Here is a 121896-nt window from a genome sequence, read left to right on the forward strand (position 1 = left end):
AATGTCTATGACTTTATAGTTATTTACCAACTTTTATTAAACTGGGGTCTACATTATCTGTCCTATAGGTGATGGCTTATTAGCTCAAATTAATTTAGATAGTTCTTGAAGCAGTACCTCTGTAAAACATTAATCAGTCACCAGTTACAGAGTTTATAAGGAAAAGGCAAAATGGAATTCAAAGAAAGCTGAGAGAGTTTTAACTTTCCTTTTGTGTAGTAAAGTGGCAAAATGTTTTCCTGTTTCATGATATTAACCTTTAAACAGATCAGGCTCTCATTATCTTTTAGAAATACACTTACATTTTTATCCCAGTGCAGAAGGTAACATAAGGTTCAGGTCCAGTTACAGAACACTAAATGATAGAAATAAATTCCCAATAAAATTTCTTATTCTGATAAGTTTAAAATTACCATTACAACTTTAGGTTGGAGAACACCAGCTTGATAAAATGTTCTTTAAAACTTTTAAAGACTCGTATACCTGGAAGATATGAACACATTTAGTATATAAAAAAGAGTAATAGAATCATAATTGCATTGATGTTTTTATATTAACCATGTTTAACTTTCTAAAGAAAATTGAGACTTTGTAATGTAGTACAACACTCTAACAGTTGCTGTTTGACCAGAGTTGTACAAACCCCCAATTTTTAAGACTAGTTGTTCTAGAGAATAAAACTTAACAGATACAATGTTAAGAGTAAATTAATGCTTTCAGAATTACTGGTCATTTTAGCATATAGACTGAAATTTGGTTTATATCAGTACATTAATATTTGACCTTAGGAAAAATCTTGAATAGTTTTAACTGTTGTGTTACTTATATATACATGTAAACCTTTTAAAATTTACTCTTAATTAACATTTTTTAATCACTTAGACACTCTTGTTGTTTACTTAGATGCATTATAGCCTTATTTTATCACATAAAGATTTTTATCCAGAAACATTTTTATTAAATATATTTTATATCTAAAACCTTGTAATGTTTTAATCTGTTGATCCCCTTTTAAAAATTTATATTCTGAAACAACCTTTATTAATTTCTGAATTCAGATAAATTACTCCATTTTAATCTGATGAAATACTTTGTTACTTACAGAACTCTATTTAAATACAGTTGAAACTTTTGGACCCTTTATATAGAATAATACCTGTTAAGACTTTTAGTAATCATGTTTCTGGTGATAACATAAAGTAAATTTAAACCCTTTTTTTATTTACCAATGTATGAAAACACCAAAAATGTTTTAAGTATGTTACCTTGTGGAATTTAAGGAGTTAAGAGTACTTGATGTTATATTTAACAGTTAGCATTTTAACCTTTTAAACCAATCAGATGTCTCTAACAAACACATCCACGATCAATCCCATATATGTTAAGTCTAATTAAGTTATTTTTTAAAAGCCCAGATATCAGAGAATTGTATTGAGCCATATCAGTCATTTCTTTCCTGTTGAAGAAAAATCTAGAAACAATGGATATTACACATTTTATAAAACTAACATTTTATTTATTTTTTGACTACCTAGAAACAAAACTGTGTTAGTAACTTGAAAGTCATATTTTTGTTTACCCAATTTAAAAACCTTTTAAATCATGTAAATCAAAGCATTTGGATCCTTTTTTTAAAATTTTAATTTATGAGCTCATATGTCAATTTTGGTACCAAATATATGTAGACATGACGATACACCAGAGTACATATACATAAAATAAACAGATGAACAAAGACTTTATAGCTTATTTTTTAAAACCCATTAGACTGAGAGTTAACCCTTGTAAACTGACCTCTGAAGGAAACAGAGCATTAAGAAAACTTTATATTTGGATAAAATAGGTCTGATCAAAAATTAACCTATGCACACCAGATCAAAATTATGAACTCAAAAAAATAGAGTTATTAAAAGTCTTTGGCCTCCATGCTGATGTGGTCCCTCTCATCAGAGATGAAAAGGATTAAGAGAATATAGACAAGGTTATGCCCTATCCCTCCCTGAAGGAGTTTCCCAAAGAGACAGCAAGGGAGCTGCTTCCATTGGTCTCCTGGGAGAGCCCCCTCAGGTTGGGGTCTTGTTCTAAACCGGTTTTCCTGGTCTCCTGGACAGCAGCCATCAGAATGTTAGCCTGGCATTTTGGTGAACCAGCTCCAATAGTTGGAAGTTCCTATTGGCAGCAGTTTACATTTTAATGTAAGTTTTAGTGAACATGGTCAAAAACCTTTTTAACCATTTTTTCTCCAAATTTGACTATAAAACATTTGATCAGATTGTTCGGGCTGCCCAAAGACATTTTGGTGGTCCCCTGAGGGGCCATCTGACCTCGAAAGTTGGTCATTCTCTCTCACAGAATTTAGAGAGAGAAAAGACATCGCAGCGGGTTCCGTAGTCACTGGCTCTCTTCTGGAATTCCTGGAAATCAGTTAACATGCTCTGGAGGGGAGCACATGAGTGACGTGAGGGAGACTGACCCAGGCTTACACTTAAGGGCAACAGAAAACAGAAAAGGACAAACAAACACAGAACGGATAAAACACCAAAGACACAGACGAGTGGCCACTCCAGATTCCAGACCAGAGGGACTGAGCAACGTCCTGCCAGCCCCGGACTCGGGAAGTAATGCTGCGTCCAGCCTTCCTCAGAGTCCCCAGATGTGGATCCGCCAGAAACAGACTTACCTGTCCCCAGGGGTGAGAAACAGGTGACTCTCTCGGGGAATTCAGTTCAGTCCTGGGTGGGGCTCCACAGACCTGCAGAAGGTCTCTCAGAGGCCTTCCCCCAGGAGCAACAGGAATCAAAAGAGAGCAGTTCTTCACTACACAGGAGCTGCTGTTGTACATTATTAAACATGTCACACCAAGTCACTGATGATGGGCACAGAGGTGGGGTGTTCCCATGGGAGAAGCTTATTTCCTACATAACATGGAGTCTCAGAGCAAAATGGAGTCTGTTCAGTCATTTCCCTTAGAGTCTGGCCTGTGACATTCTCATGGAGTCAGATCTGTCAGCCCATCACAACACAACTGGCTGGGCCGCCTCGCCACACAGATCCAGCCTCCCATGCCAAGTCGCAGGCAGGACCAGAGCCGGCCTCACGCCACGGCTCTGAGGAACGAGGGCCTCAGGGTGCCTGCGGTGGACTCTGCCTCACAGGTGGAATCTGAGGCTGCGAGGTCCGTGCCTCTGCACAGGGCACCGCGTTGAGTGCAGAGCCTAAGACGGGGGTCTGGGGTGCATGACGCGCACTCTGCCCGCGACCCCAGGCTGGACTTCCCCAAGTCGGCGTTTCTCGTTAGGGAAAGCAGAACGCAGCAGAAGAGGCCCGCGGCCATGACAGAAGGCATGTCCAGTCAGACCCAGTGACCATGGGGCCATGTCAGCCTGCTCTCCACCAGAGGCCTCAGCCTGGCCAGGTCCCGGGAGCCGCTTCCACGTGGAGAGGGGCTGGCATCTCAGTGAGCACACACGTGGCCAAGGGTGCTGCTGGGGCGGCGGCACTGGCAGAGCGTGGCAGGGCCTGGGTCAGAGGGTCACCGTGGGGAGGGGTCAGGCGATGGACAGAGGAAGCCAAGGGAATGACTGCTAGGTCCACGGCACAGGAGCGGCTGCGGCCAACTGCCCTGAGACGCACCTGTCCACGGTGATGGAGGTGCCCGTCGCCAGGTGTGACCCTATGCAGGTGCTCGGAGGTCACACGGTACCCGGCGGCTCACCAGTGTTCCCTGCCGACCCAAAGGCTCAGACTTCTCACCACAGAAAACACGAAGAGGAAGGAGCAAACCTGCCATGGTGGTGGCAAGAGCATGGGGCACGAGGGCAGCCTGGGAGGGGCCGTTGTCCCCAGGCCCTTCATCCCCGGCCGTCCCCTGTCAGCACAGGGCAACCTGCTTCCCGACAGCGCAGCCCCGAGGCCCAGGCCCGGGGAGCAGGACCCGGGAGCAGGACCCGGGGGCAGGACCCGGGAGCAGGACGGGGGAGCAGGACGGGGGAGCAGGACGGGGGAGCAGGACCCGGGAGCAGGACGGGGGAGCAGGACGCGGGAGCAGGACGCAGGAGCAGGACCCGGGAGCAGGACGGGGGAGCAGGACCCGGGAGCAGGACCCGGGAGCAGGACGGGGGAGCAGGACGGGGGAGCAGGACCCGGGAGCAGGACGGGGGAGCAGGACCCGGGAGCAGGACCCGGGAGCAGGACCCGGGAGCAGGACCCGGGGGCAGGACCCGGGAGCAGGACGGGGGAGCAGGACGGGGGAGCAGGACGCGGGAGCAGGACCCGGGAGCAGGACGGGGGAGCAGGACCCGGGAGCAGGACATGGGGGCAGGACCCGGGAGCAGGACGGGGGAGCAGGACCCGGGAGCAGGACCCGGGGACAGGACGGGAGAGCAGGACCCGGGAGCAGGACCCGGGGGCAGGACGGGGGAGCAGGACGGGGGAGCAGGACCCGGGAGCAGGACGGGGGAGCAGGACCCGGGAGCAGGACCCGTGGGCAGGACGGGGGGGCAGGACGGGGGAGCAGGACCCGGGAGCAGGACCCGGGAGCAGGACGGGGGAGCAGGACGGGGGAGCAGGACGGGGGAGCAGGACGCGGGAACAGGACCCGGGAGCAGGACGCGGGAACAGGACCCGGGAGCAGGACGGGGGAGCAGGACCCGGGAGCAGGACCCGGGAGCAGGACGCGGGAACAGGACCCGGGAGCAGGACGGGGGAGCAGGACGGGGGAGCAGGACGGGGGAGCAGGACGGGGGAGCAGGACCCGGGAGCAGGACCCGTGGGCAGGACGGGGGGGCAGGACGGGGGAGCAGGACCCGGGAGCAGGACGGGGGAGCAGGACGCGGGAACAGGACCCGGGAGCAGGACGCGGGAACAGGACCCGGGAGCAGGACGCGGGAACAGGACCCGGGAGCAGGACGGGGGAGCAGGACCCGGGAGCAGGACCCGGGAGCAGGACGCGGGAACAGGACCCGGGAGCAGGACGGGGGAGCAGGACGGGGGAGCAGGACGGGGGAGCAGGACGGGGGAGCAGGACCCGGGAGCAGGACCCGTGGGCAGGACGGGGGGGCAGGACGGGGGAGCAGGACCCGGGAGCAGGACCCGGGAGCAGGACCCGGGAGCAGGACGGGGGAGCAGGACGCGGGAACAGGACCCGGGAGCAGGACGCGGGAACAGGACCCGGGAGCAGGACGGGGGAGCAGGACGGGGGAGCAGGACGGGGGAGCAGGACCCGGGAGCAGGACCCGGGAGCAGGACGCGGGAACAGGACCCGGGAGCAGGATGGGGGAGCAGGACGGGGGAGCAGGACGCGGGAGCAGGACCCGGGAGCAGGACCCGGGAGCAGGACCCGGGGGCAGGACCCGGGAGCAGGACGGGGGAGCAGGACGGGGGAGCAGGACGCGGGAGCAGGACCCGGGAGCAGGACCCGGGAGCAGGACATGGGGGCAGGACCCGGGAGCAGGACGGGGGAGCAGGACCCGGGAGCAGGACCCGGGGACAGGACGGGAGAGCAGGACCCGGGAGCAGGACCCGGGGGCAGGACGGGGGAGCAGGACGGGGGAGCAGGACCCGGGAGCAGGACGGGGGAGCAGGACCCGGGAGCAGGACCCGTGGGCAGGACGGGGGGGCAGGACGGGGGAGCAGGACCCGGGAGCAGGACCCGGGAGCAGGACGGGGGAGCAGGACGGGGGAGCAGGACGCGGGAACAGGACCCGGGAGCAGGACGCGGGAACAGGACCCGGGAGCAGGACGGGGGAGCAGGACCCGGGAGCAGGACCCGGGAGCAGGACGCGGGAACAGGACCCGGGAGCAGGACGGGGGAGCAGGACGGGGGAGCAGGACGGGGGAGCAGGACGGGGGAGCAGGACCCGGGAGCAGGACCCGGGAGCAGGACCCGGGAGCAGGACGGGGGAGCAGGACGCGGGAACAGGACCCGGGAGCAGGACTTGGGAACAGGACCCGGGAGCAGGACGGGGGAGCAGGACGGGGGAGCAGGACGGGGGAGCAGGACGGGGGAGCAGGACCCGGGAGCAGGACCCGGGAGCAGGACGCGGGAACAGGACCCGGGAGCAGGATGGGGGAGCAGGACGGGGGAGCAGGACCCGGGGGCAGGACGGGGGAGCAGGACTCGGGAGCAGGACCCGGGAACAGGACCCGGGAGCAGGACCCGGGAGCAGGACGGGGGAGCAGGACCCGGGAGCAGGACGTGGGAGCAGGACCCGGCGCGGCCTCCCACCCCCCGCAGACCTGCATCTGCCGGCTGAGCCCCGCCCTCTGTGCTTGGGGCCCACTGGCGTTTAAGCCCCACAGAGCCGGAGGGCTACTTGGGTGAGTGGGCACCGGCTGTGCGTCCTCTGACCTCGCCTGACCCCTGCCTCGGGTAAGCCTTCTGACCCAGGCCCTGCCACGTTCCTCAGGGCTGCCAGGGCCCAGGCTGCAGGCGAGGGCTCGAGTACTGAGGAGAAGGACGTGAATCCGGAAGCTTCCTCTCCCGAAGTTCCTGCCCAGGCCAGAGCAGAGCTGGGCCCCTGCTGACACCCCTGCGTCCTCTGCTGGCTCAGACGCACCTGTCCCGGGCTCTGAGCCGAGATGAACCTCGACGCACCCAGCGCTCCCTCTGACGAGGACAGGCCCTGCGTGGAAGGGCAGCCAGCGCCTGCCCCAGGCCTCGTCCACCCCGGTCTTTCCCGCCAGGCCCTGCAACCCCGGCTCCTGGCTGGCGCTCAGGGCCTCCTGGGAGCCTCCTGGGAGCCTGGCCAAGGGAGGCCCTCGCCATCTTGCAGAGCAGATGCGTGCAGACCACGTGACTGTTCTCGGCCAGCCCAGGCAGAGTCCCACGTCCCCAGCGGGCTGAGCCCTCCGTGGGGACAAGGTCACCTTCCATGCGTCTCTGAACAGACACATCTGAGGACATTAGCAGGACACCAGCAATGGCAGGGGGGTCATCGAGGACGCAGGGACGACAGCAGCGTCCTCGGGTCCAGACCCAGAGGTCAGGAAACCTGCCGGCACCCCCGCCGCAGGGCGCGGGGTCCAGGCAGGCTCTGTGGAGGGGCCGGGAGGGCACAGGCAGAAGAGGTGCCTGGAGCCCCGCGGACCCCGCCCCGAGCCCAGCCCAGCCCACCCGCCGGGGCGTCCAGGAGCAGGCAGGACCCTGCTCCGCCAGGACTCTGCTGGCAGGCCAGACGCGGCTGACCCTCTCGCCGGGCGCGGGGTGGGGACCAGCCCATCTCCAGTGTCACCGCGGTTTCTCCTTCTGGCGGCGCTTCTGGACCCAGAGCAGCTGCAGCGCCTCCAGAGCGGCTGGCGGGAGCCTGTCTGGGAGCCCTGGGCCTGTAGCGGGATGAAAAGGCCGTGGGAACCACAAGCAGCGGCGCCAGCAGCACCCAAGTCCGCCTCGCACTGCAGCGCTCATCCCTGGAGGGCCACCGGCCGTCCCAACGCTGGGCCCCGCTCAGGCGGCCTCCCGCTGCCTGGAACCGGCCCCCACAGCCCCACGTTCCCTGTGGCCCCAGAAGCTGCTTCCTGACTAGTCCCCTGCGTGTTTGTGCCGACTTCCTGTCGGGTGAACCGTGTCACCTACACTCCCTCCATGCCCAGCGACAGAGTGCTGTCCACTGAGGGTGCTGTCCACTGAGGAGGCCGTCACCATGGGCAGAGCTGACTGTGCGCTCCGTGCTGTGGTGGCCTCCTCCCAGCTTCCAGATGGCCCTCCCCTGCCTCCCTGCCCCAGGCTGAGGTGGCCGGGCCCGGCTGGCCTTCTGCACCTCTCTTCAGGCCCGGCCCCCAGCCCTGCACCTTCTCTCCTTGACTCCCGCTGGCTCCCAGTGCCTCCTCCAGCGGCTCCCCAGACGGGGGCACATGGGAGACCCCCTGAGGACAGGCAGACACCATGTGCCACTCCAGGCACGGTGGACAGGGCAGCCCGTCCACCTGCAGAAATGTCCTTCCGCTCTGGACATCACTTTGTACGTCTTCAAGAATCCCACAATACCCATTTTCCCCAAGATTCCAGCTTGCCAGATGCAGGAACCGTGGCTCATTCTCCTGGCTTTTTGCCCGCCGCTCCCTCCTTGCTCTGCTTCCTGGGGCCTGTCCCAAGGCTTCCAGGCCTGTCACTGCCGTTCCCTCTGGCCGCAGGCTGATTGCTCCATTCTGGCCTCTACTCTGCCAAGGGCCTTCTCCACGGGCTTCCAGCAGTGTCCAGTGTGTGGACATCCTCTGGGGCTTTGTTCTCCCTGGGCAGAGTCTCTCTGGCCCTCCCAGGAGGCCGAGGGGCCAGCGTCTACTCTGCACAAGGCCACAGCAAGTCCTGAGCGTGCAGGGCTGGCTCTGGAGGTGGGGTACAGAGAGAAGACACCTGTCCTTCAGCCTTCGGGGGTGACAGATTTATTGTCAGCCCTTCAGTTTGCATTTTGATCCCAAGGCAGCTTGGCTGGCCCAGCTCCTGGCCAGCCCGGCAGGAGGCGGCACTTCCCATGGCCACCCGAGCAGCCTCCACCCCTCCCCGTGCAGGGTCTGTGCTGGGTCTCGACATCTCTCCTGGAAAGGGTCTGCTCCATCCGGCCCACCTCTCCTCATCCCTCGGTGTGCTGCCCTTTCACGGGACCCCTCGCCGCCAAGCAGGCTCTGCTGACCCCTGCACCCTCCACACCTGGCTCATCCTCCCCAAGCTCTCCCCTCAGTCCAACGCCCACCATTCAGCTGACTGTGGACACGACACTTAGGGTGGCCAAGCATGCTTCCACTACAGGGCTTGCTGCCGAGGCAGGAGGCCATACTGCAGGAGAGGCTGCAGGACTGTTTCCAGCAGGAGGATGAAGCCGGTCGCTCGGCCCAGAGCCGGGTTCCCGTGGCACCCGCCGCGGCCATCCACCTCAGGCCTGGGTCTAAGGCCCCACCTGGCTGGGCCCCTCCCTGCGCGTGCTCACATGCCTCCCGGCCTGGAGGCCCAGCAAACTTCAGCTGGGCACAGCCCTGCAGGACTCAGGATAGGCCAGAGGTGGCCAAAGCCACCATGAGGAGCCTGGAGGATGGGCCTGGGACAGGGTGGGGCCACTTAGCCCTGCGGCTTCCTGGAGCTTGACCACAGCCAGCCATCCTCCATGTATCCAGCCCCACCGGCTTTCCCAGGACTGGGCTGCCCATCCTTCTTGCTGGGCCTGAGCCCAGCTTCTCATGCGTGGACACCGTAGGCAGTGCCTCCCAACAGGCTGGGCGAGATCTCACGGGCTGGATCGGGGAAGCCCCACGTGGGATTTAATGCGACTGACTGCCACTGGGCTTCTATCGCAGCCTCTGTCACTTGGATCTTGACCTGGTTGGCCCAGGAGCGAAGGTCCTCTTGGCTGGCCATGGGACAGCCACCCATCCTTGTGATGGAAACCTGGTGGGAGGCCACTAAGAAGCCCGCCCTGCACAGTCCACCCAGCCTCTGCAGAGACACCCACAGCGAGGCAGCAGTGCCGCTGGAGGTGGCCAGTCTGCAGCTGCCATTCATGGCCTGGACAGGTCACCAGGGCCAGTGTCTAGCTCCCTGTGGAGCTTTGCTGGGACCTCAGGTCACAGGACACCCTCAGACCAAGTCAGGAGCTGTGGCTCCCAGGCCTGCGGTGGTCAGGCTTCTCGGAGCCCCTGGTCTGGGCTGGGGCTGGGAGGATGCTCGGGCAGCTGTGCCCAGGTCCCTCCTGGCTGCTCCAGCTCTTGCTCCACCCCTTCCTCCCCCTCCACACTCGCCCCGCCACCCCCGGGATGAGCCCCGGAGTGCTGCAGGCGCCCCACACTCGGCCCAGCGGCAGCCCGGCCTGGGGCGTGGCGAGGAAGCGGAGGGCGCGGAGTGGAGGCCGCAGTGCACGCCTGCCCCTTGCCCTCAGGCAACCCAGCGGGCCTCTCTCCCCTACAGTTCTTGTCCTTTCTCAGCCACTGTTTCTCAATCAAAGAAGAAACACAGCAGAGCCATCAGAATGTGCATGATAAAGGCCCAGGCGGCCACTGCCCGGCTCTGTGGCTGACCCGACCCAGTCTCTGTCCTGAAGTTCTCGGCGAGGAGACGGCCCCGTGGCCAGCAGCCCAGGCGGAAGTCGCCCACTCGTTCATGGAGAAACCTGCCCAGAACAGGTCTCACTTCTGGGCAAGAACAGGGCTTAGAAGGCCCCTGCTGGGGCGGGTGAGGCCCGGGCCCAGGCGCTGCGGCTGGGCAGGAGGCTGGAGGACTGCTCTGGAGGAAGGGAGCCCGGCCTTCTGAGGAGCAGCATCCGCACAACTCCAACCACAGAGGACGCAGGCTCCCCACCCCCAGACCAGCCGGGGAGGCCAGCATCCCCTCAGCCGGGAGGACGGCTGGGAGGGTGCCCAGACCCACTGTCCTGGCCAGCAGAGCAACAGCACCACGGACCCGGCACGTGGCCTCCTCCCCACGCCTGGCTGCCCCGATGGTCCCTGCCCCAGGCCGACCTCCAGCCCACCGCCAGCCCATCCCAGACCCAGACAGACACCCAGCCATGGAGGGCTGGCTGGCGGAAAGGGCCCCAGACGAGAAGCCAGAGAAGGACGTCTCCTCACTAGGCTGGGACGAGTCGAGGGCACACAGCCCATCTCCAGGAGCTGGCGTCCCCGGCAGCCTCGCAGGGCCCTTGGTGCCTGAAGGCATTGGGTCAACAACCCCTTATTTTCAAAGATGGCTGGCGTCTGTGGTCACATCAGAGGCAGGTCGCCTCAGCAGGAGGGTGGGGAATTCCCTGCAAGTCCACCCTGATCTGCAGAGATGCCTTGAGAAGACCCTGCCAGCACCCGGGTGCACCTGGCCACACGCCCGAGAACCCCCTGAGAGAACCACTGCCCAGCTCGCCCTCACTGCCATCCGGGATCCTGAGACCACCCCACCAGCAATGCCACTGACCAAGGTCTACCGCCAAGCTCTGGTTTGTCACAGCGACTCTCGGACCAGGTCGGCTGAGCAGAGGTACGAGGAAGACACGGGGGGAGACCAGCAGCTACAGATTGGGCTGGACAGAGCATGTCCCCTGGCTCCCCAGCTCTTGACAGCACACACTGAGCCATAGTCAATGACTGCCCAGTCCTGAAAGGCCCAGCCAATGGACACACTCATCAGGGCATGAGGTCCCTGGATCTGTGTGGGTATGAGATCCCTGAGGTGCCTGTGGGTATGAGGAGCTGGGGTTCCTGTGGGTGTGAGGACCTGGGGTTCCTGTGGGTATGAGGAGCTGGGGTTCTTCTGGGTGGAAGGACCTGGGGTTCCTCTGGGTATGAGGTCCCTGATGTTCTCTGAGGGAGGTCACTCTGCTCTCTGAGACAGGTCACTGTGCTCTCTGAGGCAGGTCACTGTGCTCTCTGAGACAGGTCACTGTGCTCTCTGAGGCAGGTCACTGTGCTCTCTGAGGCAGGTCACTGTGCTCTCTGAGACAGGTCACTGTGCTCTCTGAGGCAGGTCACTGTGCTCTCTGAGGCAGGTCACTGTGCTCTCTGAGGCAGGTCACTGTGCTCTCTGAGGCAGGTCACTGTGCTCTCTGAGGCAGGTCACTGTGCTCTATGAGGCAGGTCACTGTGCTCTCTGAGGCAGGTCCCTGTGCTCTCTGAGGTAGGTCACTGTGCTCTCTGAGGCAGGTCACTGTGTTCTCTGAGTCAGGTCACTGTGCTCTCTGAGGCAGGTCACTGTGCTCTCTAAGACAGGTCACTGTGCTCTCTGAGGCAGGTACCTGGTGCTCTCTGAGGTAGGTCACTGTGCTCTCTGAGGCAGGTCAATGTGCTCTCTGAGGCAGGTCACTGTTCTCTGAGGCAGGTCACTGTGCTCTCTGAGGCAGGTCACTGTTCTCTGAGGCAGGTCACTGTGCTCTCTGAGGCAGGTCACTGTGCTCTCTGAGGCAGGTCACTGTGCTCTCTGAGGTAGGTCACTGTGCTCTCTGAGGCAGGTCACTGTGCTCTCTGAGACAGGTCACAGTGCTCTCTGAGGCAGGTCACTGGGCTCTCTGAGGCAGGTCACTGTACTCTCTGAGGCAGGTCACTGTTCTCTGAGGCAGGTCACTGTGCTCTCTGAGGCAGGTCACTGTGCTCTCTGAGGCAGGTACCTGGTGCTCTCTGAGGTAGGTCACTGTGCTCTCTGAGGCAGGTCACTGTGCTCTCTGAGGCAGGTACCTGGTGCTCTCTGAGGTAGGTCACTGGGCTCTCTGAGGCAGGTCACTGGGCTCTCTGAGGCAGGTCACTGTGCTCTCTGAGGCAGGTCACTGTTCTCTGAGGCAGGTCACTGTGCTCTCTGAGGCAGGTCACTGTGCTCTCTGAGGCAGGTACCTGGTGCTCTCTGAGGTAGGTCACTGTGCTCTCTGAGACAGGTCACTGTGCTCTCTGAGGCAGGTCACTGTGCTCTCTGAGGCAGGTCACTGTGCTCTCTGAGGCAGGTCACTGTGCTCTCTGAGGCAGGTCACTGTGCTCTCTGAGACAGGTCACTGTGCTCTCTGAGGCAGGTCACTGTGCTCTCTGAGGCAGGTCACTGTGCTCTCTGAGGCAGGTCACTGTGCTCTCTGAGACAGGTCACTGTGCTCTCTGAGGCAGGTCACTGTGCTCTCTGAGGCAGGTCCCTGTGCTCTCTGAGGCAGGTCACTGTGCTCTCTGAGGCAGGTCACTGTGCTCTCTGAGGCAGGTCACTGTGCTCTCTGAGGCAGGTCACTGTGCTCTCTGAGGCAGGTCACTGTGCTCTCTGAGGCAGGTCACTGTACTCACTGAGGCAGGTCACTGGTTGTCTCTGAGGCAGGTCATTGTGCTCTCTGAGGCAGGTCACTGTGCTCTCTAGGGCAGGTCCCTGTGCTCTCTGAGGCAGGTCACTGTGCTCTCTGAGGTAGGTCACTGTGCTCTCTGAGGCAGGTCACTGGTTGTCTCTGAGGCAGGTCATTGTGCTCTCTGAGGCAGGTCACTGTGCTCTCTGAGGCAGGTCACTGTGCTCTCTGAGGCAGGTCACTGTGCTCTCTGAGCCAGGTAACTGTGCTCTCTGAGGCAGGTCACTGTGCTCTCTGAGGCAGGTCACTGTGCTCTCTGAGGCAGGTCACTGGTTGTCTCTGAGGCAGGTCATTGTGCTCTCTGAGGCAGGTCACTGTGCTCTCTGAGGCAGGTCACTGTGCTCTCTGAGGCAGGTCACTGGTTGTCTCTGAGGCAGGTCATTGTGCTCTCTGAGGCAGGTCACTGTGCTCACTGAGGCAGGTCACTGTGCTCTCTGAGGCAGGTCACTGGTTGTCTCTGAGGCAGGTCATTGTGCTCTCTGAGGCAGGTCACTGTGCTCTCTGAGGCAGGTCACTGTGCTCTCTGAGGCAGGTCACTGTGCTCTCTGAGCCAGGTAACTGTGCTCTCTGAGGCAGGTCACTGTGCTCTCTGAGGCAGGTCACTGGTTGTCTCTGAGGCAGGTCATTGTGCTCTCTGAGGCAGGTACCTGGTGCTCTCTGAGGCAGGTCACTGTGCTCTCTGAGGCAGGTCACTGTGCTCTCTGAGGCAGGTCACTGTGCTCTCTGAGCCAGGTAACTGTGCTCTCTGAGGCAGGTCACTGTGCTCTCTGAGGCAGGTCACTGGTTGTCTCTGAGGCAGGTCATTGTGCTCTCTGAGGCAGGTACCTGGTGCTCTCTGAGGCAGGTCACTGTGCTCTCTGAGGCAGGTCACTGTGCTCTCTGAGCCAGGTAACTGTGCTCTCTGAGGCAGGTCACTGTGCTCTCTGAGGCAGGTCACTGTGCTCTCTGAGGCAGGTCACTGGTTGTCTCTGAGGCAGGTCACTGTGCTCTCTGAGGCAGGTCACTGTGCTCTCTGAGGCAGGTCACTGTGCTCTCTTAGGCAGGTCACTGTGCTCTCTGAGGCAGGTCACTGTGCTCTCTGAGACAGGTCACTGTGCTCTCTGAGGCAGGTCACTGTGCTCTCTGAGGCAGGTCACTGTGCTCTCTGAGGCAGGTCACTGTTCTCTCTGAGGCAGGTCACTGTGCTCTCTGAGGCAGGTCACTGTGCTCTCTGAGACAGGTCACTGTGCTCTCTGAGGCAGGTCACTGTGCTCTCTGAGGCAGGTCACTGTGCTCTCTGAGGCAGGTCACTGAGCTCTCTGAGGCAGGTCACTGTGCTCTCTGAGGCAGGTCACTGGGCTCACTGAGGCAGGTCACTGTGCTCTCTGGTGCAGGTCACTGTGCTCACTGAGGCAGGTCACTGGGCTCACTGAGGCAGGTCACTGTGCTCTCTGAGGCAGGTCACTGTGCTCTCTGAGGCAGGTCACTGTGCTCTCTGAGGCAGGTCACTGTGCTCTCTGAGGCAGGTCACTGGGCTCACTGAGGCAGGTCACTGTGCTCTCTGAGGCACGTCACTGGGCTCACTGAGGCAGGTCACTGTGCTCTCTGGTGCAGGTCACTGTGCTCACTGAGGCAGGTCACTGTGCTCTCTGAGGCAGGTCACTGTGCTCACTGAGGCAGGTCACTGGGCTCTCTGAGGCAGGTCACTGTGCTCTCTGCGACAGGTCACTGTGCTCTCTGAATAAGGTCACTGTGCTCTCTGAGGCAGGTCACTGTGCTCTCTGAGGCACGTCACTGGGCTCACTGAGGCAGGTCACTGTGCTCTCTGGTGCAGGTCACTGTGCTCACTGAGGCAGGTCACTGTGCTCTCTGAGGCAGGTCACTGTGCTCACTGAGGCAGGTCACTGGGCTCTCTGAGGCAGGTCACTGTGCTCTCTGCGACAGGTCACTGTGCTCTCTGAATAAGGTCACTGTGCTCTCTGAGGCAGGTCACTGTGCTCTCTGGTGCAGGTCACTGTGCTCTCTGAGGCAGGTCACTGTGCTCACTGAGGTAGGTCACTGTACTCTCTGAGGCAGGTCACTGTGCTCTCTGAGGCAGGTCACTGTGCTCTCTGAGGCAGGTCACTGTGGTCTCTGAGGCAGGTCACTGTACTCTCTGAGGCAGGTCACTGTGCTCTCTGAGGCAGGTCACTGTGCTCTCTGAGGCAGGTCACTGTGGTCTCTGAGGCAGGTCACTGTGCTCTCTGAGGCAGGTCACTGTGCTCTCTGAGGCAGGTCACTGTGCTCTCTGAGGCAGGTCACTGTGCTCTCTGAGGCAGGTCACTGTACTCTCTGAGGCAGGTCACTGTGCTCTCTGAGGCAGGTCACTGTGCTCTCTGAGGCAGGTCACTGTGCTCTCTGAGGCAGGTCACTGTACTCTCTGAGGCAGGTCACTGTGCTCTCTGAGGCAGGTCACTGTGCTCTCTGAGGCAGGTCACTGTGGTCTCTGAGGCAGGTCACTGTGCTCACTGAGGTAGGTCACTGTTCTCTCTGAGGCAGGTCACTGTGCTCACTGAGGCAGGTCACTGTGCTCTCTGAGGCAGGTCACTGTGCTCACTGAGGTAGGTCACTGTTCTCTCTGAGGCAGGTCACTGTGCTCTCTGAGGCAGGTCACTGTGCTCACTGAGGTAGGTCACTGTTCTCTCTGAGGCAGGTCACTGTGCTCTCTGAGGCAGGTCACTGTTCTCTCTGAGGCAGGTCACTGTGCTCACTGAGGTAGGTCACTGTTCTCTCTGAGGCAGGTCACTGTGCTCACTGAGGTAGGTCACTGTGCTCTCTGAGACAGGTCACTGTGCTCTCTGAGGCAGGTCACTGTGCTCTCTGAGGCAGGTCACTGTGCTCTCTGAGGCAGGTCACTGTGCTCTCTGAGGCAGGTCACTGTGCTCTCTGAGGCAGGTCACTGTGCTCTCTGAGGCAGGTCACTGTGCTCTCTGAGGCAGGTCACTGTGCTCACTGAGGCAGGTCACTGTTCTCTCTGAGGCAGGTCACTGTGCTCTCTGGGGCAGGTCACTGTGCTCTCTGAGGCAGGTCACTGTGCTCTCTGAGGCAGGTCACTGTGGTCTCTGAGGCAGGTCACTGTGCTCACTGAGGCAGGTCACTGTGCTCTCTGAGGCAGGTCACTATGCACTCTGGGGCAGGTCACTGTGCTCTATGAGGCAGGTCACTGTGGTCTCTGAGGCAGGTCACTGTGCTCTCTGAGGCAGTTCACTGTGCTCTCTGAGGAAGGTCACTGTGGTCTCTCTCTGAGGCAGGTCACTCTGCTCTCTGGGACAGGTCAGTGGTGCTCTCTGAGGCAGGTCACTGTGCACTTGGGACAGGTCACTGTGCTCTCTGAGACAGGTCACTGTGCTCCATGAGGCAGGTCATTGTGCTCTCTGAGGAAGGTCACTGTGCTCTCTGAGACACGTCACTGGTGGTCTCTGAGGCAGGTCACTGTGCTCTCTGAGGCTGGTCACTGTGCTCTCTGAGCCAGGTAACTGTGCTCTCTGAGGCAGGTCACTGTGCTCTCTGAGGCAGGTCACTGGTTGTCTCTGAGGCAGGTCATTGTGCTCTCTGAGGCAGGTACCTGGTGCTCTCTGAGGCAGGTCACTGTGCTCCATGATGCAGGTCACTGTACTCTCTGAGGCAGGTCACTGTGCTCTCTGAGGCAGGTCACTGTGCTCTCTGAGGCAGGTCACTGTGCTCTCTGAGGCAGGTCACTGGGCTCACTGAGGCAGGTCACTGGGCTCACTGAGGCAGGTCACTGTGCTCTCTGAGGCAGGTCACTGTGCTCTCTGAGGCAGGTCACTGTGCTCTCTGACGCAGGTCACTGTGCTCTCTGAGGCAGGTCACTGTGCTTCCTGAGGCAGGTCACTGTGCTCTCTGACGCAGGTCACTGTGCTCTCTGAGGCAGGTCACTGTGCTTCCTGAGGCAGGTCACTGTGCTCTCTGAGGCAGGTCACTGTGCTCTCTGAGGCAGGTCACTGTGCTCTCTGAGGCAGGTCACTGTGCTTCCTGAGGCAGGTCACTGTGCTTCCTGAGGCTGGTCACTGTGCTCTCTGAGGCAGGTCACTGTGCTTCCTGAGGCAGGTCACTGTGCTCCATGATGCAGGTCACTGTGCTCTCAGAGGCAGTTCACTGTGCTCTCTGAATAAGGTCACTGTGCTCTCTGAATAAGGTCACTGTGCTCTCTGAGGCAGGTCACGGTCACTCTGTGGAAGGGCCTGGCATGGCCTGGCAGTCTCTGACCCAGCCAGGGCCCCTGCCTTCTAGCCGTCTCTGGCTCTGGGGTCTCGAGCGAGGCTGCACACGGTTTCCTCCAGTGTCCCTGGGTACCAGTGATTGCCGCCATCATTAGGGATCCATGCCAGGCCCCCGGGGCACATCGTGAACATGGGGCAGCTCCTCTGAGAGCGATGCCAGCTCAGGCCTCCCCTTGTTGTGTCAGGCTGGGATTCCACCCGGCAGCACGATCCCCTGCGGGGTCTTTTGTGGCGAATTAGCTCCCGCGCCCAGCGCAGCCAGCGGGCTGTCAGCCCTGCCCCAGCAGGACGGACATGCACCTGAGTCAGGCACAACCCTGGCTTCCATCTCCTCAGTGGAAATAGCCCCAGTTGACATGAAGACCGAGTCCACCTCTGAAACACACTCTGTGGCCGGCTGCGCAGCGCGTCCCGAACGCCCTCACCAACTCTGCGTGATGGTCACGAGAGCGTCTCGGCGAAAGGCCTACATTCGGCTGCGGATCTGCCGGAACTCCCAGAGCTTCCTGGCAAAACCCCTCAAGAGCATTTCCTGGGGCTCAGACGGTGGCTCAGACCCCAGAGTTGGGAGGACGCGGTCGCCATAGCCATCGGGAAGGCCATGCTGTGCCCCGCCGCGCCTCCCACGCCCTCCCCACACTGGCCGTGTGCTGGCTCCGCCTGTGCCCTCCATGGTTGTGTCCCAGGCAGACATCGCCCCCTGCGTGGGGACCGGAGTGCAGACGAGCATCAGGATCTCGCGGCCATAGTGCGAGAGACGGCGTTGGTGTGAGGACGCTGGGCGGAGGGCGAGGAGCGCCAGGCTGGGTCCCGGTGTCCTCGTGGTCCCCGTTCTGGCTCCTGTCTTGGTCAGCCGCTGCACTGAGGGACACCGTGTCGGGGTCTCCCGCTGGCCAGTCCCACCGGCGTCCTGCAGACCGTCGCGTCTTCGATGAATGAACAATGCTGCCGCCAGCAGGCCCCACGTTGCCGAGAGGTCACGGGGTGAGAGGCTGCGTGGCCTGGGGACCTCGGACATGCATCACCAGCCCCCGGCCCACCAAGAGCTGGATGTGGGGCGACAAGCAGCCTCTCCCCGCCACAGGGCCTCAGCCTCCCCCAAGGGCAGGCCTCCCCTGTGGCTCCTGTTTCCCCCTCATGTCTGCATTCTCAGCTTCCTCCTTTCCCTTGGGATTGGGATGAGGATTCTGGAAAAAGGGGACTTGTCAAAACACTGAGTTATAGAGGCTGGACGGTGGCTCGGGGGTAGAGCGCTTGCCTAGCATGTGTGAGGCACTGGGTTCGATTCTCAGCACCACGTATAAATAAATGAATAAAATAAAATAAAGGCCTATCAACATCTAAAAAATATTTTTAAAAAATACTGAGTTATGGTTTCATTTTAATTTACATAAGCCTTTCTAGAATCATCCCAGGGAAATTTTCAAATAAAAACACTAAGATTATTGGACTGACTAAAAATGTTCTTTCTGTTTGTCCTTCAGCAGCCATTTTGGAAAAGAAATGTGAATTCTGGACTAAGGAACCACGGAGCTTGTAACAGGGTGCAGGCAGGCAGACTCGCCACCTGGACTCACTGCCTCCACCAGGCAGGGTCTGGGCTCCAGGCTGGGCCTCCTGCTGCACTAGGGACTCACATCTGCTTCTGGTTTGCAACAGAGAAATAGGGTGAGCCTGGGTCATTCAGGGCAGCCAGAGGACAGTCGGCAGGGGCCCCCACAGTGCCAGCCATCCCTCCCAACCTCCCAGCCTCAGAGGCTGGGTCTGCAGAACCCATCTGAGGCTGTGGGCATCTTTTCTGCCCCACCGCGAGGGGTAGTGGAGGCAGGAGATGAAAGGGTTCAAAATGAGGCTCAGACACTCGGCCCTCCACCCCCAAGTGCAAGCACCCTGCGTGGAGGGTGTGGAGGGAGCTCGGGGCTCGCTGTCCCTGTGGCAGGAGGGCCAGCCTGCCAGCTGGCCAGTCCCTGACTCCGGCCGTCTCCCGGAGCATCCGTGGCAAGCCATCCCGGGCAGCTGTGAAGCAGCAGGAAGCCCGGGCGGGCAGCAGAGTGCCGCTCCGACGGGCGCTGCCTCCCAGGAACCCTCCGTGGAGGTCCAGGCCCCGGGCCTCTCCGCCCGCTCTTCCTGCCACGCGGGCGCTTGACCTCTCGGTTCTCCTCTGCACTCTGGCTCCTCTGCCAGTCCATTGCCCAGAGAGCCCGGCCATACGCCAACCCCTCTGCCTCACTGGTCCTTGTCTCTGGCTTCTAGCGAACGTCACCTGGGTGCTAGACGACCTTGCCCTTTGGGGCTCTCCACCATCGGAGGCCCGGCCTCTAAGGGCCACCTCCCTGTCCAGGGATGGCTCCCTGAGTCCTGCCTGGCTGTGCTCCAGAGAACTCCTGCCCTGGACACCACAGCCAGAGGCTGGCTCAGTGCCTCTAACCTCCCTTCTAGAGAGCAAAGCAAGTCTCCGGTCATTTTGAAAGAGGAATTCAGATTAATGGACCTGGGAATGTTGATTAAACCTCCCACGGAGCTGCCGCAGCTCAGGGGCCATGAGGGAGGGGAACCGCAGCGTCCGGCTGGGGCCGCCCCAGGCAGACCCCGAAACAAGACTCCAGTAGGAAAAACACAAAGCCCAGTTCAAAGAGGGACAGAGGGGTAGAGGCCTCTGCACAGGACTTGACGAAGAGGCGCTCGACTTCCAGATCATCAGGCAAAGGCAAACTGAGCCAGTGAGGCACCACCCCACCCCGGGAGGGTCAGGAAAGTGGCCAGTCGGGGAGGACGTGGGGAGCGAGCCTCGCCCTCTGCAGGCTGTGACCTGAACGGAGCAGCCCCTGTGGACACAGCTTGGCCGCTCCTCTGACCCTTGAAAACAAGGCAACCATAGGTTGTGACTCGCATGGTCCCTGAAGCTCCGTGTTGGAGCCAGAGCTCCGCAGCGGCCATGCCAGGAAGGATCCGGCAGAGGTGCTGGGCCCCGTGGAGCCTCCCAGAACCACGAGCACCTCCCCAGGACGGGCGGGCCCCACGGGGTGGACCAGGTGGCTCTCTGGGGAGACAAGCCCCCTTCCTCTCACAGGTATGCACCGGCCCCTCCAAACCCTGTCGGCCTGCCGACCTCGTGGGAGAACCTCACAGAGGAAGCTGCCTGGTGGGCTCCCCGCCCTCCAGCACTGAGCCGAAACACGCTCTGCCCTCGGTTCTTCATAAAGAGGGCAGAGTAAGACCCTGGGATCCCGCAACTCCTCCCCTGGGTCTACGCCCAAGAAGGAGGCAGATACCCGCCCACCACCGCTCACGACCTCGGTGCTGCAGGCAGCCCTGGCCAGCACCAGGGAGTGCAGGTCAGCTGCGAGGAGCGGGGTCCTGCCACGGGCCACAAGCAGGGGCCGCAGCACAGGCCCCAGGGCAGAGATCCCACCTGTGAACGCTGGAGAGGGGTCGGCTCCGAGGGCCGGGGGCCAGGCCGAGGGCTGGGCGGAGCACCAGCGTGGGGAGCACGTCCTCCAGGCGCCCAGAGCCCTGGGCTCCACAGCCAGGGGTCCTTTCTGCGCCACGGGTCCTGCACCTCAGCAGGAGTCTTGGCGCGAAGTGCTGCTGAGTCAGAGACGCGGCCACCCGCCGTTGCTCACCTCGGGAGAAGCTGCCCGCACATGGCTCGTGGGGGCCCAAGAGCAGAAACTGGGTGCTGCCCCAGAAAAGTGAACAGCAGACTCTCCCCCTCACGGTTCCCACCGCCACCTCCGTCGGCACTGCTGACCTTGGAGCCGGGCGGGTGCAGGGCATGTGGTTCTCCTGGGGAGCCGCCCTGCTGGGCACAGGGCCCCCCAGGGAGGACCTGCCCACTGCCCCACAGGCTGGGGAGGAAGGGGTCTGAGCTTGCCGCTGGGATCCGGCCCCCTGGCTGCCTGTCTCACCTTCTTTTGACTCTTCCTTTCCTTTCTTTCTTTCTTTTTTAAAGATTTTCCCTTTTTAAATCAGTCTTAATTTCAGGGTAGAATTGAGAGGAAGGTCCAAATTTACTGTGCACTCCCTGCCCACATGTATGGTACCCCATTATCAAGACCCCCACCAGAGCATGCTCTGTAACAAACGATGAACCTACCTGGACACATCGTGAGCACCAATGTCCACTGTCACATGAGGGTCACTCTTGGCATTGGTCCTCCTGTGTGCTTGGGCAAAAGCATGATGCCCTATGTCCATGTCCAAGATGGTTCATGTCCACCCTCCAGGAGCACCCTGTCCACCCTCCCAGATGACCCAATCCCCCACCAGGAGGACTCTGTCCACCCTCCTGGATGACCCGGTCCACCCTCTAGGACAACCCATGTCCACCCTCCAGGAGGACCCATGTCCACCCTCCAGGATGACCCTGTCCACCCTCCTGGATGACCCTGTCCACCCTCCAGGATGACCCTGTCCACCCTCTAGGACAACCCATGTCCACCCTCCAGGAGGACCCATGTCCACCCTCCAGGATGACCCTGTCCACCCTCCTGGATGACCCTGTCCACCCTCCAGGATGACCCTGTCCACCCTCTAGGACAACCCATGTCCACCCTCCAGGAGGACCTGTCCACCCTCCTGGATGACCCTGTCCACCCTCCAGGAGGACCCTGTCCACCCTCCAGGGTCACACAGAGCAGTCTTTTGCCCTGACCCGTGTGCACTGCTGGTCTCTCCCTCCTCAACCCCGGCAACACTGGTCTTTGTTCCGGGTCCTTTGTTTTGTAACAGGAGCGGCTTCGAGATGAGAGGTTTGAAGAAGCATGTGAGACACTGTCCTTCGATTGTTCCTTCCTTCCCAGCTCCACCTCATGCTGGGCAGAAACTGCCCCAGAGCCCAGACTCACAACCAGGACTGGCAACCTGCTGTGCACATAGCCTGGCAGAGTCCCGCCGTCTGCCGGGAAGCTGTGAAATAGACTCCTCGCTCGGCTGCCTTTCCCTAACTAGACCCCTGATGCAGCGGGCAGAGTCTCGTCTGCTGGGACCAGGTCAGCCTGTGGCCAGGGCCCTGTTGACGGCCTCACCCTTTTCGGAACACCATACAGCTGGAGACACGCAGAGCGTGGCATTTCCAGGTGGTTCTTTCCCTAGCAGGGCACTCGTTTTCTGTTTCTTGGCTTGACGGCACCTTCTGTTAGCACTGAATACCGTCCCATCACTGGTGCTCCCAGGTGCTGCCCATCCACTGTCGAAGGGCATCTGGGTGCTTCCAGGCTTGACTCATGGTGAACGGGTTGCTACAGACAGCATGCACAGGCTCTGAGGAGTCCGGGGAGGCCGAGAGAGCTGCTCAGAGAAGAAAATGAGCTGAGAGTCACTGAGGAAAGGGAGCTGGCACTGCACACAAGGTGTGTGCCCTGGGTGCACGTGTGTGCATGTGCATGTATGTACTTGTGTGTGCATGTGTATCCTGTGTGTACATGCATGTGCACATATGAGTTCCATTGTGTGCATGTATGTATATGCACGTGCGTGTGTGCATGCATGTGCTTGTGTGTGCATGTGTGTACATGTGTGCATGTAAATGTATGTGTGCATGTGTGTTGTGTGCATGTGTGTGTACTCATGCATGTGGGCTGTGCATGTGAACTTATGATTTGTGTGTCTGCATGTGTGCATGTGTATGACCTCATGTGGGCTGTGTGAGCATGAACAGATATGTGTGTAATGCATGTGTGCCTGTGTGTGTGCAAATGCATGTGAGGGGTCTGCAAACTAATCGAGGAGGGGGATGTAGGCCAGTGACTCAGGAATAGAGCTTCCTTAGGACAACGACCTGGTCAGGGCAAGGGAGCCTCAAGATCAGATCTGAGGGGCTGGGCTGTGACTCAGTGGCAGAGCACTTGCCTGGCATGTGTGAGGCCATGGGTTCAACCCTCAGCACCACATATAAATAAATCAATAAAATAAAGGTCCATCAACAACTAAAAAATATATTTTTAAAAAAAACTTTATAAAAAAATCAAACCTGAAGCTGGGTGCAGTGGTACACCCTTAAAATCCCAGCAGCTCCAGAGGCTGAGGCAGGATTGAAAGTTCAAAGTCAGCCTCAGCAACTTAGCAAGGCCCTAAGTGATTCAGTGAGACGCTGTCTCTAAATAAAATACAATTTTTTTAAAAAAGTCAGGGTGTGGCTCGTGGTTGAGGACCACAGGGTTCAATCCCCAGTACCAAGAAAAAAGATCAAGCCTGAGGCCTAAGGGGGTCCAGCACACTACACCAAAACAGCAGCCTCTGCTGTTCCCCAGGGAGGGTTCTAATTCTCAGTGGCACTCCAGAGGGGCCAGGCGCTGAGCTTCTGGAGAGCTTCTGGAGAGGTTCTCAGCAGCACACCGAGGGCCAGGCGCTGAGCTTCTGGAGAGCTTCTAGACAGGTTCTCAGCAGCACACCAGAGGGGCCAGGCGCTGAGCTTCTGGAGAGCTTCTAGACAGGTTCTCAGCAGCACACCAGAGGGGCCAGGCGCTGAGCTTCTGGAGAGGCCACTGTCATCCACCATGCGCTCCACACAAGCCACCCTGCGTCCTGAGAGCGGGTCCCCAAGATCATGAGGGGCTGGGGCTGGAGAAGTGCAGAGAGGGGAGGTCCCTGCTGAGCAGGATTCAGCCTCCGCACCCAGGCTCAGCGCCTGGTCAGACCTAACCCGGGGCCTGCTCCTCACCATGCGCCTGCCCTGACACTGGCCGGGCCTCACTGACTGCTGGTGCCACGCCACAGCCACTCCTCTCAGTGGGGGACAGGGTTCTCCTGTGGCATGAGGAGGGCTGAGTTGGGCGAGCTGCCAACTGGCCTATAGCCGGGGGAGCAGGGGAGCAGTGCTAAGAGCCCCAGTGCCCCAAAACCCCAGCCGGAGCACGTGCATGGCGCCAAGTGTCGGACGCCATAAGCCTTCGGGAAAGCTGGGTGGGAGACGGAGGCTGCCCAACTGTGGGACTCATGCTGTTGCCAACCCCCTGCCCACGACACTGGGCTGCATCGCTGCAACAGGCAGCAAGTCAGGAGTCCACTGCTCCACGGTGGCACAGCTGGCCTCATCTTTGAGGCGGACATTAACACTGTCCCGGGTTGCCCTCTCCCTTCAAAACACAGTGCAGGAAATATCAGGCAGAGCCAAAGACTGAGTTGTGGCAGGCACCCCCCAGAGGAGCCTGAAAGAAAGCCCACCCCCCAGGGCCAGGTGGGCACAGGCCTGGGTAGAACCCTCTACAGCCACTGGCCCAGGGCACTTGATGTGACTTGGGCTCTGTGGGGACAGTCCACAAGGTGGGAAGGGGTTAGTAAGCTTCAGCAGATGCAGTTGGTATCCAGATTCCAGTGGCAAGGCAGGGCCCAGAGTCCAGAGGTGGACACAGATATTTAGAAAAGGTGCTGGCTGCAAGGCCCTGGTCAGATCATCCCTGCCACCAGGCCCGTGGCGGCTGCCTGTGTTTGTCTGGGTCTCTCCAGACTCCCGCTGGCGCTGTAAGGTGCCAGTTCCTCATGATGACTCCCTTGGGGTTTACCTTAGCCCTGGTGTTATTCAGAACCAGGGGAAAGCTTGCCTCAGTGAGTGCTTGACATTCGGATGTAGTACTTCTGAGGCCAACAACATGCGGAAACAACCTAAAAGCAAGCTCCAAAATAACTTTCTTACAAATAAGCCACTACTCTAGAATGTACAAGGCCGAGGCGTGGTAAGGGTCAGTACGCAGGACGGCGCAGGACAAGCTCAAGCCAGGGAGATACAGACTTTAGGTTCTTCGGCATGAAAACATCTTTATAAAAGTTGGGCTAAATCACAGAGAGGTATTCCTCTTCTGTGTAAGAACTGAAGGAATCTTACTAGAAAAGCAAGCAGACCAGAAAAGGGAGGTCTCCAAGTCACAGGAATGTGGTCAAAGACACATTTCCGAGTATCATCATTTGAAGCCAAAGGGTACGGAAGACAGAAGCATGGCTGCGGGCTCCGAGGGAGCCAAGGCCAGGCCATGAGGCGTCTGCGTCAGAAGCCAAGCTGGCTGAGTCTAGTGGAAGAACACATCGCAGATCTCAAGCTCCAGCCGGGGTGAAAGGCCAAGGCAGTGGGAGAAGAGAGCCAGCTGCTCGGGACCAGGACGGAGGAGACGCTGTGAAGGTGCAGATCTCCGTGAGGTCTCTGGCGTGCGGACTCCACCTAGCCTCCTGAGGGACACACAGGACTTGAGTGAGGACTCCAGGCTGCCCGAGGGGTCTGTAGCCCAACACTTCCTCAGAGCAAAACGCAAGTGCACAGAGGGAAAGCTGTGCAGAGTGGCCATGCGCAGATGGCTGTGGAGAGCTGGCCTTGAGAGAGGACCACTCCAGACTGGACGCTGGCCTAAGGGCATCCAGGGAAGTTCTGGAAGACAGAGAACCAAGACCTGACTCTAACTCCTTCCAGTCCTAGTGGATCCCCAAATGACTCTTATGATTAGCAGGAGCTGGGAGATGGGAAGGGCAGCAGCACAGCCTCCTGCAGGCTCAGGAAGAGTCTGGAGTTCAGACTCACCAAGTTTAACAAGCTGATAAGCACCTGCCCTTGACTCCCTGGAGGAGTCGGTCCTGGAAGTCAGGGTCACAACCCAGTGCTGAACCAGGGAGACTTTAATAGGTTTGTCCTAACAAACCACAAAACCAAGCCTCCAAAGTTCAAGGTGATCCCAATAATGTAAATGCCTCCTAGAGCACACTCAACACTCTTCAGAGGAAGTTAACCAGATCCAGAGTCCCTCCATGTTCACCACAATTTCCAGCACACAATAAAAACGTTCCTGAAGAAACAGGGAAGTGTGACTTATAACTAAGAGAATAATCAGCCAATAGATGGAGACCCACCAGTGAGCAAGTTTCCTAACAGGCAGGAAGGACTTCAAAGTAACTGCAATTGGTGTGTTGCAGATTCTGAAGGCAAAGGATATATTCAGACACTATTTTAAAGTCTTCAAATGAATGAAAAGTTCAAAAATTGAAATTAAAAATTTGAATGAGATTGTAAAATAATGTGAAATTCGTTAAAATCAACATGGAGTCAATTGTGCCAACCCTAATAAAAGAAAAGTAAATGAATCCTGGAGGCTGTGAAAAAAGGGGTCTCACACATGACTGCCTGTAGCAACTGACCCAGAAGACTGCCAGATCCCAGCTGTAAGAGACCCTGGCAAACGCTTGTGGAAAGCCCTCCACGAAACACCTGCCCAGTAACTGTCTGCTCAACCTCAAGTGATGCCACCCTAGTTATTTATCAACATAGCCAGAGATGATTGTTTAAAATTTTTGATGGAATCCTATCATTTCTGTCTTTAAAAATGTCCCTTTGGAGATCCAAGATGGCGGACTAGAGGGAGGCTGCGTTCCTTGTCGCTCTGTAACTCCGGTTTCAAGCAGAGGATATTTATTTCTTGGTGAGGCAGTTTTTGCTGCTTATCGACCCCTGCTGTTTACCCTGCTGTGATGACCTGCAGTCTGCCAGCATATCAACGCTTTTTTTGAGGGCAGATTGCTCACTGTCAGGCGCCTATCATCCGCCATTTGCCTGCCTCTCAACTGTCCATCGCCTGCCTTTCACCTATCCATCACCCAACGCACGAGGTTCACCTCCCGATCGTCCGACAACAGTCAGCAAACTGATCACCGACCGCCAATGGAGCACCAGCTGCCTGCTGTTGCCTGGAAGTTCGCTGTGACAGTACCTGCAGGTTTGATTACACATGGCTGCCGCCATTTTGAGACAACAGCCAGGCCCTGTAGCACCCCTGGCTGGACTGACTAAGCCCCATCTCCAGGATCCCTCAGCCCAACGGATCACTCCCTGCCTCTGGGGCCTCACATCGACTGACTGCTCCCTGCCGCCAGGACCCCCAGACCAACTGACTGTGCCCTATCAAAGTGACCCCAGACTGACTGATTGTACCCAGCCTCCAGGATCCCGCAACCACACCAAACACACCCGACTTCCAGGACCCCTGCCTGACCAACCACATCCTGCCTCCAGGACCTCGAGCCGACCACGTCCACACCCTGAGCTGCAGCTCCCCATTTGCAACACATTTCAAAGCCAGAGCAACCATCTTGGATAACCCTGGAAGCCCTACCTTCGATCTTTAGGTGGGGCAAATCCCATCCTGAGACGCCTGCTGGAGGCTTGAAGCTCATTGTCAGGTACCTCTCATGCATCAGGCTACTGAACACTGAGAGGTTTCATTACTATATGACTGTTATACTGTAGATTTTCTTTTTTCTCCTTATTGAAAAAATTTAAGCTTTTATTTCTTTACTTTTCTTGCTCTCTTTTCCTTTTGTTTACCTGTTCCCTCAGAGTCTCTTTCTCCCTTTTTTGCATGCTAACATCCAATTTCTTTTGATTACACTCTCACCCTTTCTATTATCTAGAATTTTTGTATAGTCTTTTCTTATCCCATTAACAGCCACATTCTACATCCCTCTGCATCCTCTTTGTCCTCCATTAGAAACTGCAGACCTTATTGCAAATCTGTTTGTTTTACTGAAGATAATATTTGAACTCATTCTGTTTATTATGACAATTTTGTTATTGTCCTCATGGGGGCTATTTGGTCTAGGATTGCATAGTGTCTGAATTGGGCACTGCTAATATTGATCTCCCCTTAAAGAAAGGGTTTTGGAAACCTATAGGGCCACTATAAGCCTATAGGGGGAAATCTGCAATACCCCAGATCTGCACTGCTAGAGGGGAAGATATGTGAACAACATGAAAAAACAAGGGAAGAAAATGATCTAAACAAATATAGATTCTATATTGAGTAGAATCCAATGACAGTATGTTAGAAGAAATGTCAGAAAAGGACTTCAGATTATACATGATTAAGATGATTCACGAAGCAAAGGATGAGATAAGAGAGCAAATGCAGGCAATGAATGATAATACCAATAAGCTGAAAGAGCACCTGCAGGAAGCAAAAGATCATTTCAACAAAGAGATAGAGATTCTCAAAAAAAAAAAAAAACAAATGGAAATCCTTGAAATGAAGGAAACAATAAACCAAATAAAAAACTCAATGGAAAGCATCACCAAAAGACTAGACCACTTGGAAGACAGAACCTCAGACAATGAAGACAAAATATTAATCTTGAAAATAAAGTTGCCCAAACAGAGAAGATGGTAAGAAATCATGAACAGAATCTCCAAGAACTATGGGACATCATGAAAAGACCAAATTTAAGAATTATTGGGGCTGAGGAAGGCACAGAGATACAAACCAAAGGAATGAACAACCTATTCAATGAAATAATATCAGAAAATTTCCCAAACCTGAAGAATGAAATGGAAAATCAAATACAAGAGGCTTACAGAACACCAAATGCACAAAATCACAACAGATCCACACCAAGGCACATTATAATGAAAATGCCTAACATTCAAAATAAAGATAGGATTTTGAAGACTGTGAGAGAAAAGCACCAGATTACATATAGGGGGAGACCAATATGGATAGCAGCCAACTTCTCAACCCAGACTCTAAAAGCTAGAAGGGCCTGGAACAACATATTTCAAGCTCTGAAAGAACATGGTTGCCAACCAAGAATCCTATACCCAGCAAAACTAACCTTCAGATTTGAAGATGAAATAAAATCCTTCCATGATAAACAAAAGTTAAAAGAATTTACAAATAGAAAGCCTGCACTACAGAATGTTCTCAACAAACTATTCCATGAGGAGGAGATGAAAAACAACAATGTAGGTCAGCAAAGGGAGGAACTACCTTAGAGAAAAACCACTCAAAGGAGAAACCAAGCCAACCTAAAAACCAAAAATAAGCCCAAATGACTGGGAATACAAATCATATCTCAATAATAACCCTGAACATTAATGGCCTAAACTCATCAATCAAAAGACGTAGACTGGCAGAATGGATTAAAAAGAAAGACCCAACAATATGCTGCCTGCAAGAGACTCATCTCACAGACTAAAGGTGAAAGGATGGGAAAAAACCTACCATGCACAAGGACTCAGTAAAAGAGTGGGGGTTTCCATCCTTATATCAGATAAAGTGGACTTCCAGCCAAAGTTAGTCAGAAGGGATAAAGAAGGACATTTCATACTGCCTAAGGGAACCGTAAATCAGGAAGACATAACGATAGTAAATATTTATGCCCCAAACAACGGTGCATCTCTGTACATCAAACAAATCCTTCTCAATTTCAGGAATCACATAGACCACAACACAATAATTCTGGGTGACTTTAACACACCGCTGTCACCACTGGATAGATCTTCCAAACAAAAACCAACCAAAGAAACCATAGAACTCAATAACACAATCAATAACCTAGACTTAATAGACATATATAGAATATTCCATCCATCAATGAGTGGATTCACTTTTTCTTCTCAGCAGCACATGGAACCTTCTAGAAAAAAGACCATATGTTATGCCACAAAGCAGCCCTTAGGAAATGCAAAAAAAATAGAGATACTGCCTTGTGTTCTATCAGATCATAATGGACTGAGAGTAGAAATCAATGACAAAATGAAAAACAGAAATTACTCCAACACCTGGAGACTAAATAATATGCTATTGAATGAAACATGGATAACAGAAAACATCAGGGAGGAGATAAAAGAATTCTTAGAGGTCAATGAGAACAACGCTACAACATATCAAAATCTCTGGGACACTATGAAAGTGGTACTAAGAGGAAAATTGCATGGAGCGCATTCCAGAAAAGAATGAAAAGCCAACAACTAAATGACCTAACATTACAGCTCAAAGTCCTAGAAAAAGAAGAACAGAATAACAGCAAAAGTAGTAGAAGACAGGAAATAATTAAAATCAGAGCTGAAATCAATGAAATTGAAACAAAAGAAACAATTCAAAAAATTGACAAAACAAAAAGTTGGTTCTTTGAGAAAGTAAATAAAATAGACAAACCCTTAGCCACACTAACAAAGAGAAGGAGAGAGAAAACTCAAATTACTAAAATTTGTGATGATAAAGGAAATACCACAACAGACACCACTGAGATCATAACATAATGAGAAGCTACTTTGAAAATCTGTATTCCAACAAAATAGAAACTACTGAAGACATTGCCAAATTTCTAGAGACATATGCTCTTCCCAAACTGAACCAGGAGGACATACACAAGTTAAACAGATCAATATCAAGCAATGAAATAGAAGAAGCCATTAAAAATCTACCATCCAAGAAAAGCCCAGAACCAGACGCGCTCTCAGCCAAGTTCTACAAGACCTTCAAAGAAGAACTCACTCCAATACTGCTCAAAGTATTCCAGGAAATAGAAAAGGAGGGTACCCTGCCAAACTCATTCTATGAAGCTAATATCACCCTCATACCCAAACCAGGCAAAGACACATCAAGGAAAGACAATTTTAGACCGATATCTCTGATGAATATAGATGCAAAGATCCTTAACAAAATATTGGCAAACCGTATCCAAAAACATATTAAGAAAATCATGCACCACGATCAAGTGGGGTTCATCCCTGGAATGCAAGAATGGTTTAACATCTGTGAATCAATAAACATAATCCATCATGTCAATGGACTTAAGAGTAAGAATCATATGATTATTTCAATTGACGCAGAAAAAGCGTTCGACAAAATACAACACCACTTCATGCTCAAAATAGTAGAAAAAACAGGTATAGTAGGAACATACCTGAACATTGTAAAGGCTATTTATGCTAAGCCCATGGCCAACATCATTCTTAATGGAGCAAAACTGAAACCATTCCCTTTAAAAACGGGAACAAGACAGGGATGTCCTCTTTCACCACTTCTATTCAACAATGTCCTCGAAACTCTAGCCAGAGCAATTAGGTAGACTAAAGAAATTAAAGGGATACAAATAGGAAAAGAGGAACTTAAGCTGTCACTATTTGCTGATGACATGTTCTATATTTAGAGGATCCAAAAAAGTCCTCCAGAAAACTTCTAGACCTCATCAATGAATTCAGCAAAATAGCAGGCTATAAAATCAACACGCATAAATCTAAAGCATTTTTATATGCAAACGATGAAACAGCTGAAAGGGAAATGAGGAAAACAACTGCATTTGCAATAGCCTCAAAAAAAAAATAAAATACTTGGGAATCAATCTAACCAAAGAGGTAAAAGATCTCTACAATGAAAACTACAAAACATTGAAGAAAGAAATTGAGGAAGACCTTAGAAGATGGAAAGACCTCCCATGTTCTTGGATAGGCAGAATTAATATTGTCAAAATGGCCATACTACCAAAAGTGCTATACAGATTCAATGCAATTCCAATTAAAATCCCAATGACGAACCTTACAGAAATAGAGCAAGCAATCATGAAATTCATCTGGAAGAATAAGAAACCCAGAATAGCTAAAGCAATCCTTCACAGGAAGAATGAAACAGGGGGTATCGCAATACCAGAACTTCAACTATACTACAAAGCAATAGTAACAAAAACGGCATGGTATTGGCACCAAAATAGACAGGTAGATCAATGGTACAGAATAGAGGATACGGACACAAACCCAAATAAATACAATTTTCTCATATTAGACAAAGGTGCCAAAAACATGCAATGGAGAAAAGATAGCCTCTTCAACAAATGGTGCTGGGAAAACTGGAAATCCACAAGCAACAGAATGAAACTAAACTCCTATCTCTCACCCTGCACAAAAATCAACTCACAATGGATCAAGGACCTTGAAATCAGACCAGAGACCCTGCATCTTATAGAAGAAAAAGTAGGTCCAAATCTTCACCTTGTTGGCTTAGGATCAGACTTCCTTAACAGGACTCCCATAGCACAAGAAATAAAAGCAAGAATCAATAACTGGGATAGATTCAAACTAAATAGCTTTCTCTCAGCAAAGGAAACAATCAACAATGTGGAAAGAGAGCCTACAGAGTGGGAGAAAATCTTTGCCACTCATACTTCAGATAGAGCGCTAATTTCCAGAATATATAAAGAACTCAAAAAACTTTACACCAAGAATACAAATAACCCAATCAACAAATGGGCTAAGGATATGAACAGACACTTCACAGAAGAAGATCTACAAGCAATCAACAAACATATGAAAAAATGTTCACCATCTTTAGTAATAAGAGAAATGCAAATCAAAACTACCCTAAGATTCCATCTCACCCCAATTAGAATAGCAATTATCAAGAATACAAGCAACAATAGCTGGATGTGGGCAAAAAGGTACACTCATACATTGCTGGTGGGGATGCAAGTTAGTGCAGCCACTCTGGAAAGCAGTGTGGAGATTCCTTAGAAAACTTGGAATGGACCCACCATTTGACCCAGCTATCCTACTCCTCAGCCTATACCCAAAGGACTTAAAATCAGCATACTACAGAGATACAGCCACATCAATGTTTATAGCTGCTCAATTCACAATAGCCAGACTGTGGAACCAACCTAGATGTCCTTCAATTGATGAATGGATAAAGAAACCATGGTATATATATACAATGGAATATTACTCAGCTATAAAGAATAATAAAATTATGGCATTTGCAGGCAAATGGATGAAATTGGAGAATATCATGCTAAGTGAGATAAGCCAATCTCAAAAAACCAAAAAACAAATGATCTCGCTGATAAGCGGATGATGACACATAATGGGGGGTGGGAGGGGGGCAAGAATGGAGGAAGGAGGGACTGTATAGAGGGAAAAGAAGGGTGGGAGGAGTGGGGGGAAGGAAAAAATAACAGAATGAATCAAACACCATTTCCCTATGTAAATGTATGATTACACAAATGGTATGCTGTTACTCCATGTACAAACAGAAACATGTATCCCATTTGTTTACAATTAAAATAAATTAAAATTTAAAAAAAAGTCCCTTTGTCAGGTGTGGTGGTACATGCCTTTGTTACAACCTGGATCTGTGCTCATGGAACATTCAGAAGTGAGATGACTGTGTAGTGAGGACTGTGACCTAATCAATTCATCCTAGTTGGAATGGACTACTAGGTGGTAACTGCAGGCAATGGGGTGTGGCTGGAGGAGGTAGGTCACTGGGATGTGCCCTGGAAGGAAATTGCAGCCCCTTCCTCCCACCTCTCTCTCCTAGTCAGGAACAGAGCAGCTTTCCTCTGCTGCTGACCTTCCCCCATGATGTCCTGCCTCACCTTTGGCCCAAAGGAATAGATTTGGTCTATTATGGACTGAACCTCTGAAACTATGAGCCAAAATAAACTTTTACTCCTCTAATTTGGCCTTGTCAAGTGTTTTGGTTACAGCAATGCAAAGATGACTGACACTGAAATTGGTACCAAGAAGAGGGGTCATGGTTTTGACTAATCAGACCATGTGGTTCAGAAGCATTTGGAACTGGTTTGCAGGAGGAATTTTGGAAAAGTTTGAAGATGCAGGCTGGAGAATGCTTAGAATTTTGTTTTGTTTTGTTTTGTTTTTGCGGTGCTGGGGATTGAACCCAGGGCTTGTGCTTGTAAGCCAAGCACTTTACCAACTGAGCTCTCTCCCCAGCCCCTTAGAATGTTTTAAGTAGAGCTTAATGGGCAATTCTGGTGGGAGCTCAGAAGACTAGATTGCTGATGGGACTGAGGATACTGAAGACTGGGCTCATGAGGTTTCAGGGGAGAATGAGGACTCTACTAGGGACTGTGATAGAGGTCATGTGTGTTACTTTCTGTGAAAGAAGTCGTCTATATTTTGCCCTTGTCCTGAGACTTTCTGTGAGGCTGAATTTAAAGATGATACATTAATTCATCTGGAGAGGGAAATTTGAAGGCAGCACAGTCTTTGGGCAGTGGCATGAATATTGCTAGCAGCTTTTAGCTCAGTTTACTATGATAATCAGGAGCAGAAAGCAGATCATAAAGATTTGAAAATTTTTCAATTTGGCCAGAAAAGTGCATATAAAACAGTGGCTAGGGAAGTTGTGGTTGTTGAAGAGATTATAGCTACTAAAGAGATGCTAAGTAGTTTACACAGAGACAATAGGTAGGGTGGCTTGAGGGCGTCTCAGCAATTGGTGAGACCACACCCATCACAGTCTCAAGGGTGTAAAAGTAACAGTGCTTTGAGAAGATACCCTGGGCACCTAGAAAGTCGTTCCACATGCTCACTCACCCAGGTGCTCAGAGACTGTTGCCATCATGATCCCGGGAGATCAACTACTGCTGAAGATAGTGGCAGACCTTGTTGTTGCCCATGTGGTGCTGGTTCTGGAGGTAAGAGGTCACAGAGGCTTCCACCAAGATTTCAAAGGAAGGTCTTTGAGGCCAGGCAAAGTAACTGGGTTGGGGTCCCTGCAGGCTGCTCCTGAGAGGGGAATGCATGACGTTGTGAAGATGAAGACAAAGTTAGAATGGAGACCCCAGGAATTGGAAATGCCAGTAATATGAACCGTCTGCTAAGGAAAGTTGCTGGCTAGAGATCGTCAGGATATAAGAGATCATATGGGCTGCAATCAGCAAGATCAGAGGGGCAAGACTGCCCAAGTCCTTCGGAGACCATTTGTGCCCCAGATACCAAATGTGGAGCTATAGGACTTGTTTGCCCAGCTGGGCTTCAGTCTTTCTTTGGTCCCACCCCTTCTTTCTGTGCCCTTATTCATCCTTTTTGGAATGGAAACATTTATTCTGTGTCTTTTTTTTTTTTTTTTTTTTGCAGTGCTGGGGATTGAACCCAGGGCCTTGTGCTTGCGAGGCAAGCGCTCTACCCACTGAGCTACATCCCCAGCCCCTCTGTGTCATTTTTTAAATTGGAAATATGTAATTTGCTTTTGATCTTTACTGGGGTTCATAGCCAAGAGTTTGTCTTGAGCCTCAGATGAGACTTTGGGCTTGGATTTGGGGGCAGTCCTGGAACTGTTAAGACTGGGATTTTGGGAGAGAACTAAATGCATTTTGCACTGGGAGATGGGCTTGAGCTCTTTGGGGCCAGGGTCAGGCTGTTATGGTTTGAATCTGAGTCATCTCCCCAGAACTCCTGTGTTAAGGCAGGAATATTCAGAAACGAGGTGACTGGTCATGAGAGCTGTGACATGATCCGTCCATCCCAGTTTGTAGGGCTGGCTGGGTGGCTGCGGGTAGGTGGGGTGGGCTGGAGAGGTGGTCATGGTGGACACGCCTGGAAGGGCGCTGCTTCCCTGAAGTCCTCCTCCCGCTCTCTCCACTTCTCAACCCTGCCAAGAGGGCAGCAGTTCTCTTCCACTGGGCCGTCCTGCCTCACCTTGGGCCCAGAGCGATGGAGTTAAAGAAATGAGACCTCTGGAACTCTGAGCCCAAAATAAATGTTTCCTCCTCGAAATTGCTCTTGTCAGCTATTTTGATCACAGCAATAAAAGGCTGACTAACACACCTGTAATCCTGGCTGCTCAGAAGGCTGAGGAAGAAAGATCACAAGTTCAAGGCCAGCCTCGGCAACTTAGCAAAGCCCTGTCCCCAAATAAAATAAAAAGACTGAGGATGTGGCTGAGTGCGAGAGTGCCTCGGTTCAGCCTCCCGTGTCTAAAAACAAACAAGCAGGAAACCCCTTCCCCTGGACCACCTCCTTGAACACACCACACCCATCGTTTACTACAGAACACGTACTCCCAACGCAGTGCTGCTGTTCCCAAGCAAACATCAGTGCTATCTAAAGAGTCTCCACTTTTTTGACTGAAAAATTCAACATAGGATTAAACACATCAAAAAAAAAAAAAACAACAATATTTGTGAGCTTAAAAACAAGTCAGTGGAAGTTATGCCAATCAAAAATATTTCTAAAAATGAATAGATTGCAGGGACCCATGGACTGTACCAAGTGGTCTACAGCATGTGTGCACACAGAGTGCCAAAAAGAGAGGAGAGCACCATAATGCCCAAGATACATCCAGTTCTGACCAAACGGCACATTCCCAGTCCAGGGAGCTCCGCAAAGCCCAAGCAGGAAAAGTGACTGAAAACAGACCTGACCGTATCACCATCGGACTGCAGAAAGCCGGGCAAAAGCCCGGCCCACAGGGCAGAGCAGAGACCCCTGAGTGGAAGAGATGAGAGAAGGGCAAAGTCTCCTTCTCAGAGTCAGCAGAGGTGGGGGGCCATGGAGAGTCCGAGGGCTGGAGGTCAGCCCCACCTCAATTTGACACCTGGAGACAGCGTCTTCCAAAGCCAAGGAGATGCCACTTCAGGTGCAGTCTCCGCTCCTGGCCCCAAGTCAGTAGAGTAAGGAGGGCCACACCAGCACGCCAGCAGGGCAGCAGGGAGGAGCGTGCAGGAAGCCGTGGGCCAGCGGGCACCAGCTCCTGGACAGAAGGTTCCAGAGCCCACGTGGTGGGCACGGTCAGGGGGCAGCGCCTGCCCTCCACAGTGTTAGGAGTCCCCGGCGATACCAGTGGAAAACGTCTTCGGGGAGTGAGCTTTTCATGTGAAAAGGGATCCTCAGCGAAGTGCCCAGAGTCATCCACAGGACACGGTCAGAGCGCAGAGCCCAGCCCTGCGTCTGGAACATGGTTCACGCCTCCATCAGGCCTGCAGCAGGCCACGGCCTCGCAGAGCACTCCGCTTCAATAGCAAGGCTTTGCAGAGCGCCTGAGGACGCGAACAAGAAGTAAGATGGGGGCTAGAAAGGAAACCGTGCAGAAACCTTGCAGCTGGCTCCCCCCCGTCACGGCTGTGTGCCAGAGACACCGGGGGAGAGGCGAGGTCTCTGGTCCAGGAGACTGGACACAGTCAGGTTTCCCCACATCCCTGCCCTGGACGGCTGCCATGTCCGGGCAAGGGTACCACCAGCTTGGGAGGGGGAACACCTGTGTTACCAAGTCGCCATGGCTCCCTGGACCAGCCTGACCCACCGCCTGGAGATGCTCACCCATCCCAGACTGTCCTGTGCTCCAGGGTGATGGGGCTGCAGGAAGGACCACTGAGGTGACCTGGGGCCTCACATGCAGGTGGTGAGGAGCCACTCTGCGCCTGCAGACCTGAGAGCCACCGGCCTGCACTCTGGCAAGTCTCCTGGTTCTCCGGCCTTGACTCGCAGGTGCGCTGGTGGTGGGCCTTACAGCTGCAGGACCCAGGCAGAGGCACCTGGCACAGGGCTGGAACACGCTGGGCACACAGCATGCAGCCATGTTTGTGGCATCGCTTGGCCACCCATGTGAGATGGCCATCCTGCTGCCTGCCAGAAACATCAGTGCAAATCCCAGCTCTCACAAAGGAAGCCCACTCTGAAGCCATTCAGAGACCCAAGCTTCCCTCTTGGAAAAAAAGAGTTACTTTTTAACCCAAAAGTAGTGTTTCATTACCACAGCAAGGATCCTAGCACCCCTGAGCTCTTGCTGTGAGCCTCCCCGAGGTTCCCGGGTGGACTGTGTTCCCACTTCCTGTTTCCTCCTGTGGTCCATGTGCTGCCCTCTGGGGCTGTGAGGCTATGGAAGTCTGAGCATGTCTGCGGCCAGGAAGGACAGACAACAGACAAACCCACCTGTCTGATCATTCCTACTTGCTGGGCGACGGGCAGTGTTCTAGGCCCGAGGGAGGCAGAATACAAGCCAGAATCAAAAGTGGAAGTCTGCAGCTGGGTTGCCTTGACAGCATGCAGCAGGGACCAGGCCCTCAGTGGGGCAGAGTGAGCAGGAATAGGGCACAGGCCACCCCATCTGCTATGGGCTGGCAGGGTTCACAAAGGGGCTGGGCGGGCCTGCTCCTGCAGAAGGCAGCCACAGAAGCCTTTAAAGGACATTCACATTTAGGCTATTCCCCTAATTCTGGGTCAGTGTTTGTTGTCCTGTTGGCATGGAAACACAAAATCCTGTGCTTCTGACTAAGGAGCAGATTTCTTGTGCATGACCATGAGCCAAACATGCTAAAGAATTCAGTCTCTTATTTCTCAAATTAAATAACCATAGTTAACCATGCACATAACTGATCTTCAGAATTAACACAGATTAAAAGCTCACCCTTGTCCAGTTCCTCACAGTGCTGGGAATTGTCTCACATGGTTTTGGTGACTTATCTCATTAAACCTGCATGGAGCCCAGATATGGAGGGACAAAGCATGGAGCCCCGGGATGGAGGGACATGACATGGAGCCCAGACATGGAGGGACATGACATGGAGCCAGGGATGGAGGGACACGACATGGAGCCCAGACATGGAGGGACATGACATGGAGCCAGGGATGGAGGGACAGGATGTGAAACTCAGGGATAGGTGGAACCCAGGGGCAAGGGGACATGGCATGGATACAGGAACCCAGGGGTGGTGGGACATGCTGCAGACCTCAGGGGCTGAGGGTACAGCTGGATGCCCAGGGACAGCCAGACACAGGCACTGAGAGGTGAACTATCCTCCGTGGTGCTGCAAAGACAAACAGGGTGCGCAGGCCTGAAGCCTGGGTCTGACCTCAGCCCCTGACACTTCCCCTGGGGCGTCTGCTGGGGACGGAGGTGGGGAAGACAGGAAGCAGGCCAGAGCAGCCTCTTTAACAGGCCCTCGAGTGCTGTGTCCCTCCCTGCCTCCCTCAGAAACGAACGTCTTCCTTTTCTTCAGCAAGTTAACAAGAGCAGTTGCTTATCTGTCCATCAACAGAAGGAAAAGCAGAGGGGCCCCACAAAGCCCCTGGCTGGGCACCACGGATGAGGAAAACTCGTCAGGAGCCTCAGATTCAGGGCCTTTCCTGCTGCTGGGTTTGAACGAGACACCTCTCCACGCACAGATCCATGCAGGAGGAAATGCCGTGAGGGTCACCTGGGCAAGCAGGGTCCACCTGGAAAGCTGCAGGACCCTGGGCTGGGAGGGCCACTGGCAGCTGCAGGACGGGGAGCCTGCAGGAGACCCGGATGCCTGGGCCTGTCATCACAACCACAGGGACTCGGTGGTGGGCACACTGAGCAGGGACGCAGGACGTGAGGAAAGCCCAGGGAGGAGGGCACACGCGTGGGCACACGCGCACACAAGCTTGCCTCAGTTCTCTCTCCAGGTGCTCCTCAAGGCACCCAGCCACTTAGCTCCTCTGACAGAGTGACCAGCACGGCTCCAGACTGACTGGCCTTGTCCTCGTGGCCCAGTTCTCGGTGGCCACGCAGTGGGGCTCTAACTTCACCACACCACACGACAGCTGGGCTGCCCGTCGGTGAGAAGACCCATCACCGTCCACACAGACGCTCCATGCTCACATGAACACAGCAGGGGCTCAGCGTCCCCCAGATCCGGGCCTGAACACCCCCTGGTCACCACGGTTCCAGACATGACTCGAGAATTTGCTGGGACCCACAGTTCCTGAGGCCACAATGGCGGGGCGCTGGTGATCTCCAGAGAAGCGGCAGGCGGACTCACATGGAGGCATACAGAGGTTCTGTGGAAGAGGCCCCCGGCTTCTCCTGGGAGCTGGAGGTCGGGGAGGCGAGGTCGTGGCTCAGGAGAGAGGAAGTCTGCCCCTTCCCTGCGGTCTGCTTGGTCCCCAGCTCCTCAGGGATGGGAAGGCCACCCACGTTGCTGAGGGAGGATCTTCCTGGCCACCGTGCCAGTCTCAGGTGCTGGCAGCCCCGTGGGCCCCTGGCAGACACAGCAGGAATTCCTGGTCAGCCGGCAAGCACCTCAGTCATTCTGGCTCCAAATCCACCGTCAGTGGTCTCGACACAGAGCACCCAGAGCAGCCTGTCTGCAGGACTGGCTTGAGGCTGGCTCAGTCCACCTCAGCTGCCCCTCACCCGGCCCGTCTCTTCCCAGATGAGCTGTTGGTCCCTTAGGATGAAGCCATTTGCCTGGGCCTCAAAGCCGTCGGTCCCAACGGCCACGCCTGGAGCCCAAGCACTCTGTAGTTCCATGTGCCAGCTGGTCTAAAAGCCGTCCTGGACAGGTTTGGGGGTTGATCCATTTAAACCCCAAGCCCCAGCCCTGACACATTCTGACCTTTCTGGAGGGCCAAGATGTGGATGGAACAGAATTCGCAGGAAGAGACAAAAGGGAGACACCTGGCCGGGGTCAGGGACCGCGGGCAGCCGCCCAGGGCAGGGTTCCTGCAGACGCCAGCTGCCACGCGGGACCTGGCCCGCGGTCCTGAGGCAGCCGATGGCACGCCAATGGGCTCGCAGGCTCCCCGGTCCAGGTGCCACTCCTGCCCACACACAGCAGGGCCGGGTGGTCATGGAGGGCGGGCACAGTGCCGGCAGGACCTGCCCAGCTGTCGCTGCGGGGATGCCTCCCTCCGCAGCAGCACCGAGCCTGGCCAGACCTCAGTCCAGCTCCGCTGGGGCTCGCAAGTCAGGGGTGTCGGGATGAAGGTTTGGGGCAACCGACTGGCTGTGTGTGCCACAGAGTCACGAGGACCTTTCCAGAACCTCGAATACGCCACAGGGTTTCAGACGAACAGGGCCCGTGACAAGCTCACAGGACACCGACACACAACCCAGCCACTGCTCAAGCCCCAGCTGGCTCAGTGTCCAGCAACTCGGCCACCGACGCAAGTCACCAGCAGAGAGCAGCAGCAGGACACTGGTGTGACAGGCCAGGCGCAGAGCCACGCCTGGGTCGGAGGCCGCCGGGCTCAGACTGTGGCCGGGCTCAGGAGGAGCACCTCTGCAGGGCAGCTCAGCGCTCCTCTCCTGCAGGCCTGGGCGGCAGGCAGCCCTTGTACCAAGGGCTCCAGGAAGGTGGAGCCGGGAGGAGGGCGAGGCGGGCAGCCGGCACCCGGGGAGTCATCGGCTACCACGCCACGCGGCTCAGGTGCAGAGAGGGGGTTTTGAGCCACCTGACATCGAGCCAAGGGTGGCAGCGTGGGCAGGGGGACACGACAGGGGGCGGCTCAGGGACCGGGCTGTGCCCACGGCCAGGTGCCCACAGCAGGCACTGCTGCAGACCGGGTAGTGCCGAACACAGGGGAGACCCAGCGCCCCTTCCTCCCCTGGAAGAGACGTCACCAAGCTAGCACGTCTCGCAGTGGCAGGCGGAGGCAGCAGTGTCCTGGTGGCCAGCGCGTTAGCTGGCCAGTGCCTCCAGGCCTCCAAATTGCCCGTAGGCCTAGCCACCAGGCCTGTCACGGGGCACTCTACAGTCTGCCTTGCTCCCACCGCACACTGACCAAGGCAGCTGCCCTGGCCTGACCCCCAGCCCTGACGTCGAGCACTGCACAGTTTACGTTCTGCTCTCCTCTTGCTCGTGGCTCTCACCCACGCATCCCGGAGACCCCGCAGTCAGCATGGTGGGCAGGGCGAGAGCGTCGCCCCACTTCCCAAGGGAGTGCTGTGTAGGAAGGAGCCTGTGGACTCACAGGAAGCTGGCATCTCCTGAGGCTCCCAGCTCTCCCTTTGCCGTGTGGCTCTGTGGGAAGATCCGTGCTGGCTCCCTGAAGATTCCCGCACGGCCCCTCCTTCCTTCCACGGCGCAGGCCTGACTTGTGGGGCTCCTCTCCCAGCTGCCTGGCAGGGCAGGCTGTGCTAGACGCCACCCGCGAGGCACCCAGGCCGTTCTCCAGCCCGTCCTGCGTCCTCCTGCCCCTGCTGCTGGCATGGTCTCCAGTCCAGCCGGGGCCCAGGCCTCCCGTGCAGGCAGGTGCCGCAGCTCAGCCTTGTGAACTGTCCTCTGTGACGACCACTCACCTCCCACTGCAGCCACAGCCAAGCTGCACAGGCACGGCCCCGAGTCCCAGGAGGATGTGTGCAAAGAGGCTGCTCCACTCTCAGTGGAGGCCGGTGCACGACAGGCACTTCTGTGTTGAAGGCCGTGAAGCAGCAACGTCGCTCAAACCCGTGACACAGGCCACGCGCGACAGGCCGGGAGTGAGCATCGTCTGTCGGCTCAGGCGCCTGCCCCAAATAAACAGACGTCCCTTGCCCACAGGAGTCCTCCCATGCAGGGGATGCCCGCACAGTCCTGCAGGGCAGCCCCGCGGGCGACGCCAGGTCCAGGACTCTGCTTGCTCCTCCAGCCCGGCCGGCATCTCTGGCATTCCAGCGGCTCCCAGAGGTCACCCGCTCAGCGCCTGTGGGAACCAGGCAGGGATGGCAGAGCCGTGGGGTCTCGTGGCCCTGTCCTGGGAAAACCCTTTGAACACTCATAAAACACTGCAGAGGTCACGAAAAACACTTCCGTGGCAGGGCCTCTGGATTATGTTGGGGGCGGCTCGCTGCCCACCCCCACCACGAGGCCAGCTGTTTCCTACTCGCCCCGAGTCTCCTGAGCCATGAAGGGGCATTTGCCCAGAACAGGAGCGAGCGGGTCTTGTCCTACTGTGGGCAGACCACGGTGAGGACTGCACCAGCCCTTCCTGCTGCTGGGCAGATGGTCCAGTCAGGAGAGGTGCAGCAGGTGGAAACCTCACAGGACAGCAGCCGGTGTACCCGTGAGGCCTGGTCAGGGCCAGTGGACTGACTGGCACCCACCAGCCACCAGGGAGGCCAGAGTCCTTCAGGAGCCACACACAAAGGCAGCTGTGCCAAGGACTTGGGGACAGCACCCGACCCTGACGGTCTCCCCTTGGACGTGCCTCCACGGTGTCACAGTGCCTCCCACACCAGGTCCTGGAAGGCCTTCGGGTCTCGCTTTCCATCCTCGTCTGTCTTCCCACATCACCCGAGATGTTAAGCGGCCCCATTAGAGTGGGGGCGTTGGCCCCGGGCACACAGAGCCGGCGCTGGCTGGCCGGGCGGGGCGAGGCGGTCCTCCGGGGAGGTCCCAGGGGAGGCCGGGCTGCGTGCCTACACAGCACCCTCCTGTGTGACCCTGGTGCGACCAGGCCTCCCCCGGAGGGGCCCTCGACTGCAGTGCAGCAAGAGCATTTCTCCCTGGGTACTGGGACAACGATCCTTCTTATTTTTTTAAATATTTTAACAAAATTCCAATTATCTTCATTGTGCAAATATCACTTGAATCACTGAAGAAAGAAACACGACTCTGAAAGGACACACGTGAAGAGCCTTTTGCTCTTGTGCCAGCACTTTGCGGTTTGTTTTCGCCCGAGTGCGAATGTGAGCAAGGACCTGCACTGTGGTCTCGTGGTTTGTGGTCACACTCAAGAGAACCCATTTATTCTAACCCCCGCGTGACCTCAGGGCGGGGTCAGTTCAGTCCCTGTGGACAGCTGGTGAGGCGTGGTCGGTGAGGCTGGGCTGAGCAGGGGCACTTTGTAAACGCTGCTTCAGTAAGTGGGTATCAATCCGCAGCCTGGGCTGAGGATCACCTCTCCACGTGCGTGCGAGGTTGACACACGTGCATGGTGGCAGAAGGCTCCTCCCCACGAGGTCTGGGCATCCCTCAAAGGGCAGACCAGTCCTCTAGGCTGGACCTGGTGCTGGCGGGTGGGCCTCCCCCGGGCCCCCTGCAGGGCATCGTGAGAACAGAAAGTCCAGTGGTCCCTCAGAACACAATCCAGTCACAGCCACTGCGAGCCGGCTTACTGCAGCCCTTCCCCTTGCCCACCCCAACGTGGCGTGTCGGCGACCCCAGCGCCTCCTGCCAGAACAGGGGCAGTGCTGCCACCCTAGTGTGCCCCCTGGCAGGCTGTTCTGGGCAGCGCAACCTCGGCCTTGCCCGGCTGCCTCCCAGCTCCAGTCTGGGTCCGCCCAGCACCTGGTACTACCAACAGCCTGACAGTAGGGAGCTCTGCAGGAGCTGGTGGCATCCGTGGGCGGAGCTTGTTCACATCTCAGCTGAGCACAGGGGCCCGCTCCAGGATTGGCGCTGCCCAGGCTCAGGACGTCTTAGATTCTGGGTTCAGGAGCTGGCCAGCCCCGAGGCCACAGCCAAAGTCAACTCTCCGAGCAGCTTCGACAGCCCCAAACAAGGACTACGCCTGTCCCTCCCTCCCGACGTTCTCATGTAGTCAGTCGATGCCAGACATCAGCAAAAGAGGGAAAAGGGTTCCTTTTTAGTCCCCTAAGACAGCAACAGCTATTAGGCAGCACTTGTTTACCTGCGCCTGGCAGGAGAATAACAGAGAAGCTGTGCTTCCAGAGCATGTTTGTCCCCTGAACACCACACCACGGGATGCGTGCACTCGGGTTGTGGGGGAAGAGCTCGGCTCTGAACAGTGTCTTCACAGGTCGACCGTGTGGATAAGAAGCAGGCGGGGTTCCCAGCCTTCCAGGAGGCACAGAAAGAGGCCCTGCACCGAGCAGGGTCCCAGCAGACAGCTGCTGGGCTTCCAAGAGGCCACAGGTATTTTCCCAGAGTCCGCCCCACCCTGGGCAGAGGTGGCCATTCAGTTAAAAGGACTGCAGACAGGGACTTTCAGGACGGTGTGCACCGGGAGGGCCCAGCCTTGTGGGTGCCTGAGGAGCACGGCCTGCCCGTCTCGCCTGCTCTCCCTCCCTGGTATCCTGCAGGCTGGGCCTGTGGTGCAGCCCTGGTCAGCGTGGTCCAAGGCGGAGGGAGGACAGGGCACTTCTGCACTTCGGGGACTGCTTTGCTTCTCGAGGCTCAGAGCAGCTAGCGGAGATGCTTCTTTGATCCACGTGGCCGTGCTGCTGCGTCCTCGGAGCACGGGTGGGAGCAGCCTCGGAATGCACGCAGAGAGCTGAGGACGGGGCTGGCAAGGGAGGCTGACCTCAGAAGGGGCTCACGGGCAGAAGGAACTGACATCCCACAGCGCTGGGGGCCGCAAGTCCACCCTGGGGCGGGAGGCCAGCGCTGGCCCCTGCGGGGCTCGCCCAGCCTCCACTCCAGCTCCTTCCCTGGGGCGACTCGGGTGGAAAGCAGCCTTGGTTTTGTGCCTGGCAGGTGCACACCCATTAACCCGGGGAGTCTTGTTTTCAGAGGTTTGTTAAGCTGGAAAGCACAGCTGGAGTCGGACCAGGGAGTTCAAACTGCTCCTCAGGCACCTGGGAATCGTCAAGGGGCCGTGCTGCAGAGTGAGCTGACCTGCGGGCGTGTCTTCCCATCCCCGTGGCCCTTCTCCAGAGACCACCGCAGGGACCACACGGGGGCCAGGCCTCTCCCACAGCATGGGACAGCTGCTCACACTCACACCCCGCTTGCCGCCCGCCACAGCCTCACTTCACTCGGCAGAGAAGTGGACCAGTTCACTCAGGGCCACTTCTCTTCCACGTGATGCAGGCAAAACTCTGGGACGTCTGGTTCTCAGACTGTTGTGCCCACTCGCCATGTGAGGAAAACATCATGGAAACCAGAGGGCTTCCTGAGCCCGCACCGCGGTGTCTGCATTCCATGTGGCCCCTGTGTCCATCCTGCGGTCACCATCCATCCATCAGGCGGCCTTAAGCCCCGTGCCACGGCGTCTGCGGTCTGCGTGGCCCGTGTCCGTCCTGCGGCCACCATCCATCCATCAGGCGGCCTTAAGCCCCGTGCCACGGCGTCTGCGGTCTGCGTGGCCCGTGTCTGTCCTGCGGCCACCATCCATCCATCAGGCGGCCTTAAGCCCCGTGCCACAGCGTCTGCAGTCTGTGTGGCCCCTGCAGCTCTGTCCAGGGCACGAGTTGACCTTAGAACCCAGCGTGTGGGTGTGGGGCTCCCCTGAGAAGGGCCCTCCCCAGGGCTGGACATTTCCAGGTGTTTCACATCGTACCATCAAAAGGAAATACTTTGAGAAACAAGAGCTCAGGGGTGAGAGCGCCACCCTCACAAAGACGGGTCACGCGCAGGTTTTCGGTGCTGCCCCGTGAAGGGCCTCGGCAGCACGCTTGGTCTGAGCTTCTCCCGCCCCAGCCAGAGCGAGCTGGGCAGTGCGGGGTCTGGCCAGGCTGGCCGAGGCTGCCCCGGGTGGTGGCCTCCTCACACTCACCCGGCACTCACAGCGGGCTCTGCGGCATCTGCGGCTGTCCCTCTTTCCTCTCCTGCCCGCACACAGAGCGAGGCTCCAGGGGGCCTCCAAGGAAGGGGAGCTCTCCCAGGGAAGAACCCAGGGCCACCACTGGGGACACACTGGAGGGACAAACACACTTGTGGACTCGAGAGGAGGCAGAGGAGGAGGAGAGGGAACACTTACTCTGTCGCTTCCCCCAGGCTGCGACATGCCCACCGCCTCTCCTGCGCTCACCTCTTCTGCCCGCTGCCCCCTTGCCTCGCCTCTTCTGCCCGCTGCCCCCTTGCCTCGCCTCTTCTGCCCGCTGCCCCCTTGCCTCGCCTCTTCTGCCCGCTGCCCCCTTGCCTCGCCTCTTCTGCCCGCTGCCCCCTTGCCTCGCCTCTTCTGCCCGCTGCCCCCTTGCCTCGCCTCTTCTGCCCGCTGCCCCCTTGCCTCGCCTCTTCTGCCCGCTGCCCCCTTGCCTCGCCTCTTCTGCCCGCTGCCCCCTTGCCTCGCCTCTTCTGCCCGCTGCCCCCTTGCCTCAGCTGCTCCTCCGGGGCTCTGTGTGGCCCGAGGCCCGTGCTCTGGGCGGCTCCTCAGGAGCCACCTCTCAGACCCTGAGGTAGGGACCCTGCCTCCTGCCCAGGCGGGTGCTGTCCGGGCACAGATGGCAGTGACAGGGCCTTCCGCCTGACCATCCCTCAGAGAGTCTAACAAACCCTTCAGGAAACAGTGAGCAGGGGAGAACCAGGGCCACGGGCCACTCAGCTCCAGGTGTTGAGGCTTTTCCAGCCAGGACGTCCATTTTCCAGGTAGGAGAGTTCACTTCTGAACTGGTGGCTGGTCTTTGTCATGGTATTTTAACCCCTCTTTGCATCTTCCTGAGCATTTTGATGAAAATTTGGGAGGAATAATAAGGTTGTTAATTCTCTGCCATGTGTTCTAAGGTTCCCAAAAGTTATATTTAATAACCACTTCCTTAAGGATAATTGAGTGGACAGAATGTATTTGGACAGCAAACATATGCCTAACCAGGTAGAATCAAGGCGGTCAGCCACCCTCTCAAATCCAGGTTAGATCAAATGCAATTTCACAAACAGGGATCTGGGGAGGAGAGGGGTGAGTAATCCTCCACTCAGGAGGCTAAGGCAGGAGGACCACAGTCAAAGGCAGCCTGGGAAACGTGGCAGGATGCCGTCTCAAATGCAGCAAGGGCTGCTGTGCACAAGGCTCAGGTTCCATCCCCAGGCACACACACGGCCTCGGCATCCTGCGCGGCAACTTGTTACGACAGGGTTCAGTTGTTTTCACTCAGTACCTGCTGTGTAAGGCAGGGCACAGGCCCTGGGGACAGACCCGTAAGTGTCACTGGCTCTTTGCGGTGCCAAATCCGCGGGTATTTGTCACCGCCTGCAGCAACAATTTGTGCGGTCTTTATAGGTGGTGGACTGGAAACTGAGCTACTTCTATCTCAGCTGCTTCCTTCCTTGCTTGTTTATGGAGGATAGAGGAAATGAGGCTTACTTGCTTTGAGAGGAGAGAGAGAGGCTTTGCATGAGAGAGAAAGAGAGACTTTGCTTAAGAGAGAGAGACCCACTTTCAGAGAGCTACATCTTCTTAGTTCTGCGCTTCTTCTTAAAGGTGCGTCCTGCATCCTGTGAACTAAGGGTGCGTCTATCTGAGGTGCTTCTTAGTGATGCGTCCTGCGTCCTGCGATCTGCCTATCTGTGATCTAGAGGTGTGTTCCCAGTTCTCCGCTCTGCGATCTGCCTTCCGCCGCTGCCTGCTGCTTCTCTCTGTGAGCCGCTTCTATCTGCTTGCCGCTTCTTCCTTTCTGCTAGTGGCTTCTCTCCGCCTCTTGCTGCTGGCTGCTGCTCTTACTGCTGCTCCTTACTGTCGCGCCCCCGCCCACCGCCCGCTTATATTCCCTCCAGGAGGCGGAGGGCGGGGCCACGCCAGCTGCGATCAGGCGAGGAGCCAGCTGCCCCATCACGGCAAGGGTCAAAACGAGCAGGCCCAAGCAGGCGCGCTCAGGAACACCTGTACACGCGTTGTGCGCGGGGACTTAACTGAATACGGCCAGTGATAAATCACCTGAGTGTGCTTATGTCAATCAACCTCCTCACTGCCGATGTGATCAGGCGCCGTCCACATGGCACAGCCCCCAACACGTAAGGACAGGGAGCAAGGAACACTGGCTTCATTCACACACGTAATGAGTCCTCTAGAAACAAAAGTGATTTCTAAACAAGAAGATCGAAAAAGAGTGTCAAGTGACCTATCAGCCCCTGGAAGGAAATGCAAGGCTCTTGGGGGGGTGCGGGCTTGGGCTCTCCAAGTGCAGGCCAGCACATGGACTCCTGGTGTGCTCTGCAGAGACTGCCTGACCACACCGCCTTGCTAGAGGGAAGCTCCCAGGGGAGGCCAAGGCCAGGTGGAGGCCAGCCTTCCCTCTGGGTGCCTCCTTTGGTGTTCTTGCTCTGAGGCATGCCCTGCTGTTCTGCAATCACAATCCTGCATCCAACCATCTTCTTTCTGGACAGGCCCAGAGGTGTCACCAAGGGAAGCTGTCACCAGGGAAGACAGTATTGCCACCGGACCTGAGGCTGAGCAGGCTACTTTGAAGTGGGGGCGTAGGGACAAGAGCCCTGGGCTGTCCTCCTATGGAGGTGGCTGGGAGGAATGGCTTGGGCCCCAGGCTTTTCTTTTTTCTTTCTTTTTGCAACCTTCACATTTCTGGAGGGCTCACAAAGCATGACATGGGACTCTGAGGAGGACGCGTTCAAGGCACCCCAGCAGGTGGACAGCCACAGGCAGGGGCACACCATGCCGTCCGCATCCCTGCAAGTGGCCACAGGCCACACAGTGACTGCAGTCTCGAAGGTGGTCTTCCCAGGCGCCCCAGCAAGAAGGAGCTCAGGAGACCAACGCGGGCCTCCTGCACACACCTCCACCGCCTCGCATGGCCTCCTGGGACGCGGGACCCTCCTGGGCCCCTTGACAGGGGAAGCGAGGATCCTAGAAGAGCTTCAAGAAAGGAATCAAGGAACCCGCTGGCAAGTCAGGAGGTTATCAGTCTTGACTTTCACTGAAGCAAAGCACGCGACTGAGCGTGTGTGGCTTGGCACCAGAAGTGGTTCTCGGGACCTGGGACAGGCACCTGACTCAGAAGCACCACAAACTGGATTCCACGAAGGTACCTGCTGAGCAGTCCAAAGGCCTCCCAGGTAGAAGAGCCACGCAGAGGAGGGAACGAGGAGGATGGAGGAACCGCAGCGGGTAGCAGCCCGATTCTCAGACACAAGACAGAGGAGGCTGCAGGAGGCAAGATGGACTCTGAGGCTGGAACTTGCCCACGGCACCAAGCCAGGACTCCAGATCAGCCGCCCAGCGGCTGCAGAGCAGAGCAGTCTGGTGCCCCAGGCCTCACGGCACCTCCACCCCGTGCCTGGGACACAGGCCCAGAGGAGTGACTGTGCTGTTCCTACACACAGACGGCATCTCATACCAAAGTATAATATGGCTCCGCAGGTGACATTCAAATAATGCCAAAAGACGATGCCCGAGACAAGCTTGAGGCAGGCACAGGCCCCAGAGGTCATTCAGGGAGAAACTCCTTTCAGACGCGTTCATCATTTTATGACACCTTAGAACCTAGTCTATCAAAATACATTTTCATAGTAGACTATTTAAGATCTGGTGATAAATGTGACAATATTTTACAGTTATTACACAAATAACTAGAAATACTCTCAGAAAAGAGCATACCAGACTTAACTTGACATTTCCTTTGAAATTTAGTATATACTAAAATATTCGTTTGTTTCTCTTCCAAAATAATGACTTATTTAATGGGAATACAGAAAAAGCTCTTGTAAAACAAATCACGTACAGAACACACATGTTGTGCGCACATGAACACACGACGTAGAACCGTCCAGGGTCTGACCACGTGCTCTCAGCGCAGGTCTTGCAAAGCGCTGCCCTGGATGGTGCCCTCACGTGGGCAGCCTCCCTCCTTCCACAGGGCTCCCTGCAGGAACAGACGCAGTCGGCTGTGCTCATCTGCCTCTGGGCTTGTCCACTGCCTCTTCAGGTACTGGACGTCGACTGTGCCAGAGGCCCTGGCAAGCACCAGTGCCTGGAAGCTGCCACTGGCCTTCTCTGGCTCCCCCAGGACAGTCATGGCCACCAGGCTGCAGGCGAGAGGGGACATGAGCTGAGAAGCTGGTGCATACCACAGGACCTGCAGCCACCGCTAGCTCTTCCCAGGACAAACAGAAGCACAAATTCTACAGTGTCCATGGTCAGACCAGGGACAGAGCTGTGAGGAACCCAACGCTCGCGCAGGCACACATTGGCAACGCAGCCTGGCCCACCCTTGGGAAGGAGCTACAAGCGGCCAGGCTGTGGACACACCTGGGAGCCAGGAAGCCCGACTCAGAAGGGCGCCGCCCTGCATCTGCTTCCTGGGTGAGCGCCCCCCAGCGCGGCCCCGTGTGGGGCCAGGGGAGGAGGCAGAGGGGGCGACGGGGTCCAATCCCCACCCATGGGGTCTGCTATTCAGGACACACATGGGACTGCCAGTCTGGGGGGCCCTGGCGCCTCAGTCTCTCCCCCACTCCAGTCTCAACTAGTTCAGTGTCAAAGCTCACAAAGCTGCACCTGTAGCCAGACTGCCCGGAACTCGAGGCTATTCAGTTCAGCTTCCCTCCTGGCACACGGCCACTCCGTCCACCATCAGGTGCCACTCAAGAAGCCTGGGGCCCCCTGGACCTGATCCTGCTCCCACAGTCCCTCCTCCACACCGTCCCCAGGCTAAGGCCTTCTCTCTCTGCTGACCAGTTTCTCTCCTTTTTATTTTTTCACTTTTACAGACTGCACTTCGATTCATTGTACACAAAAGGGGTACATCTTTTCGTTTCCACGGTTGTGCGCGATGTGGATGCGCTGTGTAAGCATACGTGTACACGGGGCGTGATGTCGGTCTCATCCCACCTGTTTTCATACCTGGCCAGTTCCTTGATCGGGCCTATCTCAACTCTCACCTCCTCCCCACGCCAAGAGACTCACACACCACCGAGTGCTAACCCTTCCTGTCACCATGGGAAGGTGCCCCATCTCTCCCCAGCGACCCTGGGTCTCTGCTGGCCCAGTGTCTCTCCAAATCCAATCCTCCCCCTCCCCCTTCCTGCTCCCGGCACCTGCAGCCCCAAGACTGCGGGTCGTCCTCTCTCCCATTGCCTCTGGGACAGTCTCCACTCACCTTTGTCTGGTTCACTCCTATTTATCCATAAGATTTGGCTGGGTGCTGACATCCCCCAGAGACCTTCCAAGACCCACTCCCTGTGCCCAAATTGCTTCAGGAGTCCCAGGGCACTCTGGCCATATCTCTGCCACAGTGGAAGCACCCAGGACAGAACCACACCTAACCCAGCAGGTGTCCTGACACCTCCCTGTCTCACTCAGCAGTGACCTGCGGTGCTGTGCAGGCTCTGCGTGGTGCTGAACCACACTGGTGGGACCGCGACTGGCAGCAGGACAGAACTGACCCCTCCCCGCAGGCAGGAGGGGCCAGCAGCGAGGGCAGGGCCCGCGGCTGACGTCCTACGCGCTCTGGCCTGCGCGCCAGACACACCTGACGTTCCCAGCACACTCGCCCAGGTCTGACAGAGCCGCGCGAGGCCTGCCTGTGCCCCTGGCACCACGGCCTGAGGACGGCCCTCCTAGGGCTCACTCCGGCCCTGGGCGAACCCACAGGGTTGGAGTAAGAGCAGAATGGGAACCAAGCCGTAAAAGGAGATCGTGGGAAGCACCGGCAGCAGGGCTCTCACTGCTGCCCGGCACTGTCACACCTGCCCCCAACTCACCAGAAAGGGGGAGACCCACAGGACAGCGTGGAAGCATCCACAGAGGCTTCCTGGCACCAGGCTGCTGGGTAAGCAGTTGCGGCCCCTGATGAACCATGTCCAGGTGCTTTTCAAAAGACACTGAGGGCTGGGTGCAGGGGCACACACCTGCAATCCCAGGGATTTTTAGGGGCGGAGTCAGGAGGATCACAAGTTCAAAGCCTGCAGGGAAGGCTGGTGAGACTCTGTCTCAAAATAAATCATGAAGGGCTAGAGATGCAGCCCCTGGGTTCAATCCCCAGCTCTGCGAATAAACTCGTAACATTTAAAACACATGTGTAAACAGAGGTCAGTACCATCACTGCGGAGGTTTTCAATGTCCTCAGATGTGCAAGCTGGACAGAACCAAGCAGAGGACAGAAGACCAGAACCAAAGTCCAACACTCAGAGCCCTGCACAGCACCACCACCTCCAGGGCAGGCTGCCACAGGAGCCGGGACGGCCTTCCACCAGCACAGGCTGCCCAGCGGCTCCTGACTGCTGGAAACAGGAAGCTGGTCTCCACCACTCCTCAGAACCCAGCTCTGACGGAGCTGAGTCCTCATGTGGACCCACCCACTGCCTCCTTCTAAGCGCTGAGTGTTGCGCCTGTTGCGTCTTTAAAGCTGAATACTTCAGCACAAGCATCACTTCAACTTCTAAGCTGCTGCCAGACATTTAAACAGGAGTTCACAGAAGAGAACGCTCTGCACCATTCCACAAGGTTCTGCCCTAAGCAGAGTGGAGAGATCTGTGTCTCAGTGGCCACCTCCCTCCTCTGAGCCCTAGGGCAGACGGGTGTGCAGGCCTCCCAGGGAGAGTCAGCAGGCTCACAGCCAGAGTGGGGCCAGCCTCCGAGGCCCACTACCCTGAGGTAGGAGGGACGCCAAGGATGAGATTCCCCCGACTGGCCATGGAGCACCTTCCAGGATGGGCCAGGGAGGGCCAAGAGCTGCACAGGAACGGAGGCTAGGGAGGCCGAAGAGCCCGCAGGAACAGAGGCCATGCAGGAGTTCCGCACACTCCCGGGCCTCCCTTCCTGCACACTCAGCCTCCTCTCTCCTCAGCCACTACATGGACTGCCCGCTAGAGGGAGGCCATCCCAACTTCCTCACTCTACAGTAGCCCTGGGTACACAGTCAGTGCCTGATAAATACGTACTTGTTCATCAAATGGTGACTGATACTTCCTGGGGTAACAAGCTAAGGACGTGTTGTGTGCTCATAGTGAATCACAGTCCTAGGTTTTGGTGGTGGTGTTTTTTTTTCTTTTTGTTTTTGAGATAGGGAATACACTGCCCAGGCTGGCCTCAAGCTCCTGGGCTCGAGCAAGCCTCCTTCCTCAGCCTCTGAGTGCTGAGACTGCAGGGGCACCACCACACTGGCATCCGACGTATTTTTAATGATTAGAATAACAACAGTATACCCAGCAAGTGAACCAAGGAAATGCAATTTTTTATTTTTTCAGATCTTATCAGCATATCCCTAACCTTCTATCAAACTATTATCTAAGCATTTTTATCCTCTTCTTCCTCTATAAAAGAGTGGTGGGATTTCTTCCTAATTCTCACAAACCATCACAGAGAAGTTACTGGAAAGAAATGTAAAATCTCAAGAAAAAACCACAGGTGGGGCTGGGCTGTGGCTCAGGGGTGGAGCACTCGCCTGGCATGTGTGAGGCACTGGGTTCCATCCTAGCACCACATAGAAACAAATAAGTAAAATAAAGGTCCATAAACCACTAAAGAAATGCAGAACACACACACACACATATAAACTAAAAAAAAACAAAAAAACAAAAAAACACAGATGAAAAGACACCTGGGGTCAAGAGAACCCTTCACGATGAAAGCTTCCGTCAACATTTCTGCTTTGAAATAGACAGAATGACGGCAAATAACTATCTAAAAGAAGCATCACTGACAATTCACACGTCCTAGATTCACAATAACGGACTTCGCATGAGCCCTTGGGACCCACGGGACCCCAAGGGTCTGAGCAAAGCAAGGCCCAGGCATGGGGGCGTGGGGTCACCAAGCACACGTGCCGCCCTGTTTGGAAACTGGTAGGCACATTCACATCACTCACATACAGATTGACTTCATAAGACTACAAATTAGCTCAGAACTCACAAAAAGTTTCTTCTTTTCCTTCAGGAATGATAATGATGGGCAAATACTGTGCTCCGCATTTTTCAATCCAACAGACTACTTTAAACATAAGATAACCACATTGTGAAGCAGCTTTCAAAATACTGGTTAAACAACACCAGGAGTGGACCTAGCCGGGCGTGGTGGCACACGACTGTCATCCCAGGGCTCAGGAGGCTGAGGCAGGAGGATCACAAGTTCAAAGCCAGCCTCAGCAACGGTGAGGCACTAGGTAATTCAGGGAGAACCTGTCTCTAAATAAAATACAAAATAGCAAAATAGGGCCAGGGATGTGGCTGAGTGCCCCTGAGTTCAATCCCTGGTAACAAAAAAAAAAAAAAAAAAAAAAAAAAAGAGTGGACCTAACGTAGGTGGCTCTGGTTGATTACCTGGTGGGTGCTGGCGGGCAGGCTGCGTGGGGCAGAGCCCACAGGCGCTCTGCACCTTCCTCCCAGCTTGCTGTGAACCTGAATGCTCTAAGAGACTAAGTATTTTGAACTCATGAATATACCTTAAAATATAAATATATCATTAAAAATAAATCAAACCCTTTAAAGTGCAGCCGCCTCGTGGCAGGTTAGATAAGCAGAAAGGCGGGTGGGGATGCCTCAGCCTCGCAGACCTGTGCTCACCTGTCTGGGGAGACGGGCTGCGTGGCCACAGGGCCCAGATCGCTCTGCAGAAGGTCCCACAGGTAAATCCTGGATGCGACGTCCTGCACCAGGAACACCGCGGGCCTCGTCGGGGACCACTGCAGCGCAGCCACAGCGCGGCCCCCCGTGCTGCCGTCCCACTGCAACAGCGGCTGCGCGGAGGTGAGCTGGTGCAGCCTGACGCTGCCGTCGGAGCAGCCAGCCTGCAACAGGAGGCAGTGTTACCTGTCCGCTTCCAACTAGACCCAGGGCCCGCGAGCCCCCAGGGCACTGACCTCCAGGTCAAGCCACACACGGAGGGGAACGTGCTGTCTGAACCTGAGTGGCAGCAGCCCAGCCCGGACGCATTGTGGAGGTGCGTGCTCACCCTGGAGCCTGCGGCTGCACCACCCCGCCAAGGGCTGATCACCCAGGCATTTAGACAACCCGAAAATAAGCAGGTGCTTTGAACAGAGCTGACTATCACTGATTCAAGCACAAGCTGTTACGTTTGGCTCCGTGGAAGTAAATAACTCAAATTTTAAAAAATGACACATAACCACATCAAAAATATGGTTACATGTTCCCCTTGGATTGAAATCTCTAAAAAGAAAGCTTAACCGGTTTAATAAATAAGAAGATTGATTACTTCTTACTCTAGTTAATACTTCACATACTATGAAAGAAAGAGAAAGAAAAACAACAGGAAAGGGGATAGAGTTCTAAAATGAAATGCAAACAGACAAACTTAAAAACCTAAATCTGAATAAGCAGCACAGCCACAGGAGGAGGAGGGAGGAGGGAGGAGGGAGGAGGGAGGCCCCCGGCCAGGGCCTGAGCAGCTCGGAACCGCCCCTTCCTCCTTCACAGGCCGGCTGCGGGCGTGGCTGAGCGGCCAGTGCCTGCACTGTGGGTGGCTGCTGGGGCTTGGACACGGTGCTCTGCAGCGGGTACCCAGAGGTTTGGGCCTTCACAGGTGAGGTGGGGACTGTGGGGTGATGGCAAGGGGCCCACCGGGAGCTCTCGGGAGGAACAGTGCCCCTCTTGCAGGAACAGGCAGGCTCTCAGGACTGGACTAGTGACCAAGAGAGTCTGCAGGTGTTTGATATTCTGTTAAATTCTAAATAGTTTGCGACTGAACATAGTATTTCTTAAGAGACCCAGATTTTTACCTAATTTATTTAATTTCTTTGTTATTAATATCATATTTCTCCACTTTATATCACTGATGCCTAAACATAACTAATTTATAGCCCAATAAATGAACTTTCAAAATTTCCTAATAGGTTACTATATTGTACTTCCCAAACAGGTAAATAATACCATGGAAAATAATTAGTGCTCAGTGGTGGAGCACTTGCCTGGCATGTGTGAGGCACTGGGTTCAATTCTCAGCATCACATAAAAATAAATAAATACAATAAAGATTGTATCGTGTCCATCTACAACTAAAAAAAAAAAAAATTTTTTTAAGAAAACAGAAAAAGAGTGCTGTAAAAAACAGACTTTCTTACCAAGAAAACCGGTTCTCCAAATGGTGAAAAATCAATGACATTAACTTTCACTGGTCTGATACCACGTTGCCAAGGCCGGAACAGTTTGGGAGACACTCTCAAGTCTTGTCTTGTGCCGTGGCTTATAAGACCCTAGTAATAAGACAAAGAGTGGCCAAAGAAACCTCTAGGTATAAGATGGGGGAAGTCAATATTCTTGAAAAAATTTATTCCACATTATAATAAAAGCAAATAGTGAGTTAATCTCAAACAAAGATATCCACCAGGCAACTCGGGGTGGGGGACTAGTGGTAGAGTGAAAGGCAAGACACTACTCACCAGGTCCGTGCCAACGACAAAGTGATCCGGGTCTGCAGGCAGAAATCTGACGCTCAGCGCCTGGGTGGGCCCCCAGAGTTCACTCCCTTTGCGGGAAAGGCTGGGGAAAGTGGACATGCACAGATGGTCGTTTTGAAGCCTAAGGACAGTGACGCTCTGAACACTCATCTAGCATGCCCACACACTGCCAGAGCGAGCCAGGCCGTGCCACACCTCCTCTGTGGTCTTGCCCACCCTGCTTCCTCCTCACGTACACGTGGTGATTTCTTGAGATCTGTCGTCCTACTCACTCATTTCTTCTTCAGCTATGTCTGATATGCTGCTTAACCTCATCGTCTAAAGGTACATTTCTGAAGGGCTTCAGGCCAGTGCTCGGGTGCCCACCAGCCTCCTGCTGCACTGTGCAGGACTGCTGCCTCTGCTGTACTTCTTTCAAGTTCTGTTTGTGAACTCATCTTTGGCAAACTGCTGTGGGAACCCTGGAAACCCCAGTTTGTGAAAGTAACGCTTCCACCAGGCAGATGTCCCTATATCCAATAAGGCCACTGGTGTGGGTCTGTGATGGTCACGTCTCACCTTGAGGTTCTCATGCCTCACCCAGCACAGTTTCAAGTCCTTCCGAGCTCCTGCCTTCCCTCAGCCGCAGGTGAAGCTTTCTACGTTTCTCTCACGGTCAGGGGCACTGAGCTGCAGACTGCCATGCAGAGGTCCCAGGTCGCCTCCCAACTCAGGCTAGCCACATGCACCCCTGGTCATGAAGGCCTAAGACAGCTCAGTCTGGTAAGAGGACTCTGGGTTGTCACACATCAGCTCAAAAGCCTACCACACAATGTTCCCTTCTTGCTCTTGGCATTTAGAGGTTTTTTTCCCCCTTTTTACTTTTTCTTTTTCCTTGTTTTTTAGTTGTAGATGGACACAATACCTTTATTTTATTCATTTATTTTTATGTTGTGGTGAAGATTGAACCCAGTGCCTCACATGTGCTAGGCAAGCGCTGTACTACTGAGCCACATCCCCAGCTCCCTTTTTAAATATCATTATGGTTTGTTGACGTTCTTGGCTTTTTGCAGCCCACAGCTGCTGTCCTGGTCAGTTCTTCTCAGTCCCCTTCCTGCTCCTCCGCACACACTGCAGCAGGACCACAGACATCAGCCCTGTGGTTGACCCCACCTGAGGGCCTCCAGCTGAGGTCTCTGCTGTGGTGCACACTGCCTCTGGGCCCCCTTGCATTCCATAGCTCAGCCTGACTCTCCCCAGAGACCCCTTCCTCCTCCTGCTTCTCATCTTCAGAGCATACCCTGAGACCAGCCCACACACGGGAAGACAGGCCGTGCAGGGCTCTCCCCTCCGATGTGCCCTCAGTGAGTCCCAGGTCTTCAGTTCTGTCTCCCTTGGCCTCTACAGGAGCCTCCCACCTGGTCTCCCTGACTCCAGAAGACACTGCTGAGAGGAGAATGGAGTCAGACCTCCAGAGGACACTGCTGAGAGAGGAGGATGGAGTCAGACCTCCAGAGGACACTGCTGAGAGAGGAGGATGGAGTCAGACCTCCAGAGGACACTGCTGAGAGAGGAGGATGGGAGTCAGACCTCCAGAGGACACTGCTGAGAGAGGAGGATGGGAGTCAGACCTCCAGAGGACACTCCTGAGAGAGGAGGATGGAGTCAGACCTCCAGAGGACACTGCTGAGAGAGGAGGGATGGAGTCAGACCTCCAGAGGACACTGCTGAGAGAGGAGGATGGAGTCAGACCTCCAGAGGACACTGCTGAGAGAGGAGGATGGAGTCAGACCTCCAGAGGACACTGCTGAGAGAGGAGGATGGAGTCAGACCTCCAGAGGACACTGCTGAGAGAGGAGGATGGAGTCAGACCTCCAGAGGACACTGCTGAGAGAGGAGGGATGGAGTCAGACCTCCAGAGGACACTCCTGAGAGAGGAGGATGGAGTCAGACCTCCAGAGGACACTGCTGAGAGAGGAGGGATGGAGTCAGACCTCCAGAGGACACTGCTGAGAGAGGAGGATGGGAGTCAGACCTCCAGAGGACACTGCTGAGAGACGAGGATGGAGTCAGACCTCCAGAGGACACTGCTGAGAGAGGAGGGATGGAGTCAGACCTCTAGAAGACACTGCTGAGAGAGGAGGGATGGAGTCAGACCTCCAGAGGACACTGCTGAGAGAGGAGGGATGGAGTCAGACCTCCAGAGGACACTGCTGAGAGAGGAGGGATGGAGTCAGACCTCCAGAGGACACTGCTGAGAGAGGAGGGATGGAGTCAGACCTCCAGAGGACACTGCTGAGAGAGGAGGATGGAGTCAGACCTCCAGAGGACACTGCTGAGAGAGGAGGATGGAGTCAGACCTCCAGAGGACACTGCTGAGAGAGGAGGATGGGAGTCAGACCTCCAGAGGACACTGCTGAGAGAGGAGGATGGAGTCAGACCTCTAGAAGACAATGCTGAGAGAGGAGGGATGGAGTCAGACCTCCAGAGGACACTGCTGAGAGAGGAGGATGGAGTCAGACCTCCAGAGGACACTGCTGAGAGAGGAGGATGGAGTCAGACCTCCAGAGGACACTGCTGAGAGAGGAGGATGGGAGTCAGAACTCCAGAGGACACTGCTGAGAGAGGAGGATGGAGTCAGACCTCTAGAAGACACTGCTGAGAGAGGAGGGATGGAGTCAGACCTCCAGAGGACACTGCTGAGAGAGGAGGGATGGAGTCAGACCTCCAGAGGACACTGCTGAGAGAGGAGGGATGGAGTCAGACCTCCAGAGGACACTGCTGAGAGAGGAGGGATGGAGTCAGACCTCCAGAGGACACTGCTGAGAGAGGAGGGATGGAGTCAGACCTCCAGAGGACACTGCTGAGAGAGGAGGATGGAGTCAGACCTCCAGAGGATACTGCTGAGAGAGGAGGGATGGAGTCAGACCTCCAGAGGACACTGCTGAGAGAGGAGGATGGAGTCAGACCTCCAGAGGATACTGCTGAGAGACGAGGATGGAGTCAGACCTCCAGAGGACACTGCTGAGAGACGAGGATGGAGTCAGACCTCCAGAGGACACTGCTGAGAGAGGAGGGATGGAGTCAGACCTCCAGAGGACACTGCTGAGAGAGGAGGATGGAGTCAGACCTCCAGAGAACACTGCTGAGAGAGGAGGGATGGAGTCAGACCTCCAGAGGACACTGCTGAGAGTGGAGGACACGAGTCAGACCTCCAGAGGACACTCCTGAGAGAGGAGGATGGAGTCAGACCTCCAGAGGACACTGCTGAGAGAGGAGGACGGGAGTCAGACCTCCAGAGGACACTGCTGAGAGAGGAGGATGGAGTCAGACCTCCAGAGAACACTGCTGAGAGAGGAGGATGAAGTCAGACCTCCAGAGGACACTGCTGAGAGAGGAGGACGGGAGTCAGACCTCCAGAGGACATTGCTGAGAGAGGAGGGACAGTTACTTTCCTCCAGAGAGCACGTACTTAAGTCCTGGAGAAATTTAGAGTAAAAATAAACGCAATGCCTGGCACGAAGTGGGAAGGGCCACACAGAGACAGAAATGGTCTAAAAGTTGTTCATCAAAGGTGCTGCACACACTGCAGGTCTGGAACTGCCAGCAAGCACGTGGTTTGGCTCTGGAATGCATCTGATGACTTTTTAAACTAAGTAATTAACTTCCATAATTGCATTTAAATCAACTGAGGTTGACCTAAAACCTCTAAGCATATATGAATTCATATTCTGTGAGGTGAAGAGAAATCAGGCTCAAAGACCTTCCAAGGGTTTTTGAGTGCTGAAAGTTAGACCTGGGTGATAAGAAAAGGTATCTTTGGAAGTAAATCAACTGGAACATCTAAGTTACAGGTGCATTTGAATTATCAGCTGATTGGATTAAGAGATGTTGATGATTGAGAGGCTTCTGGGCATGTCCATGAGGGCGTGTCTAGGAATGATTGGCATGTGGGATAGTGAACTAAAGTGGAGTCCCTCCCTAAGCAAGGGCAGCACTGCCCAGTAGTATGGAGTAAAAGTTGGAAGAACAAGTAAGCAGATGCAGATGAAGCTCCGCTCTTCCTGAATGGGATCCTGATGAATGGGATCCTGAATGCTGCTTTGATCATCAGGGGACATTGGACTCTCGATTCTTCACTTTCCCAATGCAGACTCTGCCAGTGATTCTCCAGGTAGTTTCCAGAAGCCTCGGTCTTGGACTAGAGTAGCACTATTGATCCCTCTTGTTCTGGGGCTTCTGCCTCTTGAACTGTGCAGCTGCTGGTTCTTCCAGCTGTGCAGCTGCAGACGGCCATTATGGACTGTCCAGCTTCTGGTCATGTGAGCCCATCTAATAAATCCCCTTTTATAATTACACTTTCTGTCCATTCTGTTCCTCTAGAGAACCCTAACTAATACAACCCGTAATGTCTGTACATTCAGAAAGAGAACCCATACACTGTGTTAAGTTATGTGACTAAAAGTAGAAATATAACTTTCTAAATAAAACTTTCTATCACTGTTTCCAGATCCTGAAACAACTTCTAAGTTAAACTTCAGGGTTGCATTAGAACAGGATGAAAAACAATCAAATAGTTTCCATTTATAATACAGAAAACATTTTTGGCCAAATAATATTAACTCTCTACATGGAAGTTACATGACATAGACTCATTACTAATAAATGAATAAGCAAAAAGAGTAAAACTTTCCATAGCAAAGGAGTGTGAGAAAATATGCTTTCACTGCAAAACCCAACCAGGCATTCGCTGCACACGCAACAGCTGACACCGCCGCCCCTCTGCAGGAGTCACGAGATGGGGGGTGCCTCGCCTGAAGCCACAGGGCCTCACCTGTCGCCCACCTGCAGCGCAGCACTGTGCACCAGCTTGATTCTCCCTCCAGGGATGAGGCCTAGAAAGACAGGCAGAAACGGGTGCACCTCGTAAGCCTGAGCTGCCGTTCACTGCCGAAGTCGTGTTCAAAGAGCACCACAGTGCCAGCCAGCAGCGGGCGGGTGTGTGTACCCTGCTGAGGCGGCAGCAAGACTCCGACCTGCAGCCTTCCCACTTTGGATGCAGCAAGCCCCGTGCTGCAAAGGTCCCCGAGGGCCATTCAGAACCTCTGGGGAGCTGGCCAGGCCTGGCTGATGGACACAGGGGTCTCCAGCTCTCCCTCCTCCCTGCAGCTTCCCGACTTCCTCTCCTGGAACAGACGTCACGACTCCCAGGCCCAATCCACCCCCCTTCCCTTCCCTGGGCTTCCAGATGCACACAGCGCCACCCTGGCTCATGTGCTGCTCAGCCTCCTTGCCTACTCCCAGCACCACCCTCCCTTTTCAAATTACTGCCAGGGAGGAATCAGAGCTCCATGAGTTTGGAGCAGGATACTGCCTAGGACCTGGAAGCAGCTGAGTCACAGCGCCGTCAGGTGGCAGGGCCCTGGCACACTGCCATCGCATGGCAGAGCTGCCGGCACCGCCCACAGCAGGCATGCCCACAAGTCAGGCTTCTCCAGAGATGCCTCTCTGACCTGCCTCAGCCTGGCAGCGCCACGTCCTAGCCTTACACCCGCAGCCCCTGCAGCAGCCAGTCTTCTCCCCCATGATTCCCTGGCACCTGGGACTGGACCTAGCAGAGTACACCTCACAAAGGAACAGAGGCAGACATGGTTTCAGTTCACGAGAGGCCACAGCGAAGGCCCACAGGGCAGCTTGGCACCCTGCGCTCCTGCTGCCAGGAGCACATCCTCCCTCCTGAGGGCAGTCACGAGGCGGCTGGGGACTCGTAAGGGTGCTTCTGAACAGCAGCATTCCACAACCATAAGCATGTGCCCTGCCTCTGCACGACGTTTCAAATATGCTACAAAACGTTTTCATCAAAATGACCATATTCCCAGCGGAGTGGACAGACTCCTCAACTCCCTTGTGTCGCTGGGTAGTGCCATTACACAGGGCATGTCAGCAGCAAGGCCAGCCGTGAGTGGCCTCGAGCCGCAGGGTCCTGGCATGGGGAGAATAGGTATAAAGCAGGGTCAGCCGGCAGGGACAACAGCAAGGTGTGCTAAGCAGGAAGGACAAGGGCACCTGTGTCCAGAACAGGACAGGCCAGCACCAGGTGGAAGGACCTCATTTCCACAGGAAGCCAAAGTGGTATGTGGGCACCCAACAGGAGGCAGCCTGGTTTGCTCCATGAGGCAAAGAGCTCCTCCTCCCTCACTCTGAGGAGTGGGGACAAAGTCAGAATCACTCCTCCTCCTTCCTGAAGCCACCCAGGGACACAGCCCCTGGCAAACAAGGGAGCTGTGTCTGCAGAGTGAGCAGCTGGAAGCTGAGGCAGCAGTAAGAAACTGGAGTCTGACACAGACCCTCTAGGCCACAGCGCACCACAGGCCCCAGTGCCCCGTGACCACTGGGCCCTCCCAGCATCCAGGACCACACGAAGCACCAGAACCACAATCTGTGGGGCTCAGGCTTTCTGCTCCGGTCACTTCGGTCGCCATGCCCTGAGGAATCCAGGAGGGCCACCCTGTGCAGGAAGGGCCCAAGGTGGGCAAGGTTCAGGCAAATCATGGCACACGTGCTCACAGGCAAGGCTGCCCGAAGGCTGCTGCCCTTCCCAACACCCGAGGGCAGGACGCACAGGTCCTGGACTGACCCGCAGAGCAGAGCAGCAGGCAGCTGGAGGCAGCACTTCACAAGCTACAGGAGAAAACACGCGGTCACAGCTCCTGAGCTGCCGTCTACACTTCACTTTTCAGGCGGCTGATCACGCGTGTTTCAAAGCAGGTACAGATGTCTTCGTTTCTATTCGTTTCAGCAAATACTGACTAAGGTTGATTTTTAATTCAATAGTTACCTAAGTCACTGATCGAGCCTGCGATATCCGCCTTTGGCAATTCGACAACCACCTGAAGTAAAATGATGAACATGAGGACTGTTTATCTTGTGATCAGCAAACAACCTGAGCAAAGCAAGGCGGTGCCAGCTCCAGGACTGACGCCCAGTGCCAGGGGCCCTTCTGCCCGCCGCGCTCACTGGGGACCCCAGCCCCGTCCTGGTGCCACCCGGCCCTCCTCTGGTTTTCATCCACACTCTCGCAGGGGACGTGCAGGAGACTGTTCCCAGCAGCAGTCGGGCCCTAGGCCAGCTGGGTGTGGACTCCGTGCCCTCCCCGCGCGGCCAGCAGACCCAGGCCCGCTCCAGCTTTCCCAGGGCTTCGTGCCCCACTCCCTCCCTGGCCCCAGCCCCCGGCCAGGCGCTGTCCACACCCAGCCACCTCAAGGGCCCACGTGTGTGGCCTGGGCACCAACTCACCCACATGTTGAGCACCCCGCTCTCATCCAAGGAAGCAACGTGGAAGGACAGGCCCGACGTGCCTGCGAAACCGGAGAAAAAGAAAGAGCGCTTGGAGCGAGGCGGCCATGCCGCTGACGGGCTCGAGGGCCGCGCGGGCTGGGCGCCACGGACCTTCCTGAGTGGAGAAGGGCGAGAGCACGGAGCTCTGCTTCCGGGAGGCTGGCGAGGAGACGGGCTCCAGGGCCTGGAGAGGACTTCGGTGGCTCACGGAGGCGAGGACTCCATCTGGGGTGGACCGCAGGCCGCGCAGCAGCAAGTCGCAGAACACAAAAGTCAGACATGGACAAGGAGCGCCTCCAGGTGGAAAAGACCAGCTCTCCACACCCCACAGGAAGCCACAGCAGCAGAGGCCACACGGCACGTTGGGGACAGACACGAGCCACAGCAGCAGAGGCCACACGGCACGTTGGGGACAGACACGAGCCACAGCAGCAGAGGCCACACGGCACGTTGGGGACAGACACGAGCCACAGCAGCAGAGGCCACACGGCACGTTGGGGACAGACACGAGCCACAGCAGCAGAGGCCACACGGCACGTTGGGGACAGACACGAGCCACAGCAGCAGAGGCCACACGGCACGTTGGGGACAGACACGAGCCACAGCAGCAGAGGCCACACGGCACGTTGGGGACAGACACGAGCCACAGCAGCAGAGGCCACACGGCACGTTGGGGACAGACACGAGCCACAGCAGCAGAGGCCACACGGCACGTTGGGGACAGACACGAGCCACAGCAGCAGAGGCCACACGGCACATTGGGGACAGACACGAGCCACAGCAGCAGAGGCCACACGGCACGTTGGGGACAGACACGAGCCACAGCAGCAGAGGCCACACGGCACGTTGGGGACAGACACGAGCCACAGCAGCAGAGGCCACATGGCACGTTGGGGACAGACACGAGCCACAGCAGCACAGGCCACACGGCACGTTGGGGACAGACACGAGCCACAGCAGCAGAGGCCACACCGCATGTTGGGGACAGACACGAGCCACAGCAGCAGAGGCCACACCGCATGTTGGGGACAGACACGAGCCTCGAGACACCTGCCAGGAGGGGAGGCGCTCACTTCCAAGACTTTATCTAAGACTCTGCAGATTTTATTGACGATATTCAGATGGCAAAGGAGAAGGACGGGAGCACCTTCATGGAACAACTGATTTGTACCCAGGGCGCCCTTCCACGGAGTCAGCCAACGCAGACTGAAGACACGCGGGGAAACCGTACCCACACTGAGCACATGCAGGCCTTCCTGTCACGGCCCCGCAGGGCACACAGCGACTCACGTGGCACGTGCACTGTCCAGTACACAAGTCCCGAGGACAGGGCTGAGTGCCGCGTGTGGGGCATGAGCACGAGCGCCTGAGGACGGGAATCTCAGGGGTCCCAGACCAGCCCACCAGGACTGAGGGACAGCTACGTATGGGTCAGAGGGTTAGCGTTTGGAAAACTGTGCTGGATTCGAGATTCATTATTAATACCACAACAGTTAGAAAACGCAGTTTGGAGACTAACAACTCCTGGCCTGGGGCATGTAATACATTTTGTGTGTTTGCTTCCCTGTCTAAAATGCATACATATGCACATACCCAGTCACACAAGGTAAGTGTGCACATGTACGTGTAAGTACGTGTGTGTGAACAACAGCGCCAAATCCACAAAGTACTTAGGAGTCCAGACACTCAAGAGCAGCAGTATCTGCCCTCTGCATTTCCTTTCTCAAGCAGATACGCAGCACATGAACAGAAAGGCAAGTCTGCACGGGGGCATTTAGGAAACGAGAGTTTTAAAGCACTACTTAGGATAAAGAAAACGAATTACAGCATGGAGGAAAACATTTGCAAAACACATATGTGAATAAAGGACTGTTATCTGAGTAACGTTTCTAGGAACACAGAAGCCTGCCATCAGGTATATCCAGAAGACACTAACTCAGAAAAGAAAAACTAAAGGTAAATAGCAGAAATATCAACAGAGTTGGGAGGTAATCGGGGGGGTGGGTGCTGGGGACGGTACTAGGGTAATTTCTATTTCATGCTCTTATAATCACGTCAAAGAAATCCTAATGTCATGAATAACTAATCAGGTACTGAGATAATGACTTAACTAAAAAAAGGACATTGTCCAAATGTATAGAGAACTCTTAAAAATTCATTATAAGAAAACAACCAACCAAATAAAACATGGGTCAGAGGCCTTAACACACTCTCGTCCAGCAGGGTGTGCAGATGTCAGAAAAAATAGAAAGATGCTCCCCTGCATCCTGAGGAGCCCTGCTGTCCAGCAGCACCCAGAACCAGCCTCTCACACAGACGCTGGTGAGGATCCACTGCAGCCCAGCAGGACACCCAGAACCAGCCTCTCACACAGACGCTGGTGAGGAGCCACTGCAGCCCAGCAGGACACCTAGAACCAGCCTCTCACACAGACACTGGTGAGGATCCACTGCAGCCCAGCAGACCTAGAACCAGCCTCTCACACAGACGCTGGTGAGGAGCCACTGCAGCCCAGCAGGACACCTAGAACCAGCCTCTCACACAGACGCTGGTGAGGATCCACTGCAGCCCAGCAGGACACCTAGAACCAGCCTCTCACACAGACGCTGGTGAGGATCCACTGCAGCCCAGCAGGACACCTAGAACCAGCCTCTCACACAGACGCTGGTGAGGATCCACTGCAGCCCAGCAGGACACCCAGAACCAGCCTCTCACACAGACGCTGGTGAGGATCCACTGCAGCCCAGCAGGACACCCAGAACCAGCCTCTCACACAGACGCTGGTGAGGAGCCACTGCAGCCCAGCAGGACACCTAGAACCAGCCTCTCACACAGACGCTGGTGAGGAGCCACTGCAGCCCAGCAGGACACCTAGAACCAGCCTCTCACACAGACGCTGGTGAGGATCCACTGCAGCCCAGCAGGACACCTAGAACCAGCCTCTCACACAGACGCTGGTGAGGAGCCACTGCAGCCCAGCAGGACACCCAGAACCAGCCTCTCACACAGACGCTGGTGAGGATCCACTGCAGCCCAGCAGGACACCCAGAACCAGCCTCTCACACAGACGCTGGTGAGGAGCCACTGCAGCCCAGCAGGACACCCAGAACCAGCCTCTCACACAGACGCTGGTGAGGAGCCACTGCAGCCCAGCAGGACACCCAGAACCAGCCTCTCACACAGACGCTGGTGAGGATCCACTGCAGCCCAGCAGGACACCCAGAACCAGCCGCTCACACAGACGCTGGTGAGGAGCCACTGCAGCCCAGCAGGACACCTAGAACCAGCCTCTCACACAGACGCTGGTGAGGATCCACTGCAGCCCAGCAGGACACCCAGAACCAGCCTCTCACACAGACGCTGGTGAGGATCCACTGCAGCCCAGCAGGACACCTAGAACCAGCCTCTCACACAGACGCTGGTGAGGAGCCACTGCAGCCCAGCAGACCTAGAACCAGCCTCTCACACAGACGCTGGTGAGGATCCACTGCAGCCCAGCAGGACACCCAGAACCAGCCTCTCACACAGACGCTGGTGAGGATCCACTGCAGCCCAGCAGGACACCTAGAACCAGCCTCTCACACAGACGCTGGTGAGGATCCACTGCAGCCCAGCAGGACGCCTAGAACCAGCCTCTCACACAGACGCTGGTGAGGAGCCACTGCAGCCCAGCAGGACGCCTAGAACCAGCCTCTCACACAGACGCTGGTGAGGAGCCACTGCAGCCCAGCAGGACGCCTAGAACCAGCCTCTCACACAGACGCTGGTGAGGATCCACTGCAGCCCAGCAGGACACCCAGAACCAGCCTCTCACACAGACGCTGGTGAGGATCCACTGCAGCCCAGCAGGACACCCAGAACCAGCCTCTCACACAGACGCTGGTGAGGATCCACTGCAGCCCAGCAGGATGCCCAGAACCAGCCTCTCACACAGACGCTGGTGAGGAGCCACTGCAGCCCAGCAGGACACCCAGAACCAGCCTCTCACACAGACGCTGGTGAGGAGCCACTGCAGCCCAGCAGGACACCCAGAACCAGCCTCTCACACAGACGCTGGTGAGGAGCCACTGCAGCCCAGCAGGACACCCAGAACCAGCCTCTCACACAGACGCTGGTGAGGATCCACTGCAGCCCAGCAGGACACCCAGAACCAGCCTCTCACACAGACGCTGGTGAGGATGCGGCTCCAAGGAACACAGGAGGGAGCGCACAGCGGGGCTGCGTTGGCATAGTTTGACAGTTTCCCTCAAACTAAAGACTCGTGGACCATACTTTCCAGCAATTGAGCTCCCTGGTATTTCTTTGCCAAAGGAGTTGAAGACATGTCCACCTCAAGAGCAGTATGTTCATATTTATTTTTTCGAGAGTGAATGGGTAATCTGGGCTCCATCCACACAGTGAGATTTCACCCAGCAAAGTGAATAAACAGTGTATAAAGAATGTAAGAAAAAATGATTTAAATGAGCTATCAAGCCATAAAAAGACACAGAGGAAACTTAAATGCTTATTACTAAGGAAAGAAAGCACTCTGAAAAGGCTCGTGCTGAGTAATTCCAAGAGAACATTCTGGAAAAGACAAAACCAAGGGGACAATGAAAAGCACAGAGATGATCAGAAGCTAGGGGAACAAGAGGTGACAGGAGAGGTCTCAGCTGTAAACTGAGGTTCAACACAAAGTGCTGGATGTCCCACAGAGATGACCAGAAGCTAAGGGAGGGAGAGGTGACAGGAGAGGTCTCGGCCCTAAACTGTAAACACAGAGCAGACCTTGAAGGCAGCGGAAACAAGCTGATGAACAGAAAGGGAGGCCAGAAGAAGAGAGAAAAAAGAAGGAATGAAAAAGAAGCATGGGCCCAGAACTCCCTGCCCTCCAGAATCCCCTCCAAGAACAAGCAGGCCGCTCCATGGTCCTATTAAATAACTGGACTTTATATGCAAAAGAGCCGACCCCAACCGATACCCTCTCCATGCCCCAAACTAGCCAGCTGTGGAACACAGACCTACATGTGAGAGCTAAAGTCACACAACTTCTACCAGAAAACACAGGGGCATGTTGGCAAAGCAGTTAAACGAGCACAGAATCATAAAAGAAAAAGATGTGTAATTGAATTTCATCAAATTTAAAATGTCTCTGTCCTCCTAAGACAACATTATGAGAGAAGATGACCAGAATGGGACAACGCATTTACGAAACACCTGCCAGATGTACCCAGATGTACACAAAAACTCTCGAAACCCAAGAGTCCTGGACACAGCCCAGTGGTGAAGTCCTTGCTCAGTTTGTGCGAGGGCCCGGGTTTAATCCCCAGGACCGAAAAAAAAAATCTTAATAAGGAGACGATTCAATTCAAAAACCTTCCACAGATGTCACCGACAAAGACACTGGATGGTAAGTAAACAGCAGCCATTAAGGAAAGGAGGAGCACAGTGAGGGTGCCACACACTCGCCAGAACCCCCACCCCCAACGTCCGTGACGTGCTGGTGAGGATGCGGGTGACTGAAATCCCCACACCCGCAGCAACGCAAAATGGTAAGAGCACTTGGACAGGTTCCTGGGACAAACCTTATTCACAGTCACCAACAACTGGAATCAATCTCAGTCCAACAGCTGCAGAGTGGCCCGAGGGACGTGGAACATCTACACAAGGGACATGGTTCAGCAAAGCAGTGAGCTTCCGCAACACACAGCAGCACAGGAGTCAACGCACAACTACCACGTGAGTCCACTGCTCTGGCATCTGCACAACGCAGAACCAGAGGGACAGAAAACAGATCAGGGGCCGGGAGGACCAGAGAGATGCGAAGCCCAGGTATCGGTGTGGTGTGGCGTGCCCCCAAGCGTGAAGACAGAAAAGACAGGGACCGGAGAGCCTGGACGCGTGAGTGAGGAGCGCTGGCTGAACCACGCCAGCAGGGCTCCAGCCCCTGTGGGGTGGCGCTGCGGCATCAGGTCCGACAGTGGTCTGGGGCAGCCCGCCCGAGCAGTCAGTGGGGCCTCGCGCGTCACCTTCCTGAGCAGCAGGGACTCAGGTTCTCATGACAAGTTGGTGAGCAGGCAGGCACAGGGCCTGGAGAGAGAGCTGGCCCTAGGAGATGACAGCCATACGCTGCAGTGGCGGGGGCGGGAGAGCGGTCAGCGTTGGGGAGGGGCCACTCTGCTCCTGTCGTCCGGGAGGGGCGACCATCCGTTTCCACTCCAAGCGCTCGTGCACCATGCCACAGGTGCACCCGCCAACAAACTTCAGCTCGCCTAAACCCACAAGTCACTGTGCTGGGGATTTTAGGGACTCCACAGATATAACATGAAGGAGAAATCCAATCCTTCTCGGCCGCTGGGTAAGGACCACCTAAATGAATATTTCTTTCTATTCATCACGTGCCTCCCTTGCCCACGGGGAACAGCCCATCCCTGACAATCTGAACAAATAAATGCCAACGAATCCAAAGCTTGTGTCAGCTCTGGCGTGGCTTTCCAGAGCACAGGCTCGGCAGACACGACACTGACCGGTGGAAAACGTGGCTGTCCGCAAGGTCCAGAAACAATCGCTCAGCTTCACACAGTGGTGTATCCTAGAGTCCTCTCTCAGGTCCCACACGACCACGGAGCCATGCACTGTCCCAGCAAACAGCAAAAATGCTTTATAAGGGCCGAAGCAGCAGCATGTGACCTGCAAGGAAACACACCAGGACCTGATGCTGGACAGGAGAGCACTGGGCTCACAGCAGCCGGATCAGCTCATGCAACCCTGGCACCTGTTCGCTTGCCGAGAGACGTCCCCAGGTAGCCGTCACTGGGAGGCTGCAAGACACAGTGGAACACAGATCCCTGCACATAGATAAAACTCTTAATCTCCTGAAATGGACAGTAGGGACAACTGTCCTGGTGTAGGACTGCAGTGACCACAGGGTGTCCACACAGACTTGGACATAAGAGATGCTCAACTGTCACCTCCTCTCAACATGATTCACTGGCCTCTGAAAAGGACCATTCCACTGTTAGTCACCCATCTACACCCTGTGTTGCAGAAAGTTTTGACATTCAAGCCCCTAAAACTGGTACCTGTAAAAGTTATTCCTCTCTAGAGCTTTGGGAGAAATCAAGGAACACATAATTAGGACATTTTCCTAACCAAAAAGGACGTGACTGTGAAGGGGCAGCTCCTCCTGTGGACTGCGAGTAGCCAGGAGCAGAGACACGTGAAGGAGGGCACGCTCCAAGTAGTGATGGGGTGCAAAACGACTTCAAGAAATCTCAGGCCCTTGGGGACCTTGACAGTCCAGGATCCACACAGCACAAGCCAAAGAGGGTCCCAGGGTCCCAGTGGTGTGCCCAGGTCGGCCAACACGTCCAGTAGGCCCAGAACTACACTCATTTCCGAGTCTTGACTGGTCAAGAGGCTCTGTGACACCTGGGATTCTCAGGCTGAGCTGATCCTGTGAACTAAGGAGTCTAGAGCTGAGGGCAGCGGGGACACGGGCAGCAGCCGTGTCCTCTCCTCTCCTGTGTGTACCTTGGACTCACATATCAGGACCTTCTGGGGCCCTGAAGGCTGCCAGATGTCCCAGACACAGAGGATGTATCTGTGGTCCAGCAGCTGGGCAGAGGCCTTCGCAGGTAAATCGTGTACAGAGACCACAGTTTGCCTCTGAACTCGAGAGGCATGCAAGCAGGATACTTTTCGACCTGGGGAAAAGATAAGAAAAGTATTTTTGCATTTTATCAATTTGCCGGAATCCATGTTAAATTAACATACCCCAGAACACTCAAATAAATTTCAACTTAAAGAAGAAACAAACAGAACACACACAAAATCTGGGCTTGATAATGGCACAGCCTATACCTAAACACCAGGTCAAAGGTGAGCATGCTTCGGGTGAGAGTGACCTCCCAGGCTGGCCAGGCAGCCGAGCAGCACGCCTTCTCTCAGTCACAAGCACTTTACGCAGGTACCTGAGCTTGTGCTTAGGAGTCAGTAGCTCAGGTGGGAGGCACTGGCATGAGCTAAGTGGATCCCCTGTTAGGACACTACCCTTAGGAACCTCAGCTCTCTCACAACAGCCTTCCGGGGCACATGGCAGAATATTCTCTTCCAATGTGAGGCAGAGCTGAGCTCTGCTCTAGATGCTGCTTGATTCTAGTGAAAGACCCAATTCTAGGCTTCCCTGTTGGTGGAGTTTACTGTGCCCACAAGTCAGCAGGAGATGCTGACAGAAGGGAAGAGGCTGGGATGTCAGGTAAGAGCTGCGGTCACAGATGAGACAGCACTGCACGGAGGTACGTGGTGAACAGAGAGGACTGTGCCCAGATTACTGAGTCATGTGCATATCACACCCACGGATGCCACGGCCCACGACATCCACACCTGGGTCACGCAAACCCCTGGGTCACCCCTTCACAGGCATGCGGGCACAGCCCTCCTGGTCTCTCCACAAGCAAACTCTAGTTCCTTCTCCAGAAAAAGTGTCACAACATCTGTGCTTCTTAACCATTTAACATGTGTAGAACCTGCCACCATCTTCTGTATTTTTTTGCATGCTGTGCTGGGACTGCACCCAGGAGCTCTGTGGACTGAAGGGCAGTTTTCAGCAGTGGTTCCCAGGAACACGTGTTGGAGGTCAGCAGCAAGCCTGCCCCTGCCCCCACAACACCCTGCCCGGCTCTATGCCCAGCCTTCACAGCCCCTGCAGCCTGCCTTCTCTTTTTCACCCAGGGAGGCCTTCTCTACCAGAAGCTGTCTTCGTTTTTCTCCGTGGAACACATCCCTTTCTAACAGGTCACAGGTCACTGGCTAGCAATCTGCAGTCTATCTGATCTACCAGCACCTAAGTCCCAGGAGGGCAGGATTCCTGCCCACTCACTGCTGAATCCATCCTGCCACGGTGCCTAGGACACTACACACTGAATCCTCCCCCAGGGACATGAGCTTTAAGAGCGACAACGGCAGTGAGCAGATTCCATGGAGGCTGAAACATCACTGCATCGCACCAAGACTGGGAGATAGTGAGGCAAATCCTAAGTTCACGAAGGTGAGACAACCCACCCATTCTGTCAGATCCTTCTTCCCTGCCTCATTTTCCTTCTTTTATTTCAATATTCATTTTACTAAAACATAAAAATTAGCAAACCAGAAAAACCCTCTCTGCATACATGAGCTGTTATGCGGATTCTAGACTCAGGTGTGATCAAGGTTCTCTGTGTCTGCTGGCACTCTGCTCTGCATCGGCTCCCGACATAGCGCAGTTTAGTCTACGTCTCCGTGCGTGCTAAGGGCTGGGGATATAGCTCTGGTGGTACAGTGCGTGCCTCACATGCACAAAGCCCTGGGTTCAATCCCAGTACCACACACACAAAAAAATAGTACAACTTATTCTAAATCAACATAAGTTTTGCAAACCTTTAGGGACAGAAGAATGAACATGATGCAACCTACAAACAGCAGGCCGAAGGGAAGACGTTTTCAGAAAAGCAGCCCCGACTGCTCGGCCTTGCGCTGCCTGGGAGCATGTTCAGAGCCCGATCTCCTGAAGAGACGCTACGTGGAGGCTCTTCCCCCACAAACCTGGACCACAAAGGCCACAGGCTGGACATGCTCTTCAAAGGTAAAACATCATTAGTAAAGACGTTTAAAGTGGTCTTTGTGACTTCAGTTTGTTTAAACTAGTTTAATTACAAGCAAATATAGTTTCTTTGATATGATGATCCTTTGTTTAGCATTTACTTTTTATAACCATGACTTGACTTAAATGGGTGCAAAAGAACATTTGTGTCAAAAGATGAGTGTCTCACATCTACGTCTAAGTGAACAACACAGCATCCTCACATCACTCTAACTGCTTCCGTTAGAGAAATAGAAAGAAAACGAGTGGAGGAAAAAGACTCTCGAATGAAAACAAATGTGGAAAACCTCAGTTAATGATTTCATTATCTAAGTCTCCATAGGCCATCTTCTAATCAGCATAAGGAAATTGCTAATCATAAATTTGACATACCTATTTTGGAAAAAACCCTAGATACTCACTTTCCAGTGTGGCGGAAATAAAGTCTGTCTCTGCTTTATGTACAATAAATTCTATCACATTAAAATAGAATGTAAAGTTAAAGATCATTCCATAAACATAGATGTTTAGTGGCTGGACTTAAAAACAAACTCAATAGACCCCTTACCTTCAAGAAACGGCAGGCTAGTGTTCAACTGAGAAGAGCTATCGCTAATGCAGAGAGTGTTGCCTTCAGCCCCGAGGGTCCAGCTGGGTCCAGCAGCCAAGCGGTCCTCTTCAAGCAAAACGGCAACCACCTTGCAAAGACGCGGAGCAAACATTACAACAAAGAGGTTCACAATGCAAAGGCGAGGCACAAAGCAACTCACTGAGACCCTGTCTCCAAAGAAATACAAAAAAGCAATGGAGAGGTGGCTCAGTGATTAAGTGCCCCTGAGTTCAATGCCTGGTACACGCCCCAAAATATGTACGGCTCTTTCTTCATAATAAGAGAAATTGAGAGAAGATCAAAACATACAAATGCCAATGAAGAGCCATACTTTTATCATACATGTTGTTTTTTGATGAAATACAGTGCTGATAATCAATGAAGAAGAAAACTCAAAATATGAAATACCCTTCAACCACACACCTGAAGAATAATCAGAGAAAACGGCTCTCTTTTTCACTGGGTTTATGAATCAGCACAAAATAATTACAACTAACCTGAAGGATTTGATAGAGATCAGAGACAAAAAAAAAAAAAAAAAAACAGAAAAAGGTGAAGAGAGATGAAAGAAATCTTTAATAAGAACACACAGAACCAAAAAAACAGGAAGATGCTCCATATGCGTGACCTCAAAACACGTTCTACAGTCACGTAGGAACAGAGAGAAAATTCCCAGTGAACAACAGAAGCACTCACAGAAGAGCAAGGCAGGCAGCAACGGACGGCAAAGTTAGAGAGAGACCTGAGGGAGGCAGAGGGAGGAGGGAGGCTGAGGGAGGCAGAGGGAGGAGGGAGGCTGAGGGAGGCAGAGGGAGGAGGGAGGCTGAGGGAAGCAGAGGGAGGAGGGAGGGCTGAGGGAAGCAGAGGGAGGAGGGAGGGTTGAGGGAAGCAGAGGGGAGAAGGGAGGGTTGAGGGAAGCAGAGGGGAGGAGGGAGGGTTGAGGGAAGCAGAGGGGAGGAGGGAGGGCTGAGGAAAAGCTGAGGGAAGTAGAGGGGAGGAGGGAGGCTGAGGGAAGCAGAGGGGAGGAGGGAGGGTTGAGGGAAGCAGAGGGAGGAGGGAGGGCTGAGGGAAGCAGAGGGAGGAGGGAGGGTTGAGGGAAGCAGAGGGAGGAGGGAGGGCTGAGGGAAGCAGAGGGAGGAGGGAGGGTTGAGGGAAGCAGAGGGAGGAGGGAGGGCTGAGGGAAGCAAAGAGGAGGAGGAGGGCTGAGGGAAGCAGAGGGAGGAGGGAGAGCTGAGGAAAAGCTGAGGGAAGCAGAGGGGAGGAGGGAGAGCTGAGGAAAAACTGAGGGAAGCAGAGGGGAGGAGGGAGAGCTGAGGAAAAGCTGAGGGAAGCAGAGGGGAGGAGGGAGAGCTGAGGAAAAACTGAGGGAAGCAGAGGGGAGGAGGGAGAGCTGAGGAAAAGCTGAGGGAAGCAGAGGGGAGGAGGGAGGGCTGAGGAGACCTGAGGGAAGCAGAGGGGAGGAGGGAGAGCTGAGGAAAAACTGAGGGAAGCAGAGGGAGGAGGGAGAGCTGAGGGAAGCGGAGGAGGAGAGCTGAGGGAAGCAGAGGGGAGGAGGGAGGGTTGAGGGAAGCAGAGGGGAGGAGGGAGAGCTGAGGGAAGCAGAGGGGAGGAGGGAGAGCTGAGGAAAAGCTGAGGGAAGCAGAGGGGAGGAGGGAGAGCTGAGGAAAAACTGAGGGAAGCAGAGGGGAGGAGGGAGGGCTGAGGAAAAGCTGAGGGAAGCAGAGGGGAGGAGGGAGGCTGAGGGAAGCAGAGGGAGGAGGGAGGGCTGAGGAGACCTGAGGGAAGCAGAGGGAGGAGGGAGAGCTGAGGGAAACAGAGGGGAGGAGGAGGACTGAGGAAAAACTGAGGGAAGCAGAGGGGAGGAGGGAGGGCTGAGGAAAAGCTGAGGGAAGCAGAGGGGAGGAGGGAGAGCTAAGGAAAGCTGAGGGAAGCAGAGGGGAGGAGGGAGGGCTGAGGGAAGCAGAGGGAGGAGGGAGGGCTGAGGGAAGCAGAGGGGAGGAGGGAGAGCTGAGGGAAGCAGAGGGGAGGAGGGAGAGCTGAGGAAAAGCTGAGGGAAGCAGAGGGGAGGAGGGAGAGCTGAGGGAAGCAGAGGGAGGAGGGAGGGCTGAGGGAAGCAAAGGGGAGGAGGGAGAGCTGAGGGAAGCAGAGGGGAGGAGGGAGAGCTGAGGAAAAGCTGAGGGAAGCAGAGGGGAGGAGGGAGAGCTGAGGGAAGCAGAGGGGAGGAGGGAGGGCTGAGGAAAAACTGAGGGAAGCAGAGGGGAGGAGGGAGAGCTGAGGAAAAACTGAGGGAAGCAGAGGGGAGGAGGGAGGGCTGAGGAAAAGCTGAGGGAAGCAGAGGGGAGGAGGGAGAGCTGAGGAAAAACTGAGGGAAGCAGAGGGGAGGAGGGAGGGCTGAGGAAAAACTGAGGGAAGCAGAGGAAGGAGGGAGAGCTGAGGGAAGCAGAGGGGAGGAAGGAGAGCTGAGGAAAAGCTGAGGGAAGCAGAGGGAGGAGGGAGAGCTGAGGGAAGCAGAGGGGAGGAGGGAGAGCTGAGGAAAAGCTGAGGGAAGCAGAGGGAGGAGGGAGGGCTGAGGGAAGCAGAGGGGAGGAGGGAGAGCTGAGGAAAAGCTGAGGGAAGCAGAGGGAGGAGGGAGAGCTGAGGGAAGCAGAGGGGAGGAGGGAGAGCTGAGGAAAAGCTGAGGGAAGCAGAGGGGAGGAGGGAGAGCTGAGGAAAAACTGAGGGAAGCAGAGGGGAGGAGGGAGGGCTGAGGAAAAGCTGAGGGAAGCAGAGGGAGGAGGGAGGCTGAGGGAAACAGAGGGGAGGAGGAGGACTGAGGAAAAGCTGAGGGAAGCAGAGGGAGGAGGGAGAGCTGAGGGAAGCAGAGGGGAGGAGGGAGGGCTGAGGAGACCTGAGGGAAGCAGAGGGGAGGAGGGAGGGCTGAGGGAAGCAGAGGGGAGGAGGGAGGGCTGAGGGAAGCAGAGGGAGGAGGGAGGGCTGAGGGAAGCAGAGGGAGGAGGGAGAGCTGAGGGAAACAGAGGGGAGGAGGGAGGGCTGAGGAAAAGCTGAGGGAAGCAGAGGGGAGGAGGGAGAGCTGAGGGAAGCAGAGGGGAGGAGGGAGGCTGAGGGAAGCAGAGGGAGGAGGGAGGCTGAGGGAAGCAGAGGGAGGAGGGAGGGCTGAGGGAAGCAGAGGGAGGAGGGAGAGCTGAGGGAAGCAGAGGGGAGGAGGGAGGCTGAGGGAAGCAGAGGGAGGAGGGAGGCTGAGGGAAGCAGAGGGAGGAAGGCAGTTCCCAGAACAGGAGAACTGTGGTGATGCCCCAGGTGGCTCTCGCGTGCATATTTGCCGGTGAAATCAGGATGACTGCATTCCGATTTCCACATCTTCCTTTTTGTGTGCATCCCATCTTTTTCTTCACCTCATGTTTACAAGTGTTGGGTCTTAATCCCAAGAAGTTTATACTCACCAATAATTTGATCATACAAAAAAATTGTGAAACGTGATCATCGTTTCAATCCCCAGATCCCAGTGACAGTGGCTCTGGGATGGAGTGTCTACCACGTCTTCAGTAACTCCTGATTCCGTACCCGTCCAGTCAAACGCCACAGCCACGGTCTGCACTGCAGTTCTGCTCTTATTTACTGTGAGCTCATATAACGAATTTATGAAACTGACAAAATCTGAAGACCGACTTCCAATTTTAATATTTTAGATATTATTCTTAATTATTTTTAAGAAATCCTTGTTGTTAGTGGCTTTATAGGACAGGACAGTTTACGGAAGGATATTTGGGATGACTGTGACTAGTTACTCATCGGTCGGTGCAGGCTTGAGGGAAATGAGGAAGATATGTCGAACCAGGCAAACTCTCCGTGCGGTGACAGTTAATGATGGACACGGAGCTTCACAATACTATTCCATTCCTTCGTATGTATTTTTAAAATTTCCAAGTAAGGTTTAAAAATCATGAGTTTTTATTATCTTCAAATATCCTAGATTGAAGCTCTTTTTACCAACTTAATATTTTGGTTTTTAGTCTATATTTATTTTAAAATATAAGAAACTACTATTAAAATACAGAATGTAGATAGCTCTATCGGTGGTATATCAATACCTACATGCTGTCATTTTGCATGGAGGGTTTAATAAATCTAACTCTAATATTTTGTTTGAAAAGAACACTTGAAAATAAATACCTGATTCTGGTGTATCTAAGCCGTAAAAGCTCCAAGGTTTCCACAGTTCCTTTATTTCTAATGCAACTTTATGCACTCACACATACAATGTAGAGTGTATAACAGAACATACAACGTAGAGTTTACCTGACATGCTGCCCGGAGAAAGCTGGATAATCTTGGAGTGTCAATCCTTGGTACAACTGTAGCATCAAAGATATCTTGTTCTTTACTACCTAAGAAACATATTATAGCAAATCAATACAATAAAGTGGTCATACCTTTAAATCTTTGAGTTCAAGGAGGTGTTACAAATGAACAGTAACAATCCTGAAGAAAAATCAGAAAAATTGGCATTATATCCTACAGATGCATTAGTCATTTTTTTCTAGAAATAACTACATATTGTTTATAGGAAGTCTGTAAATTGAACCTTATTTAAATATCTTAAGAAAAGTCATTAAAAGGAACTAATTTATTATCCAAGTGTTTGAACATTTCTAATTCAAAATTCAAAATCTGAAACACTTATGGTCCTAAGCATTTAAGACAAAGAAAACTCACCTGCATTACTTTCTTAAGGTAAGGTCCACCTGAGGAAAGAGAGCAGTATAATTCCCTGCCATACGGAGAAAATTCCTCAAGAAAAATAATCAACCAGTAATATATTCAACATGTAAATAGCTGCAAAGAACCTAGCAGAAGCCATGTACTCCAAGGACCTTGGTCTGTGTTGAAGGACTCGTTGCAGACGGCACCTAAGGAGCGAACACTCTACGCTGAAGAGGACAGGCCCTGCAGTGTGTGGGGGACGGCTGCGGCCCTGAGGCCGTGGTCAGAGCCCTGGCCCTTCCCCTCTTGTTACAAGTCCCAGTCAGGCACCAGACAGGCCTCCAGGTTTAGACCTTCGTACAGTTCAGCAGCTCCAACTTTGTCATTACCAAACTTATTCTACTTCTTTTAAAGAATATTGTGTATTTCCATATTCTTATACTAAGATCCACACCAAAGAGAAACACATAATAAGAAGGACAAGAAAGGAAATAAGTTTTTTAAAAACAGAAAGAGAGGAAATAAGTAAAAATAAAACAAAAAGGTCTGTCCCGTGGTGGGGCAGCCCTCACATGGTGTGGGGTGACTGGGAGTGACCCCAGAAAGGCCCGTGGGAGACAGGGAGGAGAGGAGCGTGCAGATGCCCACCAGCATCCTCGTCACAGCCCTCCGCTCCCCACCAGGAGTGGGAAGTAGAAATAAAACCAAAAGGGAGGGAGGCGTGGAGGCAGGAGCAGGCGGAGCGTGGCCAAGAGGTCTCTCATCGCAGGGATCACTGACTGAATGACAGACGGCTTTACTGGCCTCGCAGGAGCCTTGCACTCCTTTTCAAATGTTACCAAGCAAGATAATTATAGTGAAGAAGTAGCTGACTTAAAGCTGAAGTAATCCAAACTTCATGAACAAGTTTTAGATTTGGGACTGACATGGAACAAAATTCAAAAAAAAATTTTGAATGAAAACCTGGACAAGAGTAAAATGCAAAGTATAAATGAAGACTTAAAAGACAGATTACAAGCTGCAAAACAAATAGCTGGAACAGATAATGGGAGAGAAGCAACTGAAAGTGGGGCTGCATTTCTCTTTAAGACCTTTCACGTGACGGATTCTGTCGGTCACACGGAGACAAAGGCTGTCAAGCAGAGAGATGTTTGGCCCCTTCCATCATCATCTGCCACTAGAGCTAAAATGCCACTGATCGAATCATTTCTCATTTTAATCAAGATGATCCTACTGCTCTTGTCCAGATGACAGAAATGAATCTAGTGATAGATTATTTTTTGATAAAAATTTAGCATTTTCATTTGACATGCATGATCTGAACCACTTTGATGAACTGCCAATTAATGGTGAAACCCAGAAAACTATAAGCTTGGATTACAAGAAGTTTCTGAATGAACATTTTCAGGAGCATTCCACCCCAGGGACCAACCTGTGGAAAAAACTAACGGCTCCTTTTTGTGGTGTGAAATTGAGAAATACCCAGATGCAACTTTGAAGGAAATGACTGGCGCACCAAGAGTGGAAGACCTTTGCTGCACTTCATGTGACACGACCACTTCTGTTCAGAGTGGCGATGAACTTCAGGATGAGGTATGGCGGAGGCTATTGGAATTTCATATAAGTGTGAACAATCTTAATGAAACGGGCTTTTAAAATTTGTGTGTGTGTGTGCATGTTGTGTGTGCATGCACGCACACTGTAATTGAACATAGGGCCTACAGCATGCTGAGCCCAAACTGTACCACTCAGTAGCAGTTCAAACCCGGGGGCATTTAACCACTGAGCTACCTCCCCATCTCTTAGGGTCTAAGTTGCTGAGGCTGACTTCGAACTTCTGATCCACCTGCCTCAGCCTTCTGAACCATTGGGATTACAGGCGTGAGCCACTGTGCCTGGCTCAAAATTACTTTTTTAAACAGATAGTTAGCAAAGAAAGTTCTCTCTTAGTGTTATGCTGTAGTATTCAATTAGATAGCCAGTAGTTTTACAGAGCAGGCATGTATATAATTTTCCAGTGGGTAGTTACAAAATGTCAGAATAATGAATACTGGAAGAGTTATAAGGTAGTAGTTGAGACTTTGTGTGAGTTATTGGGACAGTCCTGTTTAAATCTCTTGTCCCAATGTAATAATTAGTACATTTACTCTGAGAAGAACATAGGTTTCAATGATAAATTATATGGTCGTTCTAGTAACAACACTGAACAGTATTTTATATTTCTAAGAGTTCTGTGAATGAGAAAAATAAACTTCAAAATATTAGAAAATTTATCCACATATTAAATTACTTAATGATTTAGAAAAGGTTTTTACTTATTTCTATGTTTGAAACAGTAACTTGAAAAACAGATTGATCTAGAAAAAACTGGATTGATATTTTAGATCACTTGTTTAATAAAGTATAGTATCTTTATAAGTTTAAAAAAATAAAATAAAATAAAACAAAAATATTGTTAACACAGCAGACATTCAACACTCAGTAGCAAAGTTATTACCTCCAGATACAATGGCACCTTCTCCCGGATGCTGGGTCCACACATCCCTGGTCTCTATGTCTTCAGTCTGAGTGTCTCTTTCAACATTATCTTCATTATACTGAACATATGCCTTAGAGCAAAGGTATGATGGAATTAACATCTGGTCTCAATTTCAGAGCAAACTGTCATTTGATGAAAATGACAATTATAATTTCTAACTACAATTTAATAATAATTAATTATAATTTAATTATAATTTTTTCTGTTTATGTCAGAAATAAGAATCATGGCATAAATAACAATCATGCAAAGGTTGCTTGTGTCCAGAACATCTGACAAATATAGGTCTAATTTTCAAAAGTATTTCCAAAGTGTCACATCAAACAATGTAGCTTTATTTTGAAAACACTACTACCTAGCCCACACACCTACTATTCAAAATGTTCTGGCTTCACAAAACCAAACATAATTTTTGTATTTCAAAAAGGTAGCATACTTTAATAAAGGCAACTTTGTTACTAATCTCTTTGAGATGAGAGAAACAGGCAAAGAAATTAGATAATCCACTGAAGGTCAGAATGAATGAGCTGCAAGTCTAGCTTCCTTGGTTCACACTGTGGCCTTCCGGCTGTAAACAGCATACTCAGAACAAGTGCACCAAATAGATCTGGCAAGACTGATGGGACCAATAATGGACATAAGAAAAATGGAAGACAGGATGTCTGCCTTCAAAACCCTTCCAGCCCTTCCTATTTCTGTATCTAATTGAACCAACTCAGTAGGAGGTTGCAGTTGTTTTCAAGAGGTTATGATATTCCATGCTAAGTTCTGGTAAATTCACTAGGGCAACGTGTAAAAATGGGTGTGAAAAATTCATTACAGAAATTTAAATACTTAAAACAAGCTTCACAGCCTTGTTGTGAAGTTAGATTTCTACATATTTAATTAATGACTGAAAACACTGTTGGGAAGTACGAATGTGTGGGGTGGACTGACCCAACTCTGGAAGAAGAGAAGATTCAGTGCGGGCATCAGGACAGGATTTACTGAGAGAATGCATCAACGTTAAGGAGCAGCAGGCAGTTTGGGCAGAAGGGCAGGAGGAAGGGATTGGGTAGGACAGAAAAGCAGCCAGAGAATGAGGGTCCTGAGAACCAGACAGGACAGAAGCTGCAGGAAGCAGATCTGGGAGGTGCAGGCAGAACTGCATTCTCTGAGACCCTTGAATCACAAGGGCTTTGTGCTGCCTACTCACGGGAGCCTGAGCGCCAATTCCAAACCTGGCTTTCTGTTTGACTCAAAAACAGCGCTGGCCCCAGACAGAGCTGCACTCCAGGCTGGAAGGGCAGCACCTACCCTCGCCCACGCTCCTGCTCCTGTGTGCAAGGTCAGGGAGCACCACCTGGTGAAAGGCACCCTTTCCCCTCTCAGGCCCTCCCAGATGCTGAGGTCCTGGCCGCACTCAGGCAGGCAGACGTCTTAAACTTGGCCCTTAGTGAAGACACCTTATACTAACCTGCTTGGTATTTTTTTTCCCAAAGTTTCTGATATACATGTCGTATTCATTCACTGGTGGTAAATCCAAGAGAGAGAAAGTGAACGAAAAATCTAAATCAATAAGCCGAAGTAGTTTTGTACTTCGAGTCCTTTAAAACAATCAGAAACAAGACAAAGTTAAATTGAGTAACACACACAGGGGCGTGGGAGGACAGAAGGGGTCCCAGGGCTAGCTGCAGCTACTGGCAAGGCCTCACTCCCCTGGGGCATTCTGGGGTAGCCTGAGGTATTCAGTGGCTGTTAGAAGGAGCCAGGTGCGCGGCCTCCTGCAGCTGCTGGTCTGCCGCCCCCCTCACTGCTGAGCCACGCAGCTGCCACGCCTGCCACCAGCTCCCCGCATACCTCCCTGCGCTCAGCACCCACGGTGGGTTTGTCCTGGACTGGATCAAGTCCAAGGTGATCTCTGCTGGCTTTTAACCAGGGATATTTAGCTAGGCTTACTAAATTATAAAGTGTTTCAGGCATCAGAATAGTGAACCATCAGGTTCACTATTGGTCAACACCTTTAAATTTTGTCAAGTTCATAAACTTCTGCAACTTACAGAAATTTAATTTTGGGGGCTACAATCTACTAACTATTCATTTCATACCCACTTTTATTACAAGAAAGTTCCTTCCTGTCACTAAAATAACCATATATTACCTGTGCTCTTTTTTTTTACCATTTATCTTTTTAATCCACTTGGAATTTATCTTGGGTATATTGTGAAGCAGATATTTATTTTCTCCAAAATTTCTAGTTAATATACTAAATTTGTATCTAGTAGTATAAGAGCTTTTATTTTTTTTTAAATTTTCTTATTTGTTCCAATTAGTTGTACTTGACAGTAGAATGTACTTATACATTTTGATAGATCACACATAAATGGAGTGTGATCTCTCACTTTTCTGATTGTACATGTTGTAGGATCACATGGGTCATGCAGTCATTCATGTACATGAGGTAAAAATGTCTGTTTCACTCTACTATCATTCCTTCCCCTGTGTCCCTTCGACTCCCTTCACTCCCTGCTTTTATTGTTTTTTCCTCTTTTTACATGTACTGACTTAAAACACAAAAAGCACAAATGCCAGAACTCATCTGCATTTCTATAAAGTACTCCTACATTTTTCTCAGAAACCTTATTTTTTATCATCGATCATGTATGTTTCAGCCTTTGACTTTTCCTTTAAAATACCTAATACATTTTTGATCCAAGGTAATGCATGCATTCCATGTGACCCTTCCCATCACAGCACACCCAGCACCCAGGACCCACACCCAGACCCCACAGCCAGCTGGGCCCCCCATACCCAGTTGTCCAGCCACAGCTGACCATGACGCCTGACGTCCTCTCACTTTGTAAAAAATTCTATCTCATATTTATATGTATCTAAACATACTGCATAGTTTTGATCACTTGAGTTAGAAAAACTGTGTTGAACCATTTCTAAGAACGTGAATCAGGTTTTTTAAAAAGCCTCGCCATATAGCAGGAAACTTAAGTTTCACTATTTCAATGTGGGCTCAAAATATAAGGGCAACAAAAATGCAGTGAAACTGCTATGTTATTATTAATGATTTATCTGTTCACTTAGCAAATAGCTATTGCATATTTACTGAGGCCGTGTACTGAGCTAGTGATATAAATTTTTTAATTATTTTTTTCATTTGCTCCTCAGTCCCATTTGAGTTTAATACAGTAGACTTAACTTGAGAATATAAATTTCTAAATTTTACAAATTCATAAGTTCACAGTAATTACAAGTTTGGACTTCAATACCTGGCAGCACTGGGTTCAAAACTCAGCTCTACAATTCAACAGTTGTTGACCTTTAGCCTCATTCCTTATCTGTAAAATAGGTTCCCAGGGCTTGGGGTAATACCTGAGGAGACAGCAGCTGGTGGTTCTTTATAAAAAAAAAATAAGCTACAGCTAGGCACAGTGGTGCACATCTGTAACCCCAGTGGCTCAGGAGGCTGAGGCAGGAGGATCAAGAGTTCAAAGCCAGTCTCAACAACTTAGCAAGACCCTGTCTCTAAATAAGATATAAAAAAGGGCTGAGGATGTGGCTCAGTGGTGAAGTACCCCTGGGTTCAATCCCCAGTATCAAAAAAATAAAAATAAAAACAAGCCGTGATAGGTGTTTCCTAAGGCGGCCCTCTAGCCATGATGTGTTTCCTAAGGCGGCCCTCTCCACGTCTGGATGTGTAGGCAGCAGCGCTCCCTCCCAGGCTCCTTCACGGGCGTGAGGCTGTGCTGAGGTGCAGGGCCACATCAGCCAGGCTCACTCTGCTTAGCCGGCTTCTGGCTACAGGTTTACAAATGTGCAATTGTGATTCCGTGTCAGCCAGAACAGACCATGGACTCCAGGCAGCTCCTCAACAGTCAGCCAAGACCTGAGGTCGAACGTCCAGCAGAGAGCACAGAGGAGCGCAGCAGATCACACCAGAACTCAAAGAGCCACGCTGAGAACAAACTGCAAGCCCTGCCACAAGGTCCACGAGACCCCACGGCACCTCTGACATTTCACCTACTTCTGCTTAAGGGCCTGAATCCGGCTCTTCTGACGGTGCGAGGCTGTGGCAAAGTCCACAAAAATCCCACAAACAGGGGCTCTGGATGGGGAGCTGTTCACATCTACACAAGAAAAAAAGAAAAAGCAATTTGTGTGACAATGAAATATTTCTTTCAAGCCAAAAAAAAAAAAAAAAAAAAGTAAAACAATCAGAAGCACATGAAAGGGTCTACTCGATCAGCTCTTTGCTGGATGCTGACAACAGTGAGATGCTTCCACAGGTGGCATCGAAGAGGCCTGTGCCTCCCTACTGTACCAAGAACTTCCAGACAAGGCAAAACGCACTGGTCACCTACTGTAGAAGCTGATCACAATATCAGGAGTTTTAGAAATATTTAGGAGTATATATAGGGTACAGTCCTCTGCCCCAACCCACCCATCCACTCTGAAACAATGATAATGAAAAATGAAGACTATCAGTAGTGTCCCTCAGCCATGGCTTTACTTCCTGGGGTTTTAGTTACCCATTGCCTGAAAACATTAAATAGAAAACTCCAATAATAAGCAAGTCGTAGATTTCAAAGTCACATGTTGTTCTGAGTGGCGTGATGAACCCCACGCTGTCCTGCCGGGCACACAGCCTCCCTCTGCAGAGCACGCCCACGCGCTCGCCACTGACGGCTGGCGGCTGGCAGCTGCCAGAGCCACTCTCTCGGCATCACCCCGCTCACTTTCAGGGATCCGTATTTTGCTTACTAATGGTCCCAAAGAAAAGAGTAGTGGTGCCGGCAATCTGGATATGCCACAGAGAAGCTCTGAAGCGCTTCCTTCAAGTGAAAAGATGACCGCTCTCCACTTCAGGAAAGCAAGGCACATGCCGAAATTGCTCAGGTCCATGTAGAAATGTAAAGAAGGAAATGGGAGTTTGTGCTGTCACACCTCACGCTGCAGAAGCCACAGCCACGGAGCACGACAGGGCCCCGCTGAGTGGACAGGCCTTAAACTTGCGGGTGGAAGACGTGAACAGAAAACACGTTCCGACTGATGGCGACATGTTGCAGCAGAAAGCATGAAGCCTGTGAAGCCTTCAGCAAGGGGACCCCTGAAATGAGGGGCGCCAAGTCACTCACTGCATGTAAGGGATGATTCAGGGATAGCTTTGGACTGAAAGCACAAAAACTGCTGGCAAGACTGTCTGCCAGTGAAGAAGCTGCTGCCATATTCTACTTGGACAAGGAAGGGTTGGAATTTAAAGCCTTATTAATGACAGACAGTCAGCTGACCATCCTGAATCTGTTTGCTGTGAAAATGAAAACGTCCAGGTTGCATTCTAACCTCCAAATACCACCTCACTGCCCCAGCCCCTTGACCAGGGCGTATCCAGCCTGGGGCCTGCTCTGTGATCACGTCTGATCAGCAAGTGACGCAGACCCTGCTCTGGACGTGGCGCAGTGCTGCAAATGCTCTGCTCTGAACGTACGGAGTGAAGTCCTGGATGTCCTAAAAGGCTTCCTGGGATCCACTGAGAAGTTAGGGAAATCATTCATGCAGCAAGACAAGGTGGTGGAGAAGTCTGGAGGACAGAGGAAGAAGGAACAGAGCAGAACCAGTGACGTGGACGTTACCCAAATTCACCAGAGTGCTTTAAATCGCAGGACATTCAAGGACGAGAGCGAGAACAATGGTCTCCACATGGAAGGCAGCACTGAAGTCGCCACATAGCCACCAAACCCCCACAGCAGTGCCTCGGTGAGTTCACAGGAAAGCGGCGACAACCTCCAGTTACAGAGCTCTTCCGAAGGTTTCGGCAAAAGAACTTTCCACCGTGGCGCTCCCAGCCATCGACGTCATCAGGGCTCCCAGAGCAGATGATGCTCCTGACTACCACAGGAAGACGGGGGCAGCCTCGGGCTGCGTCACAGAATGTCACTCCCCTCACTTCAGCTCATCACGAGATGACGGGTGAGTGCAGGGCAATATTCTGAGAGACCACGTGCACTTAGCTTCTATTAGGGTCCATTGTTATAAGTGCTGTTATCATTAGTTTATGTTGCTGACCTTTTACTGTGCCTAATTTACAAACCAAGCTTCACCACAGGTCTGTACATACAGAAAAAACCCAGTATAAGTGCAGTTCAGTACTATCTGTGACTTCAGCACCCATGGGGGTCTCAGAATGCATCCCCCTCAGATGAGGGGGGACTTCTGTTTTCTACCAAGAGAAATGGCTAAAAATCAAGTGCAAATCAATACTGAATCAGCTGAGCACAGAACAAAGAAGAATGTGGGTATGAGCTAAGAAGACTTTCTAAAGTCTCCAAAGGTCAGGGTTAGACTAACCGGCTACTGGCTGACCTGAATGTCCATGGAATGACCAGCTCCAGTCACCACCCTTCCTGACGTAATGAGTCGTCTCACAGGCCTCCTCTTCCCCCAAGGGTCCCTGTGGTCTCCCGTGTGTAGTTATTCCCATGCTCTTGTTTATATATTTATGGCAATTGTATCTTAATCAGTCTTATTCCCCCTGGATGTGTACGCATTTATCAAGAAGAGAATCTCGCCACCTTAGTTTTCAGAACTCTGAATCCGTTCCCACACATTCTCTCCTTTTCTTTGAAGTCTCCAAGGCAGAGGGTATGGCTTCAAGGACACCACACGTCACGGTCAGAAGACCACATGGCAAGTCCCAGCACCATCAGGATGAGCTTCATGACGTGAGGTGACATAGGTGCACCTCTGTTCCCTCCCTACCAGAACGACTACCACGCAGGCCAGATACGCGGGCAAAAGCACGTGCATGCCTGAAGAGAGGCACCATTCCTGGAACGAGGAAACTGGCAGACATGTCTACTTCCACAGCATGAAGACATCCCGGGCAGAGCCGACTCCCCCGTGCCAGGGGCAGCGTCAGGAGTGCTCACTCACAGACCCAGGAGCAGGTCTGCCTCCTGGAGGCGGGTGAGCTCTCAGGCACCACGATATACCTTAGTGCACTACAAAAAGTTACCTTTGAGGTGTGCAGTTTATAACCACACTGGCCACAGGATGCAGCAGGCTATCCACACAAGATAACACCCCAACGGCTGGGTAGCCAGCATGACACAGAAAGCCAGCACCACGGGCTTCTGGCGGTGGCTGAGCAGCCACGCACTGACACTCTTGGGGCTCTGTGTGGGTCTAGTGCTCTCCACACATGCACTCATTGGCCACCCAACCTTGAAGAAGGCCTTTCCCTACAGGTACCCTTCAGGAAACTGAGGCACAGAGCTGTTAGGTGACCACCCATGGTCATGTGACTAGCAAGTGACAGAAGCAGGATCTGCAACTGCAGAATGAGGGCTCTGAGTTCTGTGGGGAGCCAATGAGGTGCACCTGCAACCCCAGCTCCGGGGAGGCAGAGGCGGGAAGATGTCCCATTCCAGGCCAGCCTGGGTGACACAGTGAGATCCCATCTCAAAAATACCATCTCCTATTCTCATAAGTAACTTACCACATCCAGATGCCACAAACCTGGATAAACAGTCCTCATTCCTTAAGGAAAGGCCCTGGTCAGAAGCAAGCTTCCCAGCACCTCCACGGGCTGCACCCCGTCTTCAAGGCACACCAAGGAAGCCCAGACCTGGTGGTCTCCTACGGGGACTCAAGGAGGGCTTCCCAGGAAGAGCAAGAGCACTGTGGGCAGACCGGCAGGAGGCTAGAGGACAAGCCAGGCTGCCCGGACAGCGGGCTCGCTCACGGCCAGCCCTGCCTGTGCGAGCACAAACTGGCCCGCACCTCTCACAGGAAGATCCTTGCTACACACGGAGGAGCCTGAGCGGCCGCAGGTGTCAAGAGCAGGGCAAGACTCCAGGGGACTGGAGGGTCTGCCTGGAGGTGCCATGGCTGCCAGAGCAGGACCTGCGCCTGCCGCTCTCACTCACCTGCCCTGGGCTCCCGGTAGCTCTCCGCTGGCTCTCGCTTCTGCAACAGCTCCGAAGACAGCTCGCCGATCCTTTCGTTTTCCGCATAGATGGCTTTTTGAATTTCTTGTATCTCCCTTTTTCGGGCTAAAGGAAGTTCTTCAGGTTTTTCTGTTAACTCAGACTCGTTGCTGCTATCATCATCTCCATCACAAACCTCAAAGTCATCTTCATAGTCCTGCAAACAATGACAACGATTTTGGCACCCTTTAAGACAAAAGCGTTAAGTAACACATGGAACAAAACACCAAAATTTATCATTTGAAACAGGCAAAGTCCTTATTACAGCTAAGGAAGATTTTATAGATCACTAATTTTAACATCACTGAATTATAAATCTGTACACACTACTGTATTTGTTCCCCAAAAATGAACCATACAACAATGAAGCACACATCTAAGCACTGTGAGTAATAAAATGTGCAACTGGAAAGCAAGTTTGTGTGCCAGGCCCTGCCACCTCGACTCTCCCGTCCACACACCAGGTTCCCTGAAGCAAGGTCTTCTTTAACTTCCTGTAACAAGTTTTCTTAGTTTAAAATTTGTGAGTCCTACAGCTTCTTAGGTGAGTTTATTCCCAAGTTTTTCATTCTTTTTAATGCTGTTGCAAATGTAATCGCTTTTTGATTTTTCAGATACAAAAATACAGTTGATGGAATACAACTGGCCCTGTGTGTTTAAGAATTTGTGCTGAGAATGTGAAAATGTGTGTATGTGTACAGTCGGATACACACGTCTGAACATGGCAACATGGCGTGCTGAAGTGGGTACAAAGTTTAAGACCTTTCAATTCTATCATTTTGTTAAACACTGTAGACATGTAGCAAGTTTTTTATGGGGAGCAACTCAACATAAGTCAAACCTTATCAGACATGGAGTGCTAAGAGTAGCAAGAAGAAAGAAAAGGACATGAAATTGCTATACAGAAGGTGAGAGCAAATCATAAGCTGAGAAAAATTTTAACTTTTATGCTTACTTCAAAATCATCTTCAAAACCAACTGGATAGTCATTAGTCCCGGGATTCTCTAAATCCACGTCTTCCCTTTCAATCTCCTGGAGGTGACAAAATTAAACATGAAACAAAAACATTCAATCACAAACTCAAACATTGCAAACAAGTTGCAAAATACATGCTTCCTGAGATTCATTTGATGTTACCAACTTCAATATATAAGTATTTATAAGACTAGCAATGCCTGACTTCAAATGCTTACAATGAATATACCTGTAATAATACTATACTGTACATTTCACAAAACTTGAAAAAGAATTTTTAAAGTTTTCACCATAAGAAAATGATAAACGTTTAAGATAGGTAGGTTTAACCTGATCTAAACAGTATGCACTATATATATATATATATATATATATATATATATATATATATATATATATATAACAATGTGTACCCCACTGACATGCACAATTTTTGTTTATATACCATTTAAAAACAAATTCAAAAAAGATGTACCTAAAGAAAAATTCCAAGAGGAAGAAAGAAAGAGATGCACTTGTTAATTTATAGGTATGACCAAAAAGAGAAAGTGGTTAGAGTAAGTGTAACCTAGGAAAGAGCGTTTCCAGACCCCTCTAATTCTAATGGGGAACAATGCATTGTGGGAACACCCTCGGGTGTGCAGCTCCCCATCCCAGGAGGCCTGCTGAGCAGTGCTCCTCCCACCTGCTCTGTGAGGAACACACAGAAGTGTGCCTGGTCCTGCCTGAGCCACTCAGATCCCACCTGGGGGAGGTGTCACTAGAGAGATCCCTGGAGGGAGGGCCCTTCCCTTCATGGAGGGGAGTAAGGCAGCAACGAGGGCACAGGGATTAGGCAGAAGGGCCCTCCAAGTCCCGGGGGGGAGGCATGCCCGCTGGGCTCTGCAGGTTGGGGGTCTGGGTCCCAAGGGATGAGAAAGAGCTTGCCAGGAAAATGGAGCAGAAACCCTTGCAAGGTTCTAAGCCACCAGGGAGGCAGAAATGCAATGTGCATCTAGAAAACTCCCAGTTCCTCCAAAATCTACTCCTCCATGTCTAATCATGGTGATCCAGCTCCACAGTTACCCCAGGAAGCCTCCAGCCTCCTCCGCACCTGACCCTGCCTGAGTGTGGGATCCCACATCTGTCCTAGGTTGATGGCTTCTCCAGCCCACCTCCCACCCACACACGATATGGCACGCACTGTCCTCACTTGGGTTCAATCCCCTGTGCCACCAAAAAAAAAAGAATGAAGGATGACCAAGGAACACTATGGACAGCCCCAGGCCCACAGGTATGATACCAAGAAAATGGACCAATCTCTGGAAGGACACATGCCACCAAACTCACACCATAAGAGATGATCTCAACAGGCCCATGTCTAAGAAGGAAACCAACTTGGCAGTCAGAAGGTTTCCTGAAACACAGAGCACCGGGCCCAGCTAGGGCCAGAGGTCCCAGGATCCCTGGCCTGTCGTCAAGGAAGATGTGCTGTGACTTCCTGTGACCTCTTCCAGAGGACACAGCCACGCTCAAGGAGGCCACACTGCAGCAACACCATGCCAGACAGAAGTGACCACAGATACCACACACCAGCAGGTCTCCGGAATACAGACGCCAAAAACCTCAACAGAACTGTGCCCAGTCAATCCCAACAATCTGTAAAAGAATCATACACCATGACCAGCCGGGACCTGTCTGGTTCAACATTCAAAGACCCATAGATTCCATTACATCAACAGATTAAAAAGGAAAAAAATTGTATGATGGTCTCAACAGATGCAGAAAGAACATCTGACAATATTCAGCACCTAATCCATGACAAAATTCTCAGCAAACTAGGAACTCAACTAAATCAAGAGCATCTACAGCTGACATCATACTCAATGGAGACAAACTCCAAGTCCTCCCAGAGACCAGGAACAAATAAGAAAGCCCTTCTCATGAGCCCTACTCACGGGCCCTGGAAGTCCCAGCTAATCCAACGGCACAAGAAAAGGAAGGAGGTATGCCAACTGAGAAGGACACTGCCCACCGATGACAAGACTGCCAAGTCTCGTCAGGCTGCACGATAAAAAATTGTTACAAGGTCTGGGGATGTAGCTCTGTGGTACAGGGCCCCTGGGTTTAATCCCTATTACCAAAAAAAAAAGACTCAATATCGACAAGATGTCAGTTCTTCCACATTTAAGCTATAGAATCGGTGAAATCTCATTCAAAATCCCAGCAAGGTATTTTGCAGATATAAGCAACTTAACTCTATTTGTACAAAGATTATTACCACCAAAAAACAGGAGAATATTGAAGACAGAGCCTCATCCCAGCTCGGCTGCCTGGTGTTCTGTGGTCAACATCTCAATGTGGGACTTCTAACTTTTGAAAGCTGGGGACAGGGCAAAGGAGAGGTGACCGGCAGAAGGGCAGTGCTCCCCCATGCCCTGGGCCTTGTAGGACATCCTGACGCGGAGCAGACAGGTGGACAGGAAGATGGAGATCTGGGCCGCAGACCCGTGGATCCCACGGTGGCTGAACCGCCTGTGCAACCTGGAGTCACACTGGCAATCGGGGGGACAGACGAGCACCCACTTAAACAGGGTGGACGCTCTCTTCAGCTGGACACGGAAGGAGGGGCACGTGTGTGCTGCGGTAAGCTTTCCTAGGACACATCCTCACACATTTGTGCAGCCCCTAGCATACGCCGTGGGCTTGGGTAACTGGGGCCTGTCAGCGCAGGCTCATCAGCGTGACAGGTGCCACTCTGAGGAGGGATGTTCACAGAGAAGGCAGCTATGCTTGTGTGGGGGCAGAAACACAAAGGAGATCTCTGTACCTTCCTTTCAATTTTTCTGTAAACTTAAAATCGCTCTAAAAAAATTAAGTCTCACAAAAAACAGATATGGTCCTCTCAGTACGCTGGCGTATACAGCCACATCTCACACTGAACCACTCACTTCAGTCATCACATCGGAAAATACCCGCCAACTGGTACGAAACACAGGCGTTCTGCACGAAAGCTGGCGGCATCGCCTCTCCCTGGGCCCTAGCGCAGCGGCCCGGGGCTCTGCATCACGTCCTTCAGTCACTCCCCAGGCAGTCACAGCACCAGGTGAGGAGGTGGGGCCTGGGGCAGGCACTCACTTCCTGCAGAGCTACAACCGTGCTGGGGACATGATGATCCAGGCGTCCCTGGGCCTAGCGCACCTTCTGCCTCGCGCCTCAGAGTTCCAGGCAAGGGCGTGGGAGTCGCCCGGCATTGACCTTTCCCTCTCGTGTAGGGTGCCAGCATTCCCCTCTGCTCTGGCTCACATGTGGTCCTGAAGATCAGCGGCCCCCGCCTAATCCTCACGGCAGAGCCTGGACCGCACCCTGTGTGACGCTCTTCAGCTCCTCAGGTCTCCTGCTCTCCTTCCACTGAATGCAGCACAGTGCTGAGAAGGTTCTCTACTCACTCAGCACCAACCTCTCCCTGCAGAGCGCCTTGCAGACCTCCCAGGTCCCGAGATGAGCAAGGCTCCAGCGTCCGAGTGTGCACGCCAATCCAGCTACTGCCTCCTGCCCCACAAGCAAATGACTTCACTGTGACCAAGGATGCCAACAGGGGAAAAGGCACGCTTCCTGCTAAACCTCACCACCCCTGCACACCGGCTCTGCTGTCCAAAAGGAATGGTAAGACCTGACAAAAGGGTATGGCCAGCGACAGCACGTCAGGTGGGACACTGCTCCCCTGACTCCTTCACTTCCGCCTTTACCCCCTGCTGCCAGCCCAGGGCGTCTGTCAGGCACAGCATGCTCCATGCTCAGCAAGCGCCTGCAGGGCGTGCCTGAGAAGGCACCTGAGCTGTGGCCTCCTGGTGGAGGCTCCCTAACACTAACACGACTTTTTGACACATTATAGGTCTATTCAAATGACTTCTCCTTGAAGCAGTCCTGGTACTTCTTGCTTCAGGAATTTGTCCCTTTCATCTAACTTGTTGAATCTGTTAACACAAAATACTCTCCTGTTCATGACTCAAGGTGAGGTGCAAAGCCTCTGTTAGGGTGTGGATGCGAGGTGTCCCCCCAAAGCTCACGTGTGAGGCAGTGCAGGAAGGTTCAGGGGAGACAGGAACGGGTGGGTCGTGAGAGTCCTAACCCAGTGAATTGACCCCTGCCGGGAGGGACTGAGTGGTGGCTGAAGGGTGGGCTGTGCCTGGAGGAGGTGGGCACTGGGCCTGGCTCTGGGGTAGACACTTTGTGTCCGACAAGTGGAGATTCTCTCTGCCTCCTGATCACCATGTGAGCCGCTTCCCTTGGCCACGCTCTCCCGCCATGATGCTCAGCCTCACCTCAGCCCCAGGGATGGAGCCGGCTGACTATGGAAGGAGATCTCTGAAACCCTGAGCCCTAAATAAACTCTTCTTCTACAGTCGTGCTGGCTGGGTCCTTCAGTCACGGCAGTGAAAAGCTGACTGAAATGGCCTCGACTTGAACCGTTTCCCTCGATCCTGTGGATTTCTGCTTCTTGCACCCTGAGGGAAACCCACACTTGGACAGGCAGGTGAGCCATGGCACCAGGCGTGTGCCGCCTGAGCGCACAGGGCCTTACCTTCCACCTTGAGCCCCGCTCTCTTCCACTACTCCTCGCTACATTCTCCGCATGCCTGGAAAGAAAGCACAACCAGCATCAAAACAGGTTTTTAAAGGAGGATGTCTAAAACATGGTGCTTCCTGCATCTCAGAGAAGGTCCCAGCAATCATCTGACATGATTCAGAAGAGCTGTGAGCTGGCAACATCAATGCTACCATCTTCTCACATTTTCACTGTGTTGGCAGTAGTTCAAGTTAGAAAACACCTTCAGTAGATGGGAACTCTGAGCATTTTAACAAATGTGTGTGCAAATCTACAGATCTTTAGGAACTCCTGAAATTTTCTATAATTTTTAGTCAATCCTGAAAATTATTTTATGTTTAATATAATAATATTTATACTTCCACACTAAATGTTTGCACTGAAATATTTTCTTCTGGTGGGGGAGGAACAGTTACCAGGGATGAACCCAGGGGCACTGACGCACTGAATCAGACCCAACCCTTTTCATGTTTTATTTTGAGACAGGGTCTTGCTACATTGCTTAGGGCCTCACTAAGTTGCTGAGGCTAGCTTTGAACTTTCAACTTTCATGCCTCAGCCTCCTGAACTGTGGGGATTACAGGCATGCACCACCATGCCTGGCCTAATTTTTAATACTTTATAATGTTAGCAGGGCCTAAAATAAATCAAATTTCAAACTGATCCTCAGTTTTTACAATGTATATTCAGACCAACTCAGTACACACCGTGAGTTAACAGATCAGAGTACAGCAAAGTCCCTGGTGCACTCTAGCAGATGTGAGTTTAAAATGTGGATTCTGACTCCCTGGGTTTAAGTGCTAGCTTTTTCAAGCTTATAAAAATTTGGGAAAGACATTTAACTTGAGTTTTTCCAGAGCATGAAAAAGGAACTTACAAAATACGGCTAGCTGTCACAAAGAATCAGTCATAATCTAGAGCTCAGGGCTAGGGACGTAGGTCAACCGTAGAGCACTTGCCCAGCATATGTGTGGCCCCGGATTTGATCCGCAGCAAGATGAAATGAACGAAAATAACCAAATGAAATAAATAAAATCTAGAGCTGATAAACAAAATGAATTCACACATGTACTCCAGGCACCGGCATCACGGTTCACGGAGCATCAGGCTGGCGCGGGCCGTGCACACCTGACTGGGGTCTACAGGTGAGAAACACCACCCTTTACACTCACAAGCCGCAAACACTGGGGAGGGGACAACCTGCTGGAGCACCAGGCTTGCTTGCACCTGGGAAGGAGTCCAACTGCCCACCATGGATGCTCTGAACTCGGGCAGAGGAGGACCACCCCTCCCACGTCAACAATCTCCCAAGTACACTGTTCTCCCCACAGTGGGTATTCATGCTTTAAACTTGTACGTGCAGCGGGTGTGGGGGTGCATGCCAGCAATCCCAGAGACTTGGAAGGCTGAGGCAGGAGGATGGCAAAGTTCCAGAACAGACTGGGCAACTTAGCAAGACCTTGCCTCAAAACAAAAAATAAAAAAGGACTGAGGACAAAGTTCAATGGTAAAGCACTCCTCAGTTCAATACCCAGTACTAAAAAAAAGAAAAAAGAAATAGGAAAAAAATTTATGAGTAAATACTTAAAAAGCAAAATAGGAATATAGCAAGTTATGTCAAGTTTCTGACATAACTTTTAGTATAGCTAAAAGAAAATTTGGAGGGGTTAAATCTAGAGAAAATAAAGTTTAACTATGATTCATTCCCATTTGCCAGTTCTAATCAAACCTAACAAGGAAACCTGTCTTAAAGCATCCCATGAGAACTGCCACGCCAAACAGTCAGGATATACTTCCTTACTGGTTGCCAGTCCCATCTCTTCTCAGACTTGCTCCTCGGCTTCTGTGGTCGCCATTCTATCAAGAAAGGAAGAGTTCCACACCCATTACGAGGTGCATCACAGTGCACGGCGTGTGGTCACCCACCCTGTAAGATAAGCACGCATTCAAACCCTACTTGGAACTGTCTTTTAAAATAACTATTTACTAGCTATTTTGAGTGAATTATAAAAGTAATATGAGGAAAATCTGTGAAAGTGTATTAAATTGGGTGATTATACATCACCTCAGTAAGTATGAAAGCCATCCATTTCACATAAGTAACACATTATGCACCAACAAGTTCCTCACACTGCTTAAAATTGTAAACTGAAACCAAGAGACCCACATCACATACCCACAGAACAGAACCGTTAAGCAAAGGTATAGCCCAGTGCACGCATGAGGCCCTGAGTTCAATCCCCAGCACTGTGCCCACACAAATTTAAACAATCTTCTCTCAAAGTGAATATTTTTAAAATAAAATTAAAACTCTTAGATGGTATGTCCATATGCACAGGTGGACTGTTTGGAAAGAACAATGTTGCGCTGTGAGTCCTGGTGGGCAGTGCAATGCAGAGGTGGAGGCAGGAGACCATTCCCTGATGGCGGATGGACAGGGTGCCTCTTCAGGTGAAGGAAGGCCAGAGACTTGGGAGGGTTCCTCAAGAAGCACAGGGCAAGAAGCACAGGGCAAGAAGCACAGGGCAAGGAGCAGAGGGCTGAGCCATCCACCCAGACAGCTCCATCTACAGGAGAAGGCATGTGTCTCAAAGATTCAAAAGAGGTAGCAATACTCACGCTGGCTTGGACCTATCAGCTCAACCTCAAAGGAAACACTCTCGGAAAACAATCAGAGTGCGTGCTTCAGCAGCACGTGCACTAAAACTGGAAAACAATCAAAGACTGTACTGAGCTTTCAACATGCTCATCACAAAGTAATTAATAATAAAAATGTTAATAAACTTAGTATTCAGCATTATGCTACTTGTTGAATAGATGAGCTTCTGATCACATGATGGAATATCAGATGGTTTTGGTTTTTGGATTTTTATTTTGCAATACTGAGGACTGAACCTGGGGTGCTCTACTACTGAGCTACATCTCCATCTTCATTTTTTTTATTTTGAGAGTCTCATTAAGTTGCCAAGGTTGAACTTGAACTCGGGATCCTACTGCCTCAGGCTCCCAAGTAGCTGGGATTACAGATACACAATAGCACCCAGCCCCAGGCTGTTTCTTTTTTTGTTTTGATTTTTTGCAGTACTGGGGATTGAACCCAGGTCCTCATGCATGCCAGACAAGTGCTCCACCACTGAGCTACATCCTCAGCCCCTTCAGATGATTATTAAATATTCCATATTAAACAACAATAAATGCTGGAGAGGTTACGAGGAAAAGGGAACACTTTAACACTGTTGTGGGATTGTAAATTAGTACAGCCACTATGGAAATCAGTGTGGAGGTTCCTCAAAATACTAGGCATTGGCTGAGGATATGGCTCAGTTGGTAGAGTGCTTGCCTTGCAAGCACAAGGCCCTGGGTTCAATCCCCAGCACCACAAAAAAAAAAAAAAAAAAAAGAAAGAAAGAAAAAAAAAATACTAGGCATAGACAGACAACAGATGGCTGAAGCCTTCAAAAGAACACGAGCATGGCAGACAGGGTCACAGGCCCCTGGTCAGTATTCATCAGCTTAACCACACCCTATCTCTAATGGATAACTGGATGCTTATGATAAAAGACAAAAGTTTTAATTAAAATAATGAACCAAAAATCATATAGGGCCATGTGTGGTGGGGCATGACTACAATCCCCACGACTCGGGAGGCCTTGCCAGAAGATCACAAGTTCAAGGCCAGCCTGGGAAAATTACAAAACCTTGTCTCAAAATTAAAATTGCAGGAAAAAAGGGCTGGGCATGTAGCTCAGGGGTACAGCACATGCCCTGGGTTCGAGTCCCAGCACTGAAAAAAATAACCACCTAGAGAAAGCGAGCAGTAATCAAGGAAAACACACCCTCCTGGGAAGAGTCCGATTGATATCTGTTATCCTGGTACAATTACTAAGAATGCCCTCTGCACCTGGTGTCACCTGAGGACACTTAGATCAAGTACTACACTGACAAAACGAAGCTGGAAAGCGTATTCTGAGCCCCTCAAAGTCTCTGCAAAAAAAAAAAAAAAAATGTTCCTTATGAACGCTCAATAACCACCCCTGCTGCTACACCGAGCACCTGCTCGTCACAGAGCTTCTCCAACTGGAGAACAGAAACCTCCCTTTGTTCACAGCTGTACTCTCAGCGCCCGGGACAAGGCCTGTCACACAGCGGCCACCTGAATGCAAACAGGCCACAAAGGAAGCTTTCAGTCATAGAAGCATCTGGATCTAATTTTGGTTGCTGTTGTTTTTTAAGTTTGTTTTTTTCTTTTTTCTGGTACCAGGGATTGAACCCAGAGGCACTGAACCTCTGAGCCACATCCCCAGTCCTTTTTTTCTTTTGAGACAGGGCCTGCGCTGCTTAGGGTCTTCACTAAGTTGCTGAAGTTGGCTCTGAACTTGTGATCCGCCTACCTCAGCCTCCCGAGCTCCTGGGATTACAGGTGTGCACCACTGCACCTGGCGAGAACTAGTGTTAAAGGCAGTGATTTAGTGAAAACGCAGAATGATGTTCTTAGAGGACCATTTCTTACATCCACCTTAATAAAAGCAAAATACATGTACTAAGACACGTCTGAGAAGGTGTTTCTTGGGCAGAATTAAACAAACACCAGCCAAGTAAGTCATTTCTAATAAGTGAATGTGACCTGGGGTATGAACAACAGACAAGTTCAAAACACACGTTGGTGGAGTCTAAGATGGGTATGTAGCGTTTTCCGTGAGATTCTGTCAGCTTCACTATGCATTGAAAATGTCCATAACAAAACTGGAGGAAACAATGAAAAGCTGTGATCCAGAGAGAGCCTCACAACACAGACTGCAGGCCGTGCCAGCGCTGCCTCAGCAGCTGACCCCAGCCCTCTGACAGGGGGCTCGGGTGGCTGAGTGGAGGGAGGTGGGCTCTGGGCACCTCACACAGTCAGAGGGCACCCCCTCAGGGCGAGGAAGAGCCGGACGTTCTGATCCACAGGTAGGGCTAGAGGGCTCAGAGTACAGTTCAGCACCGCTGAGGAAAGCCCAGGGTGAGGGCCAGGGAGGCCGAGGGTTGACCGTGAGGCAGCGGTGCAGAGAGCCGAGACGGCCGGAGCCGGTCCCCACCACAGAGCGTCCAGCCCGGACTCCTGGGTCTCACCCACCACAAACACCAGTGTGGCTCCTGGGCTCAGCTATGTGAATTCCCACCATGGACCCTGTGTGACTGAGACGATCTGGATGTCCCCCCGACCACCTGTGCCTCCCGACAAGATGCTGTCTCTGCTTTAAAGGAAGAGCCACCAAGAAACAGGACAAGTAAATCACATTCGCTTCAGACTCTGCAGAAAGAGCACGAAGCACCCATCTGAGAAGAGAAGATGCCAACATTAAGTACTCACAGTGATGAAATCAACATACATGGAGAGAAATCAAGACTTTATAGTTTTATTCTGTTTTGTTTTTTAGCAAATTTATGCTACCAATTCTGGTTGAAAATAATTGTTTCATAATTTATTCACTTCTGCCTTAAATATATTGGCTCTTTTTTTCTTTCCTCTTTTTGATGCTGGGAATTGTACCCAGAATTGCTTAGTCACTGGGCCACCTCCCCAGTCCTTTTTTTTTATTTTGAAACTAAGTTATTTTGATACTAAGTTACCTAGGGCCTCCCCAAGTTGCTCAGGCTGGCCTTCAACCTGTGATCCTCCTGCCTCAGCCTCCAGAGTCACTGGGATTACAGGTGTGCACCACCACACCCAGCTACAGTTTCCTTTTAAATGTTACAGTTAAATTTCACAATAGATTTCCAAATCTGTTAAAAGTATTCTGATACCAGATGTACTTATCTTTCTCTTTGGATGAAAACAAATAAAAATCAGGAGTTAAGTAAAAAAATAGTATTCCGATACCATAACCAAAAGATTTGCATTCATGATTCATAAAGGCCAATAACCTCCCTCCGCTGACCACGCAGCACAGATTCAGCCACACTTCCCACGTCCACTCACAGGCCCTTCCCGGGCATCACCGGGTTGCCTCCACCCCGCCCCAGCAGCACCTCAAGAGGAGTGAAGACACCACGCGGCACTGAGACCGTACCTTGGACGCCCTTTTCCTGTGCTCTTCTTTCCACAGTCTCTCTTTTCTATCCGTGCTACTTCGGTGCCTCTCATCAAGATGAAAGACGTCTTTATGTCGTTTTTCTTTATGTCTTTCTTCCCCTTCTTTGTCAGAGAATGAGTTGCTCTTTTCTTTCAAGTGCTTTTCTCTTTTCTCCCGTGTGCTGCTTTTTTCTCGGTGTTTCCTTTCTCGATCTGCTTCCCGTGGCTTCCTGTGCCTCCTTTCGCCTTCCTCTTTATAAAGCCAGTACTTGAGAGGGTTGTCTTTGCTGTCCCCATACTGCAACTGTGAAATGCAACAGGGAAAAGCACGTGAGCCAGTGGACAGCGGCCCTGCCTTGCACACTGTGGTGGAGACCAGCGGGGCAGGCAGAGCCACCACTGACCCTCTGCTCCATCACTGTCCCTCACAGCCACGTGTCTCCCCAGGACAATCTGATATCTCTGGGAAGAAAACAAAGCTCTGTTCATACCACTGCTCCTCTATTAGACACTGCTGGCCTCCCAACCCACAAGGTAACAGACAGAGGCCCAGCCGCCCTCACCCTGATTGTGGAAAGCAGTGTCCAGATCCCTAGTATGATGGCTTGGGTGCTGAATATGCCCACAGGCCCCGTGTAAAGGCTTGGTCTCCAGGTGGTGCTACTGGGAGGTACGGTGGACCTCTAGAAGGAGAGGCCTAGTGGGACGTCCTCGGGCCACTGGAGCATTCTCCCAGCAGGGCTGTGGGACCCAGTCTCATCCTCTTCCTCCCTCTCTACTCCCTGGCATGTATTATGAGTGGGTTTGCTTCACTGTGGGCTCCGACATGATGTGCTGCTCACCACAGGTCCAAGACGACTGGACCAGTCAACCATGGACCAGGACCTCCCACATGATGCGCTGCTCACGACAGGTCCAAGACGACTGGACCAGTCAACCATGGACCAGGACCTCCACATGATGTGCTGCTCACCACAGGTCCAAGACGACTGGACCAGTCAACCATGGACCAGGACCTCCACATGATGCGCTGCTCACCACAGGTCCAAGACAACAGGGCAAGTCAACCATGGACCAGGACCTCCACATGATGCGCTGCTCACCACAGGTCCAAGACGACTGGACCAGTCAACCATGGACCAGGACATCCACATGATGCGCTGCTCACCACAAGTCCAAGACGACTGGACCAGTCAACCATGGACCAGGACCTCCACATGATGCGCTGCTCACCACAGGTCCCAGACGACTGGACCAGTCAACCATGGACCAGGACTTCCCACATGATGCGCTGCTCACCACAGGTCCAAGACGACTGGACCAGTCAACCATGGACCAGGACCTCCACATGATGCGCTGCTCACCACAGGTCCAAGACGACTGGATCAGTCAACCATGGACCAGGACCTCCACATGATGTGCTGCTCACCACAGGTCCAAGAAAACTGGACCAGTCAATCATGGACCAGGACCTCCACATGATGCGCTGCTCACCACAGGTCCAAGATGACTGGACCAGTCAATCATGGACCAGGACCTCCCACATGATGCGCTGCTCACCACAGGTCCAAGACGACTGGACCAGTCAATCATGGACCAGGACCTCCACATAATGCGCTGCTCACCACAGGTCCAAGACGACTGGACCAGTCAACCATGGACCAGGACCTCCACATGATGCGCTGCTCACCACAGGTCCAAGATGACTGGACCAGTCAACCATGGACCAGGACCTCCACATGATGTGCTGCTCACCACAGGTCCAAGATGACTGGACCAGTCAATCATGGACCAGGACCTCCACATGATGCGCTGCTCACCACAGGTCCAAGATGACTGGACCAGTCAACCATGGACCAGGACCTCCACATGATGTGCTGCTCACCACAGGTACAAGACGACTGGACCAGTCAACCATGGACCAGGACCTCCCACATGATGTGCTGCTCACCACAGGTCCAAGACGACTGGACCAGTCAATCATGGACCAGGACCTCCACACGATACGCTGCTCACCACAGGTCCAAGATGACTGGACCAGTCAATCATGGACCAGGACCTCCACACGATGCGCTGCTCACCACAGGTCCAAGACGACTGGACCAGTCAATCATGGACCAGGACCTCCACATGATGTGCTGCTCACCACAGGTCCAAGACGACTGGACCAGTCAACCATGGACCAGAACCTCCCACATGATGCGCTGCTCACCACAGGCCAAGAAAACTGGACCAGTCAACCATGGCCAGGACCTCCCACACGTTGCGCTGCTCACCACAGGTCCAAGACGACTGGACCAGTCAATCATGGACCAGGACCTCCACACGATACGCTGCTCACCACAGGTCCAAGATGACTGGACCAGTCAATCATGGACCAGGACCTCCACACGATGCGCTGCTCACCACAGGTCCAAGACGACTGGACCAGTCAATCATGGACCAGGACCTCCACATGATGCGCTGCTCACCACAGGTCCAAGACGACTGGACCAGTCAACCATGGCCAGGACCTCCACATGATGCGCTGCTCACCACAGGTCCAAGAAAACTGGACCAGTCAATCATGGACCAGGACCTCCACATGATGCGCTGCTCACCACAGGTCCAAGACGACTGGACCAGTCAACCATGGACCAGGACCTCCACATGATGCGCTGCTCACCACAGGTCCAAGACGACTGGACCAGTCAATCATGGACCAGAACCTCCCACATGATGCGCTGCTCACCACAGGTCCAAGACGACTGGACCAGTCAACCATGGCCAGGACCTCCCACACGATGCGCTGCTCACCACAGGTCCAAGACGACTGGACCAGTCAACCATGGCCAGGACCTCCACATGATGCGCTGCTCACCATAGGTCCAAGATGACTGGACCAGTCAACCATGGACCAGGACCTCCCACACGATGCGCTGCTCACCACAGGACCAAGACGACTGGACCAGTCAACCATGGACCAGGACCTCCCACATGATGCGCTGCTCACCACAGGTCCAAGATGACTGGACCAGTCAATCATGGACCAGGACCTCCACATGATGCGCTGCTCACCACAGGTCCAAGACGACTGGACCAGTCAACCATGGACCAGGACCTCCACATGATGCGCTGCTCACCACAGGTCCAAGACGACTGGACCAGTCAACCATGGACCAGGACATCCACATGATGCGCTGCTCACCACAGGTCCAAGACGACTGGACCAGTCAACCATGGACCAGGACCTCCACATGATGCGCTGCTCACCACAGGTCCAAGACGACTGGACCAGTCAACCATGGACCAGGACTTCCCACATGATGCGCTGCTCACCACAGGTACAAGACGACTGGACCAGTCAACCATGGACCAGGACCTCCACATGATGTGCTGCTCACCACAGGTCCAAGACGACTGGACCAGTCAACCATGGACCAGGACCTCCACATGATGTGCTGCTCACCACAGTTCCAAGACGACTGGATCAGTCAACCATGGACCAGGACCTCCACATGATGTGCTGCTCACCACAGGTCCAAGAAAACTGGACCAGTCAATCATGGACCAGGACCTCCACATGATGCGCTGCTCACCACAGGTCCAAGAAAACTGGACCAGTCAATCATGGACCAGGACCTCCACATGATGCGCTGCTCACCACAGGTCCAAGAAAACTGGACCAGTCAATCTGGACCAGGACCTCCACATGATGCACTGCTCACCACAGGTCCAAGACGACTGCACCAGTCAACCATGGACCAGGACCTCCACATGATGCGCTGCTCACCACAGGTCCAAGACAACAGGGCCAGTCAACCATGGACCAGGACCTCCACATGATGCGCTGCTCACCACAGGTCCAAGACAACAGGGCAAGTCAACCATGGACCAGGACCTCCACATGATGCGCTGCTCACCACAGGTCCAAGACGACTGGACCAGTCAATCATGGACCAGGACCTCCCACACGATGCGCTGCTCACCACAGGTCCAAGACAACAGGGCCAGTCAACCATGGACCAGGACCTCCACATGATGCGCTGCTCACCACAGGTCCAAGACGACTGGACCAGTCAACCATGGACCAGGACCTCCCACATGATGCGCTGCTCACCACAGGTCCAAGATGACTGGACCAGTCAATCATGGACCAGGACCTCCCACATGATGCGCTGCTCACCACAGGTCCAAGATGACTGGACCAGTCAATCATGGACCAGGACCTCCCACATGATGTGCTGCTCACCACAGGTCCAAGATGACTGGACCAGTCATTCAGGCACTAGAACCTTTAACGCTGTCAACCAGAGTAAACCTCTTATCTCTGTAAGTCAAGGTCTCATTGACAGGAAGCTGACTGATACACTCAGCAAAGCAAAGCAACACTCAAAATCTAGGCCCTTCTTGCCTTCACGACATCGCTATTCCTGCCACCTCCACCCTAAGCCCACCAGCCCTAAGGTCTTCTGGAATACCTCTGTGCCACCCTAGGAGCCTGTGGCCCCTTCAGCCAGCACCGCAACACGATGCTGCCTCTCTTTTAATGCTGGGTCATGTCACTTGCTCTCACTGAGTTCACCCGGATGAAGAGTCTGGAAATGGGGGCCATCGTTTAGTCATCCCCAGATCCCAAAGCCACCATGAGTGCCCAGGAAACATGGGCTGACACTCACCAGAAGGTGTAAGAGGCTAATACAACCCAGCCTTAGGTTCAGACTCCATCCCTGGAGCACCAGCCACAGACAGTCCACCGTCAGCAGACCCGTGGCACACCTGTCCCAGCCTCTCCCCAGGGTCTCCTCTGCTCAGTCCGGGCAGGGGCCACTGGGTCCTCCTACAGACGCCCTCCTCACTGCTGAACTCCCTGCAGTCCCTCCACCCCTCCCGGGACCCAGCGGTCTCTTTCCTCTCCTTTGCTCCATTCTCCCAGACTCCATCTCACGCCTCTCGCCTCTGCCAGGATGACCTTCCCAGACAAAGGCAGGTGTTCTGGCCAGCTCCTCAGTGGAAAGGTTACATCACTGTCACGAATCATTCACCAAAACAAACTCAGTGGGAAATGAAGGTCCAAGCCTTAAAAACAAAGACCAAGAACAAAACAGACGATACTCACACAGCTAGAGTAGGGCACAGGCTGGGGACCACAGCAGCAAGAGGAACAGGGAGCGCAGCCCCACATCACAATTCTGCACCAACGTACAACAGAGACCCCACAGTCAAAGTCTGGACAGACCAACAACAATGCAGACAATGCAGGGTCAGACTTTTAATGCTAGCTGTGCCACAATAAAGTGAGCAAGGGCAACAGGTGAAACTGGCAAGAGGACAGTGAACACCTTCGGGACTGCAGAGGGTCCAGTCAGACACAGGGAGACTTCTGCTCCATGCACAGGAGGGACCTGCCACTAACAACAGCCAACTGACTATTTCAAAACAGTCAGCAGAGGGGATTTCAGTGTCCCTAACACAAAGTGCAATAAATATCTGAAGGGATGGATATGCCAATCAACTGTGAGGATCATGACACACTGTGTATGTGCTACGAGGTCACACTGCACACACAATTACCATGTGCCAATTAAAAAAGAAAAATGTTCAGAAATTTCAATTTCTTCTGAATCAAATTAGCAAAGATTAAACATGATAATTCCCAGCTGCTGCCTAGGACATGGGGAAGTTACACTCTGGTGATATCAATAATTATAACTTTTGTGTAAAGAAAACATGGCTTTCATTTACCTTGATCCAACACCTTTATTTTCAGGAATAAGAAAATAATTACGAATAAATGTAAAAAGTTGGGCTGGGGAGATAGATCAGTTGGTAAGGTGCTTGCCTTGCAAGCACAGGGCCCCGGGTTCGATCCCCAGCACCATTTAAAAAAAAAAAAAAAAATGTAAAAAGTTTACCCCATGGATGTCTTAACAATAAAAAAGTTTAAAAGCAATCTAAACGTCCAAAAACATTTAGACCATTAAAATATGTATCCATTAAAACATCAGAGAAATATGATAACTCAGGAAAATGCTCAAGATGTATTAAACTCAATCTACAAAACATTAAAAATCTAACTTAAGAAAAAAGTTTACATATGATTCATGCACAAACTTGATCAGATACTTATTTAAACATTATCAATAATTATCTCTGGATGGGGAATAGACAGTTTTCATTTTCTTATTATTCATCTGTATCTTCCAAACGTGTAAACAACCAAGAGCTGCCCCTGGGATCAGAAGCTGACTCCCCTCATGCCCAGGCCCCTTCCAGGGCCTTAGCCTGACAGGGATTCTCACTGGTGCCTCCCAGGGAGGGCTCCAGGCCTCCCACAGGCACACTGGAAAGTCCTTGGGGGGCGGGGCCTGCGTACCTTTCTTTCTCGGTATCTTCTTTCTCTGTCTTCATCTACTCTTTCAGAGTCTTCATCTCGCTTTTCTTTCTCTTCAATTCTTACTTTGCTTACTACAAAAATAAAACACATCTTTAATATTCCCAAATTTTAATATATCGAAAAGATCCAACACCTTGCTGGAGGCTCCACTGCACATATTGCCTTTTATCAACGTGTATTTTAAAATATTCTTCCACTATAACACAGTCCCCAAACCCAAGAGTGGCGAGTCCGAGTTCTAGACTTAAAAGGCAGTCTGGGGAGCAGATATAAGGCTTCCTCTCCAGTTCGTTACCGAGGCACCTGGCCATGCCTGGTTTCCCCGATACTCCAGGAGAGCACCAGCCCAGCACATGACACCTCCAGGGTTTCTGGGCATCTGTAGAAAAGTTCTATGGGGAAGCAGAACCTAGTCAAAGAAGGAAAATCAGCCCACCAAGCCAGGCATCTTAGCCACCCGTGCAGCTCCAAGGAAATCCCTGCCTATGGACCTGCCTAGGAGAGAGCATGGTCCCATAGCCTTTTGACCCCCTACTCAGAGGAGACAAAGGAGGCAGGAGGGCCCAGAACAGCTGACACCAGGTGCAGCCCTGCCCAAAGAGAGGCTGAAGTATCAGGTATCAGGTGAGAGATGCTCAGCCAGGGCCCAGCGTGACCCAGAGAGAAGTCGCAGGAGGGACTGGGAGGACCCAGTTTCTGGGGATGCCCGGAGCACAAGGAAAACCAGGCTTCACTTCTGAGTGTGCGCAGCCAAAGTCACTGGGCTTGTGATTAAGAAAATCAGCTCTTTAGCACATCGTACACACATACCTGTTCAAACTGAGTCCTACTCATAGGTACGATTGATACATGTTAATCAAAAGTAAAGATTTTTAAAACAAACACTTTAAAAGGTAAGGGCAAACTCAAACTTTCAGAAATTGAGGCAAAGAACATGCACTGAGTGCACAGCACTGGTCCTTCTCCAGGAAGTCTAAAACACAGGCACACCGGCGGGCTCACTCCAGGCACACCATGAAGGCACAGCCCCAGGACTCAGAGACCCAAAGAAGACGCATGGAGTCAGAGGATTCCCAGGTTTTCTGACCTGAGGACCAGGAGGATGCATCACCACCCACTGGAAGGAAGGACCCAGACTCCAGTGTAGCGTGGCAGCTTCTGACACCTCCTGGACATCACAGTACAGGCAGACACACAAGTCTGGGGCTCAGGGAGCAGCCCAGCTGGGCTAAAACCTGGACCTGAGGAATAGACAATGGCTTAAACTGTGAGTCTGGATCCATCCATGCAGGAGAAAGGCGACTGGGGAAAGGGCCACACTGCCCAGAGGGTGATGCGCAGGAGAGAGAAACGAGGAGATGGGCCTAGAAAGGAGTCCAGGAGAACTGCGAGGAGTCTAACCGCGTAACTAGTCTTCACGGTGTGATTCTCTCCAACCCATGTTGAAGGAAGAGCAGTCAAAGGTCATGGCAAAAGGACACTGATGAAAACAAGAGACATTAGAGAGAACACCAAGAACCCCAAGGCAGAAATGGTAAAGGAGGCACTGAACAGTAAAACAGCTCCTGCTAAAATAACTAGCGGCAACCCAACACACCCAACGCTCCCACACCAGGGCGCACACAGACGCCCGCGTAGGAACGCCCGAATGCCCATTATCGCATCCCTTTTCCTGACAGGGCTGCTGCAGATGGCGGCCCTGTGCTGGGATGGCACGTGACCAAGACAGCGGACAGTCCTGGCTCTGCAGATCCGGCACAGCCAGGCTGCAGCCTTTGTCGGCTCTCTAATGCACCCCTGCTGCACATCAGTTGGGTCAAGTGAGCTCTGATAAAAAACAAAGCCTACCTGCACAACCAAAGAAGAGCAAAGAAATGTCCATGTGAGAGGGAAACATCAGAACTCCTACATGCTCAGGAGAGTAACATTTGGATACTGTTTGAAATAAGACTGACATTTTTGAGGAATACTTTAATCGAAGAACTTTAGATAAAAATATTTTTTATCCACAAAGGATAACTAAAATATGTTTCAATAATAAAACTTCTGAAAATAAGATAAAGTTAACTGTTACTTCATTAACTGAATGAGCATGGAAAACATCAAAGTCACACACACACATACTAGAGCCTACAACTTAAATTCAAAGCTGAAACATACGCAAAGTAGAAGAGAAAACAAAATGATAAATGAACATATCTAAAGAGGAAAACGCAGTTGGGCATGGTGGTACACACCTGTGATCCCAACGACAGGGGAGGCTGAGGCAGGAGGATCACAGGTTCAAGGCCAGCCTCAGCAACTTAGGAAAGCCCTAAGCAACTAAGCAAGACCCGGTCTCAAAAACAAACAAATAAAAAAGGGCTGGGGATGTGGCTCAGTGGTAAAACACCTCTGGGTTCAATCCCCAATGCAAAAAAAAAGAAAAAAGAAAAAAGGAAAGGAAAGGAAAAGGCCCCAAAGCACAAGAACTTAAAAGCGACCTGTCCCATCGCCTCCCCCACTCCCCACCTCCACCCAGCATCCAGGACGCACCTGATCGAGTCTTCCTCTCCACCTTCTCCAGGGGCCAGTCATGAACCTCTCGACCCAGGAGGTTGTGATAAGCGGTCGTCTGCCTCAGCTCTTCCCTCCGAGCTCTTCTGTCTCTTTCTTTCTCTCTGTCTTTTCCTCTGCTGTGAGGCTTCTCTGCATCTTGTTCTCGATACTTCTCTTTTGATTTTTCCTTCTCCCGGTCTTTTATGTCTCTCCTCCTCTCTCGGAGTTTCTCTCGGTCTCTCTCCCCACGAGGACTCTCCTTGGAGGTGTGAGTGTCTCCCCCGGTCATTCTGCCCCGGTGTCGAGTGTCTGGGTCTGGGTCCCTGTACTTGTGCTCCCTGGGTTCAGGGAGCTCCACTTCTGACTCCTTGTGCAGCTTCTTTTCTCTGTGTTTCTTCTCTTCCTTGGGACTGCCTGATCGTGCAGCCTAAAGCAGGAGGAAGAAGGACCTCTTGACCAGGAAAGCACACTCCATTAACTTTATTTCCCCCGTGCTGGGCTGGAACCCAGGGCCTCTTGCATGCCAGGCAAGAGCTCTGCCACTGAGCTACACCCCCAACCTCTCCATTAACCAAGTATTTGAATGTGAGAATCATACTCATATCAAAGTACCTTAAAAAACATTGGATTCAACTGCTTCTGATCCTAACAAGATGGGGGGGGGGGGAGACGCCGAGCACTTAAAACACGAAGTTCCTTGATTCATACTTATTTTCATTTCTGTAACTGCTGACTAGAGACCACATGTCAGAGACTTTGATGTCTGTTAGTAAATCAAAGCTGACACATAACATGGATTACAGAGAGGTGATGGAGCTGTGTTTTAAGCACCTTCACTACACAACTCTCAGCAGCACCTGATCTCACTCCGCACCCAGTCCACCCCACCGTGGCAGCCCTGTGGACTGAGAACCACCTGCTGGAGCACACTGAGTACCTGGCTAGGACAGCCCCTGAGTGGACAGGTGTCAGGTGGCCTGAGAAGCAGGACAGGCAGCCAGCCCAAAGGTTGGCCCATTCCAATGCAGTTCCAGAGGCACTGGCCACATGCTTCCACTTTGAGTCAAAACCCCTCTGAAGTGAGTCACACACAACCAGAGTTGTGTGATGCTATGAACCAGGTAAGACTGTCCAAAAAACCCATAAGGGCTCCATACAGATCCCAACTTGAATCTTTAAAACATATTACCCAAAGGTGTTTTCTGAGGTCATCTGCTTTCCAAGTATCGTCTTTGGTTCTTCTCTAAAAAGAAAAGTATAAAGTTAGACTTTTTAAAGTTCCAAATTACTAATTTTATGTGTTCCAGTGAGTAACTTTTTCATGACCCTATTTAAATCAATGGTGATTAATTCTCCTTTGCAAGAAAACACCCATCCACCTACTAAAATAAAAGACAGAAATATAGATTTTAAAGTTATTTACTATCTAAAATTACCCATAATTATTATAGAATATATTCATTTGGCTCCTTCAAAAATCATTAAATAACATAAAATAAAAGAGAAAACAAGTCATAAGGGCAGTTGAACAACCAAAGGCAAATATTCAAGTTGGGATTTGAAATATGTTGTCAGGGTACATTTTCCAACAGCAGCCAAGTGCTATGCCCACGGCGGGTAGGTTGAGGGCTCCGTGCTCCTAAGACAGAGGGACACTGTGCAACTTCCAGTCAGTGTGGTCCCACCCAGTTCTCCCTGGGCCTCAAGGCATAAGGAGAAGCCAAAGAGTCCCCTGCATGTCCCAGCCAAGGACTCCAGAGTCCCACCTGTACAGTCGGTGGTCAGAAATGTTGAGGAGACAAGATTTCACAAGACTGGTTCCACCTGAGTCACCACATACCCTTCCCAACCTCGCTTTAATAGCTGAGACCCCAGACGTCAGGGAGCATGGCTAAGACACCCACAGAACACATGAGCAAACTAAAAGGCTGTGGTGTTTTGTACCACAAAGTTGGGAAATTTTTGTTGTTGTTTTGTTTTGTTTTGTTTGCAGTACTGGGATTTGAACCAGGATTGCTCTATCACCGAGCTAAATTCCCATCCCTTTTTTTGAGACTTATTTTGAGATAAGGTCTTGCTAAGTTGCTGAGGCTGGCCTTGAACTTGCAATCCTCCTACCTAGACCTTCCAAGTTGCTTTGATTATAGGTATGCACCACTCTGACCTGCCTGTGGTGATTTTTTTATGTAGAAATAACAACTGGGAAGTATGGACAGACAGAAATGTGTTCAGCCTCAAATGCATGCCAGAGGCCATACTGCTTTGAATCTCATAACCCTGTAAGTCAGTCACTGGCTCCATTTCACAGATGAGGACACTGGGGCATAGAGAAGTTAAATAGCTTTCACCTCCAGTCCTGCACATTGCTAGGTACATACTAGGAACTGGACAGAGATCTGTGGAAGGAATGAGTGGACTAGTGAGCGCATTTCTTGCCTGAGAGAATTGGGCAGCCTACAAGCTCAGGTCTCTCTGTCCCTCAAGAACACCTACACTCAAGCGACAGACATGTCCAGCTTCCAGCCCAAAAGGAGTACGGTGCAGATAGAAACGATGCTGACAACTCTGAAAAGAGGCACTAGGGATGTGGATGCAGCTCAGCAGCAGAGTGCTTTCCTAGCATGTGCAAGTCTTGGGTTTCAACTCAGCACTGAAGAATAAAAGAAGCACCACCCTTCAGAGACCTGCATTTCACATGTCCAACAGTTTTTTTTACTATCTATGACAGAGTTCTTGCTCCTGATTAGATGAGCTATCTTTCAAGTTCTCTCCCCTGTCCCTGAAGGATGACCACATCTCCACCACCTTCCAAGCATAGATCACATCTCTCCCTCTGTCCCTCAAGGATGACCACAGATCAAATCTCTCCCTCTGTCCCTCAGGATGACCACATCTCCTACCCATCTTTTAAGCATCAATCATCTCTCTCCAACTATCCTTCTTCTCTTTCCTTCCTCTCTTCCTTTGCTTTGCTTTTCTGTGGTGCTGGGTATTGAACCCAGGACCTCATGGATACTGGGCAAGTGTTCTTCCACTTAACTGCACCCTCAGCCCAGCCCATTCTATCTTCCAAGTCTGGTCACACCTCTCCACCCATCTTCCAAGTATGTTCACGCCTCTCCAACTAACTTTCAAGTATGTATTAGATCTCAGCTAATCCCTAACCCAGAGTCTTGGTCACCAAGTACTGTTCAACATATAACGATATATCATAAAGTTCAGCTTTAAAAAAATATGAACTATGGATCCCTATAAAACAATCTTAGTTCATCAGCTACCTGAACTGTTCTAAAACTTAAAGGGGAAATGTTAAGATAATAAAGTGCATGATCTTTTTTTTTTTTTTAAATGTATCAGTTATTTAATTAGGTTCTTGGTAAGAAATTTAGAACACCAATTTATGAGGATAAATTCCATTTGTTAGAGCAAAAACAGATCACATGTAGCCCTGGAGCTGAGGAATAGCTTTGATTTTGGGTAAAATTTGTGAGACCACAGCTTTCTGATCAACCTGGCACTGCTCTGTCATCTTGTATTTCTCTTTTGCTGTGTTGGAGATTTCACCTTCCTGGTGTCTGGGCTTCCTCAACTTCTTCTTGAAGTAAGCATCAGTAAGGTGTTTTGGGATTTTCACATTGCTGATATCAATCTTTGTGGAGGTGACAATAACAAATTTCTGGTGTGTTCCACGCAGAAGAACTCGATTAAGGGAAAGAGGTCCCATCACAAGTAGCAAGCCACTGCTCAGCTACTTCAGGAAAACCACTCTTGCCTCTGTGGCGCCCAGTGAGGATGATCAAGATGGTCCCGAGAGTGATGCTGGCTCGCAGTTTTCACACACGCTGACTGAAGGGCTTTTTGCCATGGCTCAACAGCTTCTGTGGCACGTCTTCAGTCGGATAGTATATAGGCATTTTGCGAAGCTTAACCACTCTGGTTCCACCCTTCTTGTCACCACCAACTGGTTTTGTGACACCCTTCTTCTTCTCAACCTTAGATTTAGCAACCGAGTACTTCTTTTTGTACATGGCCTTGCGGGAATACATAGCAGATGGGGAATATCTGACAATTCCTCTAACCAGGACAGGGTTTTGGCTGCAGTGGGGCTTCCCTTTCTTGGGTTTCTTATCCTTAGGGTCTCCCTTTTTAACCTTGTCAACAGCATCGGACTTCTTGGCTCCAGGTTTCTTCTCCTTAGCATCTGGCTTCTCAGCCTTTTCACCTGCCATCTTGCAAGGTGGGAAAGAGCAAAGTGCGTGATCTTAAAAGAGTTCTTCTAATTCTCCAACAATCCTCCAAAGAAAGTGGTCCAGGACACTGACTCACACCTAATAAGAGAACAGGGTGCAAGACGTGCTATCTTCCTAGCCGGGGCCCGCATCAGCAGCTCCCACCAGGTGCGGGGCGTGTGCTCACTCTCAGTCCTCACTCTGGAAGGAGCCAGCTGCTAGGTCAGAGGATGCTCCAGCACACTCGAGGAGTTCCATATGGGAAGCCAGTAACGGGTCACCCCAGAAGAGGCCCAGCCACACCTTCAGATGACCTCATGATTGTAACCTGATGTTCTGCCCAAACCATTTCCAAATCCTCCCACAGAAACCAAGAGGGTCATAATCATGGGTATTGCTGTTGAGAAACAGGTAAAGCCCCCCACCGACAACCCTCACCTCAGGCGACTCCCCGTCGCCCCCTAGCACTAAGCATACACCTGTAAAGATGTTCACTACTAACACTTGGTCTTGGTCTCCCTGATCACACAAGCCCTCTGGAGACGGAATCACGGTTGGTTCCTGTGGTGCTCCCCAGTACCACATGCCCTTCCATCCTGAACAGTTACTAATCACTGTGCTTTAGTGAAGTGACACTCCTTCACCACAGCTGCCACACAGCTTCCTACCCATGTGCAGGCACAGCTGAATGACAGAAGTAACTGCAGCAAAGGAAAATCAGCTGAGAATACTTACTGCGGAGAACAATCATATTCATCCTAACTAATTTTCCCTTCAAGAAACACTAGCTTAGCCAGGTGAGGAGGTAAACACCTGTAATCCAGTTACTTGAGAGGCTGAAGCAGGAGGATCACAAGTGCAAGCATAGCCTCAGCCACACGGCAAGACCCTGTCTCAAAAGAACAAACAAGGGCTGAGTAAAAACTGGAACAAGACAGGGATGCCCTTTCACCACTCCTGATCCACACAGTCCTGGAAACCCTCGCCAGAGCAGTTAGACAGAAGAAGTTAAAGGGGTAAGAATGAGAAAAGATGCCAGGCACAGTGGCACACACCTGTAATCCCAGCGGCTCGGGAGCCTGAGGCAGGAGGATCAGGAGTTCAAAGCCAGCCTCGGCAATGGCGAGACGCTAAGCGACTCAGTGAGACCTGTCTCTAAATACCTAAATAAAATACAAAAAGGGTAGGGGATGTGGTTCAATGGTCGAGAGTCCATGAGTTCAATCCCTGGTACAAAAAAAAAAAAAAAAAAAAAAAAAAAAAAACTAGGAAAAGAATTCAAACTGTCCCTATTTGCCAACAACATGATTCCATATTTAGAAGATCAAAAAATATCTATCAGAAAACTTCTAGAACTCATAGATGAATTCAGGAAAGCAGCAAGATGTAAAATTAACATCCATAAATCAACTGCAGTCCTATACATCAGTGATTGAATTAACTGAAAAAGAGAAATTAGGAGAACTATCCTCTTCACAAATAGCCTCAAAAAGAAAATATTTGGAAATCAATCTAACAAAAGAGGTGAAAAATCTCTAAAGTGAAAACTACAGAACACTAAAGAAAGAAATTGAAGATGATATTACAAGATGGAATGACCTCCCATGTTCTTGGATAGGCTGGGGATATAGCTCAGTTGGTAGAGTACTTGCCTGTCAAGCACAAGGCCCTGGGTTCAATCCCCGACACAGCAAAAAAAAAAAAAAAAAAAAAAATGGCCATACTACCAGTGAAATTCCTGTTAAAATTCCAATGACATTCTTCATAGAAATAGAAAAAACTATCATGAAATTCATTTGAAAAATAAGAGGCCCAGAATAAACAAAGCAATCCTCAGCAAGAAAAGTGAAGCAAAGGCATCACAATACCAGATCTTAAATTATACTACAGAGCCACAGTATCTAAATGGTTTGGTACTGGCACCAAAACAGACAGGTAGACCAAAGGTACAGAATAGAAGATACACAGATGAACCCATATAAATACAGTTATCTCTTCTAGACAATGGCACCAAAAATGTCCACTGGAGAAAAGACAAGCTCTTCAATAAGTGGGACTGGGAAAACTGGAAATCCATACGAAACAAAGAGGTTGAACCCCTGTCTCTCACCGTGCACAAAACTGAACTCAAAGTGGATCAAGAACTAGGCATTGGACCACAGACCCTGTGCCTAGAAGAAAATGTAGTCCCAAATCTCTATCATGCCATTTTAGGAACGAAATTCCTCAACAAGACTCCTACGGCACAGGAAGTAAAATCAAGAATCAACAAATGGGATGGTATCAAACTAAAAAGCTTCTTCACAGCAAAGGAAACAATTAGTAACGTGAAGAGAGAGCCTACAGAATGGGAAAAAATCTTTACCACATGCACCTCAAGTATAGCATTAATCTCCAGAATACAGAAAGTACAAAAAACTTGGGCTGGGGAGATAGCTCAGTTGGTAGAGTGCTTGCCTCGCAAGCACAAGGCCCTGGGTTCAATCCCCAGCACCACAAAAACAAAACAAAAAAAAAAAACAAAGAACTTAACACCAAAAAACAAGTTACCTAATCAATAAATTGGCAAAGGAACTGAACAGACACTGCACAGAAAAAATACAATTGGTCAACAAATACATGAAAAAATGTTCAACATCAATAGCAATTAGAGATGCAAATTAAAACTACACTGAGATTTCATCCCACTCAAATCAGAATGGCAATTATCAAGAATACAAGCAACAATAAATGTTGGTGAGGATGTGGGGACAAAGGTACACTCATACACTGCTGGTGGGACTGCAAATTTGTACAACTACTCTGGAAAGCAGTATGGAGATTCCTCAGAAAACTTGAAATGGAATCACCATTTGACCCAGTTATCCCATTCCTCAGCATATACCCAAAGGACTTAAATCAGCATACTATAGTGACACGGCCACATAAATGTTTATAGCAGCTCAATTCATAATAGCTAAACTATGGAACCAGCCTAGGTACCCTTCAACCAATGAATGAATAAAGAAAATGTGACACATATACACAATGGAATATTACTCGGTCATAAAGAAGAATGAAATTATGGCATTTGCCAGTAAATGGATGGAACTGGAGACTATCATGCTAAGTGAAATAAGCCAATCCCAGAAAACCAAAGGCCGAATGTTCTCTCTGATATGTGGATGCTGACTCACAATAGGCAACTTAGTGAGGTCCTCAGCAACTTAGGGAGATCCTGTCTCAAAATAGAAAATAAAAAGATCTAGATGGCCTGGCGCAGTGGTCTGAATTCCCAGAGGCTCGGGAGGCTGAGGCATAAGGATCAAGAGTTCAGTCAGCCTCAGCAATTTAGTGAGCCCCTAAGCAACTTAGCAAGACATGGCTCAGTGGTCAAGTACCCCTGCGTTCAATCCACTGTATCCAAATATAAATAAATAAATAAAAAGAAAGAAAGAGAGAGAGAGAGAGAAACTAATGGAAAATCAAAGGGTCATTTAAGAAATATACAGTCCAAGCTGGGTGTGGTGGCTCACGCCTGTAATCCCAACAGCTTAGGAGGCTAAGGCAGGAGGATCATGAGTTCAAAGTCACCCTCAGCACAAGTGAGGTGCTAAGCAACTCAGTGAGACCCTATCTCTAAGTAAAACACAAAATAGGGCTGGGGATGTGGCTCAGTGGTTGAGTGTACCTGAGTTCAATCCCTGGTACCAAAAAAAAAAAAAAAAAGAAAAAAAGAAAAGAAAGAAAGAAGTATATGATCCAAATATGAAGTAAATTGCATTGCAGTACATTAATTAAATATAAGAAAAGATTATCTATTTGACCCTATGTGTTTTCTCTGACAAGGAGTGTAGGGTCCGGGACTGTATCTTCTCTACTGGTCCAGTCACCCTGGGTCTGCAGTGAATTCTGCTAACATCATCATGCATCAACCTATAAGCAAAACAAAGAAAAGTTACAGAATAATTCATGGAAATGTAAAGGGAATGGTATGAAGATGATAAAAGTCAGGATATTGTTGGGTTTGAGGAGAAACAGAGAGTAATTTAGGACTTATCTTCCTAACTTACTTAAAGGAAAGTTAAGAGATACTACCTAGAATGAATACAACACAAATTATTTAACATTATTATAGGAAAACAACAGAAAAAATGAGAAGGTAAGAGGAAATGTAGGCAAACTAAATTCCTCATCTTTTAGTGGGTACTCAATAGACAACAAGACTAACACTAGTTAACATTTACTGAAATGTGTTAACGAAATAACAAGCAGTGCTGTAAGCACTCTTACATGTAATATTTCATTAAACAATCATAAACACCCTGTGACACGGCTATTATTGTGCCCATTTTACGAACTCGGAAAATATAGCATGATAAGTAACCATCCCAGAGTCATACAAGTAAATAGAGAAGCCAGAATTCAAACACCAGCAGCCAGAATTTGATCTCGACTTCAGAACCTGTGACATGCAACCCTTTAAATTTAAAGGTGAATAAAATTTACATTTTGTGTCATAAGCCACTCCATCCACATTTCTGGTACTCAACAGCTACATCCAGCCAGTACATACTGGACAATTCAAACACAGAACGACTCGCAGCAAGCAAATGCACAACGCGGTTCTGCACCAAGTGCAGCTACACACCTGGTTGAATTCCATCAGTGAAGAGGCAAAGGTAAAAGCATACGGTTCAGAGCCAGGCAGTACGTTAGGAGCAGGTGCGGACTGTCAGCCCTCTCCTTCAGCGCAGTCCAACACGCTTGGAGATTTTTAAATTACGGCGAAGACAACTACCCCACGGCAGGCACGTGCAGCGCGGCATCCTGCGATGCTTCAGGAGACACTCAGACGTGCCCGTTTCCCTTCTGCCAGGCCTGCACAGAGGCTCCTCCAGAAGCCAAGGCCGGGAGCAGAGGTGAGGAGGGGTCAGCGGAGTTCAGCAGACCAGTTCCAGTCCCACAGGACGGACCCCGCCCCCAATACGCTCTCAGACTATGCCCTAGACTCCACCCCGAACATGTCGAACACTTCCCCTCGCAGCAGCAACCCCTCCCACCCATCACTGCGCCTGGGGCACCGCTCGCCTTCAGACCTGGACACCGCCCCTCGCCCCGCCCCCATGCCCTGGATGCCGTCCCTCGCCCCGCCCATGCACCCCGAACACCGCCCCTCGCCCCGCCCTCACACCATGAACACCGCCCCTCGCCCCGCCCTCACACCATGAACACCGCCCCTCGCCCCGCCCTCGCACCCCCGAACACCGCCCCTAGCCCCGCCCTCACACCCGAACGCTGCTCCTCACCCCACCCACGCACCCCGAACACCGCCCCTCGCCCCGCCCTCACACCATGAACACCGCCTCTCGCCCCGCCCTCGCACCATGAACACCGCCCCTCGCCCCCGTCCTCACCATAAACACCGCCCCTCGCCCCGCCCTCACACAATGAACACCGCCCCTAGCCCCGCCCTCACACCCGAACACCGCCCCTCGCCCTGCCCTCACATCCGAACACCGCCCCTCGCCTCGCCCTCACACCCGAACACCGCCCCTCGCCCCGCCCTCACACCCGAACACCGCCCCTCGCCCCGCCCTCACACCATGAACACCGCCCCTCGCCCCGCCCTCACGTCCTGGACACGGCCTCTCGGCCCGCCCCTCACGCCCAATCTGGTTCCCGCTAAGCAGCCCAGAGGCAAATGCTGCTAGAAGGGTTTGGGGTGGGGGGCGTCTCCTCATGGAACTCCCGGGAACCAGCAGTTCAGACTGCGGCCCGGCCCGCTTCCCCGAGTCCTTAGAAGGAGTCGGGCGCGGGCGGGCCCCCTGCGGAGAGAGGGACGCGCCTTTTCGCCTCGCCAGGACATGCCGCGTACCGACCTTCCCAGGTTCCATCGCTCCTCGAAGACCCGAGTACCGCGGTATCCTCGGCCCCAGGCAGGCGCAGGCTACCAGGAGGAGACAAGCCAGCTGGCGCCCACTCTTTTCGGCCGGACGAAGCGGGCCGAGCTGCCGCTCTATGCGTGCGGGCGTCCCGACTCCTAGCAACCGGCAAGCAGGGGCAGCAAAGGGCCCAGCGATCGCTGCCCAGCATGCACCGCGGCCGCTCCCACTGCGCCTGCGTATCCCCGCCTCCACTGCCGGTCGGAGCCGCAGAGAGCCGATTGGTCCTTTGCGCCTACGTTTTCTGGACGCCTAGCAACCGGCGGGCCAGAGCCTCAAAGGTCAAAGGGTCGCTGTTCACTTCTCCCCGCGGTTCTTGGCTGGACGGGAGCGGCTCCCCTTGTCACCCGGTGCTACCCTCACGAAGACAGCGAGAGATCATGAAAGATCTTGACGTTGGAGTAGGGCTTTACCCCTCCCAGTTACGTCCCTTTGTCCTGTCTTGACAAGAAACACCTTAGGTAGGCGCTACGCCTGGCAGGGTGGCGCACGCCTGTAATTCCCGCGACCGGGGCGGCTGAGGCAGAAGGATCGCAGGTTCGAGGCCAGTCTCCGCAAATTAGCGAGGCCGTACGCAATTTAGACCCTGATTCGAAATAAACAGCGCTGGGGATGAGGCTCGCTGGTTCAGCGCTCTGGGCTCAGTGCCAGAAGCGTCAGTGCCATATCCTTAAGATGGGAATCAAGGGTTCGGAATGGGGTGGTTGAGCGACTTCATCGAGCGCAGACCAGAGAGACGAACACGTACTCGGCAGCGCAGCTTATTTACGGCTTGGACACAGCGGCCCGCAGGACTCGGGTGGTGGCTGCAGCGTGGCACGGCGGTTGTGCCAGCGCCGCGGCTTTGCAGCTGGGGATTTTCCGCGCGCTGTTTTCCAGTCCCAGTTGAGGAGCCAGTTCACGACCGGGGGCTGCACAAAGCTGGTTGCCCTGCCTCGGCTTCCTCACTTGGGCTGAGCCCGCCGTCCCTTTCGCTGGCCCGCACGCCGGAGAGGAAGGCGGGCGAGGAGGTCAGCACTGCCTGCCCCCCGCAAAGCCAACCTAAGCCTCGCCAGCTTCACGCTGCCTCTCGAGTGAGAGTGCACGGAAATACAGCGCCAGCCACAGTGTTAGAAACCCACGCCTGCTACGGGAAGGCCACCCGATCGCAGACTGCGGCCAAACTACCTCCTATATCTCTTGAATATGAATGTGTCCATTTCTCGCCACTCCAGTCCCCACCAGTGCCTCCTCCGCTGCGGACAAAGCTATCTAAACCGTAAATCGCGGGTCGCTCCCTGCCTTTACCGCACTCTTTCCTCACCAGCGTAACTTGGAGTTGCTCAAACGCACCAATCTACAGGGTTCTGCAAATGCTATTTCCTCTTTCTTACCACGATCAGTTATGTTTGTAGAATAAATCGATCTAGTCCTATAGAGGAACCTAAAACAATTGTTTTTTGAATACCTCATTTGCCAATCGATTACAGTCTAATATTTCTTCTATCATCTTTATTTATTCACCAAATAACTAAGCTCATTGTGATGATCTGGTAACCAAGGGAGTGCTAGACGTAGCTAAATAAAACACTATCTAGACCTCTAGCAACTAATAATTGTTAAGAAAGAGAAATATGCAAGCAATTATTAAATGATGTGAAAATGTGCTACTCATAAAATGCAGTGATTGTCAAGATCTGGATTCAATCCCTAGCACTGGAAAAAAAAGCAGTAGTTCCCCATGGAAGAAAAGACTAACATTAGGAAAGGCTTCATTTCAGTTAGATCTTGAAGCATAAATAATTAATCAGGAAGAGTCACTGAGAACATTTTGAGGGGGAAGACAAATCTGGGTACAAATTCAGAAAGAAGGAGTGTTCAGCAATAATTGTATCTATAACAACACAGTCCAACTGAAATAGAATGTGAATCACATGATTACATATTTTCTAGTAGCTACATTTTGTTGTTGTTTTGGGGTTGGTATTTTGGTTTTGTTTGTTTGTTTTGATACTGGGGATTGAACCCAGGGGTACTTTACCACTGAGCTACATTCCCAGCCCTTGCTGAGGTTGACCTCAAACTTGAAATCCCCCTTTCTCAGCCTCCTAAATTGCTGGGATTATAAGAGTGGGCCACCACACCAGGATATAATCACCTCTTATCACACTGCCATTAAGTCCCAACACCTGAATGGGGAGGAGACACCCTCAGATCACAGCAGTCCCAGATACTTCTCCAAGTCAACCAGGTCTCACCGCACAATT

At 52.3% G+C, this 121896-nt stretch overlaps 1 protein-coding gene and 1 pseudogene across 1 annotated transcript; both read right to left on the reverse strand.

The window, feature by feature from the left end:
- Positions 1 to 47630: 47630 nt before the first annotated feature.
- Positions 47631 to 119792, reverse strand: Dync2i1 (dynein 2 intermediate chain 1). Its single transcript, XM_047560423.1, has 24 exons — positions 119588 to 119792; positions 110687 to 110740; positions 109495 to 109924; positions 106939 to 107030; positions 100582 to 100887; positions 96333 to 96388; positions 94508 to 94562; positions 89923 to 90000; positions 88908 to 89124; positions 85007 to 85109; positions 82448 to 82577; positions 80950 to 81061; positions 78048 to 78136; positions 73710 to 73839; positions 71056 to 71228; positions 70050 to 70212; positions 63655 to 63768; positions 63502 to 63563; positions 63044 to 63095; positions 61040 to 61100; positions 56209 to 56308; positions 55891 to 56022; positions 54377 to 54600; positions 47631 to 49903 (listed from the first exon to the last, which is right to left on the reverse strand). The coding sequence occupies exons 1-24, from the start codon at positions 119600 to 119602 to the stop codon at positions 49666 to 49668; spliced, it is 3186 nt and encodes a 1061-aa protein (XP_047416379.1). The 5' UTR covers positions 119603 to 119792; the 3' UTR covers positions 47631 to 49665.
- Positions 112883 to 113818, reverse strand: LOC124990407 (60S ribosomal protein L6-like; annotated as a pseudogene).
- Positions 119793 to 121896: the final 2104 nt, after the last annotated feature.

The sequence above is a fragment of the Sciurus carolinensis genome, chromosome 8 (genome assembly GCF_902686445.1).
Source record: "Sciurus carolinensis chromosome 8, mSciCar1.2, whole genome shotgun sequence".
Lineage (NCBI taxonomy): Eukaryota > Metazoa > Chordata > Mammalia > Rodentia > Sciuridae > Sciurus > Sciurus carolinensis.

Coding starts and splice junctions, on each gene's coding strand:
- Dync2i1 (XM_047560423.1), bottom strand. Junction 89,125..89,922: donor GTTTTGAAGATGATTTTGAA/GTAAGCATAAAA, acceptor CATTGTTTGCAG/GACTATGAAGATGACTTTGA. Junction 73,840..78,047: donor TTCTCCGGGCAGCATGTCAG/GTAAACTCTACG, acceptor CGTCTTTGCAAG/GTGGTTGCCGTTTTGCTTGA.